This window comes from Danio aesculapii, chromosome 21 (genome assembly GCF_903798145.1).
Source record: "Danio aesculapii chromosome 21, fDanAes4.1, whole genome shotgun sequence".
NCBI lineage: Eukaryota > Metazoa > Chordata > Actinopteri > Cypriniformes > Danionidae > Danio > Danio aesculapii.
In genome coordinates, this window is record NC_079455.1 from 26,889,157 (window position 1) to 27,024,741 (window position 135,585).

General features: G+C 36.3%; 4 protein-coding genes across 16 annotated transcripts; 1 reads left to right on the forward strand and 3 right to left on the reverse strand.

Moving 5' to 3' along the window:
* Window positions 1–10,353: 10,353 nt before the first annotated feature.
* Window positions 10,354–85,761, reverse strand: rimbp2a (RIMS binding protein 2a). Of its 9 annotated transcripts, none has more exons than XM_056446488.1 (25): window positions 85,520–85,761; window positions 79,543–79,686; window positions 57,962–58,045; window positions 47,736–47,825; window positions 46,193–46,315; window positions 41,683–41,787; window positions 37,169–37,219; window positions 35,792–35,812; window positions 30,994–31,171; window positions 28,332–28,480; window positions 26,117–26,196; window positions 25,696–25,805; window positions 24,682–25,482; window positions 23,726–23,877; window positions 22,411–23,295; window positions 20,717–20,845; window positions 20,449–20,595; window positions 20,249–20,357; window positions 18,058–18,183; window positions 15,676–15,842; window positions 15,429–15,597; window positions 13,372–13,469; window positions 13,184–13,255; window positions 12,955–13,104; window positions 10,354–11,491 (listed from the first exon to the last, which is right to left on the reverse strand). In XM_056446488.1, exons 6-25 carry the CDS (start codon window positions 41,782–41,784, stop codon window positions 11,303–11,305), a joined length of 3,885 nt encoding a protein of 1,294 aa, XP_056302463.1. In that variant the 5' UTR covers window positions 41,785–41,787; window positions 46,193–46,315; window positions 47,736–47,825; window positions 57,962–58,045; window positions 79,543–79,686; window positions 85,520–85,761; the 3' UTR covers window positions 10,354–11,302. The 9 variants fall into 9 exon arrangements, with proteins under 9 accessions (XP_056302463.1, XP_056302462.1, XP_056302469.1 ...); XM_056446487.1 differs by having other exon boundaries at window positions 13,372–13,472; XM_056446494.1 differs by lacking the exon at window positions 35,792–35,812.
* Window positions 85,762–94,191: 8,430 nt separating this feature from the next.
* On the reverse strand, window positions 94,192–109,966 carry dnai1.1 (dynein, axonemal, intermediate chain 1, paralog 1). The gene is made up of 18 exons (XM_056446811.1): window positions 109,881–109,966; window positions 109,154–109,183; window positions 108,967–109,047; window positions 108,698–108,874; window positions 108,508–108,570; window positions 107,564–107,623; window positions 107,262–107,342; window positions 105,055–105,142; window positions 104,828–104,945; window positions 104,704–104,747; window positions 103,533–103,780; window positions 103,003–103,092; window positions 102,850–102,931; window positions 101,141–101,217; window positions 100,370–100,515; window positions 98,017–98,116; window positions 96,563–96,745; window positions 94,192–94,457 (listed from the first exon to the last, which is right to left on the reverse strand). Exons 1-18 carry the CDS (start codon window positions 109,884–109,886, stop codon window positions 94,377–94,379), a joined length of 1,755 nt encoding a protein of 584 aa, XP_056302786.1. The 5' UTR covers window positions 109,887–109,966; the 3' UTR covers window positions 94,192–94,376.
* Window positions 109,967–111,244: 1,278 nt separating this feature from the next.
* Window positions 111,245–123,587, reverse strand: wdr5 (WD repeat domain 5). Its single transcript, XM_056446507.1, has 14 exons — window positions 123,390–123,587; window positions 121,775–121,905; window positions 121,489–121,597; window positions 119,137–119,210; window positions 118,802–118,891; window positions 118,538–118,627; window positions 115,665–115,748; window positions 115,478–115,533; window positions 115,336–115,382; window positions 115,042–115,117; window positions 114,897–114,930; window positions 114,733–114,807; window positions 114,545–114,632; window positions 111,245–112,775 (listed from the first exon to the last, which is right to left on the reverse strand). The coding sequence occupies exons 2-14, from the start codon at window positions 121,853–121,855 to the stop codon at window positions 112,675–112,677; spliced, it is 1,005 nt and encodes a 334-aa protein (XP_056302482.1). The 5' UTR covers window positions 121,856–121,905; window positions 123,390–123,587; the 3' UTR covers window positions 111,245–112,674.
* A 773-nt stretch (window positions 123,588–124,360) lies between these two features.
* On the forward strand, window positions 124,361–134,925 carry brd3a (bromodomain containing 3a). 5 transcript variants are annotated; one of them, XM_056445925.1, is made up of 12 exons: window positions 124,361–124,465; window positions 126,062–126,429; window positions 126,904–127,041; window positions 127,127–127,262; window positions 127,357–127,547; window positions 127,649–128,020; window positions 128,108–128,236; window positions 128,336–128,542; window positions 128,898–128,966; window positions 129,787–130,001; window positions 130,106–130,389; window positions 132,973–134,925. In XM_056445925.1, the coding sequence occupies exons 2-12, from the start codon at window positions 126,229–126,231 to the stop codon at window positions 133,077–133,079; spliced, it is 2,049 nt and encodes a 682-aa protein (XP_056301900.1). In that variant the 5' UTR covers window positions 124,361–124,465; window positions 126,062–126,228; the 3' UTR covers window positions 133,080–134,925. The 5 variants fall into 5 exon arrangements, with proteins under 5 accessions (XP_056301900.1, XP_056301902.1, XP_056301901.1 ...); XM_056445927.1 differs by having other exon boundaries at window positions 128,336–128,527; XM_056445926.1 differs by having other exon boundaries at window positions 127,652–128,020.
* The last annotated feature ends 660 nt before the right edge of the window (window positions 134,926–135,585 follow it).

Below are 135,585 nucleotides of genomic sequence, written 5' to 3' on the forward strand. Positions count from 1 at the left end.
ATCCGTCCCATCTGCTCTGATGTCCAGATGTTAGCAGTGTGAGCCAAACCACTGCCGTGAACTGTGATACTCAAAGGTGAACTACAGTTTAGTGGTAATAATATGAAATAGTGGTTAGCATCAGTGTGTTTGACCCATTTTAACAACCTATTCCACTGAGAAGAATTCTTCAAGGTGAATAAAGCGCAACTACAGTTTACTTCAGTGTTTTTTTCTTGATGAGGAACGTCATGTGATGATATTTTGCCACAGTAATGCAGAATGACAGTAAACCTACTTAGAGAATGAAATATACCACAATGACCACATGTATCTCAATCTCACCAAAGCCTATGACGGACTCCATGCTGCTAAATGATTAGACCACCCTTCACACATAAATCAAAATCTGAGATGTCACCGATATACACAGTACTGTAAGAAATGAAAGCTTGCTCTTTTGGCATTAAATGATATTCATAAAGACAGATTGATAGGCAGAGTCTAGGAAAGCTGTTGCTCTGCTTCTTTGAGAAAAAGTCAATTTCAAATGTATACGCTATGCTGCAAATGGAGTAAAACCAACCCCAAAGAGCACTTTGGGGCGAGTATAATAACAGCCACCATTTTGAAAGGTCATTACAGTGAATCACGTCATAACTGACCCTACACAAGGTCTCTGTCTTCCTTCTGAAAAATGCTTCTGCAGATTCATTGAGACATTATGTTTAGGCATTGATAGGCAATTCTGAAGATGTGAAGAACTCTGAGAGGAAAATCGGGTGTTGTCATCTTGAAATGACAAAAATATCCAGTGTTGATCCTGACAAGTGCTCATTGTCACAACTGTAAACTCAACAGCTTCTTCTTCCATATGAGGGGAACTGGTTTTGATTTCAGGTTGACTATAATGAACACAACCAAAATAACTTCTTGAAATCCTGAAGAATTTAATGACCTGAAGTGTTTCCTATTTTTTTGTGCCGTATGTATCAGATGTTTAGACAATGTCTGAAGCTGAGATTAACATAGGGCTGTCCAAACTTGATCTGGAGGCCATCTGAGTTTATCTTCAACCCTAAAACTAAATAGATTTAACTATATCTCAACTGGTGTGGCCATGGGACCCTCATTTTTGCAGGTCATTAAGCTGCCCATTTCCATAAATTTTCATAGAAATAGGAAGAAAAGGGTCAAAAAAATCAGTGAGTTTTTAGCTTCCCTTACAAATAAATACTGCTGGAATCCTGTGGGATATTGGCTTTATGCACAGGGATAATGCAGGAACTATGTAGAACTGAATTAAAATCATATACAGGACAGGGTACGCTGCTACATACAGTGCTCAGCATAATTGAGGACACCCCATTTTGAAAATGAATATTTTGATCCATTTCTCAGTGAATATAGGCAATGTATTTTAGTGCATTTCAACAAAACAGATAAATTTATTAATATATAATATTTTAGTCACCAAACATATTTAGAAAGTAAAATATAATACAATTAAATTTAATTCAGTCTTGCAAAAAAAATAATTTTTTGCTTCTCTTGATTTTTCCTATTTTAATTTGTATTTAATATTTTTCAATAACATATACATTTGGGTTTACTCATTTTTGGACCGTTATCGTAAGTTATTTTGTTAGATAAGCTACAGATTTGGCTTCAGTACTGCCTAGTCTAATGTATATGCACAAATATAATATTGTAGAACTTCCTATTAAAAATATGAATTTAAAAGATAGATTTGTGAGGGGTGTACTTATACTGTATATGCTGAGCACTGTAAGTCCTGCAGGGATGCTCCTGTATGACTGTCTTATGTTCTGCAGGAAAGTTGTCCTTTAGAACTGATATCCTTTAGGCTTTTAATTTCCGATAGAAATGATAAGATTCCTGTGGGATTTTTTGCTGGAATGTGAAAGCTTATTTTTGATATTATGAAACTCATAAGGTAAATTTATGCATTCAAAATGCCCAATTGGGTGGCAAGGTTGCTCAGTGGATAGCACTGTCACCACATACCAAAAAAGTCGCTGGTTTAAGTCCCGGTCGGGCCATTTGGCATTTCTGTGTGGAGTTTGCATGTTCTCCCCATCTTCACATGGGATTCCTCTGGGTGCTCCGGTTTCCCCCACAGTCCAAAGACATGAGATATGGGTGAACTGGGTAATTGGCTGTAGTGTATTAGTGAGTGTGAATGAGATAGTGTTACCTAGTGCTAGGTTGCGGAGGGAAGGGCATCCACCTAATACAATATATGCCAGAGTAATTGGCAGTTTATTCTGCTATAGTGACCCCTGAAAAATCAGGGATAAAGCCGAAGGATGGTGAGTGAGTGAACTTGCCTATTTTTCAAACTACAAAATGGATACTAATTATTAATTAACACACTTGCACAACAATATATCTAGTCCATGCTTAGTCCACGCCAGTCCATGGACTATTTTCAAAGTGACCTAAATCACTTTTCTTCCTCATTCTGATGCTCAGTTTGAACTGCAGCAGACCGTTTTGACTATGTCTACATGCCTAAATGCATTGAGTTGCTGCCATGTGATTGGCTGATTAGAAATTTGTGTTAATGAGCAGTTGGACAGATAGTCCTTAATAAAGTAGCTGGTGAGTGAAAGTTTTGCTACTATTCTATTGTTGAGAGCCAGAAGTTTAATGGAAATTATGTTATTACTTTATGTATTAAAGTTCAGTAACTTAGTTTCATGGTTGTGAACACATTTATGAAAGTATTTACAGCCCGTTCCTGTTTAAAAGCTAAAATATGGTGGTCACCCTATTTTACTTCAATCCCTAAATTCATCCACTACTTTTTACCCAAAGTCCACTCTAAGCATTTTGCAGGAATGTAACAAAAGAACGTTTTTGGGTCCCTGAATAACCATTCAGGTAACACTTTTTTTAAAGAGCAATTTTTTAAAGGTTTGCATAACTTTGAAGAACTTTGAGTTCTCTTTGCACTTTAAAGATCCTTTTCAAGCAAAAGGGAAAGATCCATGGGTGTTAAAGGTTCTTCATGGAACAATAAATGCAAATAAAAAAGCTATATATTTAAAGTTTAAGCTTTGCTATAAACTTCCAGGCAACTGTGTTGAAACTGGTTGTACCACACTGCTCAGAAACAGGATTGAACACCTCTGAACTAATGCTGCACCAACAAACTCGTAATTGTTAAAAATCACCCAGGTCTGAGGGCAAAGTCAGACCTGAAGTCATAAAACAACAAGTGCATCACTTTTAGCAAACAAAGGCATGAGTGTCCGTCAATCGGAGCAGTGGGAACCCTCTGGAAAACTAGCAACGGAGAGTTTGGGAGCCTCAGTCAAAGGCTTTGTGACGTTGATCTATGGATAAAGTTGAGCAGAGGCGCTCTCGCTCAGTGTGAGCTGAATTTCTATGCAGGTGATGAATGAATGCGCTCTGCAGTGCGTGTCGTGGATGTATATCACTCTGCTCCCTACAGGATGGAGAGATAAGTTACTGCTAACCTGCAATGTCATTCTACACCTTCCCTCAGGAAATGTAGGGGTCGTGCGCTCGGCTTGCTTAAATTACACAGCCATGTTTGGATTGCTGTAAATTTGCCGAAAGTTGTTGTAAAAGGTCAGCCCTGCTCAGATGAGGTGGCACGAGGGTAGATGTCTTCTTTCTAAGGGGAGCTGAAAGTGCAAGATAGAAGAAAGTACTGGACATTAACTGCAGACAAAGCCACAAGCACTGCTTCAGTCTTCAATATTAATAGTAGCCCACAGCACGGATACTCATGGCTCACATAATGATTCAGTCAAAACATATTCATGAAGACCATGGCAAATTTACACCGTTGTGTCCAGCTCTGACCCATGTGATGAGTTACCTGCTATTGGACACTCCTCTGTCATTCAGGGAGTCGGTAAGACACTGCTCTCTGAAAAGGAGCTGCTTTACAGCCTCTGAAATATTCACGAAAAGCAGCAAGATGATGAATGGGAGCTCGTGTCCCCGCTCAGGGCCCTTGTTAAAAGAAGGCGTTGATCGAGAGGTCAAAGCCGGAGAGAATTTTAAACATCCATTGGCCCAGGGCCCCCCGGGATCATTACAGCTCACTCCTGAATGGAAGGAGAGCCGAGCCAAGAGCAAGAGAAGCCTAGCGCAGTGATATACGAGCATAATCATTTCTCGCTCTCCTACTTTTTTTTTTTTTTTCTTTAGGCAGGGCTGGCCCCACACTTCATCCTCTTGTATTTTGGCTGCTGAAACCTCTGCAATGGGCTCAAGCACTGCAGAGTTATGTCGGTTTTTTTGCCCCTCAAACCTTAAACTGATAATTTTTTATGAAAAAGTAATAATTTTTTCATAAAATTGTTATGCAGCTCTTGCTCTTAGATTTTATTACTAAGTGTTTTCATTTTGTTTTCCTAGTTCTTAAATCAAGATGTTTAATCTTGTTTTATGCTCAAAACAAGCACAATCTGTCATTGGCATAAGGAAAATAATCTTGTTTTCCTTTAGATTAAGTTAAGTATTTTTTTGGCCCAGCTGCGGATATTTGTTCTTGTTTTAAGCAAAATCTCACTTTAATTTCTTCAGAAATCAAGACTTGTTAACTCAAGTGGTTCAGTTTAATGCATCTTGATTGAAAAATTTAAGTTTTGTGTGTTGGGATTCCTATTAGAAAACGATTTCTTTGTTGTATAATATTCACTCAGAAATTGCTAATAATAGATAACTATCAAATAATGAATTAAATAAAATTTGAACTTTTGAAGTAGAGTAATTAAAGAGCCCCTATTATGGGTTTTTGTAAATGACCTTCCATGCAGTGTGTAACACACCTCTAATTGAATGAAAACATCCAGCTGAGCTCTTACAAAAAATTACTGCAGTTTTTTTTAGAATACTGCAGTTTTTAAAAGGAATACTACAGTTCTAGTTAACTTCTGAAAAGTGCAGTTTTTTGGACACGAAAAAAAACTGTTATTTAAGTATATTGCAGTATTACTGCAATACAACTGAAGTACTACAATACATCCAACTGCAGTACATCTACTGCAATACAACTGAAGTACTACAATAAATCCAACTGCAGTACATCTACTGCAATACAACTGAAGTACTACTACAGTACAACTGTAGTACAACTACTGCAATAGTACTGAAGTGATACTACTACTTTAATGAAGTACAACTACTGCAACACAACTGAAGTACTGCTACAGTACAACTGTAGTACAACTACTGTCACAGTACTGAAGTGATACTACTATTTTGAACTAAAACTACTTCAATACAACTGAAGTATTACTACATCTGCCATACCGCTATATCAGTACAACTGAAGTACTTCTTCAATACATAGAAGCTGAACTGTGTTTATGCCTCGTTATACTGCAATTTTGCCACAGTTATCCTTGTATATAGGCTACTGCTGTTGTACTGTTCTGTTCACTGCAGTTATTTTTTATTATTTGTTTTTGCAAACAAACTCTAAAAATTTTAATTAGAAAATGACTTGAATGCAAAAAAAAAATCCCTGAAAAAAATAGAAAATATTCTTGGAAGATGTTGAAGAAAAAAAAACCCTGGAACACGAGTGCTTATACCACACCATTGGCATATTAGACTACAGCAGCACAAGTGCAGTAAGGATGGAGTTTACGTGTTTTTACTCCAGTTTACTGCAACTTTTACTGCTGTTGAACTTTATTGTACTGTTTTTGAACTGTGTTTATACTTCATTGTATTGCAATTTTTCAACTGTACTTAATTTTACTGCAGTTATACTTCTATATACTGTTGTTGTACTGCAGTTTTACTTCAGTTATTTTTTGTAAGGGTTGTAATCGCGTCACGCGGCTTTAATCATGCATCTGTTATATATCAGTGCTTGTAATGCCTCTCTCATGTTAAATATTTATGGGTTATTCACATATCACATCCAAAACCATGCTGAAAACGCGACGCAATGCATTTCTAAACTAACTATTATCTAACCTGTTTGTTGTTATTGCCAAAATCAGCTGTTCATACACACATGGTGCGGGTAATTCTCAAAACAGTTCAACTTTTGCCATTGTGTGGATTAATACTGATTGTGTGTCGTCGGCGCCAGTGGTGTAGTGGTTAGTGCGTTGACACATGCACTCCGGTACTCACGGCGACCCGAGTTCGATTCCCGCCTCACGGTTCTATGCTGATTCTTCCTCTCTCTCTGCTCCCCACGCTTTCCTGTCAGTACTCTCTACTGTCCTGTCCATTGAAGGTGAAAACCCCTAAAAAATAATTATAAAAAAAATAAAATAAAAAAATTCTGAATGTGTGTCATTGTTATTACTTGGGGTTAGGGTTAAGAATAGAGTAATGCTTGTGTTTAACTGCATTGGGCTCACACATATACTCTGAACTCTGGCTACTTCATTACTGTGGTGGGAGTTTCTCTATGTCTCATGCTAAACACAGTCGACCAATCACAACAGACTGGGGTCATCGGACCAATCAGCACAGATTAGCTTCATGCAAAGGAGTTTGGGAACAAGTAAATCACTGAACAAATCATATAAGAGTTCTTGGGATAATCAGGTAAAAATAATGCATATTATAAGACAACGAAAGTGTTTTTTGACCTTGCATGCATATCAGCTTGTTGTTGTAGACCCCCAAAACCAAAATTTGACCTTTAATAGTGCATAATAGGGGCTCTTTAAAATAGTATTTTGGTGCAGTATATCTATCTCCATATCTGTTTGTTTTGTTTTTTCATTGTGGCGTATCGGGTGAATTCAATCAACTCACTGGGCTGTTAACTAAGCGTTTTAATCCTTAATTCGTCAAATCATTAAAGTATAACACCAACCTGATGCAAAGAGGACGTCAGTTCAGATGTTGAAAAGCTAGATGATTAAAGTAGATCATTCTAAAACACACCAGTCACAATATGCATAAATAATGAGAAGTTCACTTGAAACCGTCATTAAATGTGATTAATGCATTTCTTGGTAGGTGTTGACAGTTTACAAAAAGTGAAGCTTTCAGCCACAACACACTCACCTTACCCATAATGCCTGTAGCACTGATATACTGAGGTCACTGCTGCCATCTACTGGACTGTTGCTGTAATACATGCATTGTTTGCTGTTGAGAGATTTGCTATGAACAGTCCAAGTCCTTTGTTGAAAAATATCACATTTATTTTCATAGAAAATGTATATTTTACACAATTCTACACATGCACAGCCACACAATAGTCCATATATCAGTGAATACAGACCGACAGGTTCTTTTTTCTCTTTAATTCACAGAGCGAGCACAAAACTGCAGACTTGAGAGCATCTTTTCTTGAAGACAGCATGGAGAACACTTACACTGTTAAATAGTAAATCTTAAAGCACTAAAAAAGTCTGAAAATCTGTAAATAAAGTATAAACATTTATAAATTATCTACAAATGGAGTACAAAAGATCAACCGAGAGATGAACACACAACATTCAGCCACAAACAACACACGGGATTCATGATCATAATAGAGAGATTTCTGTTAAATCAAAATATATGTCATCTCTTAGATTTCTTTTTCTTTTGGCAAACTGATGCTGCAAGCTATACATACAGCTCAACATGTCATACATTCTTTTGATACCCAACCATTTTATTATTATTATTATAATTATTATTATTATAACTTGTGTTTTCTTCTACAAGAATTAAACTGCATTCACACCATATGAATGGCATATTTTTAAATGAAAATGCTTAAACAGTATACTTTTAATATAATCTCTTTTAAAGATTTAAAAATTAACTTTTTTTTTTTAAACACACAGTATTTACCCTGGATCAGACCATTCAAGAGTGCAATCAAAACCCACCCAACTGGCCATAATATTGTGCGATCTCAGCAGATCACACTTCTCATTTTCCAGTTGCAGAGGCAAGATGTTACGCGGCAATGCTAGAGATTTCATGTAAACTACTAGATTACAGCTTCAGAACACTGAGTCATCATAGGTAGTTTTGCCTGAGGGTGTTTTTCAGCCTGTAAATCAGTATTTAAGAATATGTAGCCTATATAAAGTCCATATTCCAATAAAGAGACTATCACAAGGAGTTGGCAAGCAAAAACCTCAGGAAAAACAGCCAATGATAACAGCAGCCAGACAGAACATGTCCTTCAGATGACGTTCTCATAACCAGCTCAACTCATTTGGCCTTTATGAAAAAAAAATCACTTTATTACCACAGTTTTACCACAAATGTCATTATTAAAGTATGGATAGTTTGTGGTTCTACCATGGTTGAAAAGTTTCTATTTGTATTAAAGCCGTGGTTAACTTTCATAAAGGATATTAAGCAGTTAAAGTGTTTACCCAAAATTCTGATTTCTGTCATCATTTAATCATGTTACAGATTGAATTAGCGTTATCAGTGGTTATCTGCTGATAGAAATGGGCATGTAGGTGCAGAAGGCTGTTATCATCCATCCACATGGTTAATCAATGTGATGTACATCTGTTTTTACATTACTGTAAGGGTTGGGGTAGGGGTAGAAGTTAATAAAATACAATTAATGGGAACTGTAATAAATAAAATAAATAATTCTCATGGTTAATTAGCTATACTAATAGAGAAGACTCCAGATCCAGATTTGTTTTTACATTACTGTGACGGTTAGGTTTAGGGTTAGGGTGGACGTTAATAAAATACTATTAATGGGAAATTTAGAAAAAAATATAAATAATTCTTGTTAACTTTCGGCTACAGCCGTATGTAATCTATTATTGATTAACCATGTGGATGGATGATACCAGCCTTCTGAGCCTACTAGTAGGCATAGAAGTCCCCTACTGGCCCATATCTATCAGCAGATAACCACTGATAACGCCTATTTAATCGAGTGATTACATTTGAACTGTGTTTCAAACCTGTATGCCTTTGTTTCTTAAACGTATTGCATTACATACGTATGTTTTGTTTACCATTGACTTACAAGGTATTGAGGGGGAAAAGAAAGATAAAATTGGAAACACACAAAAAAAAAAGTCAAACAGTTTTAAAATGACCTGAGGATGAGTAAATAATGACATCCTTCTAGTTTTAGGGATACAAGCCCTTCACACAGAACACGTTCTTGCAATTAATTGGAATGGCAAACAAAACAAGACCCAGCGTTCTTTTAACCTGATGCAAAATGTAAAAAATGCCCCAGCAAACAGAACATTCCCCAAAATTCCAATATGGTTCCCATTTTTTGGGTACCAAATAAGAACAATTGCGGAAAGACCTTAGTGTGTTCTGTTTAACTAACTTAGTTACACAGTAATGCAGGGACATTTTTAGTGACAACTGAAAGAAAGTGTAAAAGGTTCTGAGAACGTTATCCTAACGTTTTTTACTTAAAACAGCAGAGAACGTTCAGCGAACTAACAACTGACATTCCCAGAATGTTCTAACCCAGCAGGCACAGGATGCCAACATGATGTCAGATTGACATTGTACCCCAATGTTGTGCGACGTTGCATTTTGTTTGAAAATAAAAATCGTGTTGACATCAGAACCCAACGTCGGGCCGACGTCAATGTCCAACGTAAACTAAAGACAAGAAAATATCAACGTCTAATGATGTTACAGCTTGACCTTGGATTTTGGTTGCTATACCTCACAAATAAATGTGAGTATTTGATGTCAGTATAACATTAGTTAAAGATGTTAAGGCTCAACATCAACAAAATATCAACATCTAATGTTGTTACCACTATGACGTCTATCAGACTTTGGTTTTTGGTTACCATACCTGACGAATAAATGTCAGTATTTGATGTCAATGTAACGTTGGTTTAAGATGTTAGCTCGATTGGATTTTGGTCACTTTCCCACGCAACCTAAAATCAGCCAAATATTAACGTCATTTCACGTTGATGTTATTGGACGTCAAAATAACATTGTCTTTAGCCACTGGTGCCCTAAATCTAACCTAATATTAATGTCTTATGATGCTGTGTGTCTGCTGGGATGAAACAAAATGTGTAAGCTGGAGAAGCACTCATTAGTGAATGCTGTGAAAATATAATAAGTTATGCCATCTTTTTTTACACATGAAAAGAATTTAAAAACATTAAAAAAAACATGTTCTGGGTGAACCGGTGGAATTTGACACCAAGACACCCGCTTTGCTTCAATCTTTCTTCTTAAGAAGACCAAACCACCCTTATTGACTTTAGAAAGGAACAGGAAACAACTGGTAATTAGCAGCACGTCACAGTATCACAAAAGTTTATAACAACATATGTCCCTTATCAGATTTAAGGGGTTGCACAAACATGGATGCAAAGGGGACACACGCTCGCACACATAAACACCCTCACATTCACCAAAACACACACACCCACACACACATACCGATTGTGCATTTGAAAGGCAAACACAGACACTTTCCAATGTATTTTTATAACTTGAAAATCATTCTTGTGATAATACAGGAAAATGAGTTCTCAGAGCAAGCAAACGGGAGAGTACTTGGCAAAGACTGATGTATGAAGACATCAGATACAGCCCTTACGAAAATAACCATGGTTTATGCTCTTATACTGTAGTAAAGTGTAGAAACCATGGTTTTTGGCAGATTGATAACCATAGTTCTAATGCCATGGTTTCTGTAGTAAGCCATGGTTCATTTTCGTAAGAGAGGTAATTATACTGTACGTACTGAGTTAAGATGAAGGCCACAGCAATGTTTAAAAGGATTTGCTCATCCATTATCCTGGTCAGTAATGTATTGTTGCACCTTGCCCATCTATCTAAAAATGCTTCTCAATGGAAATGTTATTTGATTGTGGTCCTTTTAGTGTGTCGGACTAATGCACTTGATATGGTCTGGAGCTTGACAGCATTTGCTTCTGTTAGACTGACAATGTCAGGCAGTACTTTGAAGTGGTTGTTATTACCAAGCGCTTTACCAAACTTTAAAATCAGTGAGATTAAACAGTTAGTTCAAAATCCAGCACTTCGATTTGAAATATGGAAATTAGAATGGAAGTAATTGCTTAAATATTAACAGCCTTTTTTTTTGTCCTTTACATCACAGTATGAATAGATGCTTTCATTATGGCGGGAAATTAACACTGATATGACTGATATCTTTATATATGTCATTCCTTTTCATCTGGATTTTAGATCTATTTTAGAATGTGTGCGTGGCATGTTAATGAGAAAGCCGTTTAGATTTTTTTGTGAGGAAAAGACTTTTCTGAAACATCAGGGATTTGCGATTTCCCTTTTGAGAGAAATTTGTATGCTGTTTTAGCCATATGAATTTGAAATCAAACTCATACTTTTACTTTGAGAACTTTTTGAGCAGTTTCTTCCCCTTAGAGAGCAGTCCTTTTTTCTTTTTAGACGCCAGGTCTCGTGGACCCCTGGCGGGGCTCAGCGGCCTGACTGGGCCAACAGGAAGCAACGGACGCACAGTGGGTGAGGCGGGTCTTCCTGGGGCCGGAGCTGGCACTGTACTTTCCACAGGCACCTAATGAAACATCCATGGGGAAGGGAAAAGTGGGGGATATTACACAGCAAGCCTATCTTTGGCCTTATCATCTGCCTCCTTTGCATTTAACAGTCTTGTTTGGAGGTTTAAAACGAATTGCCTCAGACTAGACTGACTAAATTATATTACTGCTCACAGACTGGAATTCTATTGAGAAAAGGCAGATAATATGGCAGAACTGAACTGAATTAACTGCTTCATTTGCCTGCTAATCAAAATAGGAAATGTATAAATTATTCATTAATTAATTTGTATTGTTATACAACATCAAAATACACAGACCTTACAGCACAAGGACCGAACAGCACACAAACCAACTGCAGATACCATACAAGTCTAATGCACTGGAACATTAAGCATGTTTACATTTTGACAAATGTTTATCTTTAGTTATCTTTAGATGACAATAGATCATTCATATTAAATTTATGCTACATATAAATCCTATTATGTAGCATTTATGTGTAAAAATCTGTATAAACAAATCCCTTGCATGAGACTGATTGCTGGTATCGCCAGTTGCTCAACTTACCTAGCAAAGACAAAAGTCTGCTAGGGTGGGAAAGGAACAACAATCCTCAGCTTTTTGTCTTTTTTTGGCAAAGCCGGTGGGAAAAAAGGAAAATCGAATGCAGCGACATCATTAAAAAAAACAAAAACATTGATTATGAGGAGAGAAAAAAAAAAACAACAGCACATAAACACAAACGAACATATACTGTACTGTATGTCCACTAGCATTTGTTTCACGTTCTCATTTATTTCAATTGTAATTACATCACGAATGCTATCATTTTAGTCTCTCTGGAAGAGATGAGATGAGTAATATTTATATGTTTTGTTAGTTCATATGATCTGAAAAATAGAGTTGTTTGTTTTGACAATGTGCAATATACAAAAAAAGAAACAAAGCCTCCTCAAAGAAGTACAACATCTGGGGTAATGTAGTTTACCTTTATATAAAAGCTACAGGTCTGTTCTGGAAAAAACAGGCATGCGTCAATTAAGTGAGTTTCCAAATCAGTCAGGGTCACAAATCACGAGCCACGGACCCTATGGATTTCACAAAGCACTTTGACTAATGCAAACAGCTTCACTTAAGTAGGGTTTTGTGGTTCAGTGCAAAGATGCTTTATGCTTTATTCATAGTCCGGTGCAGGAACAGAATTTGGCCTTTTCCACGGTCCTCTGGCGAACATTCGCTCTCTTAATAGAGTCACTTTCATACCTGTCTCTCTATGCTCTCAAAAAAAGGCTCTGTTTGCAGTGGGCTTTGCTTCTCCCTTTCCTAGAGCAAGAAAGGTTGGACTGGAAACCACCACCACGGTCACATAACGAAAAAACAAACAAGCACAAGAAAACACAGAGACGGCGAGTGGACCGAAACTCAAACGGAGGATGAATGGACACAGGGCCTAGCGCTGAGAACGGCGATGGTGTACCCGTTTGGCCTCTGGACGTGCTGCCGGTGCCGGATTGGGCTCGTCCTGACCGTGGTGAGAGGGAGTGTCCGTCAGATAGACCTCCACGTCATCAGGCACTTCTTCAAGAAAGTTGGATGGAACCAAGCCCCGATGTCCATTAAGCTCACCCTGATAGACAAAAAAAAGGGGGGGGATGGTTTCACAAACTCTGAAAAAATGCAGCAACTATGCCAGCATCTACACTTACATAATAAAAGCCATCCTCATCTATATCTCCAAAAACAGCAACGATATCTCCAGCACAGAATGTCAGTTCAGCCTGCCATAGAAACAGTATCATCAGTAACAGTGAACACGAATAGTGATAACACAGTAATAGTGAAAAATGAGCAGATAAAAAAAACCTGAGAGCGCATAAATACACTTTTGCACTACCTCAACATCAACATTTGGGGAGCTCTCTCTGGGGTCGTAGTCATACAGGGCAACCATTCTTCTTGTGGCCACTGGATGGCGACCTCGCCTATTTTGTTCTGCTGGAGAGAGAATCGGTTTTTCTCTGAGGGAGGATGTGTTCAATACAAGGGCTGCATTCGAAATTGCATTTTTACCAACTACAACTTAAAATACGAGACGAAAAATACAGAAAATTATAGGTATTTCTGCAAGAAATTGTGCATCCAATGGATACTTTACTATCCCACAAGGCCACAGGAGAGAGGATTTGTGAATTGCAGTGAAGTAATGCAACAACTGCTGGTGGGTCATGAATGATGAGGTAATGACAACGTGTGAAATGTATCTCCAAATTACATACATACCACAAAATTTATACTGTATGGAACATATCTTATTTAGATGACATTAAAAAAATCACTGTTTCAAATTAAGTATGCACTATGGAATTTATAGTATATGGCATCTCCTATGCCAGTGGTTGCTAAAGTGGGGGTCGGGACCCCCTGGGGGTCACGGGATAATGAGGAAGGGTCGCTTTGTAATTTCCAAAAATCTAATTAATTTTATGAAACTACTAAAATTACCACATTTTATCAATAACCTACAGAAGACAAAAAAAAATTTAAACCCAGGTAGCAAAGAATTCTGGCCCAGATTTGGCATAAAGCTGGCACAGCAGGCATTTGTCCAGCACTGGCATACAGCATGTCGGCCAAACATGGCCCAGGTTTGACAGAGGTGGCACCATCTTTAAGGCGGCACGCAAAACATGTCCAGATGTCAAATGTAGTATTTGATAATTGATAAAATTGATATGTGGGCCACGTAAGTTTGGCCTATATTGACCCACTATTAAAATGCATTTAAATTATTTTTTGAGTAAAGAAATATTTTGATGCACAAAGTCATTTTTATCTTCCTGTTTGCATCTTCTAAAGCCTTTATTTTAATCCAGGAAACAACAAGATTTAATAATCTATTGTTTCCTGTATGTTGCAAAATAACCGAATTAAACCTACATTACATATATTTTAACCAAATTATTATTTTACAAATTATATTATTATCAACCATTACTAACCATTACCATTATTAATGCACCTAAAGCACAATGCTTCATGGGTTTATCAATTTCATTGCAGTCATGAAATTAACCAAATATAGCTTCCAGACAATGGCCAAACAAGGGCCATAGCTGGCCCAGTTCAGGTCGAGTTATGGGTTATTAACTTGGCTGAGACTAATTGTGTGGGTCAGAGCTTTTGCTATTTTGTTACATTACAAAAAACAACATGCAAATAAAAATCCATCAGCCTTTCTATTTTTCCCATTCATTTAATTTATATTTTTGCGACTCCTAGGGTGATTACGTTATATTAAATCCTATATTATATTAAAAACTTTCTCACACCTTTATAACACTCACATTTAAATGATGAATAGACTTGGGCCTATTGTGTGTGCTGTGTGTGCAAGCTTTATATATTTATAACCACCTCAGAGGAAATTGGGGGTCGTGAGTCACCAGCATCATTATTTTGGGGGTTGCGGACTGAAAAGTTTGTACTAATCTGTACATTAGTTCTTTATCCAATAAACTTGTCACTATAAATGCATGTGACATTAAAGTTAATTGGGCACAAAAAACCCTTCATTTCATTTGATTGAAATCTGTCTATTTCAAATATTCATTACCTGAATGTTTAATAATAGATATAAAATATATTTCTTTATTGTTTCATTGTATATGTTAAAATTCTTTATTAGCAAAATAACAAAATAACACAAAATAACCATATTGTGGTTATTAATATAGTAATTAATCAATGAATATTTTAACATTAATTATTCAGAAGCTAATATGTTTTATTTTGGTTGGAAAGTTTATTATATCTGTTTCCTCACTTTTTTAGCTGATCTGAAAATGCAATCCATGACTCAAAAACTATATTGAAGCCATAATAAGTTATAGAAGTGGTTAAATTTCTGTATCAATACAGTAAGCACAGATCAGTGACAAGAAAAACTCCCACCTATTCTGTCTACAGGAGTGTTGAGTGGGAGAAATCCCTGTTTCATGAGCTGCTCCATGGTTTCATCATCCTCAGCACGGATTTCCGACACCATGTTACAGGGGATGAGTCCAGACCTGCCCCGGATCTCCCCACGATAAAAGCCATCATTATCCTTATCACCAAACACCTTAGAGACAGAGGAATGCTTAAACAACGGGTGGGCCATTTAACAACAGATCCTTTTCTCCAGCTGAGTTGTACTGACCTTGATTATCTGTCCCTCTTTAAAAGGCAGCTCCTCATCAGCAGCGTCAGGGTTCGGGGACATGGAGAGAGGGTCATAGTCGAAGAGCGCCACAAAGATTCGGAAATCCTCCTGCTCGGACTCATCGTAATATGGGGGAGAGCGCCGGCTTCGGTCACGGTATCCATCTACAATGAGAAAGATTGGTAAAAAATAATTCATAGGCAGATATAATAGGCATGATGTTACCCTATATGAATAGGTGGATAGCCATGTCCTATGGTGCTATACCTTTTAATATTATAACTATTATTAGTACTGCTCATATTAATTGAGAGGTACTATTTACTTGTTTTCCAGTAATATTTGTACTTATACATTTCAATTTAATGGTCCATTTAACTGATTTTCTTCTTCTAAATTAAATTAAAAAAAATTATGAATTTTAAAGTGTTTTATGATAAGTAACGCTGAATTTATTTGATAAAAAGAGTAAAACATAACATTGTTAAATATTATTACACTATAAAATTATTAGTTTTCTATATATTATCCTTGGTTTCATATGATCCTTCAGGGATCAGTGTAATGTGCTTTTTTGATGCTCAAGGCAGATGTAAAGACCCTTTCGATGTGATGATGTCATTGGCCCATAGACTTTCCTGCTTGCTATCAAACTAATGGAGTTAACTTGTTAATGAAGGTTTAGAAGTGGAACCATACCTCACTTTGTCTCCTTAACCCATCACCTACTCCCTAAAATTTATTTAAGGCAGACCAGCCCTCTACCACTGTTCTTCTCTTTCTTTCGAACTCACCCTCCCTTCCCTCTATTTCCTTGCTTCACATTCACAATTCTATAACCCTCTTTTTACTCCTAGGTTGAATCGGGGGGTCCAATCAGTCTACCAAAGTATTACAGAGATGGTACCCCCACTCTGAGTCTCTAGGCATCATCGTAGGATGCCCAATCAACCTACCTACTGTACATGTTCACTGTTTTTCCTCTTACTTCCCTTCCCCTTCATCTCACTGTTCTCTTTCCATCCTCTTCATCCCTACAATAAAGTCTAGCTCAAAGTGTGGCATGGACCATGCTGGTGGATTTCATAACTGTAACAAGAGGCAACTCAATAATAACTCATGTTAAAACAGCTATCATAACATTATTTATCAATATGTGGCTCTTTTTGGATTCTCGGAAGCTATAGAAATTAAAAATGTAAAACAAGAAATACGTTGAGATCATTGTTTTTGCTTACATCCCTCAAAATGATCTATAGCAGCAATGTTGAAAAATACGATTATGGATCCAGGATTTGATGAATATAAAGCTTGACGTTTGATTAATTTCTTTAAAAACACTTACTGACCTCAAACCTCTAGTTTTTAATTATGTTTGTTACATTATTTGATTATTATTTTAGATTATTAATAAGTAGTCATCTACCAAAATGCTGTCCAGTTGTCCTGCAATTCAAAACCATAAAAAACACTCTTAAAGTACAAGCTTACAAGACTTTTGAAATGTGGGCATACAAACATCCAAATGACATTTAAAAGCAAAACCAAAAAGCACACATTCAATCTTCTCTGTATATAATAACAAACATGCAATTCAGTCCAATGTAGTGAAATTCCTCTCCATATTTGCACAATCCATTTATTTGCCAAACATGTCTTGGGTGGGTTGAAGAAAACAGACATTTCTTACAGTAATATGATGGCTGTGATGTGTGTCACTGTGTGTGTTTGCCTGAGTGTGTGGGTGTGTGGTGATTGGGAGTGAAACACCCATATGGCAGCCAATTACAGATGAGCAGCAAGCCAAACATGAAGCTCCTGACAGCCACACACACACAAACAGAGAGAGAGAGACAGAAAGAGAGAGCACGCAGTCTGAGCTACTGTAACCATGCAGAGATCTGGATCTGAGGAAGACCCATCAGATGGGGCGCATTAGCCCCGGATAAAACTACACCTGTTTCCTTTTGTCCCTGCCGCATTTTTTTTGAAGCTATGCTCGACTGTGACTCCAACATGCCCAAAGTGCATTCCACACAGTTGCCTTTGCAGTTGATGCCAAGGAACCATTTGCGTTCTCTTCCTGGTCAACTGCTGCCTACAGTATGTACATAATCATTCAGTGTAAGATGCCGCCCTTTAACTTTCACCATTCAGTCATGCATGGCCAAAGTAAAAGAATGATTGTGGTCGGGTTGAAAAGAGGAGGGGTTTGGCAGGCATCCATTGGTGGGGCAGTGCAAAGGGGGAGGAGCATTCTCTGTGCAAACATGTTGCTATTGGCTCTTACAGCCCCGCTTCCAACACAAGCTTCCATCTCGGTGCAGTTTCATGCGGTTGGCCATATTCTTTCTCCTCGGACCTTGCTCTAACACATACCATAGGGAGGCCTGCGTCCCCCGTGCCTCCGGGAGGACCATGTCCTGTGCCGCGCTACACTGCCATAGTAAACATCCTCCTTGACGGGAGAGAGGTTCCCTTCACTGTTACTCTCAGTGGTTATCTCTAAGGGAAACACCAATCAGAGTGTCGTTATACCACCCTGTCACCCTGTCCAGGCATGGAGACACCCAACTACTCTGGCATCTCTTTGAGAAACCTTGGCTGCGTCCGAAAGCTAGGCAGACTTGTTGCCTTTCTGCCTGATCAATCAGATAGTGGTGAGGAAGCATCATGGTTTAACTATCCACAACAAACACAAACAGCTGGTCAAACTGACTAACAACTGCAACATTCTGACACTATTTTAAGTTGTTAGATCAAATGTCATGGAATCAAATACAAAGTACAGCTACATGATTCATTATTAAAAGACCACAATCTCAGTTTAAACAGCCATGCAATCTCATTCTAAATGATCATGATTTACATATGCTTATTAAAGCTTTGACAATTATAGTAGCATTCAAATTCACAGTATGATAGCAACTTGACTCTTCAAATGAGATTGTAGTAATTACATTGTTATGCCAATAGGCCAATATTTAGCAATAAATTATCAAGAGTGAGTTATTGATTTATTCATTTGAAGTGAGATAATATTTTTTGAAATATATATAAAACAAAACAGATTGATACAAATGATGTTTTGCTACTTGATTGCTGTAAATTACCTTTTTTTCTGTTATTTTATTTAGTTTTTTAGTTTAAAGGTTCAAGACACCCTGAAGTACTATTTTAAAAATGTTAACAGATTTATGTGTGTTGAGCATCAGTTAAGACAAAGTTAGCACCTGTCAGCTTTAATTGTGGGGAAACCTGGATAATTTTAAGCTTTTGTCAGCTAATTTCATCTTCTGGGTTTAAAATAATTTTTGGGGCGGGATTAAAATCAGTGACCTAGCGCGCATCTCCTGGTGGAGTGATGACACGCTGGTTTCTCATCATGATTAATATTGGAGCTTTCTTATTCTATGAGAAGACCCTGCTTCTTTATGATTCATGACTGCATGTGCTTTCCGAAGGCAACGGCAAGGACCTGCCAAGCTGTGAGACCCAAGGACTGGGTGAGACCACATCTGCGCACGCCATGAGTCATATGTGTTTGTTTCCATGATCCACCGGTTTTGTTGCAAGTTTTTCCTTGCGATGCTGTCAAGACCCATACAGCAAAGCTGTTGCTTTGCAGCAAGTATTTTTGTCGAGAGAGCTTTACGAGAATTGGAGAATGATGGACTTATCAGTTGAGTTTGTTACCATTGAGACACATCACCTATATCCGTGCTGCTGTATTCATCTATGTTTAAAATCCTCCTGATCAAAGGCAATTGAAATAGATAGGGCAAAAGACCTGCTGCACTGCTATCCACTGTGTCTGCATTCTGACCTGGGGATTCAGGAGGAGAGAAGTCCTCCTCATTTATAGTGTTTATGTAAACATGATTATCATTATTATGATATAACAATTGTGGTTATGTATATATGAAATTACAAATAACAAATGTAGCAGGAGATTTAATTACTGTTTATTTCTTTGCATTTTAACTTTGTAAACTATAAAATCATGGGTCTCCTCACAGTTTGTGTCTCATTTTGTAAGCCAACTGACAGATGTTCGCTCCCCTCTTTTTACCCTGCTCTGCCGGCCATGCCCACTCTTCCCACAGCTCTCAGCGCTCCCCGCCCATCTCGAAGCATTTTTTGAAAAAATTCTGAGGTAGACTTGAATCAAAAGAGGGGGGTTTCATGACCCTTTAAATTTGTGATCCTCAATTATTCAAAAACGAGCAGAAATGTTAATCTATGCCCCCTTGAAAATTAGATCAGAGAAATATTTCTCACTAGAATGTGACATGATCACTGGAATAGGACGTCCCCTTTTGCCTTCCTACCTGCGCAGGCAGCAATTTTTAGCGTTCGGACGCAGCCACTATGACAGACATAAAGAATCAGAGAGTGTAATAATGGCTGAAAGCAACAGGATATGATTATGACTGGATCACACAGTGGTGGTCTGACACACACTGACAAGCTTATGGACATTTAACAGTTTAAACAGAGATAATGTGGAGGACAGACAGTCCCTGATCTCAAGTCTCAGATTCCTGTCTTTAACTAGGAGAGCACTAACCAATGGATGGGACCGTGAGGGGTCGGCGCTGCGGTTGAGGACCTCGGTGAGGTGCCTTTCGGTATGAATCCCGATCCAGCTGACCCGAAGATGGACCGCTGCCTCCAGTCTTGAATGAGGAAGAAAAGAAAACTATTTATAGTCATGCAAACCTGGATGTTTTGGGGATATTTTGTGATGTGTTTCATTTTCTGCAATACCTTGAGAGCATTGTGGGAGTTTCGCCGCCTGCCTTCTTCATGCTGCATTTCAGAATACAACTCCTCCTCATCCTCTTCCATGATGTCTGAGAGGTCTGACCCTCGACTGCTTTCCGTATGATACTCTTCACTGTGACTGTAATGAGACTGTGAAATGCAGATTGTGTGAGGAACACAAAAACACAAAGCAAAGCTAATGCAACGAACCACCTCAACCATCTTGTTTGCTTGAGGTTGTATGGTCAGGCAATCATTTCAACTGCCATACCTGCCTGCCCAGCTCTGAGCCCCTGAGGAAGTCATCCACAGATGCTCCTCTTCTGCGGGCCTGATAGCTTTCCTCATCCTCTTCCTCATCTGAATTTTGAGAGTGAAAGCCTTGGCTTCTCCTCTCCATCTAAATATATTAAAGTGCTTTCAGAAATCTTAATAAAGAAATCTGACAGTTACGCTGAGGTGAAGTTATGACAAGATATCTAATTTTCTGTATGTTCATTAACTCTTTTTGAAAGAGTTTTCATGTACACACATACAGTATTAACCCTAGAATGCATTAAGGGGTTAAACTGATCCGATAGGGTATTTTACAATAAAATGCTATGACTGATATTTTATGTATTACTCATAAAAGTTGTTAGCCTCAGCAAAAAAAATCTCCATATTTGTTTTTCAAACACATTTATATTTTAAAATTGGCTAAAATGTACAGACAAAACCCCAATTCTTTGCAAAGGGATTTAAAATGGCACATACTTTTCCTATGGATTTCTAATGCACTACTGGACTTTTGGTCAACAGTAATAATAATAATACTTGTCTGCAAAATAATTTCTATAAACATATTTACTTGATGATTTGCTAATTCTAAACACTAAGCATGTATAATAAAGGTCATAACGCTGCAATGTCACAATGTTAAATAATTCCATAACACTTACAGTTTGACAGTTCACTCAAAATAGAATTCTGTCATTTAATCTATACATGAGACTTAGGTTAATCTAAAAAACACAAATTAAGTTATTTTTAATGAGACCTAAGAGGATTCAATCCCTCTGTTCATTATATAAAATGATTGTATCTATTTGCAATATTTAGTTTAAGCCATTTGATTCATAAAGATTAAGTTTACCATGCAGAATGAATCTTCTATGCTTTAGTTATCTTGACTTTCAATGATTAAGGGATAGAAACCTTTCAAGTTTCATTAATAATTTGTGTTTTGATAATGGACAAAAGTCTTGTGAGTTTGACATATAATACTGGCTAGTAAATGATGACAGATTTGATCTTTATTGGATGATTTATCCTTTTAAGTGAAAAAAAAAATCATGCATATTATAAGTTACAATGATTTCATATATATATATATATATATATATATATATATATATATATATATATATATATATATATATATATATATATATATATATATATATATATATATATATACAGTTGAATTCAGAACTATTAGCCCCCCCTTTGAATTTTTTTCTTTTTTTAAATATTTCCCAAATGATGTCTAACAGAGCAAGGACATTTTCACACTATGTTTGATAATATATATAATATAATAATATATATAATATATAAACTGCTTTTATTCTAGCCGAAATGAAACAATTAAGACTTTCTCCAGAGGAAAAAATATTATTAGACATACTGTGAAAATTTCCTTGCTCTGTTAAACATAATTTGGTAAATATTTAAAAAAGAAAAAACTTCAAAGTAGAGCTAATAATTCTGACTTCAACTGTATATATTGACATATGACCGTGTGTGTGTGTGAGAGAGAAAACAAAGAAATTAAAAATTAAAAGGAAGACTTTAAGCATTAACAATAATATGGGTCGTTTTGACCTCTGCTATTGATGTAGGTTTTTTGGGTCATGCATTCTAGGGTTAAGGCTGGTATTGAGTTATATATATATCATGCTCTTTGCTCACTCTTTGACTCACCCGACCACTCTCTGCAGCCACTCTCTGGGCAGCCTCTCTGGCAATAGCCTTGGCCACAGTGTCAGAAATGAGTGTTCCCCTTGGCTGGGGGAGAATCCTTTGAGGGGATGGGGAGCGCCGATTTGGGCAGGCCGGGGCCTCCAAGGTGTGTCCGTGTGGCATGCCTGTGGGAATGCCTGATGGGGAGCAGCCAGGCTCCCATGGCTGAGGTGGGCCCCCTCCATGATGAAGCATTCCCGGCCCTGGCTCTTTGGTTTCCAGCTCTCTGGCACTTAGTGGTCTTTGGGGTTGGGGAAGGGGCAGTTGGGGAATGTGAGGCTGAGGCATCGGGATAGCTGGCTGGGGTTGCAGCATGGGAATGGGTGGCTGGGGTTGGGGCATAGCCATAGGCTGCTGGGGTTGAGGCATAGGCATGGATGGCTGAGATTGGGGCATTGGCATGGATGACTGAGGCTGGGGCATAGGTATAGACGGCTGGGGTTGAGGGATGGGATGTGCTAGTAAAGGCTGGAGGTGCGGTGGAGAGGGCTGCGTGGGATGAGGCATGCGGTGTGGATGAAGGTGAGCTGGGGGCTGGTTGGGGCAAATTGGAAGGGGCTGAAGATGGGTGGGTGGCTGTTGTCCAGTGTGAGGAGGAAGGATTTGTGGATGGTGTGGCATTGTATGGGACTGCTGGGTTGGGAGAGGGGGCTGCATGCGATGAGGAAGAGGGAGAGTTTTAGAAAGAGGCACCAGCAGGTGGTTTGGAATGACGGCGACATGGGAGTCTTGAGATTCTCCTTGTGCTGATAAAGTCCTGACGATAACCTCACGGGCCTCCAAACACTGGAGTCGGTTCAGCTCTACTGCCACATAGTCTGCCATTGGATATAACACCTCAGCGATCTGAAACAGCATTAAGGTGTGGTCATATTTTTTAAATCCAGCCATTTCGATAGGAATCCATGCAATCAGAAAAGTGACTTCTGTGTGAGCTGTACTTTATACATCAATTCATTATTGATGATGAGTAACATTTTATGCCCCCAAAATTTGCTGATGTGACCAGACCTTTCAAATCAATATTCTTCTTATCAATCACCCAAATAACAAAAAAGACTTTTAGTGTGAAAATCATTTATTACCCAAAACCCTTGAAAACCTTTACTTCAATGTTTGGAACTACCCTGCTCCACCAACAGGGGGCATCACTGTGAATTTCTAACAATTTCTAACAATCTTCTTGATGACACTTGTTTAGCCTACATGCATTTAAACACTGTTCTGTTCACATAAGCATCATCAGATGTGACATCTGATGCATGCATATCCTTACCCTCTGACCCTTAGTGCACACTGCGTAGCCAATGATATTTGCACCATTGGACATTCCTATTGGTGACATTGCAGGGGGCTTCCAGCGGACTTGGAGGATCCCTGGGGCATGTCCACACTGGACTTGAACTTCTTGTGGAGGCAGAGGGGGCCCTGGGGAGGGACAGATAACCACCAGTTAACTACTGTAACACTTTTCATGCAAAACATGATACACATCTGCCTCCCTGTATTCAGTCAAATGCGTTTACAGTAACATGGTCATTTCAACATCTTCACAGCTGAATAATAGCACAAGGGCATACATTACTTCCAAATGTCTGCATATTTCAGCTAATTAATTAATCCAATTAGCCCCACTAAATCCATTACTGCTATGTTAAGTCAAGTGTTGTGCTAATCAGAACAACAAAAATAGCTGTTTTCTGACTTTTATGCATTCCTAATCCCAGAAGAGACTGTGTGCAGTTTTAGCAAGATGTGTATGACAACCTTTGTGGCTAAAAAGTGATTTTCTCAGTAATTGTGATATTCATTTGAGCAATCCTGATACTGACTCCTATAATCAAAGATCAATTTTCCACTCTGCCTAATTTCAGTAGCGGTGTGAAAATCTGTTAGTTGGATACTTACCATCAATTTGGTCTGAATGTGTTCTGAAGAGCTCTGAATGTGTTTTTGCCATCATTATTAAAAGTGATGCAAAAAGAGAACTCTCAAACAATAAGACTTTCTGTAAGTTAACCTTATAGGATGCACAAAGGTATTGCAAATTATAAAACAGCATTATCAAATTTCTAACTGATAACTAAACTATAGACCAAAATGATAGATCAGAGTTTGTGGATCAAAATCTAATCAGCCATTCACTGATTAGAGTACCATTCATTTTATGCATCTAATTTCCTTAGAATTGGTGCTATATCTGAACAACATTACTGTACAGTTAAATCTTACCTGCTGCCTGAGTGCAGAATTCCACCCCAGTCTCTCTCTTCTCTCTCTGCTCCAGGGGCATGTGCCAGGGCACCTGGTGAGGTTTGGCCAACACTTTTACCTTGTACACAGTGGCAGCTTTCAGGTTCACAAAACGCAGTTTGTAAGAACATGGCTTAACCACAGCATGCTCCACACCATCTAAGTACACAACATGGGCGTAGTTACTATTACTGGGCAGCCAGGAAAGTTCAGCAGAGTCACGTAAGATATCGTCCATGCGCAGGCCGGTGGGGGCCACCACAACATTTCGGCCCACCAGCAAGGTGCAGCGCAACTCATCGGAGAGCCCCCTGTCCGTCACGCTCTGTACTGACACGCGGTAGGTGAAGGCAGCCAGATCTAGCTTCTCAAGAAGCAGTTTGGTCCTGCCCCCAAATGGCACAGAAGAACGTACTTCACCCTCCACTAAAATATTGTAACCATTGATGTTTCCCCAGCCGAGGGGCACCATGGGTGCCTCCCAGGCCACTATCACACTTCTTGCCAGCTGTTTGATCAGGTTGATCTTCCTAGGGTAAGGCACAATGTCTTCTCCCAGTTCCTCTCCATCCAGAGCCCCTGTCCCATTACTGCAGTGGCCGAGGACATCACTGCTGATGCTATCCAGCGGACCGCCTCCATCTATGGTAGTCAGACTCAGACAGCTCTGCTCCAGCCTGCCATGCTCCTCTACCCCTTCAATAGAAGGCTTTTCCTTGTCCTGGACAAACTCCACAAAATTCGAGGGAACCAAGCCACGCTGGCCATCCAGCAGCTCTCCTGGAGCAAGACAAATAATAGAAAGCTGCAGCAGATCTCATTACATAAAATATAACTGTGATGCATGTCATTAGAATACATGCTGCCAGGTAATTCCTACTGATTAAATTCACTGTTAGTCTTTGCCTTTTATTTATACTGCAGTATCCATTAGCAAAGAAGTTACTCAATGTTTTATGCAATTTCAATAATATTACAACATTTATTAATTACCTTCATAAAATCCATCATCGTCCATGACTCCATATACATACAAATACTTCCCTGCCACAAGGGGGAGCTCTGCTTCAGGATGTTCATTAGGTCCATCGTAGGGATTATAACTGACCAAAATAGCAGACAGTAAGAAAACAAATATTAAAAGATGGTAAGGTTTTAACAAGTAAATCTTTTTATTTGTTTCTTTACGATAAACATAGTAACATTGGCTTATTGAAGTTACATAGACTTTTTTTTTACGTGATAAATTTCTTTGGCGAATACAAAGTTTTATAAAGCAGAATGTGAAAAGTAAATATTTTATACCATTATAAATTACTTATACTTTTCATCAATTTAATGCTAAAAAAAAGACTGACCCCAAACTTTTGTAAACATCTTCAGATAAATAGTCGCTAACCGGTAAGAAAAGTACCTGTAGCGGGCAGTGCAAAGACGGACCTGGCCTGTGTATCTCGTTTTGGACCTCGGAGTTGGCCTCACCTCATCATCCATCTATGAACACAGGAAATCATCTTAAATTTTCATGTTAACCATAGCAACAATAATATACTATGACATTGTTAAAGAGACATTGTCATTATGTAACATCCTTTTATTTCCAGTCCTGCTCCCAATGTGCAGTGTATGCATGTGTTCATGGATGATCTGATTCATGTATGATGAAGTGCATGGAAGTAGAGATGATTACTACCTATTTGCATTGATGTCAATCAGAGAGACAGGGAAAGCAAAGCTAAAGTGTGTAATATCTATGATGATGACAGCAGCACAAAATGAAAAGGCAAAAACAATGACAGGTTTTGCCATTGTTGTGAGCAAAAGTTTGGTTGCAGCACTCAGTCAAAGGACCAGATTTACCCAACAACAACAACAAAAAAAGTGTGCGAGTCCTCAAATTAAGGGACAAAGATGAACATTCTCAATTACAAATCAATCAATGGGCAAATATGTATGGGTGCAAAGAAAATTGTTCAAAATTCATGATCTCAAAGTTTTCCTTCATAAAAAATTAAGTAATTTAACTAACGCAGATATGATACACATATTGAACAAAAAGTATAGTTTTTTTTTAATGAGGTCTATTTATTTATTGGCCAAAAGTAGGCATTCCCATAAAATAGGCAACCTTAATTTAAGTGAAGTTTATTTCTAAACTAATTTTGAGAGGATCAGATGCTTATAATTGACCACGTTTAGTCCCACATCAGCCAACGATATAGTGATTTCTGGCTCACTATAAATAACCAAAGTTTCTTACCACAGTTATCTTCATATTGAAGAATCCCCCTTTTACCCCTACTTCTGCTCCCTTTTCCTTGACAGAGCGGCACGGCGGCCCAGTGGTTAGCACTGTTACCCTGCAGCAAAAATGTCACTGATTGAAGTCCTTACTTTGACCTTAGACGTTCAAGTCCATAGTAGACATTTCTGTGCGTAGTTTACATGTTCTCCCCGTGCTCGCGTGGGTTTCCCCTGGGTTCTCCGGTTTCATCATGTGTGCAACATAGGTGAATTGACCAAACTAAATTGGCACCATAGATGAGCTCTTAACCAGCAGTATATCTCTTCATAGCAATCCCTAATTGCCATTATCCATAAATAAGCAGGGGAGTTCTCGAGACCCACCTAAGCTCAAACTCACCTCTCGCCCTGCAAAAGGGAGGGAACTACAGGCTTGAGGATCTTATGAGCTCAGGGCTCTCTCCCAGGACAGCATGCCAAACACGCTTTACGATCAATCATCAGCTGTGTGAACTCTTAAAGTGACCATAAGACATAATCCCTCTAGATGCAGAGGTGAAAGACTCATGTTTACTTTCAGTAAGCCATATTTGACTGTATTTATGTGAAATAAACCACAAGATGTACATTTTGGCAGCTGTTTGTGATGGTGTTATGTGACTCACTCAAGTAGTCTTTTAATTCCTGAATTAAAAAAACCATATCTGGCAAACAATTTGTTCGGACAATGCGTTCCTTTGGCATTCCAAATAAATGAACGCTCTCAGTTCTCTGGGGCACCTACTCCTGGCAGCAACAACTTGCAGCCATTTCAAGTGCAACATTTAAGACATGCTTTTTTAGGTGGTAAATAATGGTGCAAATACACATAATTTGATCAAAGCAAATTATCCCTCCCATAAAATTAGCATCCGACCAGGAAAATCCTACAAATACTGCATATTTCAGGTGCAAAAACAGCCATGTCTTTGCAGTTTCAGTGCCATTCTTCACTGCACGTCTAGTAAATATGCACAGTACTGTTTTAACACCAAAAAGACAGTTTGCACTGGCGGAAGCAGTTAAATTTGGCTCCAAGTGTAAGATCACAAGTGATTTAGGATTATGTTTAGGCATCTAAAGTCTCAAAAGAATTAGATTTAAGTTTCATATAGAAAACAGACTTTCTTTAAAGCATCTCTGAAGCATCAGACAATCTTCAAACCAAACATCTGATGGGAGGTCATTTATGCTCCTAATTATAGAGAGGCCAATTATAAAAGCATGAAAATAGCACATATATTCTCCCCAGTAAAATCCAGGCAGATAAACAGATACTGCTTTTTGCTCACAGCAATGTTTAGCGGAATGATCAGATTATGTGTGGTTGGCTGAGAGAGACCAACCTCTGAGAGGGATGCTTGCATGGGGCTGCTGGAGCGACTTCGGGTTTGGACAGTGGGTTTGACCGTCAGCTGCTCTGGTTTGTCTCTCTTGTGTTGCTGTACTATGGGCAGTTCTGAGACCAGTGGAGATCCGTCAGATCTCTCATCACCTGCAAGCATGAGTTACTGCGTTCATGAGTGATTGCGTTCAACGAACAATAGGATGGATCTGAAAAAAAATGGATCTAAATAAGGCTGTGAAATAAGATGCAAAATTAAAAATAGGTTCTAGTTTAAATGAAATGAAATTTGTTTCATGTAGTAAAATAGATTTATTTTTAAATTGATTTACCTATGCATGTATTACTGTAAAAAGCTGAAAAGTCTGATCTCAACATAGTTGACCGGTTACTCCACAGATTATACCCACTGTGGTTGATAGAGTAGGTTTAAACATTTGACAATTCAGATTTCAATAATTGATATTCCTAAAGTTTGTATAATAATAGCTATTTTAGTTTTCATTATTTAAGAAAAGAGTGCTGCAGTTATTTATTTGTGATAAATTCCTCAAACAAGGTCTGTGAATAACACAAATCTCAAGAAACCATATTTTCACATTTTATTTTAAGATATAAAAATACCCCCTTGCGAGCTTTTAACTTATGCTATTACTAACAAGTGGCTAATCAGGAGATTGAACATCATCTCAAACTGGTAAGTCTGCTTTCACTGTAAAAAATGTTGGGTTTCATACAAACAATTTGTGTTGGGGCAACATGAAGGAATTAAGTTTGCTTATTAAATTTAAGAGGATTGAACATAAAACAAAAAAGTTGTCCCCCCCAAAAAAACTCAAGAATTGTGTTCTTTCTGCTCATTTTAAATAAGTAGTTTAAACAAACAGCAAACGTAATTTGAGTGTCATTAAAGGTGCTGTGTGTAAGTTTTTGACTCTTCTAAAGCATAAAAATACCATAATATGTTTGCAGATATGTTTAAGAAACATGCCAAGTAAACATTCTTGTTTATCTAAAAAACAATGCTGAAGTCGGATATTCTGCTTTGAAAATAGGCGTTCCATGCCAGAACGGCTGTCTTTGTTTTGGTCATTCAACCTGTCCATTGCCAGTTTAGCCAATTATATTTCAGCACCCTGGGTTGCCATGTTGGAAAACCGCATTTTATTCATTTATTCTAAAAGGCTCTTAAAGCAAGTGTCCATGAAGAAAATACGACTTCTGGTGGACAGTAGCAGACTCCAAAATGAGACCCATATTTAGAGTTCCACATGAGGTTATTGATTTGCAAATAATACGAGCCTAAACATTAGGTGAGCAGGTTACATTGTAACCCCGTGTCCGAACAACGCGCTACGTGACAAAATTTGCAGTGATAAGCAATTTGGCTGTTTGCACCAGACGAAACATGACAGAAATTTAAATTTACATGCTGTACATGCTGAATCACTAATATGTGTTGGTTTTGAGTCACAGTTCAAAAATTCAATTTCAAATGGTTTGTTTTATTTTTAAGATCTGAGGTGAACTATCTGCTGCTGCTTTCAGTATATGGCAATAAATGTCATGTAAAATGGCATTCAAACTCACATTTTTAGCATTTAACACTGAATAAAGCCCATGAGGTGTACCTGAGGTGATCATTGTCAAAGTTGTCTGTTGTTCAGCTGCAGAAATAGAAGCCGTTTATAATATATCAATTCGAGTTGTTGGCTAGAGCAATAATTCCTTTTAATATGGAAAATAATCCTTCTATTGTGTGCCGTTGCTTTTATATAGAACATGATTTAAATCAGCCTTTAGGATCGATCGTCAGACTCACTCCTGTTGGTCCTCAATCTGGCAACCTGGGTGCTAGCATTTGTTTTGATTCAGTAATGTAATACCTAGTTCAACCACTGGGTGTCAAACTTACATACTGCACCTTTAAGTTATAATCATTCTTCATTAATCAAATTTTCAGATTAATTTTTTTTATTATTTAAGTAAAAGCTGAAAGAGTTGCCTGCTTTTAGCTTTTACTTTTGTCAGTTGCATTTAGGCTTCAAAATGTGAAAAAGTTGTGCTCTTCAGTACAAGAGTCATGAACTATTGATGGTCACAGAGATTATTTTCTGCAATAATCCAGAAGCCAATGGAAAATCCTAATGTTTATTTCCCCCAAGGGAATCAGGGAGATGGCAACTTCTTGGCTGACCTACAAAAATGCATCACTGCAGCACTCAATTTAAAATCTCAAAAAAGTACTATGATTTTACCATGATACAATGATAAAATGGGCTTCTTATATAAGAAGGTATGGATGCATAGGAATGTTTTTAAAGTCATATTTACTGTGCATGGTGCTCCAAGATACCAAAAAAGTAACATTACTGTTACTCCATGCTACTGCCATGCAATAAAACATGCTAATACAATAAATAAGTCCCCAAAACATGGTAAAACCATGATACATATTTTGTGAATGCAATATGTTTCTTGGCTGCAAACACAAATCCAAAAAAAAGGCACCCGAGAGATATTTTTATATAAATTAGCGGCATTTTAAGAAGGCCAGAGCTGCTGGAAAGGTGTTATCAAAACTGCCCACAATATTGTAAAATAACTGTGATTCATGTGGGAGAAAATACACCTCCAAATGTTTTTAAAAATGCTTCGCTCACTTTTTTCTGCCTGGCGCTGCAGGCTGTTGTAACTGTGGCACAAGTTTTTCTCCTGTGAGTCAGCGTTGAGTGTATCCTCGGCGTCTGACCCCAGGTGATATTTCTCCAGCTCTTTCGACAAAATATTGCACTGCTCACTCTGTGCCCGGCATTTCTGCTCTAAGTCATGAACCTTGACCTTTGAGGGTCACAGTAAAGAATACAAAAGAAAGAAGTACACAAGCGATGAAATGGAATCGTTTATATCATACAAAGGAATAAATACACTAATCTGTAGCAATGGTTCTCAAATGGTTTCACTTCAGGAGCTGCCAATAAGCAAAATCATGCCCAACAATAAGGAGCACTTGACCATTGTGTAGCAGTAGTGTGATTTAGCAGTCTGACACATGGAACAAACACTGGGAAAATACTGTAGTATTAGAAAAATGCCTGTTATTAGACAAATTTCCCAGCATTGAAACACAAAAAGTTATAAACTTTGATTGGATGCGAAGCCTGTGAAATTGATTTGGTAATTGTTTTCTCCTTTAGGAGGCTGATAAGCCTATTTACTCAGATGATCTAAGTGGCAATTTTTAAGGAAACTCAACTTTTTTTTTGAAAATGGTTTAATTTTAGTTAAACAGTTAAGTTTTGAAAAAGTTTAATCCATTCAGCCGATCTCCGGGTCTGGCAGGAGCACATTTAGTTTAGCTTAGCATAAATAATTTAATCTGATTAAACTATTAGCTTGACCAAAGAGTATCAATAAAGAGTATTAATAATTTTCCTATATGAAGCTTGACCCTTCTGTAGTTTGTGTGCTAAGAACGACAAAACATGAAAAGTTGCTATTTTCTAGGCCGACCTATACTCTGCGATGATGCGCAATGGTTTTATGCAGCGCTATTACCTAGTTACTTAGCATGGGGACTATTTTCAGGCGAATAAGTAATATAATTGTATCTGCTCACAGCAAAAAAAAATTTTTCTTACTTATAATTTTTGTCTTGTTGCTAGTCCAAATATCTAAAATTAAAGTGAAGAAGAATTTTTTAAACAAGAAAAAAATAATAAAACAAAGATTAAAACAGACTAGACTTCCAGGCTTAAATGGCAAAATAGATTTTTCTCCTTTTTTGTAAATTTTTATTTCTCTTATTTTACTCTTTTTTATGTTCTATAGACTTTCTATTATATATTGTTTAATATGTGTTTATGTATGTATGTGTATATGTGCATTTATATATGTGTATGTGTATATATATTTATGTATGAGTGTGTATATGTATGTGCATGTATTTGTACACTATACTAGTTTATTTGTCTATATATACATATTTTTTGTTGTTTCATTCTATATATCTACGTTGTATTATTTGAAAAATATGTTGTATAACACGCATCATTTTTTCTCCCTCGCTTAATGCTGAATTAATGAAAATTGAGTTGACCTTGTGTTCAATATATTATTTTAGTATTGTTTAGATATTCTAATGAGTCATGAGACTGTAGCATTAAAAAAAACTCCAGACACACTTGATCACTGTTACCCAGATGAAGGCAGTTGTTTGCAGTTTTAAGGATTAGCCATGTCAATAAGGGCTTTTAAATATTTTTTTCTACATTTTTCGAGTGCCTTGGACTGATTGTTGCTGTTTATTCTGATGAATCCCTTACGCAATGAGCACCGACACATTATTTAAGCTACCCCTGAGCCCTTTTTGCTTGATTTAAGAAAAAATATAATATATAAAAAGAGAAAATAGTTTTAAGAAATAATTTGTCTTAAATCAAGAAGCATTTTATAGAAAAGCAAACAATAGTCTTTTTAAAGAAATAATATGCCAAATGTAGTGAGTTTTTCCTTAAAATAAGCAAAATAATCTGCCAAAGGGGTGAGCAAAATAATTTTGTCTTTCATTTTGACATTTTATTTTGCTGGATTTGATAGTATTATTTTGCTTACACCATTGGCAGATTATTTTGCTTATTTTAAGGAAAATCTCACTTCATTTGGCATATTATTTCTTTAAAAAGACTATTGTTTGCTTTTCTATAAAATGCTTCTTGATTTAAGACAAAGAAAATCAAGGTAAAGTTGGTTACGTTTTTTTGAGTGAGATGGAATCCGATTAAATGATTTAGGCTTAAAGAGCCCATATTATGGGTTTTTGAAAATGAATGTGTGGTGTTGTGTCCTCTGAGGATGAGGGTAATGTGTGTGTGTGTGTGTGCGCGCGTGTGTGTGTGTGAAAAAAGATCAGGTAGAGTGTGACGGGCTAGGAGATCTCCCCAGTTCTTGGAGTTTTTGCTCAATAAAATAGTTAGTCGTCTGTATTTTCAAGTCCATCGTCTGTATTTACATTCACCCACCGGCAGCCAAACTCCACGCCTTACACTATGAAGCATGTATGCACTCTGACTACTTTTATATTGTTGATTAGCTGCTAGGCATTTCACTCTGTCTCACGCTGAAGGCTGTCTCTGCCAACCAATTGCAGCAGGCTGTCATCGGTCCAATCAGTGCAGATTCGCTTCGCGCTAAGGAGGGGTTTGGGACGATTCATATGGGAGTCGCTGGGATAATTAGGTAAAAATAAATGCATATTATAAGACCATGAAAGTGTTTTTTGACCTTGCATGCATATTAGACTGTTGTTGGAGACCCTTACAATCAAACTATGACCCTATTTCATGTACAATAGGTGCTCTTTAACTTTAAGCTAAATGTGCTCTCAACAGAACCAGTGATTGGCTGAATTGGTAAAACATAGTGCTGCATGATATAGACCATTTTTAGGTAATAACAATCGTCCGAATGTATTTGCTGTTTTACATTTTTAATTTCCGTAGTTTCAGAGAATTCTGACAAGATTTTGTTATTTTGCAACATATATTGTGATATGAATATAATTTCACCACATGACTTGAATATCTTTATTTGTAAAGAATTTAATCATTTTAGACTGATGTAGGGTTAGGGTTAGGAGTGCTTATGCATAAAATATAAGAAACCATCTACAGACAGATAAATACAATAAAGAAAAAAGATACAAATGAAATAAACAGTGTTTATACTTACAGTATTCAGGTATACAGTAATTGAATAATCAAATGCAAAATAATACGGTCTTCATTTTATGAATTATATGAATAAAATCAATTATTATTAAACTTATAAATGGTACTATTTCTTATTTCGGAATGCTTTTCAAATGCTCATACAGTAACAGGCCTCACAAACACATGCAAATGATGATTTTAGTTCAGACTCAACATTGCATATCCTGCGATGGGACTATTGCGAATGATCACATTGCGTTATCAATGCTGAAACGATATATTGTGCAACCCTACCTGGGAACTTGAAAATGAGAAAATGAATGTGTTTCTTTAACACAATAAAAAATATTTCTTTGTAACTTGAAAAAAACTTGTTTTTGCAATGCTGTGTCATTTTACATAAAACTACATTCACCTAGGGCGTGTTTAAATATAAAAATACAAATTCAATGCATTTTTTGCATTTTGTCCCTGTTGGCAAAAAAATAGAAAAGATCTGTGAACCACTTCTGGGTTGTGACCCACTTGTTGAGAACCACTGAACTACAGAAATACTGTATCTATAGTACAAAATATAAACATGACAAGTTATCTGCTTGTGGAAAGAGACCTGAGAGAAGCTTTTTGCATTTCATCAGCAAAAAAACAAATAAAAAATACAGAGCTCCAACTGGCTTTGAACAACGGCTTAACACAGAGCACCTGCTTCAAGGCATGCAATAAGAGCACTTTTAGTGGCATTAGAGGTTTAAATAAACACACACGCACACACAGGTTAAGAGTATTATCTAACCAGATCATAATACTGATACAGTCACATAATTTCACCTAGTTTTACCCCAACTAAAGACCTGATGCAACAGTCTGTCACAGGGAAACATTAACAATTCATGGCCACACAGAGGAGTGCAAATGCATAGATACTAAACTGATCCACTAAAATGCAAGGATTTTAAAGTGACGGATTATCCAAACATGACAAGTCTGCCATTATTTACACATTCCCTCATGTCATTTTAATGTAGGTTGGTCAGTTAATAATGACTTATTTTAGTCAGTTTTTTAAATCAAAGGTGGACAAATTCCCCAATACAGGCAATAGCCACATTTGCGATGCTTTTATAGTGTTTTGTGCTGTATATGAAGCTAGAAAGCTGGATTGTGACTCTGTATGACAAAACCAGTACGTGTACATTTTATTTTATTATTATTTGACAAGAAAGCTGAATACATACGCTTTCCATTGATGTACAGATTCTTAAGAAAGAACTATATTTGTCCAAGATACTCTAAATACTGACAAAATCACTTTTAAAGTTGTCCAAATTAAGCCCTGAGGAATGCATATTACTAATCTAAAACAATGTTTTGCTATATTTATGGTAAGAAATTTACTAAATATTTTTATGGAAGATCTTTACATAATTTTCTAATGATTTTTGACATGAAAGTAACATCAATCATTTTGACCCATTTAATGTATTTGTTGATCAACTTAAGACTGGTTTTGTGGTCCAGTGTCACACATATGGAACAAAATATGAGTAAATTAATAAAAATTTCAGTTTTTTTATCCGTGGAAGAAAGATTGGAAGTTTTGGAATAATCACATGATGACAAAAAAAATGATGACATTTTCTGGGCGAATTATTAATGGTCTGTGTTTTATATTCTATCCCTCATGACAGAGAGAAAAACCAATATGGAAGTTTACTAAATACAAAAACTGCATGAGTGTGAGTGTGTGTACCTGCATTTTGTCCATATGGCTCTGTTTAAACACAAAAGGAAAAAAAATAAAATCAGAATGATTGGGGTCAGAGATGAAAAATAACACAAAAGTAAAAATATTCAACTATGGGGGGAAAAGGATAAACTAAATGGCTTAAAACTAGGGATGCTCCGATCAATGGGCTAAAGATCGATATCGGACAATAATCACATTTAATGACTCGATTGGTACTCGCCAACCTGGCTGATCTCACAAACAGATCACAAGTGTTTTTTTACGATTTTACATCGGCTCCCAACACAGCAGCTTTATACAGTTTATTGGCACGACTCCCACGAGTGATGGTCTCTTTGTTGCAACCATTGTATATCCAGTGTTTTGAGCTGCTGTGACTAGTGTCTCCTCTAACCGTATGACCTCTGCCAGAAGCTCCGTGTTTTCATAGCTGCTCCATGAAACCCGCAAATCATGGCGACGAGAGTGGATGAGCAAGAGCACAGATTGTGAGAGGCACATCGATGTTCTAAGCATTACAGTTGTTAGGTTAAATTAATTGATGTAACTTTTTGTAATATACTTATTGCAATAAACAAAAGTTTATAGACCTATTTCCTTTTAGTAAAGAATCCATATAACTATAGGTGTGCATTTTCACTTCTCTAAATGTTTTCATCAGTGAGACATGTTAAATGATTATTCCATCATTTGCAATGTTTCTAAACGGAATTGTCAATCATTTTTCTTACCAAAATATCTGTTTTATCTATATTGTTCTGTAAAGCTGCTTCTGACCATGACATGTCCACACTGAATGGTTAAAAGAGACACATTTAAGGGATTATATGCAACATCCTTCATTTATTATCTTACGTAAGGCGAGATCTCCACTTAAGTATCATACTTCCAGGGAAAATGTGCTTTATGCATTAGCATGAAGCATCAGAATCGGTACTCTGTATCGGTTAATCACGATGACAAGGAATCGGTACTTTGTAAAAATCCTGATCGAAGCATCCCTACTTAAAACAAAATCTTAGAGTATACAATAAAAAAACAATATTACAGATGGAAAGAAGCAAAAATGATGAAGGTTGTAAAAATAAGGAACCACAGGAAGGATGCCCCGTTGGGGACATGAGCTCTTAAGCTGACCATACATGACAAGCAGAAGCTTCTCAGAGCGGACCGAATGTCAGACATTGTGGTCTTTTATCAAACACAAGAGAGATCCAGACAGGCCTCGCTGGTTGCTTCTAAATTTATCTAGATAATTTAGCTAGACGGGTCCTTTCTGCACGAAAGACAGCCCTTGCTGACCTAGCCAGAAGTGTAAATTAGGCTTTTTCATAGAAGGATGCCAAAGCATGGAAGAAAAAGAAGTAGATTATAGTTTACCTCTAGCAGATGCACCACTTCTTCTCGCTCTTTCTCAGCTTCAGCCTGAACCTGAAAATGCGAGATAGCACATTTAGGTTCGCCGTATAAGTGTGATTCCATTCACTCAAAACCTGATTAACATCACAAAGTATCTACAACCTCAGCAGGACATTATAATCTCACATCGATTGTGAAAGATTTGCCAAGATTTGTTTGGCAAAACGGCTTCATCTAATTTCACGCAGATTTATTGATCCCAGAAGGGAAATTCTTCACATGAAAGACAAAACTGTGAGTCAGAGTTTACAATAATTACTCAAAAGTGCGTAAAATTATAGTGAAATTATAATCGTTATTATTATTTAATTATAATTTAAATTATAGTAAAGTTCATTGACTGGTAGAAAGTTGGGACCAGTGTAAAGACACGAATTACAAATACTTAAATTACTGTGAGTAGTTTTTCTCTGGAATTAAGTAGTTTTAAAAATGTGTACTTTTACTTCAGAAGCATTTTTAGTGCTGTATTAGTAATATTACTGCACCATTTTCCTTCAACCTGCAGTCACTAATTTATATGCTTATTTTTTTGTGTCTACACTGATTGGCAAAGTAAAAAAAATCTTGTGATTCCAGTCCAATCAAATCGCTTATAGAAAAATTACATCAGACCTCAAGACACAGATGCATTATAATTGCAGCAAACATGTACAGTGTCTAAGCATGAAAAGTATCCAAGAACATCTCCACACATAGATTTTTTAGACTGCATGATGAGAAGATGAGAAATATGCCAACTGTATGATGACTGAAATCTCTAAATGACCTAACTGAATAGACTACAGAATGTTACGTTTTCAAATACATTCCTCTTAGCTTACACAGATTTTGTTCCTCATGTAAATCCATCAACCTGCTTTCTGTGGGCTTATTAGGTGCAAATATTCATGTTCTCACATTAATTGAATCTTGCAATTTAAACTTACAGTCAGGGGCGTAGCAACCGGAGGGGGCAGGGGGGATACGTCCCCCTCACTTCAAGACAGACCATTTAGAAACAAGTGATTAAAAATAAAATTAACATAAAATTTTATATCTCATTCAGCTGTCCTCCCCATTTATAAAATGTCCGCTATGCCCCTACTTACAGTGAATGAATGGCAAATAATTTAAGAAACACCCTTGAAAGAACATGGCACTGATGAAAGCTACAATCGCAGACTACAGCAAATAGTCCGGACTGCTGAACGAATCACTGGCACTACACTTCAAGAACTGTACTCTTCCAGAGTGAGTAAAAGGGCTTGCAAAATCACTGTGGACCTCTCACACCCAGCACACTTTCTGTTTGAACTGTTATAGTCTGGTCGGTGCTACAGAGCACCAAGCACAAAAACAGCCAGACACAGGGGTAGTTTTTTTTTCCTCAGGCCATCTACCTCATGAACAGTTCCTAGCTGGGGCTCAAACCAGCAACTTTCTTTCTGTGAGGTGACAGTGCTAACCACTAAGCCACTTTGCTGTCGGAGTAGTGTTTATAACAGATATTTTTACTTGCACTACATTTTATGGCAAGTAATGGTACTTTTACTTGATGATGATTTTTCAGTACTCTTTTCACCACTGGTTGAGACCCAAATGACATGTATACATGGGCTGCAGTTGCCATGCAAGTTGTGTCAGAAAGTCAATTTAAGCATATATGCCAATGTCGTTAGTGAGATGAAAGCTCAGTCGAACCCCTCCCTAGGGATCTGCACTGATGCGGTGTCTACTGTCGGCTCTAATTGCTTTGTTTGCCTGTCGCTGCTCCTTCCTGAAAGGCCGCAGACACAAAGGAAAGCAAACAGCTCTGCAGCCATGATCCTATTATGTGATTGCACTGATTTTATCCAGCCTTACTACATCAGAGTATCTATTACTTCCATGTCGGAAGAATATTGTCTTTTCTTTATGACAGCTTCTGCGGAAGGACTGGAAAGGAGGGACGGCATGTCATAGTCATTAGATATGATACAATAAAGAACTGATGAAAAAGATGCTGGTAAGATCCATGCTGTAAAAAACTCTTCATAGCTAAAAGTTTATCATGACAAATAAATGTATAAATAAATGAACATTTATATAAATTATATTTATTCTCTTTTACAATTTTGTATACATGACAAAATTACAGCCAGTAAAAGTCAAATTTAATAGCCCTTATTTGAAATAACTTTTTTCTCCAAATATTTCCTATGTTATGTTTAATAGTGAGAAGATTTTAAGGGGTTGACTAGGTTAAATAGGTTATTTGGCAAGTTATTGGAGAAAGCTTTTTTTTTTTTACAAATTTAGTTTTATTCCAGCCAAACTATAAGAAATAAGACCTTCTCCAGAAGAAATATATAATAGGAAATACTATAAAAATGCCCTTGCTTTGTTAAACAAAATAAAATAAATTAAATTCCTGTGGCAATCAAGTCACCGTAGTTTATGTCTGCGTGAACTGGAAGTTGCTGAAACTTTTATTTCAGTACATTGTTACACTTCCAACTGAAACTGAATATTTTATATGGGGTGGAGCTTTCTTTTGTGCATCTTTCCCTCATAGCAAACTAACGGTAAGAAGGGCATGGTTTATAAAATAATAATAATAATAATAATAATAATAATAATAATAATACATTTTATTTGAATAGCACTTTTCCTACATGCATGCAACTCAAAGTGCTTCACAAACAACAAACAAACAAGCATTGAAAAATAAACCAAATAAACAAATGTATAGACAAATAAAGCAAAATAAACAACAAATATGTGCTCAGATAAAAGCATACATGTACACACATATATTTAATATATCCACACAATTACACACACAATAGTCCTTACATATGCATATACATGCACACACTGTACATGCATACATACAGTTGAAGTCAGAATTATTAGCCCCCCTTTGAATTTTTTTTTCTTTTTTAATATATCCCAAATAATTTTTAACAGAGCAAGGACATTTTCACATTATGTCTGATAATATTTTTTCTTCTGGAGAAAGTCATTTTTTATTTGACTAGAATAAAAGCTGTTTTTAATTTTTTAAAAAACGTTTTAAGGTCAAAATTATTAGCCTCTTAAAAAATATTTTTTTGATAGTCTTCAGAACAAACCATCGTTATACAATAACTTGCTTAATTACCCTACCCTTCCTAGTTAACCTAATTAACCTAGTTAAGCATTTAAATGTCACTTTAAGCTGAATAGAAGTGTCTTGAAAAATATCTAGTTAAATATTATTTACTGTCATCATGGCAAAGATAAAAGAAATCAGTTATTAGAAATGAGTTATTAAAACTATTATGTTTAGAAATGTGTTGAAAAAACTTTCACTCCGTTAAACAGAAATTGGGGAAAAATAGACAGGGGGGCTAATAATTCTGACTTCAACTGTACATACACCTACACAACATATATTCATAAAATGCATACAATTCAAATACTATTATATTTATATGCAATTTTAAAAAGGAACGTCTTAACACGCTTTTTAAAAACATGAATGCTGGGGGATTTTTTCACTTCATTTGGGAGACAATTCCAAATTTTTGCCGCCAGATCGCATCAGATTTACAGAGTGAAATTCTAAAAGTCTAGCACTAGAAGAGCGTAGCAAACGGTTTGGATTGTATCTCGTTAAGCAGTCAGAAATATAAGAAGGTGTCATGTTGTGTAGTGCCATAAAAACTAATAAAAGATTCTTAAAATCTATCCTTTGGTGCACATGTAACCAGTGTAATTCTATTAATGCTGGTGTAATATGTTCTCGGTTCTTCAATTTCATTGAAACTCTGACTTTTGTATCAGTTGCAAGTTCCTTCTCGAACCCTTAGGTAAACCAATATAAACAGCATTGCAGTAATAAAGCTGAGAGAAAATAAAAGCATAAATTATTTTCTTAGCATCATTAAAAAATAGGTAAGAACAAATTCTGTCAATATTTCTCAAATGATAAAACATGTTTTTGCAACTTGACTAATATGACATTTAAAATTTAGATCACAATCGAAAATAACACCCAGGTTCTTTAACTCTTTTTGAGATTGTAAACCTAAAGAAAACAATTCTGCTTCAATCCTCTCTTGCTCAGGTTTGTTGCCCACAATAAGAATTTCAGTTTTATCTTTATTCAACTTGTAAAAATTTGCAGTCATCTATTGTACAATATTGGACATACAAATTTTTATTACAGCAGTGTCCCTGGGCTTAACAGAAATTAATAATTGTATGTCATCAGCATAAAGATGATAATCTAAAGTGGTTAAAAGTGGTTAAGAATATTGTTGAAAAAAATGACATCAACAGAGAAGCACTGCCACTCCAAACGTGAAAGCAGTCCGCGTTTAATTGAAGATGAACCATTAACTTGGACAGATTAATTATAAGTATTCTCAATAAGAATAACTATGTGAGCTTGCAAAATAAACATTGTACATTTTGATTTCACATGGACTTTAAGACCTTTGCATTTGTGTGTGTGCAGCTGTTCTTACCTTCTGCAGAAGGTTGATCTCCTGCTGTCTGGAGTTGAGGAAAGCCAGGGCCTGCTCATGCTCTGCCTCCAGTTGCTGCCGTCGATCCGCAGCCTCTCGCATATGCTGAAAAACAAAGAGAAAAAAAGAGAGATCACATTAAAACCAGGAGTATTTATAGAAACTCCTGCTTTCTTAATAAAACATTGTAAAACAAACCATTAAGCAGTGTTCTGACCTGCTGTTTTCAGGCTCTGAAGAGAAAAATTGGGAAAAAGCATCATGAATTACCACACAGGCGTTTTAACAGACACATTAAGTGCAATAGTGACAGTGAGGGATGTTGCTAACCAGCATTGATCGGTCGGCACGAGTAAATACAACATGTCCTGTAAAAATACAGAATCTGAAAACAACACAGCACGAGAACAAATAAATGTAAAAAAAATCATTATACACTATGTCTTTTTGGATGTCTAGCCTTAGGTTTGCTTCTTTACTCTTAGGGTTGGCATGGTACCAAATTTTCGGTATTCGGTACCATTCATTCATTCATGCATTTTCTTTTCGGCTTAGTCCATTTATTAATTTGTGCTCGCCACCGCGGAATTAACTTCCAACTTATCCAGCATATGTTTTATGCAGCGGATGCCCTTCCAGGTGCAACCCATCACTGGGAAATTCATATTCCCATACACACTCATCCATACACATACACTATGGACAATTTAGCTTACCCAACTCACCTATACCACATGTCTGTGGACTTGTGGGGTAAAACCGAAGCACCTGGAGGAAACCCACGCGAGTACGAAGAGAACATGCAAACCTTCTTGCTGTGAGGCGATCGTGCTACCCACAGCGCCACCGTGATGCCAGCACAAGAACTAATAAATGTAATAAATAATAATAAAAATAATAATAATATAATAACAAAACACTATACATAATGTCCTTTTGGGTGTATAGCCTCAGGTTTCCTTGTTTACTCTTGGTTGGCATGTTACCAAAATTTCATTATTCAGTACCAATGGCAGTGAAAACGCATGGTTCTTGCTACCAATTTCGAAACCAAAGCAAACTCAAAGACACTAAGTAAACAACACTTTATTTTTATTAACAAAGTTGAGCATCATCTAAACAGTTTAAAAGGTTGTCCAGTGTTTTTTAGCATGATAAAACAAAACGCATGACTCGTTTATAAAGACCACAATTCATAGCCTACACCGAAGATTTTCAACTGCGTTTTCTGGACTGACAGTTTCAATTTACTAGAATTTCTATGTTAAGCTGCTTTGACAAAATCTACATTGTAAAAGTGCTATAGAAATAAAGATGAATTGAATTTTCTGTTGATAAACTGGCTGTGATATATTGTAGGAGTCATAAAATATTTAATCTTTAACTGCAAGTTGTAAGTTCAACCGCAGATTCAGTTACAGTAATGCAAAAATACAAATCACTCTGTTCCTTTTGGCCATATACAGGTCGCAGTCACCATTGGAAACCATTTGAGGATTTATTTTTATTTGAGGCGATGCAGTGGCGCAGTAGGTAGTGCTGTCACCTCACAGCAAGAAGGTCGCTGGTTCGAGCCTCGGCTGGGTCAGTTGGCATTTCTGTGTGGAGTTTGCATGTTCTCCCAGCGTTCGCGTGGGTTTCCTCCGGGTGCTCCGTTTTCCCCCACAAGTCCAAAGACATGCGGTACAGGTGAATTGGGTAGGCTAAATTGTCCGTAGTGTATGGGTGTATGAATAAGTGTGTTAGTGTTTCCCAGTGATGGGTTGCAGCTTGAAGGGCATGCGCTGCATGAAACAAATGCTGGATAAGTTGGCGGTTCATTCCGCTGTGGCGACCCCAGATTAATAATGGGACTAAGCCGAAAAGAAAATGAATGAATGAATGAATTTTTATTTGTATAGATGCACAATAAGAACAGAACAGTATGACTTTATGAAATAAAGCAAGCACAGTCTACAAAATGCAATCTCTGTCTTCAAGCCCCCCCTTTTTTTCATGCAGCTTACAAAAGCACTGGCATATGATAAACAAAATTAATCGGAATGTTCTGCGGTTTATGCTGCTAAAGTCACATATTAACTGGAGTTGGATATATAAAATATGTATATTAGGTGACTAATAGTTATATAGTTATCCTCCCTTCTCCTCAACAAGTGGATTTAAAGCTGCAGCATCAGCAGCACTGTAGAGGTTGTCGTGTATCAGTGCTGATATGAAAAGAATGTAACTGCTGAGCTTCCATTTATGAATAGAAACAATCCTATGTATTAAAGAAAACCTGGTAATGTATTGTTTTGTTTATTATTTATTTATTTTTTGTACCGACTTAATACCAAAGTACCAGTTGTTTTACCAAAGAGTTAAACTGTACAGGAGGAAAACAGAAGCATATCAGATGTGTTGTGAGGCTTAAAAGCTTAAGCTTCAAAGGTCTAAGAAGCATTTATTTTTCTCTCCATTTGTCGCACTGTCCTTATATGCATCCTCTTCAAGTAAGTAAAAGCCTTTTTTGTTTGGTGGCTTTGGTAGAAGGGTTTTAATTACACATGCACACACCTTAAACACTGCTCAATGCTTTGCATGAATTTAGAAACAGCTTCAAAAAAAGATACAGCTACTGCAAATGTGCAAATAACCATTTTAAAAGGCAAAATCATCAGATGCTTCAGGTCCGTAGCCTGGGGGGGTCGGGTGGTTCAGAAGACCCACTCCTCACTGACAAAGGGCCAGAATTTACCCGATACATGAGCTCATTTGTCCTATTTTGACTACTATGCCATCATAAATAGTGAAAATAACCCATCTAAAATAGGCTTTAAGACCAAGTGGAATCCTCTGTTGGCTGTTGCTTCAGTGTGACTTCAGCTAATCAGTTTTGGCTAATGATAAAAAATATTTTCATTTTACAATCTGCCGTAAGAGAAGTCTCGCTAATGTGTTGTTTTTAAACAGAAAAAAACATTTTACAGGTAACTTTTATCCTAAATCTTGGACCTTATTATTGAAACAAAAAATAGGGAATAAAAAGGTCTGAAGCACCAAAAGTGGACCATACTGAAATTGATTTAAATACTATTTTGGCTATTATTGTTCTCATGTATGAATTTTCAAATGTACTTCTTTTTTTTTTTTTTTACAAGAGAGGCTAGAAAAATAGCTCTACCTTATTATTATTGTTGCTGTTGTTATTATGTTTTAATCATTTTTAATTCAGATGCTCAAACTCTGACTGAGGACTGTTAAATGTGCTGGTCTAGTCATTTGCTAATAGACTACTGTTTTTAATTAAAAAATTTAACTGATTGTTATTTTTTAGTAATGATATATGATGTAATAAATATGTATTTTAATATATGTATTTTTATGTATTTATTTCTTCATTATAAATCTTTAGGAAATATTTTTGGTATATCAAAAAGCGTGATTATGTTGACCATCCGACAAGCTAATTCAGCTAAAAATAGCGCTTAAAATGTCACTAAAATGCAGTATTTAAATCTAATAATTAAATAGAAAATGAGGTGTTTAACTGAAAAAAGAGAAAAAAAGAACCAACCCTATTACTAAGCTGGCTACGAGCACGTGCTTTTATTATACCATGTGTTTCTAAAATTCTGCCTACCAGTGCTGTTGTTTTTTACCATAAGTTTACTGATTTTGTTTACAGTGTATTGATTTTATGTTCCACAGAATAAAGAACATACAGCTTTTTACTGACATAGCGGTTGGTAAAATATGACAAAAATGTGTGTTAACCTATCCTTCTTAGTGTTTCAGTTTTAAAATAGATGCCCTGAGGATAGTTCAAATAAAACATTTCAGATGGAAATTCAAAAAGCTCTATTTTTTCTTTAAAAGACAATCTTTTATCTTTAAGCTGCTTTGCTGGAACGATTATGCATTTCTGAGGAGAAATAGAGAGAGAGAGAGAGAGAGAGAGAGAGAGAGAGAGAGAGAGATTCAGACAACATCAAAAGTCCTGACATTTTACAGAAAACCTCTTGTTTTCTGCACAATACATTGCTACGCTACTTCTCCTACCTCTTCTCATCTCTCTGTAATCATTTATCCCATAGTCGATAATGAGAAAGGTAACAGATAAATACATATTTCTCCTTTTCAAAGATGAGAAGTCGATTTCTTGTTATATGAGCTATTTTTCCTCTTGAGACACATGACAGAAGCAGTCAATAAACCGACAAGTGCAGGAACACTTTTCACTGAACAATGAGTCAGCAACATGATGCCAGCAGAAACAAGTCAGATAAATGAAACATCATTATCTCAGCTGGTATCAGATTTCCTTTAAAAGCAAGATCTCAACATCAGGAAAGATGATCTTAAACAATACCGATTGGTTTACAAGAAGTGATAAAACTGTCATGGAGGAAAAATGATTTTAATGATACAATAACTATTAAGTTTACCAAATATTTCCTTTCTCACTAGCAGGCCGTGTTTCTCTTCTTCATTGAACCACTATTTAACCAATATCCAACTATAACCTTACCTTCAGGACCTGCTCAAGATTCTCCAGTTTGTCTTGGAGCTGAGCCTTCTCCTGCCTGGCCAAGTCTCTCTCTTGACTCACACAACCAAAAGCCTTTTTGAGCTGCTCATAGTCTGACTTCACCTACAGAGAGAAAGAGACAAGATGAGTATACATGAAGTCACAAAAGTCACAGAAGTCCAGCCAAAATTACATAACTGTCCCTTAAACAATGAAAAGCAGAGTTAATCATGAAACCTTGGCCAGACTTCAGCTGTTGGACATTTAATTATGACCACAACAAAGGAGAGCAAAACAGCTGACTCTGCATCAGTGCTTGGATGTGTTCTACAATGGGCCGAGAGAGCATATTGTACAATGACTGCGACTCTAAGCAGTATTTTTCTAAACAGAATTAATCTTTTTGATAGATGAATTCAGGGGCTATTTTTCACTCTAATAAAAGGCGCAGCGATTCTTTATAAGGCGTGAAACAAACCTCTGCCGCACTGTGGGCTGTATAACAAAAATTCAGGTGATTTGTATCTAAGGTAACAGCTCTAAAAATAAAGATTCAGTGTTCAGAAATATGTTTGACTTGCATTGAGTCATGATGCTGCCAGAGCTCAGAGAAACACGACCAATCACCTAATGCTTGCAAAAGAGGGTCAGCTAAGGACTTAGTCACTCAAGAACCCCATCCACCAATCAGAAGTCACCACTCAATATATCACACACTTGCGGTGGCGCTATTCTGGCACACGCCCATACTCTCTCATTTATTAGGGCACAATTCATCCTGAGAAATGGGGAGATTAATTCGCATCTTGTATTGATCTACAATCGGTAGATGAGATTGTGCCTGGTGCTGAAGCGTGTGACAAACCAACCCGTTCCACTTGGGGTTATTTACCTACTCTCCTCTGCCTTGTTAGCCCTGCTGAATGCTGGGAAATAAGCCTTTGATCATTGAGGGAATGGGAATGAAAGCGGACAGCACTACCTGATTAAACAGAAGACATTTTATCTCAGACGCTTGTCTGGGGTTGTGACAGATGGCCCCTTTTTGCTGTTAGAGGAGAGAAGCAGCCTGTGGATTATTCAGAAAGAGACTGCCAACCCATGGCCTGCCATGGCTTGGCAAAACGCACCAGTGAAAACGACACTATTAACACAATGAGTGTCACGTATTGCCACTCTCAGCAGTCCAGTGTTAGTATGATATCCACTCCTCAGCAGATTCGCTACTCACATTGATACCCCTATAAGGGTGTCACTGGATTTCCTTCACACTTTCTCTTTCTGATGATCTCTAATGTTCATGTCGGCACGCTTATCTCATCACAGATGCTGATTTCAAACCATAATAAATGCACACAGGCAAAATCCCATCCAGTTTCATTGGTCAAAACAAACAAGGTGGATTTAATGACCAGGCAAGGACACGATAAGATCAATACTGCCGAAAAGAACACTTCGGGCGCATGTTTTTTCGAAAAGCTGTGTAATGAGCAGCCATTGATCTTATGAGCTCAGCTGGCCTGTGATGCTGAGCATCTCTTACCTTCTCGTATTCTGTGGCCTTCAAGATGTGACTAAGCAGCTCATGATTGAGCCGTTTTCTCTCCAGCAAAGCATCCCGAAGCTCATTCTTCTGTCAAGGGGAAAATAGAAAAACGGAGTTAGCACAGTCTGTACATAGTTTTGCAGAACATCTGTGTTATATGTACAGGGGTTCTTTATTTATTTATTTTGACATGGACATCAAAATTACACTGGACAACCAAATACACTGTTAAAGTTAGCAGATTTAATTCTCAACACCTGTTCATAGAAGGCTTGACATGAAATGAATATAAAATAGATTCAGATACACTATTATTAGCATTAAAACACATTATAAACACACAAAAATTATAATTCTTTACATAAAATGGCTATAAGGCAAAAGCAAGGGCGGTATTATCAAACAAACTAATAGTAAACTATTTGATGACATGACTTTACTTTACAGTATGAAAAAGTTAAGCCTGACAATATTTACAGTATTGACTACTATTACTGGTGTTATAAAAAACAGAAAAAATTACATTAAAGACAATAGGACAATATAATAAAACAAAGTTTTTCAGGCACAGTATTTAATAAGCAAAAAGTAATATTACAGCGTACAGATAAAAATATTGTACAGTTTTACTACGTTTTGTTGTTTGATTAACCTCAATGGCACAGACACAACAGGGTATATTTTTTCCGGTCATTAAGACTTAATGCACTAAACTAAAATCAATCAATTAATCAAATCAAAATAAATACTGACAGTATCAATGATAAGTGCTATTTTCTTTAAAAGAAAGAACGATAAAATATAGGAGTGAAGACCGGGAGCTCATTATGTCAACCATAACTGGCTGTGCTGAAAGAGCCACCTAAATCTCAAAGATCACATCACAGTATGAAAAGTTAATCAATACTTCATGGAGAATGGCACTCTGCAGCAATTACCACAGAGCAGGATTCAATGTGTTGGTAGATTACCTTTATAATTGGATTGAGTTCATTTATGTCTTTTCTTGAAGCATCATTTTTTGGGCCACATAAGCATCACTAAATGTAACACAATGAATTGTTTTCAAACAGGCTTCCTAAACACTAACTCTTTCAGCAATAGGTTGTAGTTATTTACATGATAACTACACAGAGCTGTCTGGTTAATGAATGAGCACCATCATTCTCTAAAACACTGACATAGAAAACAACTTAATTTTTGAGCAACAGCAAGTAGGCTTGTTAAAGACTTTAGGGGCCATTCACATATTGCATCTTTTGCAAGTGCAAATGAGTTATTTCCAATAAAGTAACATGGCTTGTGTGTGCATACTAGGAGCGACCATATTCAGCCGCACCTAGTTGAAAACATCTGAACTTTTCAGAATGCAGAAAGTGTACTGCGAACTGACCAATCAGCTTCATGCTTTGTATGGAATATACACGTCGCTAGACTTATTACTTCAGATAAAAACAGAACACCCAAACACTGCAGTGCTTTTTAATTTTCTCCAAAAATAAATCTTGTATCAAAGCTGAAATGAGGTATATTATTATAAATAAAATAAATTACTACAATATAATGTACTGTATGTATATATATTTTTAATATGTCATATAAGATATACATTTGTATTTGTAAATGTCTTTAGGTCATTCCTTTTCATAACTAACGTAGAAACCATCATTTTTATTATGGTATTGATGTTGATGTAGAGTTTTATCATGGTAGTGATGTTGTTTTGCATGACCAAAACAAGTTTGAGCGGATAAAAAAGCTGCGATGTTTATATTGTTGGCAGTGCTTTTTGATAAATGTGTAACTTTCTGAGACATTAATGAATCTGTGATTTACTACCTGCACACCCATCTATTATTGTGAGGATAACTTTGTGACAATGAGCATTAATCAATTTGACTTGAACTGCTTAGCATAATTGAGTACACCACATTTTGAAAATGAATATTTTTTTCCATTTCTCAGTGAATATAGGCAATGTATTTTGGTGCATTATGCAAACCAAATTAATTATATATTTATTAAAATAATATTTTAGTCACCTATTTTAGTCACCTATTTTAGTCACATATTTAGAAATTGAAAGATAATATAATTAAATTCAAGCAAAATATTGCAAAAAATATATATAATAATTACAACCTATACCATTTTAACTAAATGTTTTCATTTTTTTTTTTTTTTTTGCTTCTCTTGATTTTTCCTCTTTTTTCAATTTGTATTTAATATTTTCTATATAAATTTAGGTGTTCTAGTTCTAGTTTTTGGACCGTTAGCGTAAGTTATTTTGTTAGATAAGCTCTAGATTTGCCTTCAGTACTGCCTAATCTAATGTATATGCACAAATATAATATTGTATAGCTTCCTATTAAAAATATGAATTTAAAAGAGAGATTTGTGAGGGGTGTACTTATATATGCTGAGCACTGTAAATGCTGGATTATTACAATATTCACTGCATAATGATGATGTCAACAAACACGCATGTATGCTAATAATCTCGTTTTTTTCTGAATGGCAGTGAAAACCAAATATTCTATAATTTTGGTCGTAGCAATATGATAAAGACATCGTTTTTCTCCAAATCGGTTTGGATACTCACAAATACAACAACACCTTGCTTTTATAGAACAAAAATAAGTTTACTCTGTCATCTCAGTCTGCATGATCCTTATATAGAAATGCATCACCAAATTAATGAATGAATCTTAGAACAAATTCTACATGCATGTCCTACTGATACCCTTTATGTTTAGCTGATAGATCATTAAGGATATTGATCATTCGTGAATGAATGATGCGCACCGCAGTTGCATGCTGTTATTCTGAGGATATTTCCACTCGTATAAACATGGCATGGCACAAAACAAGAATGTGATTGTTCATTCATTCATTTTCCATCGGTTTAGTCTCTATTTCAGAGGTCACCACAGTGAAATGAACCACCAACTATTCCAGCACATGTTTTACGCAGCGGATGCCCTTCCGACTGCAACCCAATACTGGGAAACACACATGAACACTCATTCACATACACTTCGGGCAATTTTAGTTTATTCATTTCATCTATACCGCATGTCTTTGGATTGCGAGGGAAACCAGAGCAGGAAACACACGTGAACACGGGGAGAACTCCACACAGAAACGCCAACTGGCCCAGCCGGGACTCAAACCAGCAACCTTCTTGCCGTCAGGCAACAGTGCTAACCACTGAGCCACTGTGTCACCCAAATGTAATTGTTATTTAAAAATATTTATAAAAAGGCAACACTGAGAAAGAGAGACAAGAAAAAAATAACCTATCAGAAAATACATCTACTAGAACAAGTTTAGAAAGTCATTTCAACGCCCCTAATTTGAGCGTTTAACACAGCCGTCCATCTCGTGAAGTTCTCCAAGTGCCACACCCCTGGCAGAACTCTGTAAGCATCTCTGACTCAGCATGCTGTCTCTTCCTGACTAGCTCACATGTCACAGTATATCAGGTGGCAGGTTTGCTCAACGGCAACTACAGAAGCATTTGAACTTTCTTGTCAGAAGCCCTGTCTGTCAACCACAGTGTCACCCCGGACATGACAGCTACTGCACACAAGGGCAGCGCACACTCCACCGCCTCCGAACGGCGACCACCGCAAACCTCCCATGAGATCACGTGTTGCATTTTCCTCATATACATTTGGGAACATTTCAGCCATCATGTTCTATTAGTTCATATGAAAGGACAGTCTTTAACCTCTGCTCAAGGGACCTTTAAGAGGTCGCTGAACTGGCTGCACATTGAAATCGGGAGTAAAAAATATGCAGTTATGTTGGCTGTGCAGTCGCGGCTGATTAAACACAGCTTTAATGTGGCGAAGATTAGACTACCATAGGATTATCAACTGAAACTCACACAGGGATGTGAGTTAAAGCTGCAGCACGTATCATACCCAAGAATCCGGCTTCTGATTTCCATACGGATGGATCAAGAAGGAGAACGGAGAAAGGAGGAGACGGTCTTGGGAAGAGAGAGAGAGAGAGAGAGAGAGAGAGAGAGAGAGAGAGAGAGAGAGAGAGAGAGAGAGAGAGCAAAAGCGTGCCACAAGAATGGACTAATTCGAGCAGACACGGCTGCCCGATCCCCACCCTCCAGTTTGGCCCCTGGTTCTGCAGCTGCTCAGAAAAGCTTTGCTCATCCTTCCACAACATTTACTGAGATGAGGCTCTTTACATGGCCAACCACTGCAGCATTGTGGATGTATATTGGGTGTGTGGGTGTTGTTACACAATCACAGATGTATACCAGAAGAAATAGAGACTCAGTAAATCCGTAGGTCATGCGGAATTGAGGAGATAATTTCAACACATTTTAGTTATGTTAAATCAAATGAACAAGTGCATTGTTTATTAAATGTAATTTAAGAAAAAGGACATTATTACTGTATGTGGGTCAAAGACAAAAGAAGTTTAGAAGTTTTTCTTTTACAGACAGTTTATCCTGTAGAATGTTTGTAAAACCTTTTTACTTTCAGTATTTAAAAAAGAATTGTAACTAATTTTATTTTAATGCCTCAAAAAAGTAATTTTCCAAAAATATATATATATATATATATATAATAACCATATATGGTAACACTTTATAATAACTATAGACTACGAATCATCTATTAAGCATTAGCAAATAGTGAATTAATTATCTGTTAAGCATTAACTCTACATAAATACATGTTAGTAAGCAGTTTATAACTGCAGATACAAATGCTTAATTCTTGACTTATAAGCACATTTAAAATGTGCTTAATGATTGTGTTTTCATACATTGTTACTGATTAATTTTTCATGACTAGATTATGTATTGCATTATTTACAAATCATTTGTATTTAAGAGTAGTTAGGGATCTTTAAGATCATTCAGAATGAGTTAGTAAATTACTAATAAACTATTCAAATCATTTTGAAATTTCTTCAACATTTATTTATTATTATTCAGGCATATATTAATAGTTCATTTGTATGTTAATAAATGCTTTATTAACTCAACTTCATCCAGTTTTGGCACCTAAATCTAAAGTGAGGACTATTTACGCTTTATAAATCCCTAATAAATAACTCTGTATAAATTGAACAATAAATATTTGCAATTTTATCTAAAAAGTAAAACTACTGTAAAGTTTAAACATTGCTGAATAACATGAGTGTCAAAATATAACATAAAATTGGATAAAACAACAATATAATAATGTAACAATATAGTATGATACAACATTTCAATGTTATTTAGTGATTTAAACTGCACAGTACACTAAAAAATGCTGGGTTCCACACATTTCCTTCATGTTGTTGCAACACAAATCGATTAAGTTAACTTAATTGTTTTTACAAATTTAAGTTGATTAAACATAAAACAATTAGGTTGTTCCAAAACAAATCTCAAGAATTGCGCTGATTTAGCTCATTTTAAATAAGTCGCTTGAACAAGCAGCAAAAATATTTTCTTAGTGTAATTTTTTTTTAGTTTATATTGCAAAGATTTATTTTTCATTTCATACAGTTTCATTTGTGTGTCTTCAAACGAATAGAAATGAATAAAGTTTTTTTTTTTTTTCATTTTCATCATCGTCATTTATAAGGTTAGATTTAGGTCACAAAACTGGATAAAGTTGAGTTAATAAACATTTGTTATCATACAAATTAACTATTAATATATGCCTGAATAATAAGATATATAAATGCTAATTTTAATAGTTTATTAAAATTAAATACACATTCTGAATAATCTTTAAAAACCAGCAACTTCTCTCAATTAACCGGTTTGTAAATGATGCAATATTTAATTTAGTAATGAAAACATAATTAAAGTATGAAAATACAATCATTAAAGACATTATACATGTGCTTATAAGTCAAGAATACAGCATTTGTATCTGCAGTTATAAACTGCTTACTAACATCTGTAAATGTAGAGTTAATGCTTAACAGATAAGGAATTAACTATTTGCTAATGCTTAATAAATGATTCATATTGTGTAGTTATTATAAAGTGTTACCAAAAATACATAATGTACATAACACACACATAAGAACTTATTGATATTGAGAATAATAAATAAATAATTCTGTCATTTATTTTGTAATGCTACATTAATTTAATGGTAAATATTTGCTTATCAAACATATCAAAAGGAAAGGTAGCAAAGCCATGATAACAAAGCCATCTCTCTCTCTCTCTCTCTCACAAAAAAAAAAAAAAAAAAAAAAAAAAAATTACTAATGCTTTGCTTCTTAGACTTTACACACCTGAAACTTGTCTATAGCACTTGTTAACTGCTGCTCTTATAGTTGTGTAAATTGCTTCCTTGTCCTCATTTGTAAGTCGCTTTGGATAAAAGCGTCTGCTAAATGACTAAATGTAAATGTAAATATTCCAAAGTCCACAATCTTTGTCAAAAACCCACCAATATTACCAAAAAATGAAAAGACTTGAAAATAGACTTCAAAACTTAAAATCATTCTTACGAAGAAGAGTTTGTTCGGTCCATGTGTTAGTAAATTACAGATTCATGAATTTCTCAGAAAGTTATATGTTCAACAATAAGCACTGTCAACGATATAAACAAACATCGCAGCTTTTTTATTCACTCAGACTTGTTTCTGTCATGCACAACATCATCACTACCAAGATAAATCTCTAATGGTTTCTACATAAGTTATAAAAAGCAATGACCTAAAGACACTTATAAATACAAATGTATTTCTTATATGACTTAATATCCCATATTTCAGCTTTAATACAATCACTGCAGTGTCCTTGTATTGTTGTTTTTTTACATTAAACTCTTTAAAGTAATAGTTCATGAAAATGCAATATTTATTCACACTCAAATAGTTCCAAACCTGTTCAAATTTCCTAGTTCTGTTTAACACAAGAGTAGATATTTTAAAGAAAGTTACAAACCAGTAACCATTAGATTAGATTAGATTAGATTCAACTTTATTGTCATTACACATGTACAAGTACAAGGCAACGAAATGCAGTTTTGGTCTAACCAACAGTGCAATAGCAGCAAGTGCAGGATACAGGTATAAGTTATAAAGTGCAGTTATAGAAAAACTATGGTAATATTTACAGATGGATGTACTATGAACATTATATACAGGTTGTATTAGCTATGAACAGATTTACAATAAATGAATATATGTACAGGATGCTATTAATAATCAGGAGTGGCAGATAGATAAACAATTACAAATGTCCATGTGCAGTGGGTATGTACAGTTCAGATAAGTGAATCAGTGCAATGAATATGTGCAAACTTTAAATGTGCAAATGTTAAATAGTGCAGTGATTGTGAGGAGTATTAGTTAGAGGAGTGTGGGGGGTGTATTGGGGGGGCAAAAGAGTCAGTGAGGGGCAGAGTTCAAAAGGGAGACAGCTCTGGGGAAAAAGCTGTTCCTCAGTCTGCTGTTTTTTTAACATCCATTTCAGAAAAAACAAATACAATTAAAGCCAATGGTTACCAGTTCCCAAAGTTGTTTAAATATTTTCTCTTGTCTTCAACAGAAGAATGAATCTCAAACAGGTTTGTGACAAGTGAAGGGTGAGTAAATGATGACAGAATGTTTTAGTTTTAGTTTAACCATCCCTTTAATGTGAATGGTTATAGTGGGAGATGTGCAATCTTAAGTGACATCTCCAGTATGTACCTGTTATAAACAGAAACCTTAGCCTCTGATCCTGCTGTGAAAGCTCAGGGTTTCTCTCCTGCTGAGAGCAGGTGGTGACAATGACAGCTACAGGAGGTCAGAGAGAAATCGCATCCTCCCTTAGCCTGTCTTTGCACTTATGCATATACCGCAATAACCAAATACAGCAGTTTAGACATTTGCCGTGCAATGATGGAAAAATGCTCATTAGACAGATTTGATCCAATTAGACAGCTGTTTGTTATTCAGAGTAACTATCTCTGTGACCTCTCGACATGTCATCTACAAGTCGCAAAACAGGCATCTCATGAAGCACACTAATTAACGCCCCCCAGCTCATAAAAATTATTAGAGTAAATCAACTGTTGGGCTAGCGCTGCTACTTTAATTGCAACACAAGGGTTTTGAGCGACATTATCAAATCAACATAGTTGACATAAAAAGATAAAGATGTTTCTCAGTGAATCATAAAAGCACATCAGAGCATTTGCCACCAAGGAGCATGTGTTTTAGGATCAGACATGCTATTACTGTGCTTTCCCAATAAACACCCACAGGATCTCCAATAATGAGGTGGTGTGTAGTCGTTTCATTCATACCAACCAGATGCTGGATGTCTTATGTGCCCTTTACACTTGTCAAACCAGACATTTAAAAACCTCTGGCTTTCTCATAGAAGACAATATGTCTTCCAAGAAATCACATTGTCAGTGTCAAAAAGTGTTTAATGAAACTCTGTTCAAATAATAAATGAGTAATGTATGTAAATTCAAGATTGACTGTAAAATGACGAAACAATACTGTGAAACTGCAGGCCTATACTTTAAATCTGAATATTGGAGGCTGATTAATCATCCAATGAAATTTCAAAATTTCAGTAATATTTTCAAATAAAATAAGTAAATGAAATGGTAAATTGTAGACCTTGTTTAGCAGTAAACCACTTTCAAAACATTGAGTCAATTACATACCTGTCAACATTGGGAAGTGAAAATAAGGGATATGCCATAAAAAATAAGGGATATGGCACCATAATAAGGGATATGCTGCACCCCCCCCCCCCCCCTTAAAAAAAAAACCCAAATTACTAAATATGTTACATTTCATTGTAAATAAACAGTTAAATGGTCAGTAATATGTTTTATTATTATTATTTACAAAAGAAAAATTAAATTAAATGGTATACATTAGCAGCAAATACATTAGCAAACAGTTCAGCTTATTAAAATAGCTATTATAATGAAATAGATTCAAGCTATCAAATCTCATTAGCCGTTTCTTTACTGTATAACTTACACATTCTGATTACAGAGCAACGAATGAATCTCTTATTTATTTAGATTTTTTCTTTTCATTACATTAAATAACAGGTGTCACTTTAAACATGCACAGATCTAACATTATAATGAAAGCTTTTGATTGCTTTCCTAACTTTTTATGCTCTTTTAGTACGAAATTAGTTGTGTTTGAAAAAAACCTACAAAGATCGACATCTTTAGATATTATTGTTATTAATTATGTGTATATGTCTGTTCAAACACGCACCCAAAACCCAGACTTTAGAACTGCAAAATACGAGAGAATCCCAGTAAAAACGGGAAGGTTGCCAGGTATGCAATTATTGAAAAATCCAACCCTTGTAATAAAAAGTGTCATTTAAATGTAATTTAAAAATAAACTACAATGGGGTTGTCCATATTTCACCCAACTATGAGTTTCAAAGTCACCAGCGATCTAGCCCATGCAGATCGCTGGAAAACTACAAATCTGCCAGCAAAAGAACTACAAGTTCCAGTCATGCACCGCTCACACGCACCTGTTCCTCATTCAGTAGATTACACAAACTCATGGCTGGGAGCTGCTCATGAAGTGATTACATGGACTATATACACAGCACACACACACACCTCTTTGCTGAGTCTTGTTTAACTGTGTGTGACATTATGAAGCGTTTACTTTTCCCTTGCTGTGTTTGACCCTTGCTTTGTTTTGTTTGTTTATTTACATTGCATGCTGCCTGCCTTTTGACCAGTCGCCTGTTTATCGACCACGACTCTGAATTGCCCACATACATCTGTTTGTTCCTGTATTGACCATTGCTTGCCTGACCATTCTTTAAATAAAACCTGCATTTGGATCCACACTCCGTTGTCTGCGTCCCCATCACATTACAATGAATTACGACAACCCAATATGTTTTAGGCTGTATTACTTTAAAAAAAGGTAAAAGGAAAAAACTAAGATACTAAAAGATACTAGATAAAGATACTAAAAAAACACTTATTGGATATTTAGTAGTAGGGTTTTTTATTTTTAAGTAAACTAGTCAAATAATCAAAACATGAAAACAAAATGACTAGCAAAGCCAAATGTGTTTTTGAAGAGCAGTATTGATTGTGTTTTGTCAAGAGCTATGAAAGCTTGACATGCCTGCCTAGAAAGAATTTACAAGAAATCCAGCTAAAATTAGGAGAATAAAAAAGACTCATGTAGTCTTTGACATTATCAACCATGACATTATGTTAGTAGCTTGTACTCACCAAAGTCTTCCATGCTAACGTCTTGTTCTTCACTTCCCTCTCAAGGACCTGACACCTTTTCCTCCGCTCGTTGACCTCAGACTCCTAGAAAGATAAAGAACGAGAATGAAGAGACAAGACCAAAAATAACTGATTTACCTGAAAGGATTCAAGTAGATATTTTGAGAGAATATTTGAAAGATGAATTCACCCAAAAGGATTGTAATTAAACAGTTTCCAGATACTATAAATGCCTTTAACTCAGAAAGATTTCGCACTAACTCTACATACACATACAATATATGTTTTTACAGACACATTCCAGTTGTCACGTTTGATTTAGTTTTTTTGGATTTGCACTTCCAACATAGTTTCTTGTTCCCTTTGTTTTCATTTGTTCTTGTTTCTATGGTTACTTATTGTATGATTGATTGTGAACAACTGTGTCTTATTTAGTTTCTCATTTACTCCAGTTTTTAATGCCCTGTGCTTCAGGTCAGTTTGTCGGTTCATGTCGAGATTGGCTGAATCGATTCTGCTGTTTCTCCTTCATTCTCAGTGTGCAATAATGTTTTGTTTTGTTTAAGCCTTATTGAATAAAGACTTGCTGCTGTAACAGATGCTGCCTCAATTCTGGCTTGCTCCTGCAACCAGTGCTGACACCAGTTAATTCAAAAGGAATTTGCACTAGAAAGTTTCGCATCAGGTCTAGAAAGTTCACATTGCAGATTTCATTCGGTCGATCATATGAATTTGTTATAAAGAACAACACAAAACATGCACAAGTTGCATGAGTTATGTATACATCCTAAAACTATTAACAATAGCCCATATTGCACCTCACTAATTATGCCTAAAATGTCACTTACATGAAAGCACCTTAAACTTAAAACAAACATGACTATTTCTACATAAGTGGTGCAGAAATAACGCTGATCTGATATAACTACTATTATTACCTTAGCTAATGCTGTGTTTCAGAAAGTTCAGAATTTGGATTTTTCCCAACTGCAAATAATAGCATCTGAACCCCACTTTAAAGTCTGTGTGATTTTATTTCAGTAGGTTAATGTATTTTAAACCCAAACAGATTATTCAGTAGGAGGCTGGGGTTTCTTTTGCTTATCATAGCAAACTAATAATAATAGAGGCATAGTTAAGGATATTAATATGCAGTTGCTTTCGAAGGCCTCAGGTTGACATCAACAGAAGGGCCACCACTCCAAAGGCAGAAGAAGTATTTTCAGTGGACTAACCAGCATGAATTAATTATTCACCTTAAAACAGGGGTCTCAAACTCAAATTGGTGGGGGGCCATTTCAGTGACTGACAATTCATAGGAGGGCTGTTTTAACATTCAAGAAAAAAGTGGAAACCTGACATAATTGATGTTTTTTGTTTCTTGTTGTACATATTAAAGGGCCTTGAATATTAACAAAAATAGAGCTTTAGTAAAAATAGAGCACTTATGGACAAATATTTTAGCGTTTAAATCGGCAACAGAATTAAAACGCATGTGTGTTACTCTTGACCATACACTGAAAGAAAATTAAAGTAAAACTAATCCGAATGCAGTACTTTAAATGTCGACTAGGTGGCGGGTCAAAACCACAAGTGGCTAGACACGACTGCACAACAATGATAGTGGTTCAAAAATATGTTTTGGCGGGCCGAATCGCATTATATTTTTGACGTCAACCAATCAGATGAATCCCAACTCACTATAAATAACCAGAATTTTTTACCTCAGTTATCTTTGTCTTGAAGAACCCCCCTTCCACCCCTACTCCTCCCCCTTATTCTTGGTAGGGCGACATGGTGGCCCAGTGGTTAGCACTGTCGCCTCACAGCAAGAATGTCACTGGTTAAAGTCCTTACCAGGCCAGTCGACGTTTCTGTGCGAAGTTTACATGATCTCCCCATGCTAGCGTGGGTTTCCCCCGAGTTTTCTGGTTTCCTCCCACAGTCCAAAGACATACGACATAGGTGAATTGACTAAACCAAATTGGCACCAAATGAGCTCTTAATCAGCAGTATATCTCTCCATAGCAATCCTTAATTTGTCATTTGCAATAAATAAGAAGGGGAGTTCTTGAGACCTAACTGAGCTTAAACTTCCCTCTCACCTTGCAAATGGAAGGGAGCCCCGGACTCAAGGATTTTATAATCTCAGGGCTTTCTACCAGGACAGCATGCCAAACACGCTTTACAATCAATCATCAACTAAGTGTGAACTCTTGAAACACTGTAAATTTTGATTTCATGCAGGAAAAAAGTTAAAGTTAGTTACTCTTTAGGTTAACATTTAATTTTTAGTTAAACAATTTAATGCAAGTTAATCCACTAAAAAAAACTGTTTAAGTAATCTTCAATCAAATTCTGACCATTTGGCTCCGCATTTGGAGCTTCTCTGTTGATGTCATTAAGCTTGTAAACTCAGGGTGGATCAGATGTGCCTGACATCATCAGTAAGCCGTATAATTTGATGGCTTTTACATTTGGACATTAAGTTACCTATGAAGTTACCTGATGTCAAGTGTTAAAATTACTTTTACATTAGATTTGACATATAGTTAAAACAACTTCCTTTTCACGAGCTGTATATGAAAAAGCAAAAAGTGTCATTTTCTATTATTTTTATTTAGCTTTTTGCCATAACCAACACATAAACACAAAACGCTCTGGTTGTGTGATGATGACATCGTGTGGCCAATGAGATTTGTAAAACTCACTGACCTCTGAAGTGGGTTAATTTAATTATGCCCAACCTTGTCTTGAGCGTGGAGTATAGTCTATTATCTCCATTACGTGCTTTTTAATCGCCATTTAAAATTCTGAAACAAAGGCAATATGAGATGAGCTCTCCCAATCCTCTGCAGATAGATACTATTGGTGATAGACAGCATCTTGGGCCAATCCCAGCACAGTCAGTATTATTTTGTGAACAGTGTCAGAGAGGGCATTTAGCATAAAGAATGTACCTTGGTGAGCCAGAAAGAGATGTCTGTATGTGCGTGAGAGTGTTTGACGCCCAATGGAGGGATCTTTTAAAGCAGCAATGCATAGCATTAGGTCTCATGAGACAGGGGCAGAGAAGGAACAGCTGGGAGCTCAAACCTAGTGGTGTGGAAGTAACAACCATTTCATCTGTGTCAACATGTTACACAGCTGAGCTTTGCTAAACCGAAGGCTTTTTCACCCAATCCAACCTCATTATACCAGGACAACACCTCCCATTAAATGAGATCAACAAAAAAAAAAATGATGATGATTTATCTGTGCTATTATCACTGCACTATAAATCCTGGTGTTGCTCATCTGGCAAAAATGACAGCCTCACTCACCTCTGTTAAGTCAGAGAGAGCAGTCAAGCCGTATGCATTGCGTGCATGTGTGTTTTACAGTGGGGGAGGGGACTCTGAGGTTGCTATAGAAACCTACTCATCCAGGTAGTATGTTAAGCGTAAAAATGAGCAGCCTGCTTGGAACTCATTCACTATTCATTGTTTAAGCAAAACTCAAAGGGCACGCCAAACTCCCTCCACATTGAAGACATTGCGAGACTGGAAATACAAAACAGTTCATGTGGAACTGTACACCCTGAAAGGAATCACCATGACGTGGTACATCTCCCAAGAAGGAAGTGCATGTCATTGGGAAGGAAATCTTGGGTTTCAGGTTTTCATCTTCTTTATCACAAATCAAATCTCAGAGTGAATGCGGCTTAAAAATAGGTCACATCCATGTGATGTGCTTACTTTACATTATGATCACTGTACATTAAACCACAAGTATTCACTTATTCAATGTTGGCCAGTGCAAAACCAAAAAGCACAAACTAAATATTATAAACAGAATCCTCAAATAAATACTGCTTACATGTGCATGATTGAATGCCTTTATTGTGTATGGGTATGATCTCTTAAAAGATGCATATCAGAGTTTAAACTGACAAGGGTTTAAACTGTACACAAATGTTTTGTTTGTTATGGCTGTCCAGTGCATAAGTTGTACAGGTAAGAGGGCATGGAGCAGCAGCTCATTTGCATTTAAAGGGTTCTATTTAATGATCTAGGTGCAAAGGCTAAAGCGCATGCCGCAAAAACAATAAGGGCGTGTACGAATTCACTTTTGCTATTTTAAGGAGGGAAAAATATGATTTGCACCCTCGTGCATGGTCTAACATGGTTGTGCTTATTTTCTTAATGAGTTATGGGTGTGTTTTGAGCATAACGTGCATTAAACCAATCAGAGTCTCATCTCACATTCACTTTAGGAGTCAGTTGTGTCACGCCATGGCGCATTTGCTATTTACATGGCAGACATTGTAAGTGAAAAAACTGAACGCTTCACTAGCGAGAAAACAAACCATTTGCAACGTGAGGATAAAGAACGAGCATCCTCCATTCGGCCTCTTTACTTTCTCTTTATTTTTACTTTTTACTTTACTTCTTTACTCTAGTGGAAAAGGAAACGGTGTTGTATGCACTCCAGTGACAACATCCATTAGCCTGCATTTTTAATTTTGCTTGTTAAGTGCAAAGATTTGTTTCAAAACTACTTCCAAATTCAGTTCTAATTTCCAGCAAACGAATTTATAAACAATAATACTGAAGTGTGGTCAAAAAACTGAGTTATATCCAAACATGTCCTATTCTTATGCCCCATATACTGATGCATACGTCTCCAAAACCTGACAGGTGAACAAATTTAAACTTGTTTTTACTTTAAACAAATATAAATATGCATATAATAAATAATACTGCTAATAATAATAACATTATACAAAAGCTAATTGTCATAAATAAACTGAAAAAAGCTCCCAATTATCCGTAGTGTATGAGTGTGAATGAGTGTGTATGGATGTTTCCCAGATATGGGTTGCAGCTGGAAGGGCATCCGCTGCGTAAAACATGTGCTGGATAAGTTGGCGGTTCATTCCGCTGTGGCGACCCCAGATTAATAAAGGGACTAAGCCGAAAAGAAAAGAAAATGAATGAATGGTGCAAAATGTGAAAATTAGGGTTGTGCTGGTCTAAAAAAAAGAGCAACAAATCGCGCCAAACACATCTTGCACCTTATTGCGCCGGGTGTATGATGTGGCCCAAAGAGACTCAAAATAAAAACATATTTTGATTTACACTCAAAAAAGGTCATATACAACATGGTATAATAAAAGTTCATTGAGGTATTTCTGGCTAAAACTTCACAGACACATTCTGAAGCACATGAGACTTGTAAAATTAGTTGAAGAAAATTAATGTATGCTGGCTGGAATGATGTCAAATTAAATTAATATTTTTCTCTCCAGGTAAATGCAACTTTACCATTATAGTAAAAAAAAAAAAAATTCCAATACAATTTATAAGCAGTATCTTTTATTCAAGTACTCAAGTGGTCCTAAACCTCTCAATGCAAAATGGAGTCATTGGCGTATTAGAGGGTCTCCGTGTTTGTGAAAAGAGGTTTCTTGGGAGATGCAGTACTATTCATAGCTCTCTCCTACACATTTCCAGTGTTAATCTCTGAAGTGCAGGACTACAGGGATACTGCTTGGGAATTCAAAATAGACAAGTGTGGTGTGCCTGGCACACACTACACATGAAAGGACACTGGTTACTATTCAGCACATTTGAGGAAAGGGAGGAAAGAGGTGTGACATGAGTATAAAGTACAGAGAGCAGGTAAAAAGGTATAAAAAATAAGTAAATCTCAGAGAGCTCAGCGACAAAGGCAAATAAGAACCATAATCATTGTACTATCATTGTATCTTCTGGACTTTCTCGTGTGTTGTGGTGGAAGCTTCCTCCTGTGAACCCCAGAGATATATGCATGGGGTGTGATAATGATGATGCTACAGTGTTCAGGATGTCAACATGGTGACTAATGAATTCTTGGCTCAATATCCAGCTGTCCCAAGACTTTTGGTGCCATAAAACTCCTGAGTTGGTTAGCATGTAAGTCTGTAAATTGAATTCAGCCTCTGTATAAACTTTAATGAACAGTTGACGAAAAAAAAAAATTATATATATATATATCATATATATATATAAATATATATATCACCATTTATTATAGGACCAAGTTTCTTTTCTAACCCTTTCTAGAGGCATAAATGTAATCCTAAACCATTTAACTTGTTGAAGAAATGAATGATAATTATTTTCCAAGAGGCTTGACAGTTAGCATGAAAGTTAGCATGGTTATCACAACAAACTGCCGATAATTTTCCTATTACAGGGTATATGCAGGAATCCTAAAGGAAATTTCAATACCTTTTTAAGACTTTTTAAGACCTCAGTATATTTTAAGACCTCATCGCCACTTCGCCAGTTCTAATCAGTATCAAACCTTTAACTTAAGAAGCAGTGGTAATAAACAGTTTAAGTTAAATAAATGAATGGAGCACAACCGTGCAACAGAACATAGAAACAAACCTTGAAAGAATAAATTACGTAGTTGTTATCAGCGACAGGCTTCAGCCACTATTTAAACACGTCTTTCTCCAACCAGGAGTATGCTAACTTGCATTATTCCATTTTGCTGTCTGTTTTGCTCTATGTCAGGGCTATTAAATTAGTTAGTCATGGGGGCCAGTTCATGAAAAGTATCCCAAATGAGGGACTGGAGAGATATGACTTGCAATATGAGTGATGACCCAACAGCATATAAGAGCCCATATGTTTTTGCTCCTTAAGACACCTACATTGGATTTTTCTACATTAAAATGTTAATACGTTGTATTTTAAAACTACATAACATCACTGTATTGTACAATGTGGCTTTTTTTTTTTTTACAATCATTCAAATGTTGCATTTTAAAGCACAACAAAAGCAGTGCATTGCTTAAGGCTTCTTCTGCATTCGGACACATTCATATGTCATGTTTTGAACTGCATAACAATTGTGGATGCAACAATTATAGATTTTAGTTTTAAATTATATAGTGTGAAGAATGATCATGGTGTCACGGTTATCACGTCTAATGTAAATTTAAGCTTTATATTTGCTAAGTATTTAAATGAACTGTTATCATCTGCGTTCATACATACATAATACATACATCATTTTATTAATTTATAATAATTCGCCTAACATATTTTTTGTTTACATTGCACTGAAAGCCACGCACAACTCTCACCGCTACGGCGAGAGATGTTTTCTACTCTGTGCGTCTATAAGGCACGAGTGCCTCGCTTCGCTTGCCCACGCAAATTGGCATATATTCCAATAGGGCACATAACAAACTTGCGCGCGGAAAAGACGCGATATGTGAACGGCCCGCTGCTATAGATAATCCAGTGTGCGTGCGTAGTAGCCTTGGTGTAACTATTAGCTCGGAACTTTAAACTAGCGCACAGGTAGCATAACTGGTGTTGAGAAGCCTTTAAGCTTAAGAGTGTGTCCGGAGCTTGGCCGGACACACCCGGCCCGAACCAATCGAGGAAAACAAATATATTTCTGCTTTTTTGGAGTCAAACACTTTTGGACAACGCTTGAACAAAATTTAAGACCTTGTAAAAACAGGATCAAGACTTTTTAATACCTTTCAAGGGCCTTAATTTTCTTATAATTGATTTATCAACTTTAAATACTTTTTAAGACCCCACGGACACCCTGTATTAGCTTGCAGATTATGGCATAATATCAGTGACCCCCAAAAGTTTATGAATTTTGCATGTTCTGTTCATCAAGATAATGTTCATAAATTAACCCAAGCCTAAAAACAAACTCCAGAATTAAACAATATACACCACAATCATGACTTCAGCATCACCACCACAAGTTTTCAACAACTAATTCAGTCTGGTACATCTTCAAGTTGAAAAGTTTCAGCAAGAGTATAAACAAGACAATAAAACTGCAGGCATGTGCAGATGATTTTACCTCCTCATTGGAATAGTGTCTATACTCCCAGATAAACTTGTTAGTTCCAATTAGCCACTTAGCAACTACCTTTGTAAGAATATGTAACAGATTAAAAGATTACTCTGGTATTACATATATATCAATCTGTCATTAAATGAAACATGAAGATATCCTGCATTTTTTTTAACTTAAAACATTATAGCAAACATAGAAATAACACAAACAAACATTGACTTAAAGATGGTGGAACAAAAGTCCAAAAACACTAGCTTATTTACAAGTACTAAGAATCTTTCATACAGATTTCTATTCAATTTCATTATTTCTTGTGACATTTCTGCTCATCTCACTAAAAAAACAGCCCTCTAGATCGCTTTGACGGCATTTTGAGGCAGCTCAAGATGACTTGTTAGCAGGGTATTACAATACCGTCATTTAAGCCTGTTTCGCCATCATCCGAAAAAAGCAACAGTGACGAATCTGGCTCCGACTCAAGACATAGAGAACATCCTGACTTTGAACGTGCGCTAGCTTAATGTATTAGAAAGCCCTTCTTTGCATGATAACTCTTGTAAATGTCCTGAAGCTAAGGGCCACTTAATTAAGACGAAGACAGAGGACCTTACATTAAGATTTACATTTCCAAAGGGAATATACAATGCAATACTAATGATGTCCATTAAAAAGATGATTATGGGTCTTGCTCTAACTATGCACATAATAACGCCCAGCTTTAAAAGGTAGTGAGCATACGAAGAGATGTGCTGACTGACATCTGTTACAAACACTCATTTGCATCACTGTCTGAGCGAATTCAAGAACTATGTCTGTAGGAAGACCAGGAGAAGGCAGGGCGTGGGGTATTTTTAAATAAGTCAATAACTATTGAACACCAAGTGTCACTCAGCTAAGGCGGGGGATTCGCTGTAACCATGACAACCGGCCAGATGCAGTGAGGCGGCTGACAGCCTAGGTTAAAAAGTCTGACCCTGGACAACCTATCAAACCATCAAACATAATATCAGAGTTTAGAAAATCTCCCGTCTGCTTGCTTTCAATTCATGGAAGCGCAAAAAAGCAATGAAATGCATCTGCTCATTAAAGAGCAGGTGACACATGCGTTTGATGATGCATACATGTCTAATCTGACATTACGCTTCTGAAAAATCACACAAAACCTTCCCTTCTTGCATCATCCTTCATCATGCATCTAAAAGCATGAAAATACATGATGTATGAAGTGAGGCAATGGCCAGATCTGAGCATGCATACTGAGAGAGAAAGAGAGAGAGAGGATTTACTATGCTGCACAGCTCCTCATGCAGAAATGCACACTGGAATCCCCACAGTCAAGCTGCAGGCAGAGGAAGGAAAGTGGGAGAAGCCGAGAATTGTAGCAAGAGAAGGGGAAATATTTACCGTTTCGGTTCTCGGATCCAAACGCCTTATAAACCTCCTCAGAAAACAGTCTATCCTTTTCTATCTGCAGTCTTCCTCTCCTGCTCAGTCTTGCTTCCTCTGGGCGTGCAAATGTCAAGCAGCGGTAACGGCAGCTCTCTCTCTCTCTCTCTTTTTCTCGCTCTTCTTCTCTCTTTACAAGGCCTGCTTCATGCTGCAGAAGCAGAGGCACACTGCTCCCCCACCATACGCTACACTCTGCCCTCCATCCCCTCCCTGAGTGACTGATGCTGAGTGCGGGTGGAGGAGAGAGAAAGTGGGAGGGGAAATGATGGAAATAGGCTGTTGAGTGGGTGGCAACTCCTAAAACCATTAAACCCCTCCCTGCCGGTACCAAACCTCAATGCAGGAGTGAAGAGGCTCAGGGAAGAAGTGGAGCTAATTGGGAATTATCTTTAACATGTTTATGTACTCCACATCCTCATCAACAGGGATCAGCAGCAAAGACGGTTTGAAATGGGTTTCTTTTTCATTGATATCATGCCGGATGTAATTTAAAATAAATTCTTTAATTATAAGAATGCTTTTACGGCATGTTCTGTATCTATAGTCTAACATTTGGTAACAGTTTAGTATGGGGAACAGTTGTCACTTTAAACTAGTTGCTTGCATATTTAAGGTGACTTTATTCATATCCTTTAATCTTATATCTAAACTTAACTGCTCCATAACTACCTTAATTTTTTACCTTAAAGTTTGACTTTCTTTGTTCTGATGAACACAAAAGAAGATATTTTAAAGAAATCTGGAAACCTGTAACCATTGACCTCCAGTAAGAAAAACAAATACTATGACAGTAAATGGTTACAAGTTTAGATAGGGCTTTAACTCGATTATGATTAATGAATGATTTATTTATTTATTTTGCCTTTGTGTCAAGTTTCTTCACAGAGGTTTTCTTTTTTCTGAATGCTACTTTAATGTACAAGAAGCTAAATCTAGCTCATTTAACTGGGATGGCCAATAATATCCAGCTGCAGGCTGGATATCTTTTTACATGTAATAAATGTATAACACTATATCAATATTTTACTCAAGCGATTTAATAGTATTTATTTGCTTAATTTTCTAATAACTTTTTTATTAATGATTTCCCACATTAAATACTATAATAATTTATAGTAAGAAATATATTGTTTTTAAACCATAAAGTACAGGTGATCTGTTGTAATTATAGTTGCAACAAATTTAGCATTAAAAACAAATTAACTGTTAATAATAAAAAATAAATAAATAAATAAATAAATAAATAAATATATATATATATATAAATAATATTATATTATATATTAATGTAATTACTGAAATTGGAAACCATATTTGTGAAATTCAATAGGTGGTGATAATGCTCTAAAGGAGTTAGTTAGTTACCATATATGGTTTGCCTAGATCGTGTGTGCTAGATTGTGTGTGCCTGAAATGTGTGTGGTTCTGCGGGTCTGCAGCTGGATATATCTTGGGATGGGAACCGGCGGATGTGCAACAACTTTAATCATAAACACATGCGAAGGCTGCGCCGGTCCATACGCGTGCACTTGATGCAGAAGTATAAATCAGCCTTAACAGAGTCGGGTCACGTGACTCCACACGCAGTAGGGAAAGTCATCAAAAAATTGACCTGAAAAAATTTGATTGATTATAGGTTCTGAATGTCTTTTTTTTTTTATTAATTGTCCAGCCCTATTTCCAGATTTCTTTAAAATATGTTCTTTTGTGTTCAAAAAACTCAAACAGGTTTGGAACCACTTGAAGGTAAGTAAATAGAGTAAGTTTTGTATTTTCTTGAGGCAAAAGTCGTAGGTAATAGTAAATATGCAAACTAAAGTGTTAACTAATGTTTTCTACATTGTTTACATTAATTCAAATTAATAAATTCAATAGTAGTTGTAGTATACTTTGAGTAATGCTGGAAACCATAGATTTCCAATTTTCAAAATATATATTGTGCTCTGCAGAAGAAAGTATAGTTCATACAGGTGATTAGATGGACTTGTTGGTAAATTGGCAAACTAGAGTAAATTCTTAGGGCCGTATCATACACCCGGCGCAATGCGGCACAAGGCGTGACACAATAGTTGTTTGCTAGTTTCAGCTTGGCGCAAGAGTCGTTTTGACGTTTTGCGCCACGCTGTTTAAATAGCAAATGCATTTGCACTCATATGTGCGCCCATAGGTGTTCTGGTCTAAAAAAGGAGGCGTGTTGAGGCGCATTGCTGGCGCATTGCTGGCGCGTTGCTATTTTGAGAAACTATAATAGATTATTCAATAGACTAGAACAAAGCCGGTCTATAGTCCAGCGCAGAGCGCGTTAGTTGTGCGCTTAGCTTACACATTGCTTAATACAGACAGGATGTAGGCTACAGCAATACGCAAATATCTTTACATATGAAAAAGAATTAAAATATTAAGAATATATACATATATATATATATATATATATATATATATATATATATATATATATATATATATATATAGGATATAATAAGGATATATATAGGATATAAAGGATTAAAATACTACAAAACATATTTTCTAGGCTACATAAATATAAAAACCATACTTTCATGCCTTTTTCATCTCGGGAGGCTTTTTCAGTTCATTCATGACAATTTGCTTTTGCATAATGTTATTATTATTAGCTGTATTATTTATTATATGCATATTGATATTTGTTTATTAAAAACAAGCTTAGATTTGCCCACCTGACAGGTTTTAGACCATATGGGGCATAGCATGTGTATTTGGATATAACTCAGTTGTTTGAGTACACTTAGTTATTATTGTTCATTTATTCATTTGCTAAAAAATAGAACTGAATTTAGAAATAGTTTTGAAACAAATCTTTGCGCTTAACAAACAAAATTTTTATTTATTAATTTTTATATTTATTAATTTATTTATTATAAATTTTTATTTATTATCTGTGCATACAACACGTTTCCCTATCCACGAGAGTGAAAGCGAATGTAAATAATGAGGAGGCTCATCTCTCATTCTGGCGTTGTAGATGCTCTGTTTAACTGTTTTCTTGCTAGTGAAATGCTCAGTTTTTCCACTTTCAAAGTCCACCATGTAAATAGCAATTGCGCTATGGCTCGATGCAACGGATTCCTAAAGGCAATGGGAGATTAGACTCTGATTGGTTTATTTTCAAAACACACTTATAACTCATTAAGAAAATAAGCTCAACCCTTTTAGACCATGCGCCATGGTGCAAAGTGGATTCTTCCGTCCTTAAATTAGCAAAAGTGGATTCTGACATGCCCTTAATGCGTTTGCGCCCTGCGTTTTGCGCATGGATCGTCAAAATAGAGCCCTTAATGTCAACAACAGTCATGAATTAACATTACTTTTGATTCTATTCATTTTAATTTACTTTAGATTTTACCAATATAACAAGACTACTATTAGATTTTCTTCATATAAAAATATGATCTAAAATATTATAAATAAATGTAAACAAAGTATTAAACTTATTTACATACTCCCAGGGCCGTTTATATTGAAGTTGATATTTAGGCGCACCATGTTGGTGTTTTGTAACATCTCATTTTTACGACGTGGGTCATCCTTCCAACCTGGAGGACCAGGACATACACACATACATTACGGACAATTTAGCTTACCCAATTCACATATAGTGCATGTCATTGGACTTGTGGGAGAAACCGGAGCACCTGGAGGAAACCAACGTGAACACGGGGAGAACATGCAAACTCCACACAGAAATGCCAACTGACTCAGCTGGGGCTCGAACCAGCAACCTTCTTGCTGTGAGGTGGCGTCGCTACCCATTGTGCCACCGTGCCACCCAAAAAAATATTATACTAATTAAATATTTTTATTAACATTATATAACATTAGAAATATTTTTTTTAAATCTGTATTAAGGAGGTTCAAGATTTCTCATTCCAATCTATACAGCCCTGATTTTTATTTTTAATGATTATTTCTGTTTTAGCTTGTTAACAAAGCAAAATCTAATTCAGCATGCACACACACTGAGGCACATGTACAGAGGCTCATGTTACTTCAGTACAGCCTCTTTACTTCTCTGTCTGCTGTAATCAGCAATGCTTTAAGGGAGTCCCATATCTGAGAAACCCTGCAGCCAGACTGATACAACTACTTGCAAACATGACTAGGTATAAAATGATGCAGGATGTGGCTTTCAGAGTGCTGTAAGAGTAAGGTTTACACACCGCATAGAAATAAAGCTCTGAGTGTAATGGATACCAAGCACCATACCACAAAGATTTTAAAGCGCAGATGAAATTGTGGGATTCCATATGTATGAAGGTGGCCTTTATAGATTTTCATTTTAAGGGAGTGTATGCATTACAGAAACTATAATAGTGAGCACAGTGAATAATAAAATATTTGTAGAGAAACTAACAGACAAGCTACAACTAAATGGTTTGCTGAAGCTGTAATTTAAAACCAAATCTGAAGTTTTTGTGAGACATGCATTGTAAGGCTAATCACTAATGTGAAAGAAATATATGAAGAGCTTAGATGCAAAAACCTCTAAATCCCATCTGAAGTGTTTCCCTAAAATTAGCATTTTTCTCAGCCTCCTATGTTTATATTAAATTATTTCACTCTAAAGGCAATGAAAAGAACTTATTCGTCACTATAAATGTAAAATTACTAAGCCTATGCATAGGAGTCAGAGAAAAATGCAAATTTTAGAGGAAAATATTAAGCGCCATTTGCCATCTCTAGGGTTTACAGAGAATTGTCAGAAAAAGAGAAAATATCCAGTGAGTGGCAGTTCTGAGGGCGCAAATGCCTTGTTGATGCCAGAGGTCAGAGGAGAATGGCCAGACTGGTTCGAGCTGATAGAAAGGCAACAGTAACTCAAATAATCACTCCTTACAACCGAGGTATGCAGAAGAGCATCTCTGAATGCACAACACGTCCAACCTTGAGGTGAATGGACTACAGTAGTAGAAGACCACACCGGGTGCCACTCCTGTCAGCTGAGAACAGGAAACTGAGGCTACAGTTTGCCATGTCTCACCAAAATTGAACAATAGAAGATTGAAAAAAAGCATTGAACCTTGTTGAATTTATGCCACAAAGGATTAAGGCAGCTCTGAAGGCAAAAGGGGGTCCAACCTGGTACTAGTAAGGTGTACCTGATAAAGTGGCCGGTGAGTGTATATACCGTATACTCCAAAATACTGTTTCAGGGAATGCAATATGAGTAACACTTTAAAATAAGGTTCCATCAATGAAAATGAAACAAAGTTATAGTTTAAAGTTTCAAAAGTTTTTAAAACATGTAAAAATGTTCTGCTACCATTCTTCATTGTTTCACTTAAGAATTTGTTTCATATAGAAAGTGTTCAGCTTAGATTTCAAGAGTGAAAAAGTGTCAATTTACAGTCACCCTTTTCAGTTTTTGTGTACACTGTACAAGCTTATATTTAAATATTAAATCAAAAGGTCAGAACAGGTACATTTGATTTTTATCATTTTAATAAGAAATATATATTGTTGATTCATCTTTTTTTAAATGTGGTCAATTAAATATTGATTCCGAGAAGCCTTGAACTGAACTCCTTTTTACATTTACTAAGTTGCATATTCTAATTTAAAAGCTTTAAATTAATAGTTTAATATACATGATTGTGTATGTTTTCTTTTAATTAATTCAACACTTAACTGATGTTCACTGTTAATATGAAAAAAATGTCAATGATATTTGTGAATATGTAGTATACTGTAACCCACTTTTACACCCTGTGTAAAAGTGGTTGAACAGTGGTTGAAAAGAAATGGGAATGTGTTTCCCATCTTAGTGGGTCCTTTTTCATTCAGCAGAAGAAGGAAATACATACTGGTTTGGAACAACTGTAGGTTAGGTAACTGACTGCAGATTTTTTTTTGATGTAAAATATATATATTCTATGCACATTCAACTAAAGTTCCTACTTGAATAAAGAAAAATAGCCTCACGAAAGCGATGTTAATGTAAATGCAGTGTCTCTTTGGGGGGGTTTCGAGGATATATAGCAGAGGGTATTTGCCCCAGAAACTAAACCGAACATCTTCCCTCAAGGAGTTGTTTGTATGCTCCTTTCCACACAGAGTGTCGACTCTAAAGATGGGAATTTACAAGCACCAGAGGAGTAAATATTAATCCCAGGTTTTACTTTACGGGCAGTGATTCATTCTGTTTTGGCAACTGGCATGCAGAAATCAATTGTGAAAATTGCTTTGAGAAAACTGAGGTCACAATATTATTCCCCACGGCCAATCATGCTCATAATATACGACGTCCACATAATGTTGTGGGTTTTAAGAAATTAGGCAAGTGATTAACAAAACTGTCATTTAATGCAGAACCTTTAGTCTAGAGTTTAAATGTTGCTTATTTTAAAATACTATATTTAAAATCTACACAAGACTTTAGATGCTCATCATTTTTTTAAACATAACATTTCCTTTGCAGCCATCTAATATTTAGTTGCCCAAGAGTATATATTTAAAAAACGTTGATTTTATAAAACTGGTAAATTATTAAAACAACTTATTGTTTATGGCCCATGAATACATACAAATCATAATTAAAATTATTGTTATAATATTTTTAGAATTAATATTATAACATTTTTGCCAATGCCAAATTTGCCTCACATTAGTATTGTTGGGTTATTACCCCAGGTCTTTGAAGAAATACCTAAATTCAAGGATTACTCAAATCACCATAAATTACAACACACAATCAGAATGAATGACAAATTTGGCTGGAACTGTTGCTTCTTGCCCTGCTCTAACTTCTTAGACAAGGATCTTGAATGGAGTGGACCTCCTGCTCCAAATGACTCCAGCGGTCGATGCAATGGAGAGGAAAATACAGTTAAGTGAGCAGCACAGCCTTGCTAAAAGATCACTGTCTGAGTCTAATTCTATTAGAGGACATGGCAACCCAAGCCAGGGCCCAACCCTTCCGTTATAACCATCTCTTCTCTGGACTGGACACATTCTTACAGAAAACACAATGTACTGTTGAAATTTATTTTGGTTCAGCTAATTAAGTAGATTTGTCTCTCTCCAGACCATCATTACTCTGTATTAATTGCTTTTGTCATTATACTCATGACTGTTATTATCAGGAAACCAATTACACTAGACAGGCTTTTCTATAGTAATGCTTTTGTTACATTCCTTCAGCCATGGTGGGCCACCACACCAAAAACATCCCCACCATGGCTGCAGGTTGTCAGTGACATCACAGTTAAGGGGGTCAACGGGGATTGCACCTCAAATGCAAGTGCAGTGAATACATGGATTTCTATAAGAGTATGCACATTGGCAACGCCATTTGTTGTCTGTCAGACTTTCTGTCACTTCAATGAAGTCTGTACATACAGTTAAAGTCAGAATTATTGGACCCCCTTTGAATTTTTTCTTTGTTAAAATAATTTGGGAAATGTTTAAAAGAGCAAGGAAATTTTCACAGTATGTCTGATAATATTTTTCTTATGGGGAAAGTCTTATTTGTTTTTATTTTGGCCAGAATAAAAGCAGTTTCAATTTTTTTTTAATTATTAGCCCCTTTAAGCTATATATTTTTCGATAGTCTACAGAACACACCATCATTATACAATAAATTGGCTAATTACCCTATCCTGCCTAGTTAACCTAATTAACCCAGTTAAGCCTTTAAATGTGACGTTAAGCTGAATACTAGTGTTTTGAAGAATATCTAATTAAATATTATGTACGGCCTTTATGGCAAAGATAAAACTACCCAGTTATTAGAGATGAGTTATTAAAACATATAACATGGCGTTGGGCAATAATTCAGGGGGGCTAATAATTTTGACTTCATCTGTATGTATTCTGCCAGAAACACACAGTGTAACTCACAAAACTCTCCATTAAATTACAGAATACTTTCATTGTTAACGTGTATAACTTCCTAGGCAAAAGATTGTGATTAGTGCATCTTTTAGTACATTATTTGTTTTTCTGTGGCTTGAATGAAGTCAATATTTGCTTTCCAAATTGTGCATTATACAATTTGCATTTATACACTATGCCTTCTGAAGTATATGCACTTATTGCACTCAACTATGTAGTGTATGAGATCCCAAATTAAACACTAATGTTTTTTTTACTTCAAACCGTTACCCTTTCGAGATTTAACAGTTGCCAAATTAGTGAAATAAATGACCAAACATTCACCATCAGGAGGTGGCATAATCACATACATGGGAGAATTTTGCTTGAACAATCCAAAAAAAAGCTAAGAAATCCAACCTCAGTACCCATTAGCTTCTCCCCTTCCACTATGCAAGTTGTGACCACGAGCACGAATGATCAACATTCCACAATTCTGTTTATCGGTTTAATAACTGCATCATTATTTACAAAATGCACTACTTACACAATTTATTTCTACCCTGTAAAACCGAACAGTCAACTTTATCAAATGAAATGAGTGTGATTAACTCAAAATTGACTAAAAATTAATTCTTCTCATTTGAAAAGAGTTTTATACTCAGTTAATTAAATTCCTCATTACTTCAACTTAAATGGAGTAAGTTCACAATACTTGTATAGAAAAGCTTTTTTTAACTCAAATGGTTCGTTGCAATCAGTTTCCTCAAACGGTTTGAGTTGCCTTAACTTATTGGGTTTTACAGTACTTGGTTTGAGTTCTCTTCATTTATTGGGTTTTACTCTGCTCCAATTGCTTCTTTTACTCAAATGGATTAAGTTCACAGTACTCATTAGGATTAGTTTTTGAACTTAAATGGTTTGTTGCAATCGGTTTGCTCAAATGGTTTGAGTTACCTTAACTTTTAGGTTTTACAGTGTACAAAATGGAGTAGTACAGTGCATAAGTTTGCAAATTGGGATGCACCTTAGAGTTATAATAATACAGATTATGCTTTCCATTTGGTGTTTTTTGAAACATTAAACACATTGGTGCCACTTTGTTCATTCTTGAAGTGAACTTTTTGAGGTTTAGTGATTAGATCAACTAGTTTAGACTGCTAAACAAAATGCATTGCGTCTGGTGTAGCCACAAAAGAAAATATATACAGTGCTCAGCATAATTGAGTACACCCCAAATTAATATACATTAACATTTATCCAATTCTCTGTGAATAAAGGCAATGTATTTTGGTGCATTTAAACAAAACAGATTTATTAAACAGATATATTTATTAAAATAATAATTAAAAATAAAAGATAATACAATTAAATTCAAGCAAAATATTACAAAAAAAAAACTATTACAACCTTCAAAATTTCAACTAAATGTAACATTTTTTTTGTTTCTCTTGATTTTTCCTCTTTTTAAAATTTATCGTTATCGCAAGTTATTTTGTTAGAAAAAGCTCCAGATTTGGCTTCAGTACTGACTAATCTAATGTATATATTGTAAAGCTTCCTATTAAAAATATTAATTAAAAAAAGATTTGTGAGGGGTGTACTTATAAATGCCGAGCACTGTAGTTCTAGCCTAGGGGGTGAGTTCTATGCACCCATGGGCAACACCCCCTCCCCCTTCTGAAAATGAGCGCATCTGCAGAGCAAAAGTTTTTTGTGAGTGTTTCTAAATCATGAAATGATCCCCTTTACCTGACACCACCCCAAAACTCAACCATTTGAGCCACATAATCACACAAAAACGTCAAAAAATGCTCCTTTGTTTTGGACTTTCCCACAGATTTGGTAACTCCCATTACTTTCTTGCAAAGATACAATACTTGATGGACATTGGTCACCACAGCTGGAAAATATCCTAGAGGAAACACTGAATGGCAATGCTTTCACCACAGGACAAGCGTTGACATAGAGATGGGGCGGGTGGTTCCTAAGCAGCGGCAGGCGTGAGACACTTCCTCTGGAGACAGAAGGTCATTCCTCACCACAGGTTCACTCTCTGCACTGTCCATCAGAGGCAGTCGCCTGGCAACCTGCCACAGGACTCACACTGCAACGACTGCCACGGCACATTCGCCTGGTTACTATCACAACTGAAGCTAATAAATGAAGAGGTGTGATCGTTTAGAATCTGAATCAATGCCAGCCTTGGCAGACTTGATGTTGCCTTCTCTCTGTTTCAATTAAACAACTTGAGGCATGCTTGAAATAAAACAGGACAGATGATTTGACTGCAGTATAAGTTTTGTACGAAAGTTTGTTTGAATAAATACTCTCTCAAAGCAAATAAAGGGGAAAAACTACAATATTACTAGTGTACTTTTGATACTCACACAGACCCATGTGCCTAGTTGGTATTGCAATCATTGCTTCCAGTTTAGTAGCTAAATGTGACTTGAACTACTTTAAATGACAGGTTTAAAGAGCAAAGTATTAAAAGGGAAATTGGCAGTTTGTTCCTTTTCACTCTGATGTCATTCCAAAACCAGTTCTTTTTTCGTGTAGAACAATAGGTAATATTTTGAAGAATATTCTGGCCAATCTTTCAGTAAAATGAAAGCAAATACAGCTTCGAATCAACCTCCAAAATGCTAAAAAAAATGCATCATAATAGCTTCACTCAGTTTGTCCATATGACTTGGGTAGCATATTTTGAGACTATGTCATAAGTCATAAGATATTAAATTTTGAACTACCATTTAAAAATTTGTGGTTGACACAAATGAATATGTCTCTTTATATTATGAAACTTATTACAAAAAAACATTCTTACAATATTAAATATATTTTAATGTAGCTTATTTATTACATTCATTCATTCATTCATTTTCTTTTCGGCTCTCCAGCATATGTTTTACACAGCGGATGCCCTTCCAGCCACAATCCAACACTGGGAAACACTCATACACTCCCGCATTCACACACATACACTACGGCTAATTTAGCTCATTTAATTCACCTATAGCGCATGTGTTTGGACTGTGGGGGAAACCGGAGCACCCGGAGGAAACCCACGCCAACACGGAAAGAACATACAAACTTCTCACAAAAATGCCAACTTACCCTGCCAGGGCTCGAACCAGCAACCTTCTTGTTCTGAGGCGATTGTGCTACCCACTGAGCCACTGTGATACCCTTATTTATTACAGTCCATGTAATTTTTATTTACATTACAAAGAATCAGCAGCAAACACTAACATCCAACAAGCTCTCCTTGCAGAGTTCATATAACAAATAGTGATGTCAAGTTCATTCATTCATTTTCTTTCGTCTTAGTCCCTTATTTATCAGGGGTCACCACAGCAGAATGAACCGCCAACTATTACAGCATATGTTTTTACACAGCAGATGCCCTTCCAGCCGCAACCCAGTACTGGGAAACACTGATACACTCTCACATTCACACACACGCTCATACTCTATGGCCAATTATGTTTACCCAATTCACCTATAGCGCATGTCTTTCGACTGTGGGGGAAACCGGAGCACCGGGAGGAAATTCATGCGAACACGGGGAGAACATGCCAACTCCACACAGAAACGCCAACTGGCCCAGTCGAAACTCAAACCAGCGACCATCGTGCTGTGAGGTGACAGCAGTAACCACTGAGCCTCTGTGCCACCCACAATGTCAAGTTCATAAACAAATATCATACTTTTATTTTCAATGAATTCAATGAAATTTTCAATAACAAAGTTCACAAATAGTCAATGGAAGTCATTTGAGTGATTTAGACAAATGCCCAAATTTTGTACAAAAAAATGGTTTGCAACCATAATCTGCCTCTGTGTAAGGAAGATTGTCAAAGACCAGCTCTTTTAGAGTTTCAAGAAAGGATGTCTTAGATGTTTGGGACAATGTGAGGATGAGTAAACGATAACAGACGTCTTATTTTCAGCTGAACCTTCCACCTAAAAACCTTTATCTTCACTGCAAGTGCTTCACTTCCAGTACTGTACAGTAAAGTTTGTTATAGACATCAAACTTTCTCAGCAGTGCTCGAGCTCAGTTAAATTTGTGCATGTCACTTCCCATCTCCATTCAGCGGGACGAAATTGATCTGTTGCAACTGAGGCTTGTAACAAAAGCCATTATTATGGTCTGTCAGCTTTCCATTACCAACCTGTCCACCCTCACCAGTGGGCTTGTTGCCAGGGCAACAGCTCCAGCATCACACCACTTGGAACACTGTAGACAATTCTGCAACTTCCTGTCCATTTTACCTTAAACAGAACAGCTGTTGCTTTCACTCACTACACTGTACACCAGAGGAAAGCATTCTCAGACAATATACCCAAATCCACAAGTCTGCCAAAAACTGGAAAACTAAGCAACAATAATAAACCAGAAACTCACTTACCAGGAATCGGTGCTGCTGTTTCAGCTGTCTGAGTGCTGCTAGCTCTAGTTTAAGAGCTCTGTTCTTGTCCTCTAGGAGGCGGCAGCGACTGACATGGTGGGCTGTATGAGAGGCCAGGTGCAACGGCTGGGCCTCCTGCTTCAACTGCAAGGGGAGAGGGCAGACAGGACAGTGACTTACAAAGCAAACTTTGAGAGTGAACCAAGAAAGCATCATACTGCATGTTAAAGGTGAAACGAGTCCCTCCTTTTTCAGAATATTCAACTGTAAGTAGTATTTAAGGTATTTAAAGTTACAGTTCACTCAAAAATCTAATTTACCTCATCATTTACTCTCCCTCAAGTGGTTTATGAATTTCTTTCTTCTGATAAACACTAAAGAAGATATTTAGAAAAATGCTGGTTGATGCTACAGTACCCATTGACTTCCATAGTAGGGAAAAATTACTATGGAAGACAATGAGTACCATAAACCAGAATTCTTCAAAATAACTCCTTTTGTGCTCAACAGAAGAAAGAAACTCAATTAGGTTTTGAACAATGATAACAGAGATTTCATTTCTGGGTGAACTATCCCTTTAATGGTTTCTGTAATAAATGTACGATGGCTCTTTGACACTTTTGTAAGTAGTTTGGTTATGCTAAACATTTTGACTTATCTGTGGCTCAGACAGGTACGTACATTTGTGGTGGGACAGAGGATTCAGCCTACTTGAAATTGTCATATTTTTGGTAATTGTGCCAAAATTCAACAGTTCACTGGGCATGTACATGAAAAAATTACAATTGAGCTTTATTAGCTTATTTCTACAAATAACCCTGCAATTGTATTTCTCATCGACCCATGACTGGGCCCAACACAGATCGCTCAGGAAAAACAGATAAACTGGTATGTTGTGTTTTACCCAGACTAACAAACTGCCAAAAATTCAATAAATATGATCTAAAACAGTCCAATACCATTAAGCTTTGTCTTAGTTATGGTTTTATTACAGGTTGTAACTTCAAAACATAAGTGTTGCTTGTAAATTTAACTGGTAACATACAGAATCACACCCAGACCATCAAGTGTTGCCTGTTTTCCCCCCTTTATTTCATATTCTTGCCAACTGTGCATTGCTGAAAGGAATACTGGCACTGTAAATGAAGCTGAATTGCCTTGAAAGAGATCTGCTCCCAAACCTAGACCACATCCATTACTCTACTCATGGTTACTCTCAAGAAATACAAGAGGAAATTCACAAAATGTTTAGATGCTGACAAAGATTATGCTTTACGTTTACACACTCTGAGATTGCTGAGTGCCTTCTGAGTTAAAGAATTCAAAGGTTTTAGTAGCGATGCATAATATATCGGCAGCCATGTACTGGTCGATAAAGGGTTATTTTTATGTTATTTTATGCTATTCTCAGCCCTACTAAACTATTGGTAGATGAATTATATAATATTTCCACATGTTAATCAACTTCAGATACATGCTGCTGGCCATAAGAGTCTTGCCTGGTGCATTCCACCCAGCTTCCACAAAGCATTAGTTAATCTGCTACTGATAATAAAACACATTTATTTAATATGTCAGAGCAACACCTGTTCCAATGACCTGTTCAAATGATATTGAGAACATACAGCTGCTCTCGAGTATACCAAAAATGTAAATGTTACAATAACATAAAAGTGCTTTCTTGACAAAAAACTATTTATTTAATCTGTTTACTTTGCTCTCTATTACAACCTACTATTATTATATTATTACTACAACCTACTATTATTATGTATTTATTATTTTTATTATTATTATTATAACATACTAAATACTTATTTACTCACCCTCAAGGGGTTACAAAATTTTATGGGCTCTATTTTAACGATCTAGACGCAAAGTCTAAAGCGCATGGTGCAAAAGCATTAAGGGCATGTCCGAATCCACTTTTGCTATTTTAATGATGGAAAAATACCCTTTGCGGCCTGGTGCTTATTATGGTTGTGCTTATTCTCTATGTTTTGAGCATAGCGTGCATTAAAACAATCAGAGTCTCATCTCACATTCTCTTTAAGAGTCAGCTGCACCATTTACATGGCGGACTTTGTAAGTGGAAAAACTGAATGCTTTACTAGCGAGAAAACGGTTAAACAGACCATCTGCATGAGGATAAAGAATGAGCATCCTCCATTCGGGCTCTTTACTATCTCTTTACTTTACTATTACTCTTTTACTCTCGTGGAGAATCGATGGAAACTCACATCCATTAGTCTATATATTTAATATTTAATTTCATTTGTTAAGCACAAAGATTTGTTTCAAAACTATTTCTAAATTAAGTTCTAATTTCCAGCAAACGAATAAATGAAAAATATTAATCAAGTGTGGTCTATCCAAACACACGTCCTATTCTTATGCCCCATATAGTGATGCATAAGTCTCCAAAACCCAACAGATGGACAAATCTAAACTTGTTTTTATTAAAACAAATAAAAATATGCATAAAATAAATAATACTGCTAATAATAAATGTGCCAACAATGCGCATTAACACACCTCCTTTATAAACCGGCACACTCATCCACAAAGTGGCGCAAATGGATTTGCTATTTAAACAACGTGGTACAAAACGTAAAAATTAGGGCTGCACTGGTCTGAAAATAGCAACAAATCGTGCCAAGCACGTATTGCCCCTTATTGCGCAGGGTGTGTGATAGGGTCCAATGAGTTTCTTTATTCTGTTGAACACAAAAGATAAAACCTGATAAAACCTATAACCACTGACCTCCATATATAAATATATATATATATAAAATACTATGAGCATCAATGGTTACAGGTATCCAACATTTTTCAAAATATCTTTTAACACAGAAGAAAGAAACTCAAGCTAGTTTAAACATTTGAAGGGTGAGTAATTGATTCAGTTTTTGGTGAACTATCCCTTTATATAAACCTTGAGAATAACATTACATAATTACATGCTTTACATACAAAAGCAGAAATAAACTCATTTAATACAACCTTTCTATTTGATAATAATGATATCTTATATTTTAAAACCAACTAGTTTTATGTACAGCATAACATTTTACATTTCAAAGCTTCTAAGACATTTAGTAATTGCCCTTCATTTTAAAATAAAAAGCCAACTAAATAAACATTATGAAGTTTAAAATTAAAAGAGAAATGTAAAAAGTTGAATATTCCACTTTCTGTTTGTTCGCCAGAACTGATTACAGTACAGTTGGTGGATCAAATATAGCATCATTAATTATGAGACACAAATACGATTAAGCCTTAAACTCTCAAATCAACTGCCAACCTTTTGGTCTGTAGAGCCATTGCCAAAAACACAACAGTTGCCAATCACACGAAGGCCTCTAATGTGTGTTTCAAAGCTTTTGCGTCTGTTTTGTGTGTGGATGTGTGTCTGTGTGGATTTCACTGAGGGATCTTACATAATCTCAGAAAACAGTCTGTTGTATCAGAATAGTAATACTACCAATCACACAGTCGTGTGTGTGCCAGGTCTCCAGCTGGTTTGCATGATACACTACATTAGCAGACTCAGTCACAGCCAGTAAACCTACTGCCCCATCAGTATCAACCCAACCAGAGCCAGCAGAGCCACGGGAACACAGACTGGCCAACCACAAGGCCCAAAAAATACAACTTATCATTTATAGAAAGTCAAAAACCCTTCAAGAGGGATGGAAAGAGCTAATCAGCCATCAGACTAACACATCAAGCAGACTGTCAACTCTACCAACAAAGAGAAAGAGTATTCACAAACAGACCTTCCTTTATAGCGGCAGGAGTCATTTGAAAAATTAACTAAAGAAAGACCTCTCGCTCCAATTGTGCACCAACTGCTCTGGGACCATGATGACAGCACATGGACACCTAATGTATAAACCAATGTTTATGGTTTTTGTTTTCATTATCACACATGACAAAAAAAAGAACATAATAATATATATTATAAATAATATAATATATAATATAATAAAAAATAATATAATATAATTAGCATTGTCATCATTTAAACTGCAGTAAAAGGTCATGGACCTGCTTGGTTATAATTTTTTAGCCAAATATTAAAGCTGTCCAATAGTGTGACTGTCTCAAGCATAGTTCAACAAATTACAGCTCTTATAAATTAAAAAGAAAATTGTAAAATCATTAATAATCACCCCAGGAGTAATTTTACTTGATACATTTGTCACTGAAAACCTTGTTCTCTGGTGTGACACTATATGCTCTTTTTAAATCAGCAATTCCAAGAATAATTTTAATTAGTTGATAGTTGAAACCCTATTCAAATTCATGTGACTAAAGCCCCCTGCGAAGCCCATAATGTGCAAATCTCAGAATTTTTTATATATTCAACTTTTCTGAAACCACTATACAGTAAAATGGTTACGTTTTGTTATCCTTTGGTGTGACACTCCTACTTATTGAAAATTTCCAACAAGTCATGGAGAAAAAGATTATTACTTTATACATATAAAATAATGCCTGATCAGCTAGCTCAACGTGCTGAGCGTTGTGTTACCAACATTGAGGTTGTAGGTTTGAAACCAGAGTAGGGCATCATTTATGAGTTTATTTGGGCGACACGGTGGTGCAGTGGTTAGCACTATCGCCTCACAGCCAGGAGGTCGCTGGTTCAAGTCCCGGCTGGGTCAGTTGGCATTTCTGTATGGAGTTTGCATGCTCTCCCAATGTTTGCGTGGGTTTCCTCTGCGTCTTTGGACTGTTTCCCCCACAGTCCAAAGACATGCGTTATAGGTGAATCAAATAAACTAAATTGGCTGTAGTATATGTGTGTGAGTGAGTGTGTATGGATATTTCCCAGTACTGAGTTAAAGCTGGAAGGGCATCCGCTGCATAAAACACATGCTGAATAAGTTGGTGGTTCATTCTGCCATTGCAAAATTGAAAGAATGACATATAAAATAAATAGCACTATATGAAGATAAGTGTCCAACCAATGAATATAAATCACTCTTACTGTAAACGTGTATTATTAAGGGTTGTTTGTCTTCATTTTTGTTGTCACACCATAGGACATTTTTACAGTACAGTTCATTCATTCATTCCTTTTTCTTCAGCTTAGTCCCTTATTTATGGGTCGCCACAGTGGAATGAACCACCAACTATTGCAGCATATGTTTTGCACAGCGGATGCACTTCCAGCTGCAACCCAGTATATGGAAACTCGCACACACTCTCACATGCACATGCACTCATGCACTATTATTCAACTGACCTGTACCACATGTCTTTGGACATGTCTGGGGGAAACTGGAGCACCAGGAGGAAACCCACACGAGGACATGCAAACTTCACACAGACATGCTAACTAGCCCAGTTGGGACTTAAACCAGTGACCTTCTTGCTGTGAGGCAACAGTGCTAACCACCGAGCCACTGTGACAGTACAGTTAAAAAAAAAGTACCAAAAAAAAAACTGAAAGAATTAATAAGAGATAGTAACCCCTAATATTAACTCACAAATCTGACTTAAAACTACATAAATACAAAACAATTCTTCAAATATGGTATTTTACTATTTTTTCCCCCATTTTTCAGCTACCAACATATTTACAACCACAAAACCATGACCTTGACTAGCCATAGCCAGAAATGTCCACAAATAATTATATGAACTCCCCAAAGATCAACACCTATCCTCTGTGTGCTTACATCCTCTAAACTTCCTGTAGAGGACCAAGCAACAAGGCTTCAACACAATCCACCACCTGACTCCAGATGCCGCCAGGTCTCTCTGCACATCTGGATCATGCCATATCCTGTAGGATGCTCTCTTGTCTCGCTTTGCAGTATTTCAGAGCTGGAACGAACCAGCGTGCACTCCATTCTGAGCCAAGGAGGGGCGACACGTAGGCATAACGGCGCGACATTACACACACATTCGCTTTGCTACAGTACTGATCTCATTCATATTAAACGTGATCTGTGGTGCACTGTACCTTAACGCTAGCCGCTTCCACCGCTGTTTCTCCTCCTAGGCGCTCCCGCTCCACTATATCACCAGCTGCCAGGAGTGGCAGTGACGACACGTCTGCGGTGTGTGTATTGTGTGTGGCTCTGCGCTCATGCGTGTGTGTGTGTCCCTGCAGAAGTCCTGAGCTGGAACACGAGACAGACAGTGTGAGAGCGTCTCCAGGCTCTCTAGGAGTGGTGCGACAGAACGATGCGTTCCCTTTCTTGTTCCCTTGCTCTCTCCATCCTCACACACACACACACACACACACACACACAGTCAATGCGCATGCTCCCGGTGCACTCTCCTGCTCTCATACAGTATGCACACACAGGCTTTCTCTCTCTATCCTACACTTGCACACTCACACATGGAGAGCAGTGAAGTGTAGAGCCACTCCCATCACTGATGTGTAAATCATTTGCCTTTTCACGCATGGATTTCTCTTGCTGCAAGAGCGAGTTCAATGCATCATTTGCAGTGTTCCTATTAGTAGTATTTTTGTATTAAGACAGGCGTTCACAAATGCTGTTTTGTGCTTTGTGAGATTATACATATTCATGTTTAACGTTCTATATCAGGGGGTTTTCGGGTTATTTCCTTATTTTTAGATGTTAATTGTTTGTATTTTGATTGTCTGTTTCTTTCGTTTATTGTAGACCATTTTGAGGCATGTAAACAATAACAATGGTCCTAATGTATTTCCTGTTTTACATTTTTAATTTTCATAGCTTCCGAGAATTCAAACAGGTCTGCATATTGATAAATGATGTTATGATAGCTGTTTTAACGTTAAGCCATGACTGAAATGCCTCTAATTACAGTTATGAAATAGTTTGACAGCAAGCAGGAAATGATCATGGGCCAATGACATGACCACATTGAAATGCTCTATATATCTATGCTTGAAGTCTATGTGAAATCAAAACTTACAATGTTAATTTGCTAGCACACATTGTTATTTTTTAATTGAACAATTAATCTGTGTAAGTTAATCCACTGAAAAAAATCCAAGTCTGACCATTTGTTTCTGCATTTTCTTGCAGTCCTTGAAAGTCAGACTTTTATTTCAGTATTATTTCCAACTGAAATGGGATAATGAGTAGGGCTTTCTTTTTCAGCATCATTCTCCCATAGCAAACTAATGGTAAGAGGGGAGTGGTTAAAAATATTGTGACTTGAGCTGGCAGCTAGCTCTCTGCAACTCTCACATGGTCGCCCACTGAAGCAAAGCAGGGCTGCACCTGATCAGTAGCTGGATAGGAGACCACATGGGAAAGCTAGTTTGCTGCCGGAAGTGGAGTTAATGAGACCAGCAGGGGGCGCTCATCCTGTGGTCTGTGTGGGTCCTAACACCCCAGTATATTGATGGGGACTCTATACTGCTCAGTGAGCGCCGTCTTTCGGATGAGACGTTAAACCGAGGTCCAGACTCTTTGTGGATGTTAAAAATCTCAGGATGTCCTTCGAAAAAGAGTAGGGATTTAACTAAATTTGCCCACTGGCCTCTATCCATCATGGCCTCCTAACCATCCCCATATCATAATAGGGTATATGCACACAAACTTTTAATTTCAATCCCCCAGCCCCAGGGCTTCTGGTTAATTGTCATCCCATACAAAATCGGCACGTTTAAGACCTGATTTCTTTTTAATAAACAGCGATTTTCACTGCCTGGCTGGGATACGATATAAAGTGGGTCTCAGACCAAACAAAAAGCACTGCATTAAATTACATTTTTAAGCGCCATGTCTTTGAAACATGGAAAATAATTTTACCCCAGTATTTTCAATGGAATTTCTGCACTAGCCTGCCGCAAATGATGCCGCCTGCTTTTAATGCTATTTCATCTCTTTTTCTGCTTTAACAACCAAATGGATGTTTAAGTCTATTTAACTGAATATATTTGAATTACATTACAATGTCAAAGCTGTTAAAAGAAGAAGCTTATGAAATTGAAAATAGTCACATAAAGCTTTCACTGGAAGTTCATCATTGGCTTTGTCTCCGCTCCACCAATCAGCTGATGTGTGGTGTGTGGTCTGGCACAATATGGCTGCCGTTGCGTCATCCAGGTGGATGCTGCACACTGGTGGTGAATGAGGAGATTCCCCCCAAAAATGTGTAAAGCGCTTTGAGTGTCTAGAAAAGCGCTATATAAATGTAAGTAATTATTATTATTTATATTAAGCCATCAAATTGACATCACCAGAGAAGGACCGGCACTCCAAATGCAGAAGCAAGTGGTCAGAGTTTGATTGAAGATTACCAAATTAAACTTTTTTTATTGGATTAACTTGTATGGATTAATTGTTCACCTAAAGATTAACAATGTGCATTAGCAAAATAAATATTGTAGACACAAACTTTAAGGTGGGAACAGCATTTAAATAATTACATGACACAATAAGGCTGTTTATTATGCTAAACATTACAGTGTTTCAAGGGCTACACTGTAATAAGCCCCGGATGTGGCATATGAGCCTAAAACAGACTGCATGTCTGTCCCTTACAGCATCATGTTGATTTGTGAAAAATTAAATATGGCGACTTTGTCTCAAAGTAATCAATCCGAGTGTCCTCTACTTTCATTATCTCTGTTTTTATGTAATCAATCCTGTTCTCCATATGCCACCTGGAAACACACATTGCTGTTACTATCTTGCCCTTCTGTGATTTGCTTTATCTCATGGAACAGAGGAGAAAAACAGGGCAGCTCCATCCCATTCATCCCGCAAGTCAAGGGGAAATTAAGTTCACCGTCTCATATCACAGTTACATCAGATTTTAATGCACACAGAGGTATTAAGAGGGATTACGTAGACAGCGTGCTAGGCACATCCTGGCCATTAGCCACTCTTTGCGCTGAGGAAACAGAACAGGTCTCGTTGGAGACAAAAAAAAAATGGAAACAGATTCCCAATACAGAATGTGTTACAGTCTCCTCTGCTCTGTTGCCAAGCAACCCCAGCTGCTCCTGTAGTGCGGCCTGGCCTCTTCCCTCTCCTCCCCATCCCCCTGCACTGGGGCAGTCCTCTACAAATGCGTCAGTTTAAGATGCCATGTCTACTCTCAAGGGAGGAGACCAGGCCTGCACTTCCAAGATGATCCTGATAGGACAATGCATTGCAACCACACCCTCTGTCTGCATGCATCACCTGTCATTTCCTCACATGACACAAACACCCCCTTCATTGGCTGGCATAGCCAATAGTGCTGGTTCGTTTACTCTGATTGGTGGAGGAGGATGTTAGACTGTGTAACTGTAAATATAGCAAGATGGCGCCACCTTGTGTACAAGAGCAATCATTGATACTAAAACTTGTGTATGAATCTTTACGCTGGATTTTGAGTCATGTCATACCCGAACTAATTAATTTATTTACTAATGTATTGTTATAATAAATGTATAATAATAATAAAAATAAATTATTATTATTATCTAATTCATCCATTTATTTATATTTTTGAGCTTTTTTGATTTATTTATTCATTAATTATTATTATTTTATTATTATATAACTAGCACTAGCTAGTTAGGGGAACTTCCATTCAAATGAACTGAAACTAATTATTTTGAAGAATAAGGCTATGCTACGAATAATCCAAATATGTTGTGAAATCTGAGCAAGAGGTAAACTTGGTTTGTGCTTTATATCTGTCATGAAAATAATGATACGCTTAGTGTTTTAACGCAACATTAGTATTAGAAGAATTTCAGTCACCCAAGCTCTTTTGAGTTTACGGTGTTTTGTTCCTCCATTACTTTCTCTTCGTAATTTCTACAGTTGAGTTATATTTACCATGCCCATAATACTGCAGCAGACGTCAGGTTAATCATGGTCTGCTGAAAGCAATTTGTTAATTGTAATAAGTTTCCTGTTATTATTTGATGGGTAAACTGTGAGGAGAATAGGTGTGGAAAGAGTACTGAAAAATCATTCATTTATTAATTCATTTTCTTTCAACTTAGTTCCTTTATTAACCCAGGGGGCCGCAACGGAATGAACCACCAACTTATCCAGCACATGTTTTACGCACCGGATGCCCTTCCGGCTTCAACCCATCTCTGGGAAACATCCATACACACTCATTCACACTCATACACTACGGACAATTTAGCCTACCCAATTCACCTGTACATGCATGTCTTTGGACTGTGGGGGAAACCGGAGCACCTGGTGGAAACCCACGTGAACACAAGGAGAACATGCATCCACACAGAAACGCCAACTGACCCAGCCCCTGAAAAATCATTCTAAAGCTAAAGTACTTTAACTTGCCAAAACTGGTAGTAAAAGTACAGAAAACATATCTGTTCAAAAGACTACTAAATTAATACTCAAAGTATCAGAAAAAAAGTAGCCCTTCTCAAAGTACACAAGAGTAGTGAGATTTTTCAAAGCATGATTTAATTGGATGGGAATAACGGGGCTGATTCTAATCAGGCAATCATTGCAAACAAAGTACTGACTGCAAAATAGCACAGTAAAATACCAATACAGAACTAAAAATACACAGTTTTTAAAATTATTTAGTAAAGTACCATTAGTAAAGAACAACACCTGATAAAAACCACTCAACTACAGTAATTTGGGAATTTGTAATTCATTACTTTACCCCACTGGATGTGAATACTGCCACCTAATTGTGCCAATTTGTTTCTACACTGATTGTTTACAGTTTAATCGATGGTATTCCTATAATTCACGCAAAAAAATCATGGGAAGTGGAAAAAGGTGGATATTAGAAACTATTAGAATGTTAAGGCCAATTCACACCACATAGTCAAATGCCAACAAACAAGTCTGTAGGAGTTTCTTGGATCTTTGTGTTACCCAGTGTCTGTTGCCAATGAACATGAACATGAGCATTTGTTGGATTGTGGAATGCCTGAGCTGTATAATATGACTTTCCAACAAACAGCAACAAACTCTGACTTAATCTGACCAGAAACCAGATAGACCCTTCATGTAAAAGTCTTTTTAGCCTTGAGAAGGATCATTTAATTAATTGTTTAATTATTGTGCATGGCAATTGCTGTGGCACTATAAACATGACAGTAATTATTTCACAACATTTTAAACAGCCAACTTGTTTGTTGGTGTTTGTCTGTGTGTTGTGAGTTGGCTTTTCAAGCTTAAGTGAAACAGAATTACTCACCTTTTTTTGAGCCCGGGCATGACTGGCATCTCGTGCTGCTATGATTGACACCTGTCGCTGAATCCACAGTAGTTCCGTTTGTGACTGCTTGAGAAGCAGCTCGATGTCAGTCCTTTGACCACGCATCTCCTACCACACACACATTATGAAGTGGTCAGCGAATTATTTTGGTTATCATTTATTCATTCATTCATTCATTTTCTTTTAGGCTTAGTCGCTTTATTAATCTGGGGTTGCCATAGTGGGATGAACCGCCAACTTATCCAGCACATTTTACACAGTGGATGCTCTTCCAGCTGCAACCCATCACTGGGAGACACCAATACACTCCGATTCACACACATACACTACGGACAATTTAATTTACCCAATCCACCTATAGCGCATGTCTTTGGACTTGTGGGGAAAACCGGAGCACCCAGAGGAAACCCACGTGAACACAGGGAGAACTAGCAAACTCCACACAGAAATTACAAACTGACCCAGCTGAGGCTCAAACAAGTGACCTTCTTGCTGTGAGGCGAAAGTGCTACCCATTGCGCCACCCCTCTTTTGGTTATCTTACACAAATATACGTTGTTTGGATGCATCAATTTGCATAAGTAATTTTGTTGACTTTTTAAACCCAACAACTTTTTACCAAAGAAAGAAAACTTTGAGCTTAAAAAGTGTGTAAAACGTGTGATATTCTAATGTGTTATATATAACCACAATATAATATCACACAAATATGGACTAACATTAGGTTGACACAAAATCCTCATAAAAAATATCTAATACTAATTATTGTAAACAGTTCATTATCTGAATATATAACTTGTAAAACACACTCACACACATCCACACACACACACAAAACACATTTTAGCCCTCTATGTAAAAATTCATGAATGGAGTATGAGAAAGACAAGGGAGATCCCAGCTGTTGACCAGAAAGTGGCTGCTCTTGCCCTCTGCCCTACTGAGACACATTACACCTGCCTACAGTTCAGCAGCTCGCCACGGGCAGCATAGAGACTGACACAACACCTTAATCCAACACGACTCCAGCGAGCAGCTATTAGAGGTGGCAGGTGACCCATGACCAAAGCACAGCCAGAAATAAACCTTTAAACTAGTAACTATTTGTTATTTATGAGCTACATTAAATGTCCTGTACAATTACATGAACCCATGTTTTTAAATGTCTTGCATAAATAAAAGTGTGTTATTAGCGCATTTTACACATCTGTATGAACATTTGCAGTGAAGCAAAACATTTTGTTTTCACATTAAAAACAAGTCGATTTCAGTGCTGTAATTTGTAGTAAAAAAAATTTAAATATAAAAATTTAATTACCTTTAAATATTTTTAAATAAATTACAAAACATTTCCATACACACACATATACTGTATATACACACATTCACACACACAGAGGTGAATTTTCCCCTTCCTTACCTTTAATGTCGACTGTTCCTTTCTTCTCTTATTGAGGTCTTTCTGATGGCAGCTCAAGTCTGAGGAAAACAGTGTTCTGTTACATTCTGTTACAGGTACAGGAAGGCCGAGTGCAAGTGAGACCTTGACATTTCCTCCAAGGTGTAACAAGGTGTGAATGTGAGAAAGTGTCAGAGATGACAGAGAAAGAGGGAGAGAGATACCGCCTGTTCTCCATGTTGTGCTCCTATGCTGAAAGATGTAGTATAAACCTGCTTCTTGTAACACAAGCAGCAGAGACAGCTAGTTTGTGCGTCTAAATCTTCTTCTCCTCATGCCGCTCCCACAACAGTCACTGCTTGCTGAGTGACCATATGGCAGACTGAAGATGGACAGAGATGAGTCAAAATGTGAAATGAACTTAGAAAAAGAATATATGCAGCAGGTATTGCAATGTGTGTTTGTTTATAGCATTGTAGACTAGGTATTGTGCTTCGTTTACAGTACTGTAGATAGTTAACAGAAGTATGGAGTTTAATAAACACATAGGATGTAATGAAGCTGGTGTGAGTCAAGTGTACAGTGGATCTATATTTAGAAACAACAGACCTGTTCCTGCTTAGCTGTTCTTCCTCTGTCAGGACTGGAGAGCTATTAATATCAGTATTTGGGTGTGGGACGAGACTAAATTTATTCAAACACCTCACCTCCTCCTGAGATTAGGCACTAAGCCATCTAATTTTGAGCTCCTTTGCAATGAATTGTTGTCACTGATTTGTTTGTAAATTTATATGATAGGCAGGAATTTAGTTTTACTATTAACAGACGAGTGAAATATTGTGTGGTTATGGTCAAATTAATTGGCCCTTACATTTGGTAAACACAAGCAAAGATATATACAAATGTGCTTTGTTTATTCCTATTGTCTTTTATTCAAAAAAATAAAAAAATTTTGAATAACAGAAAATAAAAATGATGAACGATGGAAATTTATGTTCAAAGCCTTCTTTGCGCATATGTATTAAAGGTGCCAAAAGTTTTGACCATGACTTTTGTGTCTAACACATACCATGTATGCTTTAAAGTCATAATAAAGTGAAAGTTAAAAGTGTCCTTTTTTTCTCTATTGTGACGTACTTGAACGGTCCTCAAATTAGAAAAATATGTAGGGTGGTGCATAATTTCATCCCTTGGGAACCAAATAGATTGTTAGAAATTGGGTCTTAACACAATGAATAAAGATTGACGAATGGATGAAGGCAGAGCAGATAGCCCCTCCCAAAAGGAATTCCATGTGACTAGAAGTGAAAAAAAGTAATTGCGAGGGGGAGAGAAGGTTATGATATGTGATTAAAGATTCTGCATACAAATTAATTTTTACAAAATAATAAACGCACTACTATATATACATACATACATATATATATATATATATATATATATATATATATATATATATATATATATATATATATATATATATATATATATATATATATATATATATATACATACATACATACATACATACATACATACATACATACATATACATACATATATATATATACACACACACACACACACACACACACACACACACACACACACACACACACACACACACACACACACACACACACACACACACACACACACACACACACACACACACACACACACACACACACAAATATAAAATTAAGAAGAGTACATTTTGATTTCCTTGCGACTGTAATAGCTGTCATGTTAAATGCAGTATATAAAGCAGATTCATTCACTTTACCTGTGAACAGTTACCTCTCTTTAGTAACAGTGCTGTAATTCAAATGAAGGTTAATGAAAAAAAAAAAAACAGAAAGAATGTCTTGCTAGAGTCATGTAAATAAGATCCAGCGTAAATTAAAAATTTAAACCTATATCTGTTTGTTCAGATGGCAGGGATGGAAACAAAACACATCAATTATGTGCATTTACCAACATTTATTAAAGACGTACGTTTTTCAAAACTATATAAATGAAACAGAACAAAAGTTTAAATAAAAAAAGGACAGACAGAAAAAAATGTTGTATAATCTGGCAAATTAAGATTTGTAAAAGCCAGTAGGTGTGTCACAAAATATGTAACAGATATATAATAAATGCATATTATAACACGCAAACATTAAGAAGCTTGACTTTTTTTTTCTTTCTTTCTTGTTTTTTTTTTTTGTATTTTGTATTTCTGTTTCCAGTATTCCTGGCCTTCCTGCACCCTCGTCTATCTCATCAAAATCAACAGTTTCTCCATTCTTGCAATTTCCACTTCCGGTCCAGTAGACAGCTCCTGGCCCTTCTCCTCCTGTGAAGCCAAAGAGAGTTTCTAATCTCACTGAGCTCTGTTAAGATTCTCAAGGATACTGCTATCCAGAATCCATAGAATAAAGATCCTCACTTAGGAAGGTCATTAGGAAAATAAATAAATATAATAAAATAAATATTTAAACGCAGTATGTAACATGTCAGTAATTGCATCAGTATTGATAAATTAAGACACAAATAACGAGAATAATGCATAAAGACCTTTTTCTTGGAGCGCAAAATTACCCATTATGCTTTGTATGCGCAAGGAGGATACTAAGAACTTCCGGACGGCAGCTGATGCGCACAAACAGTCACATTTGGAGAGCTTTGAAACGATAGTTTTAATCTATTTTACCTGCTTTTATCATTTTTAAACTGATACTGTTGTCGATCAGCGCCACCTCCTTTCCGCTTGAACCACATCTCACAGATTATAACAGCTTTATCACACGCCTTTCAAAGTTGTGTGTCACAAAAACACTCCGTAATCCATTCACAACGCCATTGAAACCCATTTTCGGAGCACCAATTACCGGTTGTAAACGCTGTAAACGGAAGTTCTTAGCATTCTACCGGAAGACGCTGGTTGATATGGCGCCCTCCATGCAACAGCCAAGAAAAAGGTCTATAATTCCTTCAAAATACCCTTTTGTCACACGTTATGAATTTGTATATGAGTAAAAAATGTTTAACCCTTTTGATTTTTAAAGCAAATTTTATGGCTAAATTGTGTTCCTGACACCACTCCAAGCAACTTTTCTGGATTTTCCATTTTAACATAAGCTATGCACAAACCAGGTCATTGCAATGCCTGTTAAAATACTCCTTCATATACAGGGTATATGCAGAAATCTTAAAGGTAATTTCAATAACTTTTTAAGACTTTAAGACGTTCTCAGAATAATTTAAGACCTCATTGCCACTACAAGTTCAAATCAGTATCAAACCTTTAACTTAATTAACAGTTGTTAATAAACAATTGTTAATAAAAGGTTGTAGTTAAATAAATCAATGGAGCACAACCATGCAACAGAACTCAGATATGCTTGGAAAAAACAAAGCTTGAAAGAATTCGAAATTACGCTGTTGTTTTCAGCGACAGGCTTCTGCCACTGTTTAAACTCGTCTTTCTCCAACAAGGCGTACGCAAACTTACATTTTCTCATTTTGCCGTGTGTTTCACTCTATGGTTTTACTACATGTGGAGAGCGTCACATCACCTCCCTGTGTTTAACGCAAATTACGTGACATCACCCGAATGGAGTCCCGAACCAATTACGTGGACCGAGCACGCCATTGTTATTATTAGGGGAAAAATAAATATAGTTATGCTTTTTTGGAGTCAAACACTTTGGACAACCCTTGCACAAAATTTAATACATCGAAAAACGTGATTAAGACTTTTTAATACCTTTTAAGGGGCTTAATTTTCTCATAATTAATTTATCAACTTTTAATACTTTTTAAGACCCATGTGGACACCCTGATATATAGATAAATATACACAGCTAAAAATCTGAACTTCTACACAAATTTCTAAAAGGTATATGATGAGATATGCTCATTTATTCCATATGTCCTAGAAATGTATGCAAATTTGCATAATGGATTTATAGCTGAATAACTATACATTTAACAAAACAATCCATCAATTGCATAAGTATACCATTAGAAAACGTAATAAATTTAGCAAATCTTAATGTAATCAATCAACTTGCTAGTATGTTATCTATTAATGGTTAGGTGAGCCCATTAAAAATCATTGCATGCAGCTCAGATTGCAACTGCAGCAGGTCTGCATCCAGACACCTTAATCAATTAATAAAAAAAAAAACAAACAAAAAAACAAAGACACACCAGTAAATACAGTTGAAGTCAGAATTATTCGCCCCCTTTGAATTTTATAATCTTTTTTAAATATTTCCCAAATGATATTAAACAGATACATACATTTAGCAAATCTTAATGTAATCAATCAACTTGCTAGTATGTTAATATCTATTAATGATTTTATAACCCTGTTCATCTGCAGTATTTTGCCTTTAAGCATGTGATTTTAATGGAGGCCAATAAATATTATTTGTATACATCTGCATCTCTAACCTTAGGGTTCTTGCGGAGGTTGGGTGAGAGCTTGAGGCTGATGACACGACCACGGTCATCGCCTACGATGATGATGGGATGGACAGGGTTGAATTCAATGCATGTGAGGTGTCTCTTATTGGACACCACTCTTTGCTGGCAAAGAGCTTCAAATCTGTTGATGCTGAGGTCAAACACGTGAACCTGAGAGACAAACAGTGAAAGCTTTAATCTTAATCATCAATCTGTGATGCATGAGTTTACAATGTTATGTGTTCACTGTGAGGTGACACTAGTATAAGTGCTGCCATTTTTAACACATTTTTAACACTGGTGCTACATCAAATCTTGGGTGGCACACCAATCAATCAATCAATCAATCAATCAAACAATCAATCAATTACTCCAATAGAATCTGAACGCAGCCTTTATGATGTAAGCTGAGACTGCTATCTCAGAGATATGCAATATCAGACACAATGCACTCAATGGAGCTAGTGATGTCACTGTTAGGGGTGGGGTTAGGTGAGCCCATTAAAAAACATTGCATGCAGCTCAGATTGCAACTGCAGCAGGTCTGCATCCAGACACCTCTGAATCAATTAATCAAAAAACATAAAATCAAAAAACACACACCAGCAAATACAGTTGAAGTCAGAATTATTCGCCCCCTTTGAATTTTTTAATATTTTTTAAATATTTCCCAAATGATACTAAACAGAGCAAGGACATTTTCACAGTATGCCTGATAATATTTTCTCCTTTGGAAAAAGTCTTATTTTATTTCAGTCTTGCTTTTATTTCAAGTCTTATTTTATTACAGCTATAACAAAAGCAGTTTTTAATTTTTAAAAAATCCATTTTAAGGTCAAAATTATTAGCCCCTCTAAGCTATATATTTTTTTAATAGTCTACAGAACAAACCATTGTTATACAATAATTTGCCTAATTGCCCTAACCTGCCTAGTTATCTTAATTAACCTAGTTAAGCCTTTAAATGTAAATTTAAGCTGTACAGAAGTGTCTTAAAAAATATCTAGTAAAATATTATTTACTGTCATCATGGCAAAGATAAAATAAATCAGTTATTAAAACAATTATGTTTAGAAATGTGTTGAAAAAAAATCTTCTCTCCGTTAAACAGAAATTGGGGAAAAAAATAAATAGGGGGGCTAATAATTATGACTTCAACTGTATATCTTCTAATCAAATGCAAATATTTCTTCGAATCAAATGCAAATATATGTTCTAATCAAATAGAAAGTATTACTCCTCTCCTATAGAAATTTTAAGTATACATATTTCACTGGACTAATAATAAAGTCTCATGAATCCACAGTTGTGTACAAAACACCAAAGGCCAAGGCCATGAGCGTAATATTTATTTGAAAATTATAAAATTTGTCTTTGAAAATAAATTAATTAATAAAAATCTTTGAAGGTTTGTTTTAAAGGGAGGTTTGGTGACAGTTTACCTTTCCATCAGCAGTGACTGCAGCAAAAACAGTGGAAGAATATGGAGCCCAGGCCACATCCGTAACTGAAGATTTCAGGTCAAAAGTCAACACTGGAGAGCTTTGAGATAAAAACATGCATTTATTTTACATAGAAATCTCTTTACTGTACAATCACTTTTGAACAATCACTTTGAAAGAGCAGGATATTTAACAAAAATGCAAACTTTTAAATCCTGGAACCCCTTGCCCCATAAACTACCATAGTAAGTGAATTAGTGTAAAAACAAATTGTGCTTGATTTTACAAGCTGAAATCAAAAGTGTTGTTTGCATGGTATTTTTACAAATTATACAGTTAATGTCTATTATATGAACACACTTCTAATGAATTATTCTGCCGTTGCAGATCCTACACAGGGCTCGAAATGAATCTTTTTGCTTGGTAGCACTGGTGTTCCTAAATTAAAAAATTTAGGAGCACCAACCAAAATTTAGTGGCACAAACCAATAATGAGCACAGTTACTACAAGTTTTATATTAACAGGTTTTATTGCATCTGAAATCAACACTAATCAAAACTAACAAACAAAAAAAAAAAATTTGCATGCCCCACTGGCCCTGTACGCACTGCTTGACATGTATGAATCTTCGATAATAACTGTGCTGTTCTCACGAGTGGTGTCTAAAATTACACAGATGCTATTGATGCTAATATTACACAAATGCTAGTTTCGGATTGATTATAAAATATCACTTCTTACCTATAAAGCTTTAAATAATCTAGCTCCTGTTTATCTAACCAACCTTCTGTCTCACTACAGTCCAACCCGCTCTTTAAGATATTAAAACTCAGGGCTTCTGGTAGTACCTTGAATAGCAAAGTCAAGTGAAGGAGGTCGAGGCTTCTCATTTATAGCTCCTAAACTCTGGAATAGCCTTCCTGATAATGTCTGAGGCTCAGACACACTCTGGCAGTTAAAAAATAGATTAAAGCTTTTTTTTATGCATCTCGTTTATAAACACTATGAACAGCAGCTATGCTAATTATTCTTTTTATTCTCTAATTCCTCCTGGGGATACTCATCCCGAGGCCCCCAGAGATTATGCAGTACCATTGAAGTGATCCAAGACATGTGAAGAGATGATCCCAAGGTTTCCACATTCCCGGACTAGGCCGTAGCAGCTGCTGTGGTGGTCATGGAGGAGCAAAGAGCCTGAGACTGAATCCTGTGAGACTCCATTGACCACAGAGTCTTCGCTGACTTCCTGCGTTCTCCAGCCTCCGGTGCCTAGACTGCAGCTCTTCACAAGACATTTTGCCATGTGAGAAAAGGTTGTGCTAACTGAGCCAGTCTTCTCCCGAGTTTTTTTTTTTTTTTTTTTTTTTTTCCATCACTTTCGCCCATTGGTGAAGTTTTTTTTTCTCTCGCCGCTATTGCCAGTGGTTTGCCTAGTTCGGGACTTGTAGAGCTGCGCATCGCTGGATTACTCTTCAGTGTTTGGACTCCCAGCAGTACATATTAAAACACATTGAACTGAACTGAGCTAATCTAAACCGAACTGAACTTAAACTCTGTAAACTGAACTACACTGTTTCAATTCACTATAATCTTCTATGTGAAGCTGCTTTGACACAATCTACATTGTAAAAGCGCTATACAAATAAAGATGAATTGAATTAAATATTGACATATAAAAGTATTATTTGCATATGTCATCTTAATAGCAATACCGGCCTTTTCATAAGCTGCACTATTCGTTTAAAGTCAGTGAATGCATGCCCTTTTACAATGGTGTATGCGGTGCTACATTTTACATATAGCTGCCACTTGCATGGCTGACAGCATCCTGACAATTAAATGAAGGAATAAACAGAACCTCCCACGCTTAAAACTCCATCCCACAGACTTTACATTGAATTCTTTAGTCATTTTCATAGTGGACTTTAACCCAATGGAAGTCTTTTATCCACTCTTCGAAAAAGTGTAGATTGTGGATTAACATTCACCACACGATTACTAATCAGATGTGCCATTTAACTTTAGATGGTTTTTAAAACAAAATCTGTCAGTGTTGTTTTCATTCACTCTTTAACAAATTACATTTTCACAGTTGTAGCTCCCTGTCATCTGAAGGCAGAAGGGATTGACTGAGTGATTGACAGCTGATATTAACCAATCCATTTGTGGTTGCATCGATAAAATTTCAGGTTCATCTGCGACCAAAACGGTCGCAATTTTGAGCCCTGCAACAATTAAAAATCCGGGCCAGTAAAGCAACCTTGAATAGACAACAAGCACAAGAGCTCTCTGCTGGCAGTAGCGATCACATCACTAACACACGCTCATTTTTTATAGATGAGAAAGACATACTCAGTTGTTTCATCCCAGATGTTCACCCTCCAGTCCATGCCGCAAGTGATGAAAACTTTAGGATTGAAGGGATTCCACCTCACGCGACTAACCATCCTGAAATGGGCCTCAAAGGTCTTTATAAACCGAGTGTAGTGTGTGGAGCCCTGCGAAACACAAACACACATTACTGGTTAAATAAACAAATATTAAAATATCTTAATTCTCCACTAGTGGTTCTAAAACTTTGCAGAGGCAGTAATGACAATCTTTTCGAAGCAATCCATCTATTTTCATGTCTTAAAGCACATGTGAAATCAAAATTTACATAGTTTATATATATATTTTAGGAGAACAATTAATCCAAGCAAGTTAATTGACTGAAAAACCTTTACAACTAATGTCATACATAATGTGGTACACAGAAACAAAACTACTAGTGGTCTGTCAAAATGAATAGTTTGAACGCTAGTAAACCCCTGGCTGGCAGAATTAAAAAGGAAAATAAACTCTCTGTGCTCCTGTGATAGCACTGCAAAAACAGACAGTAAATAAAACACATCGCCTCTGATGACAAGGATATTATATAAACAGAGACAGCAACCGCAGACACAACAAGATACCACTGCCAGATTCAGACACAGAATAATGTGATGACTCAAGACTGCAGATCTTCAGACAGCAGGATGTTCACAAGACATATGACCTGCCAAACATATGCTTTAAAAAAATGTTTGCTTCATTGATTGACCTTGATGGAAGTGATCTTGGCGATACAAGTATTTGACTGACCCTGTGAATCTTTCCAGCTTCAGTGCCAACAAGAAAATGGTAGGGCTTTTGTTTATGGAAGTCCAAAGTCAATCCAGCTAGAAACAGGGAGAGAACTCTTAAGAGGATTTAAAACATCACTGAATGCCTAAATCTACACCTTTAACATATTCATTCAATTTCAAATTTTAAAGGGTTGTTCACACCAAGAACAATAAATATAAAGATAACGATAAAGACATTGTTCTAAAAATCGCTCGAGTATATCGAGTATTTATCGAGTATAAAACAACAGCAGAGTTCTGATCACAGCTGTGATTTTGTTGCGATCACTTTACAGGACGTTTGGTTTTCAGCTAATAAAAGATAAAACATCGACAGCAAGGCAGAATCTATTGAAATATAAAAGGCTTGCACAATTTAAAGCTACAGACAACATTGTGGAGATGCTCAATCTTTGATGTTAGGCTTTCTTTTCCTTTTTTAAAAAAGACAATAGCTCCTTTCACACAGTGATACTGGTACAAATACGGAAAGTTTCCGGAACAACTTTACCGGTAGATTCGTAAAAAAAAGGTGTTCACACAGGCACAGACGTTCTAAAATTTTACAGGAAAAGAGCATTCACACATCTATTCCAAAACACCGGTAAATTCTGACATCATTAACCAAAAATGACCAATAAACGGCAGCGCTTGTATTTCTAAACATAGAAGGGGTCAGCCTTTTCTTGAATGTTTTCACTTTTATTTGAAAACTTATTTGAGGCACTTATTTTCATAAACCATGTGGATGTGAATGTGTCTAAATGTTCTGATTGGCTAAAGTAGACGGCGCTTTACGGCAATCTTCCTTCTGCGTTCACACAGCGCAGCATTCTGTCCAATTAATGTAATGTTACAACTTCTCTTTTTCGGAAAATTGGCGAAATGAATTTACCGCTATTTTCAAAAAGAGCCTGTTCACACATACAGACCTTTCCGGAAAATTACCTGTATGTGTAAAAGAGGCTTTTGACTATCTAAACATATATTACTTAAATATAGCATGGGAATTGAAGCTATGAAAGCCAGGCTAGCAAACTGAAATATAAAAATAAAAGTACCTTGGTGTCCAGTATAGTTTCCGCATCTGTATGTTGCCTACTTTGAAAATGCTGGCAAACAGGATATTGTGTTGTTTTATTCCACTACACTGACTGTAATACCTAAATTTCCAGTTTGATTAGACAGATTACAAGAGCTGGATTCACTGGTCAGATGCACTAGAAATAAAGCATGCTGAGGACATCAGCTAATTACAAAAGGGTAATGCAAAAAAAAAGAGCTAAAAAAAAAAGATTATCATATTGTTTATGGAACAAATATAGTTCTTGTTATATTTATAGTTATTGTCCTTAGTGTGAATGACACTTAACTGCTGATTTGTTGATCAATTGGAACTGATGAGAACTACAGTCTGAAACCCAACCTCAGACAGTTTTAAAATAAAATTTTGCAATGGTAAACATAATTACTATTCAATCTGAAATGATGTGAAAGGTAAAATGATGAATGTAACAATAGAAATATACAAGCTGAGGACTGATGTGCAGGATAGTGGCATTAACACTGATATTCTTATTAATATTACTGAATTATTGTAAATTTCTGTGTCTGTTGATGCATTTCCTGATATTGTGAGTAAAGTCACTGCTAAACTATGAAAGGCAAAGCTAAAGAGGTTCATACCTGTGAAAATGACATTGTTAAGGTCATCAGGAACGTTGTCCATTGGTGGGAGCTTGATGATATCAGTGGAGACTAGCTCATACTGAAATCCAAATGACTGGGATCAATTAACCTCATACTGTAATGACTTGCTTTAAATATTTACTTGGGTACCTTTCCCAAAGTCCAAGACACCACTCGTCCATCAGCGGACACAGAGAAGAAAGTGTGATTGCCATATAAATCGTCCTCCCACCACTTCACCTGTGAGAAAGAAAAAGAAACACAAAATCTATATCCTTCAACAACTTCATAGAAGTCAAACTAAAATAAATATACAACTATTTAAAAAGTCTGATGTTAAAAGATATTTTACAAATTAAAAGCCACTAAATGTCTGATTTTATTATTAAAATAACAGCATATTGTGAAATATAGATAAAAAGTCAATTTCAGTGCAAGATGATCCTTCAGAAATCATTATATGCTGATCAAAAGACCTTCAACATCTGATTTTTAGTATATATATATCACATACACACACAAAATTTTAGTTTTGTCAATTTAAAAGCATTGAAACATTACTTACTGCACACAAACTGTATAAGGTAGAACTAAAATTTGCAGTAAGGTAGTATTCTACGTTTTATAAAACATGGTTTATAGTTTTAATAACAACTCCATAATCTCATCTTTATCCATACCTGCCATACAGTGCCTGAGTGTTTGCCAGAGCTGGTCATGCTGTTATAAATGGGCTGATCACCCTTTGCCATTAGGTCGTACACACACACATTGCCATCGAACAAACCCACCGCCACCAGGTGGGACTTTTGCTTATGGATGTCCACACACATTACGCCTGAATCTGTGTTGAAGAGGAATTCTGGGTGATTGTTGTTTCTCCAAGTGTAGAAAAGAAGCATGCCACACTTCTGTTCAGTATATTTATCTAGACCAGAAAGATGGGAATTCAGACTCATTTAGTTTACAAATGATTCCATGTACAGTACAGTACGCTTCAATAATATTGGCACACTTAAATATGAGCAAAAAAGGCTGGGAAAATGTTTATTTATTAGCTTAATATTTTTTTTATTGTCTTTATTATTAAACCTTTGAATCTATTGCTCAGAATATATTGTAAAAATATAATACAATAAAGACACTTAAAAAAAGCCATTTAGAACAATTTGTAGTGATATAGGTGATGTTAGGTTTTTCGTGTTGGAGACTTTCTGACTTCAAGACCCAGCTAATTTCTGCAATTCTCCAGTTGTGAATTTTTCCCCACTCAAACGATCCTCCTTAACAAACATTGGTAACAATAAACAAAGATCCTCTACCAGGCTGAATCATAACACTTCCAGTTGACTGGAATTTCTTAGTTATTTCTTAGTTATTACCCAGGCAATTTGCATTTTCAACTTTTTTTCCCCTCTATATTTCAAATTTTACATCGTCATGAATGTGTGAGTTTGCCCTATGTATTACATTATATTTACACCACTCTATTTTCAGTTAATTTCTTAATCACACAGTTGTACTAAACAAAATTAATATGTGGTTATATAAAATATTTTGCTTGTTAGAATTCATAATGGTGTCCATAATGTGGCACACATGTTTTTATAATAGTAAAATCAATAATTCTTTATAAACCTGTGTGTGTTTGCCATTGTTGATTCTTAATCAGAGCAATAATTTATTATTTTTTTATCTTAATTCAATTGTTATTATTTTGAGCAAAAGAATAAAAGGTTAAATAATAAAAACATTTTTTCACAGCCATATTTGTTCATCTTTATCAAGGGTGTCATTATAGGTGGAGGATGCTGTGTAAAGTTTTCTCTCAGAGTAAAAATAGTGACTTACGTGACCCAAGACCAACAGCAAACAAATCATTGTATTCTTTATTCCTAGAAACAAACAGACACAAATATCACTCGAAGACTTTTTTTTTACTTAAATTCTAAATAACATTTAATGTGAGATTTACCAGCAGAGGGCGCTCACAGGAAGACTTTTGACTTTATTATACTGAAACTCCCACAGTGGGAGAAGAGTCCCCTTGTCTCCTCGAAATTCATCTGCTTCGTCCTCAAAGTGCTTGAAATCTGAGGTTTGGGTTAAAAAAAAGTTTTTACATTTGTTAATTTATTTGCGTGTAATCAAAAGTAAATGGTGCAGCGTGCAGGGGTGAAAAGAAACTGTTTTGATAATTACCTTCAATTATGTCTCCATTTATATTTTCATTCACCGCATACTCAAGAAGCTTGGCCGCTGTAGATAACTTGGCCAGGTCATGATCAGACTATAAGCAAAAGAGGATATTTTTCAGGCATTGTATGTAGGTTTCAATTACAATATATTTTATTATAAGTTGTAATATTATAAATCTCCTCTTCAGCAGTACTTTAACAAACCAAATCTAACAATGTTATTCCTATGTACACTACAAGTCAAATGTATTTATAATGTAATAAAAAGTTTGCAAAAATAAGCTATTATTTTGACCATTCTTTTTATCAAAATTCCTAAAAGTAAAATGTATCACACTTTTTATGAAACTATGAAGCAAGACAACAACTGATAATTGTAAAAATCATTATAAGTGATTTTGTAGCAATAATAATTGATCATAACAAAAGAGCAAATAAGCAAATGTATTATAATGATTTGTGTAGGATTATGTGAGTAATGATGACGAAAGTTCAGCTTTTAATCACAGCAATAAATTCAATTTGAAACTACATTCAATAAGAAAACAGATATTTAAAATCATAATGATATTTCACAATTTCACTGCAGGCGACGCAGTGGTGCAGTAGGTAGTGCTGTCGCCTCAAAGCCTCAATTTGAAACTACATTCAATAAGAAAACAAGGTCAAATTGAAGGTCGATGGTTCGAGCCTCGGCTGGGTCAGTTGGTGTTTCTGTGTGGAGTTTGCATCTTCTCCCTGCATTCGCGTGGGTTTCCTCCAGGTGCTCCGGTTTCCCCCACAGTCCAAAGACATGGGGTACAGGTGAATTGGTAAGGCTAAATTGTCCGTAGTCTATGTGTGTGAATGAGTGCGTGTGGATGTTTCCCAGAGATGGTTGCGACTGGAAGGGCATCCGCTGCGTAAAAAACGTGCTGCATAAGTTGGCGGTTCATTCTGCTGTGGCGACCCCGGATTAATAAAGTGACTAAGCCGAAAAGAAAATGAATGAATTTACTGCATTTCTCATTAAATACATGCAGCCACAGTGAGCAGAATAAGCTTCTTTTAAAACAGTGGTTCTCAAACTTTTTTCACCAAGTACCACCTCAGAAAAACATTGTCTCTCAAAGTACCACCATAATGACCAGTACTGAAGTACAGTAGCGTAGTAGGCCTAATTAAGCAGCTACAGCTCTGTGCAATTCAAAAACGAGGCAGATTAATTCTTCATTTTAAGAATATTTATAATTGTCAACCACTTTAAACATTACATAAATAGTTTGAACATTAACACTGCACTGTGCTTAATGGTAAAAAAAATCTGTTTCAAAAGTTCATTAAAAATGGCACTTTTCTTAAAAAGTAAAAAGAAAACTGCTGTACTTAAATGTAAAGTATTATCATATAGTAGCCTATTCATCAAAACCTGAAAATGTTCCTTGTATCTCATAAATATATGCTATATGTCATCATATTCATGTATAATCCTTTTGATACATTTTTAAATATACAAATAAGTCATATATACATGCAACATATTTCTTTGAAATCTTGAAATCAAAACATGAACTTGTATTTTAAATATATGAATTGGATTTACATACTTAAATTAGAAATTAGATCTGTTTACTGCATGTTGAAGTAGGCTTTGTGTGTCCGAAAAGCAAGTGATCAAAACCATACATGTCAACATTGGGATATAAAAATAGGGGATATGCACTGAACAACCGTTACAAATATGGAGAGGAAATTATCTTCAAATGATAGAATACGTAACTTCAATTAAAAAATTGAAAATACAATAAAAGGTTTAGCCTATTAAAATGAATTTCGATAATCACATCGGTGTTATCGTACACATCAAAGGGTTAAAAGTGTGTTCATTTTTTTACTTTAATTATTCAGCGATTACTCCACATACAGAAGAAAGCCTGCGTACCACTAGTGGTACACGCATAGTTCGAGAACCACTGATTTAAAACATTAACAAATCTTAACAAAACAGTTTGCAGACTTTTGATTGGTTTTCCTATTTTCCCACTTTTTTTTTTACAGGGGATATGTTCAAACATAATTTGCCTGATTATACACAGCATTATTCTACCAAAAATCCAGTTTTTATTTCAGGCTATTTTTTGAATCATGACATAACAAAAATAATCTTATCTGTAAAATGCTATGACCCTATAATGTAAAAACAAAAATACAGCTTCATCTATTGTTACTCACTTTGTCAGTGAAGTCCCGTAGAAGTGAAAGATTCCCCTGCACCCCTTCTGCTCCCTCAGCGATTTCACTTTCTTTCTCATCCTACAGGACAAAGCACTCATTTTTAACAGCATGAACAGCATAACTAACATCTTTTAGTTATCTTTAACCTACAGTATAACTGATGAAAATATGAAAAAGTAGATTGATTTAACTGACCAATAAATGAACTTTAATGAAATAAAACAATTTGAAACTAAATATGATACATGTCATTTTCTTGATCAATATGAGATGTACTGTATCAGATCATTTCTTATTACCTTCTTTGCACTGCTCTTGCGCTTTTGAAGCTCTTCTTGATAGAAGTCATAGATCTCCCACTGCAGAAAGAGCAAACTAACATTTATCTCATTTACTGCAGATAGTAATATAAAATTGTTCAAAGGGTTTGTTCACGCAAAAATGAAAATTCTGTTAATAATTAGTTCCCCCATAATGTTGTTACAATTCCCTGGGACCTACGTTAATCTGCTGAACTCAAATGAAGATATTTTTGATAAACTTTGAAAGCTACCTCATCCTCCATAGACAGGAACTGTCCTGAGATGTTCAGAGTCCACAAAAGAAATCAAAAACTTAAGTAGTTCAACTGTAATCATTCATTCATACATTTTCGGCTTAGTCTCTTTATTAATCAGGGGTCGCCACATCGGAATCAACCGCCAACTTATCCAGCATATGTTTTTTACGCAGCAGATGCCCTTCCAGCTGCAACCCATCACTGGGAAACCCATACACACTCTTTCACACACATACATACACTATGGACAATTTAGCCTACCCAATTCACCTGTACCGCATGTCTTTGGACTGTTGGAGAAACCGGAGCACCCAGGGGAAACCCATGCGAATGCAGAGAGAACATGCAAACTCCACACAGAAACGCCAACTGATGCAGCCGAGGCTCAAACCAGCGACAGTGAGGCAACAGCACTACTTACTGCGCCACTGCGTCGCCAACTGTAATCAAATGAATTATAATATTGCCCATAGAAAACATGCACATGGAATGCTTTAACAACGTTTTTTTGGACTTCTTGAGACTATAGTCGCTGTCTATTAATTTGTGTTCGAAAGATGGATGAAGGTCTCAGAAGATTGGAATGACATGAAGGGGACGAGAGTAGTTAATAACAGAATTTCATTTTTGGGTGAACTAACCCTTTAAATTAATTTGCTAGCAAATGAAAAGATAATTTCTCACCTGATTGGCTGTAGCTGAATAGTTCACTAAAAGAGGTTGGGACTCAGTTTGACAAGCCACTTCCTACAAAAACATAATTTCATAAGTTCATGTATTGCAGGGCAAAAAACTTCTTCTAAACTCATCTGCTTACTGGCTTAGTTGTACATATATAATAGATGGAAGTCAGTATCCTTTAACGCTGTCTCACCCTTGGAGGGTTTATGGTTGTCTGAGTGGCTGTGTTGATGCAGCTGAAGAGGGTTTTGCTTTTCCTTCTAGCTTCTTTTTCTGCACACAGTATCTGACCTTCCTCTGAATCTTTGTGGACCAGACTGCCCTCTATTTCAATATCAGGCTCATCTGCAACTGGCTTAAAACAGCATTCCTGAGCAGATAACCGATTTTGGTGATTCCTTACATTAGACAGATGACTTAAATGATCAATATAAAGTACCAATTGATATTGTAGTAATTTACCCTAAAACAGAAACTCATAAGACTACTGGTTGCTGCATTTAGTCGAGCTCTTCTTAGTATAACTGTCTTTTCGCTCAAATTCTTTTAAACACACAAACAAAAAATATACACAAATAATCATGTCAAGATAACTATGAGACATTATGTAGGCATAGTCAGTCCACAGGTTCACTCCAGGTTTACGTACAGGTTCAATCTGCGTCTGTTTCTCCTCCTCCTGCAAAACAAAAAGAGATTTGAAAAGCTCCTTTATAGAGCAATGTAACAACATTCGTTTCTGAATAGACTAAAGAGAATATGAAAGCTATGTATATTTTTGAATCTCCATTTATTTGAAATACTGTAGTTGCCACAAAAGTTTCAAAGCAAACTAAATGATTAACAGCTTTTTTTATCATTATCAAAACTATCTTTCTATAAGCTAAAATACCTTATAACTTAGTAAAAACTTATAACTTTAATTTACAATAATTTTAACAGACCATATCCACGGTTGATACATTTTCATTTTTAAAACATCTCTACACAATGACTAAAACAACATTCTCAGTGGTTAACAATGAGATGAAATATACGTTAGAACAATATTGCTCTAACATTAGATTTTCAGTAAGTTAACAAAAACAGAGCCAAAGTTAGACTCAAAAGTTTCTAAAATAAATATCTGCTAACGTTAGCCTTGCCTAAATTAAGGTTTAAATTCTGTGAAACGTTTAAAGTAAATAAACAGTAAGTTAATAAGTCAATAGTAATTCTGAGAAAATATCTTTTTATGCAAAGCATAATAGCAACAAGCTAACGTTAGCCTAATAAATCGCATCGCTCCCGTTCAAAAACGGTTGATAACTTGAGCTTGATAAAATACAGATAGCTCTATACGAAATATTATTCACACACATTAATCTATAACTTACAGACATTTTTTGTCTTATTAGTTAGTTCAGTTCTTAGCAGTTTGTTGTTAGGACGGAGGTTTTTGAAACGGAAAACGTACTTAAAATGTCTCCTTTCTTTGAAACTACTAACGGTCATTAAAGAGCGTTTATTGTCATGGCAACAGCATCTGTTATAATAATCAATCAAACGCATTTGCTGGGCAGTGCCTCACCAAGATTAGCGACTCAATAGTGTGAATCAAGTTAAAGTTAGACTTTTTCTGCAATATGAAAAACAATGAAAGTTTAAACAAATTTCTTGAAGATCTCTACACTCTTAAAACAGATTAATAATCAATTTTGATGAGGAATCAAAAGGTTTCTAGCTGTGTTTTTCTCACTAAGAAAACATTGTCATCGATTTATTAATCAATTAAAGGTTGATTAATAAACCAAAATGAGCATGACTGGGGTTATTTGATTGTCGGTGCATCTTCATAGAAAATACAGATAAATGTAAAAAGTTAAAGCTTTTTTTTTCTTCAAAATGAACATAAAATCATAACATACCTATAGAAAATGAACAAAGAGCTTCGATATGGACCATTAGGGGTGTTCAAACTGTCCTGGACAGGGGCAGATTTAATCACTGAAAGAGGTAAGCTGACATTTTCTATCATATTTTATAGGAAAAGGTCTAACAAATTGACCTTAATTAGTACATCTGTGCAAATGTGTCCCACCCCTAAACATGGATTAGTTCAGCAGTCAAATCAGATGAAAATTTTGAAAAACAAACGTTTATTCATTATTTTTAGTTGGAAATTGATTTTTAGTAAACAAATCTTTTAAAAATGTAGAGAATGCGTTAAGATAAAAATGTGAAGGCAAGACTGAGAGATAAAAGAAAAAGACAGCTAAATAAATAAATAAATACAAAAACAAAGTGTGCATATTACTGTAGGACTTCCAGGTCTCATGGCTCGAATTGCTTAGGGCCCCCAAAATAACTAAATCCAGCCCTGGTCCTGGAGGACCGCGCCCTAGAGAGTTTAGCTCCAGCCCTAATCAAACACACCTGAACCAGGTAATCAAGCTCTTACTAGATATGCTAGAAACTTCCTGGCAAATGCATTGAAGCAAGTTGGAGCTAAATTCAGCAGGACACCCCTAGACCAGTTAATTTGAGGGATCCCGAGTTTCTTTATGGAAGAATGGCCTCTTCTCAAACTGGTCAGGCATTATAGAAATGTTTGAGCTCTTATTTTGGAAAATGACTAAGGAAAATGTAGAAATCTTGGAAAATTTGAACTAAGAGGTACCAATAATTGTATCCAACATGTATCGAATAAAAACATTTAATGAAAATGATTTATCTAAATGCACGGATGATGTTGCACTAACACAGGTAAAAAAAATCTTTATTGAGTCACAGGTCACGTCCAAAGTGACTAAATGCAATACAGATACAATTCCTCATGCGGCCCTTGTCATCACTGCAGTGCACCGGAAATCCAACCAAAAAACGAAAGAACAAAGTCCAAATGCAGAAGATGGGTTTATGCCAAACCATCATCCACATCGAGCAGGAAAAACAAAACACGCTTGAAGAACTATCGGCTACTTGAGACAGTTAATAAGACCACAGAACAGAGGTAAACATATTGAAGAACAGAGAAGCTGCAAGTATGTACAAAGAGTGTCAGGTACAGAAAACATCTCAAGGCTCTAAATACATCGAGACTGCTTTTGGTCACAAGATATAAGATTATGGCATATTCAGTTCTCAGCAACACTCCTCCTTGCATAAGTTAGTTAACAACTGGATATTTCTTACACCATACTGTTCAGTTATATATTTTTTCCTCTTCCATTTAACCAATAATATTTTCACTGAACGCTCTGACCAAACTGCTACTTCATCCCGATGTATTATACGGTTTTATTTTTCAAAAGCACCAAAACTTATATAAACAGGTGTTACAGGTAGATACAAGTGTTGCAATAAAGTGAAGTTTTGGCATACATTATGTGTGTAACTGCAAAAAGCCTTTATAACGAAAGAGTAGTTTTATTATTAGCACTGCCTAGACCACATTGAGCCACTGAAAGCCACTGAAAACCATAAACAACTAGCTTAGCAACTATTACACAATGAATTGTTTTAATTGCTGCTTTATCATCTGCAATTGTGCGCTGTACAGAAATGAACATGAAATAGTGGATGTTCAAAACATTTAGATAACATTTCATACACGGGAGGTTTGATTAGACATCAGTACAAGTCAAGGTAAGTCTTTGAGGCGTTCACAGCAGTTTGTGAGACATATTTTCAGCCAAATGATGGAGTGAAGGTGCAAATCGCTCCTAGAAATGCAGGCATTGAAATGTAATACTTCAAACATTTCTGTTAAAATGGCCACTTAAAATGTGCCCAAGGCGTTCTGCTGGCTTCAGGAAGTGTGCAAACAACTGATAGAGACACAAGTGTCTTTCTACAAAACTTACAGAAATAAAAAGACATGAACACACTTTTTGTCCTATTAGTTTTGTGGAGTTGAAACAAAGCTGCCTAAATTTACAGACTGGATCAATGTTTTGCTGGACGCTTAAACTGGTGAAAAAGCTGGCGGCAAGGCAGAGAGAAAGTGATAGTTTTAGTGCACAGAGAGGGCACCGTGTTAGGACAGGGTGTGTTGGGGAAGGGCGCTTTCATCAGTCTTCTTGTCTAGCGTGACTTTTCAAATGAAAAACGAGTCTCTCCTCCCCCCACCAAATGAATAGTACAAAATTAAAAAAAGAACAAAATATTAAAGTAAAACAAGCTTCAGGCTTAGCAGTCGCTCTTCCAAAGTTTGATGGTTTTGTCGTTTTCTAGTGCTGCTGATGCGATGATGTTTTCTGTGGGGTGACAAGCGGTTGAGATCACCACATCTGCAAACAAAGCATATCGTTAATATATACAGCTGTGAAAAAATATCACTTGAAAATTTCTCCATTTATTGGATTTGTATTGGATATATAATTGAAATCCAATAAATCTACATAAACTTAGAATTTTAAAAGAGACAATAACAGTTTCATTAAAATCATTAAACAACACTTAGGCCCAATCCTAATTCTTTTTTGTACCACTACCCCTTCCTCATGACCCTTGAAACGGAGTCTGAAGGGGAAGGGCTTCAAAATTTACCCCTAACAAATGGGACAGCACTACAAAGCCCGCACACGTCATCATATGTCATCGCAATCTCTTGCTTCATATGAGATAAGATGATTGCGCCTGCTGTAGTTATTCCAGTTGTGTTATTTTTTAGTATTTAACTTCAGCAAATCACTGAAGGCAGCGATCTAATGTTATTATCATAATATAATGTGGCAATAAGATCGTAACTGTACTGTGCATTAACTCAGTGGCTATATTTATCTATGTAAACACACAAACACTACAGCAGACACTGTTAAAAGGTCATTCCCAGCCACTAGGCTTTTCTGACAGGGTATTCAAGTGTTATAGAGTGACAGCATGTTGTGGGACTGCTGTTGTGAAAAGTTGTTATTATGGATTATATATAGCGAAATTTAGCTGTTTTTATTTCAACGTTTTTTTTTTTTTAAAAGCATGACGATAAAACACAAACGTGGTTATGAATGTATTAAAACATGTGCTTATTTGTTGTAAAAATTCATAATAATGACAAAAAAATTCTAATTTAGATCTCCTTACTTCTGGGTGCAGCTATACTGCCATTGTGGCTGGTGTATTGTGGGAAATTTTCTTACCCCTTGGTTTCAAGTATGGTCCTGAAAAGTCTCAGTTCGAAGGGGTATCTACCCCTGCCTCTTAGCCTTCAAGCTAAAGAGAATACGGTAAGGGGAAGGGCTAAGGGGTAGACTTGAGATTGGGCCTTAATATAGTATATTCACACCAGACGCGGATGAAGCGTCAAGCGCGAGTGATCCAGTGTTGATTTTGACAGCAAATTTTGTGTTCACTTCAAGGCAGTTTGCGACACCCTGATAAGCAGAGATTATAGCACTACAGTATCTTTACAGTAAGAAATAAATCACATCGTCCTGATTAAGTTTTTGTTTTGTGGCAGAGGTACACTGTAAATGACTGTTGTCATGACGATCACTGCAGACAGCCCATGTGAACCTAGCACGAGTTAGATCAGGCCAGCTAGCCGCAGCTTAAATAAAACGCGTGAGGAAACAACTCACAAAAATCAATGCCATGATCATGTTACTGATCCAATTTATGTACAATCTAACTGAGTCAGTTCTCTAAGGGTCAGCAGGAGGCTACACAGTTTCAGTTAAGCAAAAACATTCGGGTAAATAAAAAAAGATTGAGTTTACAGAAAATTTCAGGATGATTCCCTGGCTTGCTGATGACGCTTTAGATTTTTAGTTTTAATCAGCTTTTTTCTCCCCATCCGGTTTACGGTCTTTTTGTCTTGACATCAAACATGAATTTTTTTTTCCTCGCTGTTGCCATCTCATTATACATAGTTTAATCAGAAATCCAAATTGTGAACCATTTAAACACATTTTTTTTACATTATTGCACATCACTAAAAATATCATTCAAATACAACAAATCTGTAATGAAGCACTGCTTAGCTGGTACTATTAGCAGGAAGTACTTTAAGCTCTAGGTAAAAATGCTTTGTTAACAGCCACTGAACTTCTGCTCTTACCTGTGTGGCCCTGTAGTTTCTGTACGATCTCCTTGGTCTGAAGGTTCCAGATATAGACCATGTTATCTTCTGAGCCGGAGACAATCCACTAAAAAGAAAGCATTTCAGTTCACATGCTCATGTAGAAAAACAAAAGTCTTAGCATGTTGAGAGAGGCAATGAATTAGTAAATTGTAGAACCAACAAACCTTTCCACCAGTGACAGAGAAATTAGCAAATATGCAGTACTTCTCGTTTTTATGACCGGTGTAAGTTTTCAGACACTAAAAAAGAGAAAATTTTAGTGTTATACAACGATTGAGAACTTCTTTATTATTAAAACAATGCATTAAATAAACTGAAAAAAACTTACCTTTCCTTTGCTGTAGTCCCAAAGCTTCAAAGTACTAATATATGAAGGGAATGCATGTGGATTAATAGAATTTACTTTAAAGTCTCTCTGTCCTTTAAAACAATACTATAAAATGTGAAGAATAATCAAAATGTCCTTGACTCACTTGTCCAGAGTGGCAGCCAAGATGTATTTACCATTGGGAGAGAACTTCACAAATGACACTGGTGGGTTGTCATCATCTGATGAAAATATGCAAATGTATAGATTTTAATGATTGTTTATGCATTTTTTAAATGTCTTTGTGCTTACTTAATGTGCCTTACATTGTGTTTACTGGTTTCTTTTTGGCTTAATTGTTATTCATGCATGTTAGATGAGAACTGACTTATAAACACAAATGATTGCCATTTACACAGAAGCCCTTGTTCATACCAATTTTAAAGGCTGATCAACTTACCGATGAGTGTTTTAAGGCACTGGCCAGATGCTGTGTCCCATATACGACTGTTGAAAAGTCAGATAAGTGGGTATGGTTGTTAGTTATACATTCCTGAATTATTTATTCACTTGATTTTTTTTTACAGCCAAAGTTCACTCACCAAAGTCCATCATAACTGCTGGACACAATCAACGAGCCATCTCTATTGAAATGAACCTAGAAGAAAAACAACAAATACACATTTATAATTCAAAGTAATTACTTAAATGTTAATGATGTCAATTGTACACAATTGTGAATTTGAGCATCCAGATCAAGTAAAAAAAAATAAATAAATAAGCACAAACCGCAGAGACAGGGTCAGAGTGTGCTGGAAGTGTCTTCAGACATTTCCCTGTTTTAACATCCCAAATCCTCACACTCTCGTCAAACTGCATTAAAGAGAATCATTAACATGTATTAGAGGTACAACGTATGAAGTAATTGATTAGAATTTTCAAGAATAGAAAACAAAACAACAACTCTGAACTCAAAAGCCAGTTTTCCATTGCAGGGCATGGTGTTGTTTGGCGCAGATTGGCTTGCCTTTACACTGAAGTTTAATACCAATTAATGTGTGGTTATATCTATATTTGCGCATTGATGTCATAGTTTTTTATTCCAGGTCAGTACCGCATCTCTGAAACCAAATGTGAGGAACCTCTGGACCTCTTCTACTGACAAGGATACTACTATTTCATGTGTTTTTTCTTAAAGTGGTATAAAAATGATTTAGTCTTGCAAACTAACAATACAGCGGTGGCTGCTACTGACCATTTAAATATAGTGTTTGGTGTCTCTTGTCACAAATCAAATGATGCTGGTTATGACTATTCCCTCTGACCAAGTGATCAGCAATTTGTAAATGCAAAGTTTTGGAAATGTCACTGCTCACTTGAAACTTCACTTAAAGAGGTTGTTTCATTCCAAGACGCATTTGCTTCGGTTTTGTATTTCCTTTCTTTCTTTGCTCTACGCTACTCTAGTAGAAGATAATGACCATCACCTGTTGCTAATGATGAACTGCTCACTGATTGGAGGATGAGAAGAGCAGTGTACACTTAAACAGCATGTCTTCACTAGAACAGTGTTTGTGTGTGGGATCTTGTGAGGTTTTACATTTTTGATTTGCATTATCACTTGAATAGGAGCTTTAAATTGTTTAAGTTCTGCTTTGTTAATGCTGTTGTATATCTTATGTAGTTATTGCCTCAGAAACTCTTAATTTGTGAGCTTTCTTTTGATTTTTCAATACAACTTTGTTATTGACTCTTTGTTTTGTTAATTTTGTGATCGGGTTAGTAGAGAGGGGTGCCATTACTAAAAAGTATCAGGTTATTGTTATGGATCGCAGTGGGAAAGATTTTAAAATGAGCAATACCAATCTGGGGTGCGTTTCCGAAAACCATCGCTAGCCAACGAAGGTCGTATGTTCCGTTGTTACGAACATAGTTCGTTGATTTAGCATTTCCCAAATCCATCGTTCTAAAGAACATTTCACAAACTTGTTCGCTTGTAACTATACCTCTAGAGCTGTAGTTAAGCATAGTTCCTGGTTTTGTTCTATTATTATTATTCTATTATTGTGCTCCAGTTATCCCCCTATGCCCATCTGTTGAGAATATTCTAACATTTTAACTCTGAATGATTAAAAAGAACATTTTGCTTTCAAAGTATTTTGTAATTTGTTTCAAAGTATTTTTACAGTTCAGTTTTAACGATCTTCATATAGACAATTGTTTCCTTCGTAGTGCACTTTGAAAACATTTGACATTTTAAACGCAGCCGTGGCTCATGACCAAAGCTATAGGTGACTGTTGTTTAAAAGCGTAATTTACATTACGTCTCCAAAGCCTGTGAAAACTAAAATATATAGCATACGTTAATGGTTTAAATTTATAGTAGGTTATTTATTTTAAAAATATGTGTCTGTAATATGGGACAAGTGGTTAGAACATTTCTGCAGTGGTTTGAATGTCACAGTTGTAAAAGTAGACTTTTCAAAAAAATAAAAAATAAAAATCAAATAAAAAATAAATAAACAATATCCTACTTAATAATAATAATAACAATGATAATAATGATAATTATTATTATTACTTTTCTGTAAAAATGGCCTACTGTAAATTACACCCATAAACAATTTAAATATATGCAATTAGAGTGTTAGCTAAGTAGTTTTATGTTTTAGCATAGAAAATGAAAATGTTCTCAATAATATTTGTAAATAAAACATTGGTCCTATATGTGCCGTTTACATATATTTCAGTTATTATAGAAAACGAGTGCATGTTTTTACTAAACCTAATATTGGATTTTTTTAAGTGTGTGTGTGTGAGTGTGTAAAACAACTAAAGTTGTTACTCTGCCCTGTTTGGAGCATCAATATGGAGGTTCTAATTTACGAGTCTAAGCCTAACTAACGAGGTTCAAGCGATGGATCTGCGACATAGAAACTACGGTTTTGGGGAAACACTGGTCACATCGATCATTTCCCAAACAATGCATCGTACTATGATAGTTCAGGCGCTAGTTATGTCGTTGTTTGGGTTGTTTGTCTTCAAATCTCCGAAGATATTTTTTCCAAAAAAATTATAAAAAATGCAATTATCATAAAGTTAACTTAAACATTCAGTATATAAGACAAATAAGTATAATTGAAGATAAAAAACTAATTAAATGAGGTACAGAATTTAAGTACAAAAACAGAATAAAAATGTAAAGTAGCACTACAAATAGTTCCTTACAGACAGTGGGTGATTTTGACTTTTGCCATTTGATTAACAGCTGCAGTCAAGTTAAGACAAAATGCATGAACCAAATATACTAATACACATGCATTTTCTCTCTTAACAGTTTGCATTTGAACAAACATAACTGACTGTGCTTATAAGGATATTCACTGAGATGGATATTTTGACATTTAATCTGTATCTGTGTAAGTGTGGGAAGATGCTTAAAGCTTTTAGAAAACACTATTTTAGCCTCAATGTAAATAAAGATGTAGAAACAGAATAAGAACACTTGGTGCACGTGTCAAACTTTCCCATCCACAGTTGAATATACTTTATAAGTTATGCATGAAATGATGTAGAACACCATAGGCAGAAAGCCCAGGGATTTACACCTCCAATATTTATATATGCCTGAATTAAGAAGACTATAAAGTGAACAAACTTACAGATCCAGATACAATGAGGTTGGACTGGGGGTTGAAGTTACAGCAAAATACATAATTGCTGTGTCCCTTCAGCGTCTTTAAACACTTCCCCTGGTGATGACAAAAACAACAAAACAAAATGAAACTGATGATAAGATTATACTGATCTAGGAGAAAATAACTCTAACTGAATGCACATAGCATCAGTATGCTTCCTCTGCTTGCTTTTAAAACAGTTCAGGTTTTACATTTTACTTTCGAATGTTTAGTTTTGCCTCGACTTACAGAGCTCACATCCCAGATCTTCAAAGTCTTGTCATCAGAGGCTGAGACCAGGAGGTTGGAGTCTGAAGACCAGGCCACATCTGAGATGCCCTGCAGGAGAAACAAATCCAGCTCATTTCAGCAACCTGGTACAGTAAAACTTCACTGAGAAGCCCGATTTTTTGAGGAACTCAATTTTATTTATAGAGAACTTTCAACACTATGAGTGGATCCAAAGTGATGTATAGGCAAAGTTCAAATAGAAATAAAGCTAACAACTAATAGCAAATAAAGATAACACAGTGGAAGTGAAACAATGATGACAGAAATACCAACAAAACACACAAGAAACTCACAAGTTTGTGTCCAGATATCGTCTTCTCAAACTTGCCATCATATGCACCCCATATTTTGATCAGCTTATCAGCAGCTAGAGAGAGAGAGAGAGAGAGAGAGAGAGAGAGAGAGAGAGAGAGAGAGAGAGGAGAGAGAGAGAGAGAGAGAGAGAGAGAGAGAGAGAGAGAGAGAGAGAGAGAGAGAGAGAGAGAGAGAGAGAGAGAGAGAGAGAGAGAGAGAGAGAGAGAGAGAGAGAATTACAACACCATGGCTTTGTGTTGTTTTTCTCAAGATTTCTACACCAGGATTTCCTTGAGGGTGGTTCAAGGGATCAATAAATCTAATAAATAAATAAATAAATAAAATGTATAAAGCTGCAATCAAAATAAAACTAAAATCTTAAAATGAAAGAGATTGCAATGCTTTAGTATTCTGTGTATTCTCTGAAAAGCTGTGTGCTTATAGTCTGAGATGATATCAGGGTGATATGACTCATAAGTGCATTCAACTCTCACGTTCTCTGAAAGAATATGCATCGACAATGCAGCAACAGAGGCATGAAGGCGCCATCCATTTTAACTTTCAGTTTCTGCAGTGAACTAACAGGAGTGGTGTAAATATTCATAGTTTAGAACTGAAATATGGCAACGAGTATGTTTATTAACAATAATTCCAATCCAAAATGACAGACGTTCATTCACATAAAAACAAGTAAAATAAGCAGGTATAATGTAAATTAATAATAAAATAAAAAGCCTTAAGCAAACTAAACCCAAGCCAGAAACAATAATATTATACACTGGCAATCTCAAAGACTGATGAAAGAACAATTTGACTTTGAACAGCGATGTCTTTATTTGGATTTTTAGAATTAAAGCGTTAAATAACAGTTGTATAATGATGTGATAATTTTTATTTTCTGTAAGATTTAAACTTCATAACATTTAAGTTCAAAATGACAAAATAGCTACATTTTAAGTCCTATAAAGTGATATAAAAAAAAATTCAAATCGTTATAAAAAAAGATTTCATTTTATTTCAATGTTCTTACACTCACTGGCCACTTTATTAGGTACACCTTACTAGTACTGGGTTGGACCCCTTTTTGCCTTCAGAACTGCTTAATCCTTCATGTCATAGATTCAACAAGGTACTAGAAATATTCCTCAGAGATTTTGGTCCATATTGACATGATAGCATCACGCAGTTGCTGCAGATTTGTCAGCTGCACAATCTTCCGTTCCACCACATCCCAAAGGTGCTCTATTGGATTGAGTACTGGTGACTGTGGAGGCCATTTGAGTACAGTGAACTCATTGTCATGTTCAAGAAACCAGTCTGAGATGATTCGAGCTTTATGACATGGCACGTTATCCTGTTGGAAGTGACCATAAAGGGATGGACATGGTCAGCAACAATGCTGGCACGATGCTTAGTTGGTACTAAATGACCCAAAGTGTGCTAAGAAAATATTGCCCACACCATTACACCACCAGCCTGAACCCTTGATACAAGGCAGGATGGATCCATGTTTTCATGTTGTTGACGCCAAATTCTGACCCTACCATCCGAATGTTGAGGCAGAAATCGAGACTCGTCAGACCAGGAAACGTTTTTTCCAATCTTCTAATGTCCAATTTTGGTGAGTCTGTGCAAATTGTATCCTCAGTTTCCTGTTCTTAGCTGACAGGAGTGGCACCTTGTGTGGTCTTCTGCTGCTGTAGCCCATCTGCCTCAAGGTTTGACATGTTGTTCTTTCAGGGATGCTCTTCTGCATACTTCGGTTGTAACATGTGGTTATTTGAGTTACTGTTGCCTTCCTATCAGATCAAAACAGTCTGGCCATTTTCCTCTGACATCAACAAGGCATTTGCGCCCACAGAACTGCCGCTTACTGGATTTTTTTCTTTTCTTTTTCAGATTATTCTCTGTAAACCCCAGAGATGGTTGTGCTTGAAAATCCCAGTAGATCAGTAGTTTCTGAAATACTCAGACTAGCCCATCTGGCACCAACAACCATGCCACGTTTAAGGTCACTTAAATCACCTTTTGTCTTGACCAGGTCTACATACCTAAATGCTTTAAGTTGATGCCATGTGTTTAGAAATGTGCGTTAACGAGCAGTTGGACAGGTGTACCTAATAAAGTGGGTGTATATGCATGCATTTCATTAAATGAATGAATGTATTTGTATATATAAATATATTATTTTTTTACCATCATTTTTACCACTATCAGAGAACTATATAGAAATATATTTTAGAAATAGCTTTTGTGAGAATGGCGTTTAACAAAAAAAAATGTGTGATGCCTTTGTTTATACTATATGCTATAATTATTAGTACAAGTGCTGTATTAATACAAGTACTTACATGAGCTGGCGAGCCACTCCCCACTTGGACTGAACTTGACTGAAGAAACTGCTTTTGTATGCCCAGCCAATGTGAACTTCAAGGTGTAGTTTGGCTTGACAGGTGCTGACTGAGATAGAGCAGAATACACATCAACAATGACATTGTCACAGATCATATAGAAAGTAGATCTGTACAAAGGTTGCTATACCATTTTTACCACAGTACATCCAAAGCACAATATGAAAAACAAGCAGAAAACTAGTCACAGACGGGCGTTTCCAACAGTGTTTTTTTTTTTCTTTACCTTACTCTGGCTGGCGGAGGCAGCTGATGCCGGCTGTGTTTTAGTAGCCTCTGTGTCTGGTTTCTTCTCCTCAGTTGCCATGGCGACCAAGTTGGAGAGAATGGGTTTACAGAAGCAAGTTCAACGTCAATCTGACCGGCAAAAGGAGAAGTACTAATGAGTGTTTATGAGGTTTTACATGTATTCATTTAGCAGAAGTCTTTATTCTAAAATTAAGCAAGAAAGAGAAAAGGCACGAGGGGGGTTGTGATGCAGCGGAGTTCTCACAGAACAGATGAATTTTGATTTAGTCTTCTAACTCCAACGACACAATAAATGGTGGAATTAGGTGTTTCAATCATTCAAATCAACATTTGGGAAAATCGCTTAAGAATCGTGTTACAGGTTTAAAAACATTTTATTTAGGTCTACAGGTAAAACCAATGAGCACATGTTGGCTTATTTAGCATGCGTATATGCGTCACATCCTTTTGTGATCATACATGGGTCATTTTGCCCCGGTGCTCCAAGTATTGTGGTTTCCCAAAATTGTATACATAGTATGCGTGATATAAAAGAGAGAAAAAAAAAAAAAAAAACTCATCACTTCCCACAAACACCAAGTGGTACTAAACCTCTTCTTTTCAACAGATATATATTTGAAAGAATGCAGAGGAAAAAAAGCAATCATTGACATCCTCGGATGAAACAAAAATACTATGGAAGTCAAAGGGTTTTTAGATATCTTATTTTGTGATCAACAGAAGAAAGTCAAGCAGCTTTGGAACGAGTGGTGGATGAGTAAACAATGGGAGATTTCATATGTGTGAAATATCACTTTAACATTTGAAAAATTTGGATTTGACCCTAATATCATTTCCTGGATTAAACTGTTAAATCTCTTTTGCGTTGGAAATATCACTAAGATCACAGCTGTACATGATTATTGAGGGATTGCAGCTAGAAATGGCAACATTCCATATAGAGCACCAAAGGTATGCAAATATGATTAATAGATTAGTATAAACTAAAATGTTTCGTTTTTCCATTTAAAAATTATGAATTTGTACTTTTTAAATGATGATTCTGGGAGGATGTGTGCATATACAAGCACGTGTAAACACAGTTTTGCACAATTTATATAAGCAACCAGAACAAATTATCAACTATTATTAAAACTTTACAATCAATAAAGAAAATAGACTACAAAAATGACCAAATTAGAACAAGAGTTCAATAAAATAATGGTTGATCGATGACATGTTTGTTTGCAACGGAAACAAAAAAGCAAGTTTAAAATCACCTGGAAAAACACTAAAATGCAGGCATATTTTCCAAAACTCGTGTCTCTGTCAGAGGTAGATCTATGAAAACAGCATTACTGTTAGCTGCTAGGCTATCTGAGAGACGCAGGGCCTCAGAGCAACCATGGACCACCTGCAACCCTTGAAATATACCCACATTTACACATTTTCTTATACAAACTCGTGGTTTTACCGCAATCGATTAGGTCCTCCGTCCCATCCCTCGTAAAATAATTGAAGTACATATTAATGGATTGTTTTTCTCAGCACACATGCCTCACTGTCTTTCTCCATACATTCAGACAACAAAAGCAGCGAGTAAAATCACTTACCGGCGGCTGATAAGCGGGCAATAAGAGTTGCTTTCGACTTTTTGGATGAGTCCACTGCTTGGTTTGAATAGAGATTTATTCATGAATCGCAAGACAGTCTGTTTTGATCATGTAATGAGCTAGTGATCGAGCTAAATACGATGGTGGATGAGCGCCTCTCTACCGCAGGCTCAGGCGGTAATGTGGCAGTGACAACCACTGCGCACGCGCAAAACGTAACGGCGGATCAAGAGGGACATTTTTTCAAAAGCCGAGAAGTATCGACTCAACACCGGTCACCATGTGGCAGCATCAGTTATTACATTTTCTCTCTTTGATGTTCTTCTTACAATAATTTATCAATTATTTTTAAGTCTTTTTGATCATAACAAATGTTATTATAAAAATGTACTTACAATACCAGAAAAAATACATTTTATTTACTTCTAAAGTGTAACTTAAAGGTGTACTTTATTAGTTCATAAATTGTTCTTTTGAAAAGGTACCGCACAAGTGATGGCTTTTGTACTTTTATGTGTATATCATAACATTATATTACAGGATAAAGACGAATGTGATTATTGATTGTTTTAAAATCTTTCTCTATCTTTTTCCTTTATTATGTGTATGCTACTAACAAATTCTATGTCGATTGTATGAAAACACGCTCTTTCCAAAAATATGGAAATATACAAACTAGTAATTTAATTAATTTGTTTTTATTGATTCATTTAATTTACACAAATTATCCTATTCATGTAATGCATGCTCTTAATTGTATTGCTAAGTAACGCTGGGGTTTTATATATTTAATAATTATTTAAAAGCACCCATCCTGTTTTTCTCAATATAAATTATACTTATATAAAATCTATATAATTTAGGTTTTAGAATGGGGCTCCCTCCATGAGCACGATCACTGGGCATCTACAAGATTGAGAACTTCTGGTTTACTACTGAACAGCAGATGGTTAAGCGCGCCAATGCGCATGCGCACAGCACTTCGCGTACCTCATCTCTGTGCTCCTGCCCAGCCTCCAAACAAGCGACGAGCCATTGGGATTGCACCACGTTAACTCCTTTCCTGAAGCCTCTGAGTGAGTAATATTCTGCATTTTTGTTTAGACGACATCTTTTAGGATAATAATTCGCATTTCGTACCTCTATTTCGATGGGATCTGCGTTCAATCAGTGAATCACAGGAGAAGCCGTTAGCCAGTGGCTAGTTGTTTTCAACAAAGCGACAATGTAACAAAGCCTCGCTGAAATAACATGACTAATCTCACTCGTTTACCCATCAGGTCATTATCTGAACCTTTATTTGACCACGGCGTATCTCTGTGTATGATAGATTGACGTGAGTCAATAAAAAGAGGCTCGGGAAGGTGTTGAAACGCTAAGCGTGGATGCTAACTCTGTTAGCTGCGCGCCATCTTAATGTGAGTGATTGACTGTGCTAAAGCTAATCAGTTGCTCAGTTCTTGGCGCCTATTTCCCCATCACATATATAGATGAAACAAAAATTCAAACATAGGCTGGCGGAGGGCTAAATATGTTGTCTGGATGAATTTAAAGGCTTTGTTTAGAATAATTACATTTGGATTAATTATCAATCTGGTCGCGGTATATGTGTGCAGTCGCAGCACATATAATTACATTTATTTCAGCCTTCTATCTTGATATTCATACTGTAGCTTGTAACAAACCTAAGTTTTTTTCATATTGCTTCTTAAATCTATTTTGAACTGAGAAATTTGGTTTTATTTGGAATCTAACGAGTGGACCTAGTTCAGTGAGGCAGTGTGATTGTTTACGCGGTAAGGCTGCGACTGTTGCGGTTTGTTTTCCCAAACAGCTACACGTGCATAAACCGGTGAAAGTGTTTTTGAAAGCTTAGTTGTAAGCATTCTGTCTCGTATTTGAGGTGTTACAAACCTGACTGTCTGTTTAAAAAGTCTCAGACTCCATGTAATTGTTGTTTGACGTTATTTTTGTTCTGTAGGTGAATGGTGACTGAGACTGTCATTTTGTCTGTTTTTGTGTTTCACAGAAGTCAGTCATACTGACTTGGCTGAGATGAAATTATATCATAACATAATTTTATTAAATAAAAAATACAGGGAAGAACTTAAAAATATGATTTTGACGTCAGCAACTGAAAAAAAACATTGAGGTTTTCCAACTCAGAATTAAGATGGTTTAATGTATTATTATCCTAGTTTTATGCATATGATTAATTTATGTAAGTAAATGACTTTATTGATTTTTAGGTATTCTTATTCTCATTTTTATTCAAAATGCACTCAATACAGTAGTCATCATTTGAAGTGGTTCAAATCTTTCATCAAACTTGTTCTAAAACTTTTGAACACCTATCCTTTCTTAGTACAATTCTGAAAAGGTCTATTTGGTCCATTTCAAAAGTTGACGACTATGTATGTGTGTAGATTGAATTTTAAATGTCATAATTTTGTGAGTAAAAGCGATTCTTCTGCAATAATTTAGGTTGCCACTTTCTTATAATTGATTGCTCACTGCTCTACTTATTTTATTATTTGTTTAATCATTATTTTGTCACAAAGCATTACTGCAACTTTCAGTTTTAATAGCATAATGTTTTTAAATGCATGGGTACATTTTTGTTCTGAAGCATGTTGTTAGGACTCACATGTATGTATGTATTTGTTTTTTAGAGGTTGAAGGTCGGGTCCTGCAATGGGATATGGTCCCTCTCAGATGACTGAAGATTTAAAAAACAGAGAATCAGAAAAGCATAAAGAGAAGGCACACTGAAAATAAGTCTGCTTGTGCAGAATAAAAAACCCTTCCCCATTAAGCTGTTTTCCCACTCTTCACCAAAATGTCAGCTGTCACTTCGGCAACCCCAGAACCTCCTGCAGCCGCAAACCCTCCTCCTCCTGAGGTGATCAACCCTACCAAACCTGGCCGCAAGACCAACCAATTGCAGTATATGCAAAATGTTGTTGTCAAGACACTGTGGAAGCACCAGTTTGCATGGCCATTTTATCAGCCTGTTGATGCTGTTAAGCTTGGCCTTCCGGTAAGTAAATGTGTGTTAGATATGATATAACTGTTTTAGCATCCATCATTTTGAAAAAGTTTTAAACTAGCCTTTTCATTATGGAAGCCTGTTTTCTGCTGTTGATTTAAATGAGGTAATTCTGGCTTTTTAATCAAACAATTCTGACTTTCTTACGATTGCAAATGTACATCTCACAGTTTATTTATCTTGTCAGATCATGACGTTTATAAATTTTCAATTGTGAGTTAGCATCTTCTGTATCTTGCAGTTTTAGGGTTATGTCTTGCAAGTTTGAGTAAATTATAGCTTGCATTTGCATGTTTTTTTCTTTTTAAATTGATTCATTTTTATGACCCCCCCCCCCCCCCCCCCCAAATCAGAGTTGTGAAATGGGGAAGAGGATCAGTTAGAAGATCCTTATGGATAATTTTGTTGGTTGTGAGGATACAACTTTGGTTTGTTGAAAGACGTTTTATTTTCTTTTATGTCTAGGACTATCACAAGATCATAAAGAACCCAATGGATATGGGCACAATCAAGAAAAGACTGGAGAGCGTTTACTACTACAGTGCAAGCGAGTGTATGCAGGACTTTAACACAATGTTCACAAACTGTTATATTTACAACAAGGTATGACTTGGCACGGTCTACTTTAAAACACAGGGAGAGAGGAAGCTTGTACAATTAATGAATATTTTTAAATTTGTTTTCTTAGCCAACAGATGATATTGTGTTGATGGCACAAGCGTTAGAGAAGATCTTCCTTCAGAAAGTGGCCCTCATGCCTCAGGAGGAGGTGGAGCTGCTTCCACCAGCCCCGAAGGGGAAAGGGCGCAAACCAGCAGGGCCTGGTAAAATTGAAGTCAGCTGAATGATGAATTAATCATAACATCCTATCTTCATGTATAATAAGAATATTATTTTCCCCTAATTATTTAAATGCAGGTCAGCAAGATGGAGCCGTCTCCACTGGCTCGCCCACATCTGTTTTTCCTGATGCCACATCGCCGAGTTCACAGACAGCAGTCGTATCTCCAGCTCCAGTGCCCGCTATCACCCCTAGCATACCAGCTGTACAGAACACAACTGCTGCTGCTGTGATACCCAGCATGCCTCCATCACAACCCACAGTTAAAGTAAATCACAATACCTCTCAGTACATCACATGATATATTCAGTGTCATTGCCTCACCACTGGCTTTGTGTTTTCCCATTTGTGGTTTGTTGTTTTTCCTAGAAGAAAGGAGTAAAGAGGAAAGCAGACACAACCACCCCTACTACCTCTGCTATCACCGCGAGCAGGAGCCAATCGCCCACCCCAATTTTAGAAGGCAAGCAGAGCAAGGTGGCATCCCGGCGAGAAAGCACCGGCCGCCCAATTAAACCACCTAAAAAGGATTTTGAGGATGGTGAACTAGGCGTGCACGGAGGCAAAAAGGGCAGACTTTCAGAACAGCTCAAGTACTGCGATGTCATCCTTAAAGAAATGCTGTCAAAAAAACATGCCGCATACGCTTGGCCTTTTTACAAGCCTGTTGATGCAGAGGCTCTCGAGCTACATGACTACCATGATATAATTAAACACCCCATGGACTTAAGCACAGTGAAAGTATGTTGAGTTTGCACACTTAGCTGTTATAATGGCTTCATTTTTACAAGGTAATATACATCTATATATTTTCTTGTCTGCTTGCAGAAAAAAATGGACAGTCGAGAGTACCAAGACGCTCAGACTTTTGCTGCAGATGTCCGATTAATGTTCTCAAATTGTTACAAGTACAACCCCCCTGATCATGAGGTGGTTGCTATGGCCAGAAAACTTCAGGTGCGTTGTTGTCCCCCCCCCCCTCCATTTGGCAATTACATTCACTTTGTTTAAATCAAAAACCTTCTACAATATAGTGTCATTTTGCTGTCTTTCCAGGATGTGTTTGAAATGCGTTTTGCAAAGATGCCCGATGAGCCAGTGGAGGTTCCTGGGGCAGGCGGTGTAGGCGGGGCCGGTGTGGTCAGTAAGAGTACTGTCAGCAGTGGGAGTAGTGGCGACTCCTCCACCTCTGACAGCTCCGACTCTGAGGAGGAGAGGGCCACCCGGCTTGCCGAGCTGCAGGAACAGGTGGGTGCGGAACAGGTGGGTTTCAAAACAAGGACCAAGTTCCCTTATCCTCTCCAGGCTCAGAGATGTTCTCAGGCCACATGATATGTCTTAATATTTTTACACCTCACACATGCCGTTTTTAATCAATGCTTGTTCTCTAAACAACCTGGAAGGGCTTCCACTTTTACAGCAGCGCCTTTTTGCTTTCAATTTGTGCACTTGTACAAAGAGTTGTTTTTTAGCCCTCTACCGCAACCAGCTGCATATATTGGTTTGCATTTTAATCTCAAAATGCCTAAATGTAGATGTAGTATCATTTATGTTGTATTGTTTCTGTCTTATTGGAGCTCTATATCACATTTTCTTCCCTTGCCATTTTTTTTACCAGTGTATCTCTTTGGAGCACCCCATTGGTAGCAGAAAGGGGATAAAAAACGGGTGCACCAAGAATAATCAGGTGATTTCACATTTCCCTGTCCCTGCCTATGAACATTGTGTATTAGCTGTAGTTGCTTTCATTCTTTGTATTAGATGGTCAAGAGCATGAAATGGATAGTTAGATCAGCGGTAGAGGGTTAAAAGCAGCAATAAAAATATTGACTTTATTGGGTGGTGTTGGGAACCCAGCTGTGTGTGTTTAGGATGGAAGTGCTGGAAGTTTTGGGAATGAATAGATTAAAGTAATTGTGTGTATGTGAATTTTCTCTGTTTGTGTTGGCTTGCTTTGCATTTAGACAAACCTTTGCTAGTTCCAGAAAAACAAATGGATGTTCTGACTGCCCTTTATCCATATTTATGCCTTTTAAAGCATGGTAATTGTGACCTGTGTTGACAAGGAATATCTTTGTAGGATTAAACCCAAGTCTTGTGGGGTTTAACGCCTTAAATTGACCTAACAGCAAGACACGTACATGTTTTAATAACTATAAAATGTAATTCTTTATTAATAGAACTATTTCACCTCTAGTGATAAAGGGTTGAATTGCCTCTTATGTCTGTTGTTATTCCTTTCATTCTGTTTTCCTTTACATTTACTCTGTTTTGCAATCACATAACACCAGACATTTTTGCTTGTCCGTTGTTAAACTGAATTTGGAAAAGTGAATATTTTTCTATTATTGTTAGTTATGCATCTGTTTGATTGATTGGCACTGGACATTCAAAATAAATGAATTCATTATTTCCCTTCGAAGAACAAATGTTAATGTTATGTTCAATAATTGCTGCTTTATCTGGCTGGAAGCAAATCACTAACTCCCCTTCTTGGCTCTCTCCAGCTGAAAGCCGTCCACGAACAGCTAGCTGCTCTTTCTCAGGCCCCTGTAAGTAAGCCAAAGAAAAAGAAAGAGAAGAAAGAAAAAGATAAGAAAAAGGAGAACAAGCACAACAAATCCAAGCCAGAGGAAAAAGCCAAGCCCGGACAGCCACCGAAACCAGTTCAGCAGAAAAAGGGTCCGACCAGAAAGGCTAACAGCACTGTTCCAGGCAACAGGTTTGCTGCTTTTGTGCTGCTCTGGTCTTATTTCAATGGACTGAATGGGAAATGATCAGTTGAAGTCTGAAGTGTTTCTGTTTTGTTCTTGGAACTTTTCTCAGGCAACCAAAGAAGGGTGGCAGAGGGCCAGGCTATGAGTCTGACGAGGAGATGTCGCTCCCTATGACGTACGATGAGAAACGGCAACTGAGCCTCGACATTAACCGGCTGCCTGGAGAAAAGCTGGGTCGGGTGGTCCACATCATTCAGTCCAGAGAGCCTTCGCTGCGTGATTCCAACCCTGATGAAATCGAGATAGATTTTGAGACGCTGAAACCTTCCACTTTGCGTGAGCTTGAGCGATACGTCAAGTCATGTTTACAGAAGAAACAGAGGAAACCTCCACGTAAGTGCACTCCTCTTGGCCTATGTGCCGTGCTGTTATCATAACATGATTACTAAAGAGTTTTGCTAAAGAGAATTTTAATAATATCTGAGAAATTGGAAATCTGCTTACCCAAAACACTGATGCTTCTGAATGTATGAAAAGATCTATATCGCGGATGCCCAGACTTTTTCGTATAAAGTAATACAAATATCATTGAGAGTCGAAGGTAAATATATCAAGTTATATGGCATTAGTTGCATGAATAATTATCTAAATTATTTCATAAGATTTAAAAGTAAATTGAAATCATTACTTAAAATCATATTAACTGGGTCCGGAATTGCATATTTCATACTATATAATACGCTAAAATCAGTATGCGAGCCGAGTAGTATGTCTGAATTAAAAAAAAATCAGTATGCGAGAAGTGTGCATTAGATGGACGCCACGCTATCCCTTGATGTCCCGCGAGAGAATTCATGAATGGGAGTGAAGCGATGCAACTCACGCGGGTAGGTCATGTGATGTAGTACATCTGAGTTCCATTCATACTGTATAGAATATACTTTTCTAGCGGCTGAGTAGTACGTTTAAATTCAGACGCAGTACCTACGTAGTAGGCGATTTCGCAGGCAGCCATCAACTAATGCAGTATAACATTTAAAATATTGCATATAATTGTTTTTATTTATTTATTTATATATATATATATATATATATATATATATATATATATATATATATATATATATATATATATATATATATATATATATATATATATATATATATATATATATATATATATATATATATAATATAATATAATATAATATAATATATTGCAATAACAATCACATATAACACTGGATTTTAATGATGAATATACTAGTCAAGCAGAATCTGCCTTTGCCTTTATGTCCTTATCTGTCAGTTGACAGTGTGTACATTTCAATTAATTTACACCATGTAATTAAATCATTTAATTTTAGTTATCTTTTAACAACAAAGGCAACAAACAAACAAGGTTACATTAGATTTATAATGATAACCTCTACCAGGTCCATCATTCTTCCTCTCTTCTCAGATTGTATGGCGGGTCAAATAAAAGGTTATTGTGGGACAGCTTTGGCCCATGGGCCCTAGTTTGGGCATCCCTGATCTATATGAATCCAGTCTTTTGAAGAGACAGTTGCTTAAATGTACAATATGTAATTTTTGCCACTAGAGCATATATTCACAAACAAACAAATGCATAGTTTGATGTCACGACTGAGTGGAATCATGGGAGGTGTAGTCTTCGTTATTTGACGCCTTCAGAAATCACGTTTAGGGATGAACTAAAGTATTAAACTTATTATGGTAGTATAAAACAGAGTAGCGCTGAAAGTCATCGATGCAAAATTAAACTGAAAAATGAAACGATTGCAGATTATATAATAGAGATTCTATTATTAGATTATATCTGTTCTAATGCTGCTCTGTGCGGTCTAAAAAATGCACAACAGCATCTTATTTATTTTAACTAATAATCAAGGACTTGGTTCATGTCTTGCCGGATATTAATGTTGAAACAGCTGATTATTTAAGCACAAAATATACTGGTGGTCATTGGATATTTCAACAAAAAAATTTACAAATTATCCTTTTAACAAGCTGATCAGATAAGATTTTGACTTTGTAGCATATAACTTACGAGCAAACATGCAGTCAAACTCATTGGTGGGTCTGCATCAAAGCTTCAGTGACCAAATTTGAGTGTGGTAAACATTGATCATTTTAGATTAGAGTAAAAGCCTCAATTAAATGTTCATCTTATAAGCCACGTCTTCGAAAGACATAAATCGAGAAATCAAAAGATAATTTCATAAGTGCTTTTGTGTATCAAATGAACATTCTGGTTCTATAGATACTTTTCCTAAAGATATTAATTTGTGTTTCAAAATTAAACTGCATTTTCAGTTGTTTACAGTGACGAGGGTGTGGAAATTATGCATGGGCCGGTATAAGATTCTGACAGTATGATAAACTTAAATGATTACGGTTCTAAAATATGTTCTTTTTAAATATCTGGGTTAAAAACAAAAAAAAAATTCCCCTTTTGAACACTATTTTATTTTGAGAAACTTTTCAAATATTTTTCGAGCAATAAACGTATCAGGCTAAATAATTCAAATCATTGACTTCTGCTGTCTTCATTAGTTTCAAAACGCTGATTTCTTTACAATTTAAAACCGCATCTTTGGAGATCTTTCGAGCTGGAGATACTGTTGTCCTAAATACTGGAAAAAAAAATCATTTAAAAAAATCTTACACATACCTTAGGAAGGGTATTGAAGGAAATTTTGGGCGGTTTTAAAACCTTGACATTTCTTAACTGCAGTATACCTTGAAAACGGTTATTATCCCATGCCTAGCGTAAATGTTGTTTTAATTAAATTTTCCATCAGCATTGCTTTTTAGTATCATCATCATGCCATTATTCAAACTGTTCTATTTCTGTTTTGGTGTGTAAACACTGATTGATTAAGTCATCACTCTTTCTTTCTTTCTTTCTTTCTCTCTCTCTCTCTCTCTCTCTCTTTCTTTCTGTGGTGTCAGAGAAAGGAGGTTCTGGTCCGTCTCGGCTCAGCGGCAGCAGCAGTTCCTCAGACTCGGGCAGCAGCAGCTCCAGCGGCTCCACTTCAGACAGCAGTGACTCCGACTGAACACCTTTTTATTTACTTTTTTATTTTTATTTTTTTAAAAAACATTGTATGCAGTCAAGGTTGTTTCCCCTCTGAGACTTTTTATAAGAAAGAAAGAAAAGAGACAATAAAAATGCATCATGTCAGAACTTTTTTTTTTTTTTCTTTTTCTCGGAAATGTCATGAAGAAAATTACAGATTAAAAAAAAGCAAATTAATAGATTGCTTTTTATTTCCACTGACTCTGAAAGGGATGTCCTGAAACTGCAAAGAGAAGTCAGTAATTCTCTTTCCTGGTAATGTTGTACATTACCATCGCAAAATAAAACATCCCATCTCACCAGAGAGAGCAGAAAACTGAACGCTCACACTCTTCTCTCCTGATTCGACTTCTGCACCAGTCTGTGTTGTATTTATTGTTTTGTTTTTATTTAGTTTTTGCCGTGGCCTCATATTTTCCCCTATTGGACGCTGTGCCATTATTGACTTTTTTTTATTATTACTTTTATTATTGTCCTCTCGTGAACTGAAATGTGTGTCTATGAAAATCATGCCTTTCCCATTGTCACAAATCTCAAGTAGTCCAGGGGAACAAATGGCTTTAATTAGGCATTACAAGGTCTTTAAAGTTAATTTGGCCATTATCATACAGTAGAACTATATTAAAACCATCTCATACTCTCTTCAACTTATAAATGTTTGGTCATGGGATTCAAGTAGATTTGGGTTTTTTTGTTGAGATGCTTTGCAGTGATGTGAACATGTAAATCAAGATCACGTGCAGACTTCCTGTTTTATTAAACATCTTGGTCAGCAATAAACGCAATTCCAAACAGACTGACATTTTCACATACGATATCTATTAGATGATTCTGAAAGGGTTGATGTGAATACTGACTCCTGTCATCTGTACCTTGATCTTTACTATTGTGATAAAGCTAATGATGATTTATTTCCAGTGTTTTGACAATGATCGTTAAATCACAGAGTCTTCCTCTTCTCACGCTCTTGCAGAATTGAATTATGAATGTAAGGCTATTGTAGAGCTTATGAATAGTACGCAGTTCCACTCAGGAGTGTTTTCCCTTCTGAAGATTTCCAGCCATTCTTCATGTGGATTGCTTTACGATATCTTAGAATAACTATGCTTTTGATTATTTTCTGAAGTGTTTGTAAGATATTGTAATGTCCTCTCTGAATTTTGTTTTTAAACACTTGTAAGTATTGTAAAGGGAACTGGTATTTGTTTTATTTTCTCGAAACAGTTTTGGATGTATGGGCTGGTGTTGTGAAAATAGTTTGCAGGATCACTTCTGTAATCTTTTGGCAGCCAAAATTAATGAGGGACATGTATCTTTCAGACTAATTAAAACACTAATAGATTTAGTCAAATCATAATTATTTGAAAGTTTCAGTCATGGTATTCATGATTTTGTTGTTGTCTGTCTTCATTGGGTGCAAAACTTCCCTGAATCACTTCTGAGTGTCTGATATAAGTAATGATCGACTTCTTACTGGTTAGCGATGGAATGAAACTAAATATATGACTATATAGAGAAATATATTCAAGTAAATTTGAATTTAGGCCCTGATTTGAAACAGAAAGGTTTTTTATATTTAAATCAAAGTTTACTTTTTATCTTTGACATGCATGCTGATTTATTGTATTTTTCTTATACATTTTTGAGCTGTTTATAGTTATACTTCTGTAAATGTCAGTCATGGAAACAACAAAATCAAGAATACAGTGTGAGTAGATGTAGATGTGAGGTTGGGACGGAGGCAGTGGTAGAGGCTAACATTTGATGTAAATGCCTGGAATGTCTCCAGGTACATTTTTTTCATGACAAAATGACAAAAGACTTTATTTTGTGTTATTTTTATTTGTTTTTTTGCAGTTTTGTCACTATAGCTATTGAAAGTGGTATTTTTATTGTCCGTATGTCAATTTCTAACCTCATTTGATTGGAATCTAAATGGATTTTTGGTAAAAACTGGTCTAAACTAGTACTGCTTCTAACCGCTAGATGGAAACAGTGTCCCGTTTCTGTTCAAAGCTGGTAAAGTTATATTTAATCATTTTTGTACAGCAGTTAACGGTAGTGCAAAGTGTCATCTGATATTACATGTAAAACCATGTCATGATATTCCTGTTAGTAGATTAGGAGATTTTACCAACAATTGGTTAATGAGGAATAACAGGAGTGATAAGGGCCCAATCGTTTATTCGTTCATACATCTATATTTTGCATCTTTAAGGTTTAGAGACTTTGTGAAGGAGGGAAAATGTAACCTTGTGTTCAAACATGGTATACCCACTAAGACCAAGATGGATCAATGCGTTGAGTCCTGTGACAGCTACTCACATCTGATTTAAAAAACCATCATTCATCCTGATTGTGCTTTAACTGGTTTTTATTCTGGCTCCATGGCAAAATAGTCTGAATACAGCAAGATTCAATCCAGACAGCAGAACATGTTTCATTTATGTAAATGCTTTCAGAATCGAGTGAGGCTATGTTGATAC

Coding starts and splice junctions, on each gene's coding strand:
- rimbp2a (XM_056446487.1), bottom strand. CDS start 41,784: ATGCGAGAGGCTGCGGATCGACGGCAGCAACTGGAGGCAGAGCATGAG. Junction 25,483..25,695: donor CGATGATGGATTTTATGAAG/GTAATTAATAAA, acceptor GTCTTGCTCCAG/GAGAGCTGCTGGATGGCCAG. Junction 20,358..20,448: donor ACTCCCACAATGCTCTCAAG/GTATTGCAGAAA, acceptor TCCTCATTCAAG/ACTGGAGGCAGCGGTCCATC.
- dnai1.1 (XM_056446811.1), bottom strand. Junction 105,143..107,261: donor TACGGGACTTCACTGACAAA/GTGAGTAACAAT, acceptor TTTTGCTTATAG/TCTGATCATGACCTGGCCAA. Junction 96,746..98,016: donor CAGTCACTGCTGATGGAAAG/GTAAACTGTCAC, acceptor TTTGTCTCTCAG/GTTCACGTGTTTGACCTCAG.
- wdr5 (XM_056446507.1), bottom strand. CDS start 121,855: ATGGCAACTGAGGAGAAGAAACCAGACACAGAGGCTACTAAAACACAG. Junction 119,211..121,488: donor GGAGTGGCTCGCCAGCTCAT/GTAAGTACTTGT, acceptor CTCTCTCTCTAG/CTGCTGATAAGCTGATCAAA. Junction 114,808..114,896: donor GGGACTACAGCAAAGGAAAG/GTAAGTTTTTTT, acceptor TCTCTTTTTTAG/TGTCTGAAAACTTACACCGG.
- brd3a (XM_056445925.1), top strand. CDS start 126,229: ATGTCAGCTGTCACTTCGGCAACCCCAGAACCTCCTGCAGCCGCAAAC. Junction 127,042..127,126: donor ACTGTTATATTTACAACAAG/GTATGACTTGGC, acceptor TTGTTTTCTTAG/CCAACAGATGATATTGTGTT. Junction 127,548..127,648: donor CATCACAACCCACAGTTAAA/GTAAATCACAAT, acceptor TGTTTTTCCTAG/AAGAAAGGAGTAAAGAGGAA.